The sequence below is a fragment of the Pinus tabuliformis genome, chromosome 1_2 (genome assembly GCF_031772625.1).
Source record: "Pinus tabuliformis cultivar Carrire ecotype Pingquan chromosome 1_2, CPIR1, whole genome shotgun sequence".
NCBI classification, from domain to species: Eukaryota; Viridiplantae; Streptophyta; class Pinopsida; order Pinales; family Pinaceae; genus Pinus; species Pinus tabuliformis.
Window position 1 is genome coordinate 701,116,501 of NC_142298.1, and position 144,179 is coordinate 701,260,679.

Genomic DNA, 144,179 nt, shown 5'->3' on the forward strand with positions numbered 1-144,179 from the left:
CAAATCGGGTCAACACGTTTTCGAACAAAAATTTCGCAGCCTAGCGGCTGTGTAGTCTTTGATCGGCTGCGCTTCCACCCATCGTGTTAAGTACTCCGTCGCGGTGATGATGTAACACATGCCCATCTTTCCCTGAGGTTTGATTAGTCCCATAAAGTCGATTGCCCATTTTTCGAACAGTTGCAGTGTCATTTGTGGATTTAACTGCATCTCGTCCCTCCGTGATGGTTTTCCAGTCCTTTGACATATATCACAGGCCTTACAATGCACTTTTGAATCCTATTGCAGGGTTGGCCATCATAACCTTGCACGAGGAATCTTTTGTGAGGTCACGCGTCCTACATAGTTTCCTCCTGCAACACCCCCATGTGCTTCCGTGAGGATCTTACTTCGTTCGAATTCAAGTACGTATCTTCACAATATCTCATCATTTCCCATTTTGTATAGGTGCCCCGCGATGATAGAAAAATCCGCCATGCGCACCACCAATTCCTTCTTCTATCAGACGGAGTATTCCTTCAGCACAGTCCCTGTTGTCAGAAAATGGATTATATCTTCGAAGTGCCCATCCGTGACGCATACCGCAAAGAGCTATGCATCAGGTAATCCTTCCTCCAAACTAGTAGGTTCCTCGCCTGTCTCAATGTGCGACAAGTGATCCGGTCCTATGTTCAAGTGTCTCAGCTTTACTATGACCTCAAAATCATATTCTTGGAAGAATAAGAGTCACCTGCATATGCACCCCCCCAACACAGGCTTATTGACCAGGTATTTCAGCACTGAATGGTCTATATACATCTTGAAATGTCCTCCGAGAAAATAGTGTCGGTTTTTTTGGAGCACATACACCATTGCCAAACCCTCGCGCTCGGTGGTGGAATAGTTCTTCTCTACTTTGGACAACCTCCAGCTTGCAAATGCAATAGGGTGATCCAAACCTTCCCTGTGTTCCTATGTGAGCACTACTTCTAGTGCGATACATGATGCATCAACATGGACATGAAACTCCACATCCCATTTTTGGAATACCAGGATTGGAGCGGAGGCCAATTTCCCCTTCAGGACATCCAAAATTTTCATGCAATCGTCATTCGAGAAAAATGTAACATCATTTTTCAATAGTTTTTCCATAGGCACGGTGATTTGGGCATAGCTTTTGATAAAACTTTTGTAGTACCCAGTGTGTCCCAAGGTATCAAGCAACTATTTAACACTTCGTGGTGCTTCCAAATTCAGAATAACAAGAATATTTACAGGGTCCACCATTAGTCCCTGTTTGTATACCACATGTCCCAACAAGTTTCCAAAGGGAACGAAGAATGTGCACTTCTTAAGGTTCAGCACAATCTGGTGGCGTCAGCAAGTGTCCAGCATCAAGCGTAAGCTTGCTACATGGTGCTTAACTAATCCAAAGACAGTCCAATCATCCAGATAGACCTCTAAGAACTTGTGGATGCATTCTTTGAATGCAACAATATTGATGCACGAAAAGATGGCTGGCACATTCTTTAATCCAAACGGTATAATGGTGTATTGAATGCAGCTCCATTCTATTGGAAAGGTCATTTTGCTCCTGTCTTCCGACGCGATCTTGATCTAATGGTACCCTGAGAACCCATCCATGAATGAGTATGCTTCTTGGCCGCCAACATTTTTCAATACTTCATCTGTGAACGGTGTCAGGAATGGGTCATGTACACAGGCATCATTCAGCTTCCTAAGGTCCACACATATTCTTATTTCGCCCTTCTGCTTCTTCTCCGGAACTACCATATGAATCACCCAATCGGATTCTTCCACTGGCTCAATAATTCTGGTTGTGAGAATTTTGTCTAATTTTTTGCAGACCTTTTCCTTATATTTTGGATTCAATCGGTAAGGCCTTTGCTTAACCGACTTCACGTTGGGTTTCAGGGTGATCTTCATCATCCCTAAGTCGCCAACGATCCCTTTTAAATCTGTAATTTGGGTTGGGAATAAGTCTTGGTATTCATGGAGTAACTCAACAACCTTATCCACCGTGGCATCATCCCAATAATCTCCAAGCATTTTATATTTTGGTTCCACCTTCATTCCAATGTTTACCTACTTTGTTTTTAGTGGCAGGGTGATGTCAGGGTCCTCAATCAGTTGTCCTCAAACCTCATGACAACCTTCTGTTTCTAGAATGTTAATATTTCGTGGGTCCTCATCATCCTCCTCAACATCTACATTGTAACACTCCAGTGCGCATCTCAGCTATGTCTCCCATTCAGGCTGAAGCACTTCTATTGGCTCCTGGTGTATTTTGAAGATAGCTGCTTTTACTTCTGTAGCACATCATCAACAGTATCCCACCAACGATCTTTGAACGTGAAGGTTAGCATGAATCCTTCGCGCAAGATATCCCATTCGCTCGTGCCATGCTAAAGCTCCATCTCAGTATACCAATTCATGGGTATGACATCCAGGGTGATAGAATAAATGCACCCATTCAGGTTGTGGCTCTTCCCCGTAGACCTTGGTCCATTTCATGAGGTGTGTACATGGATCATCCCGTCTGCCATACTTGTTTTCCAAACGCATCTGTGGTTTCCCAAATCGTAGATGCATCATCCTTCTGCATTCACGCTAGTCCTCAAATCTTCTCTGATGCGTACCCCACCACCTTACGGGTGTAGCGTGTAGTGCCCATTTCAGAGCATCGAACCGTTGCTGTTCTAGCACTGTGCTTTCAAATTTGTTTAGGAATTCATCCACCGTGGTAAACCCATCATACATAGGCAGATCCCTTACCTCTGTTGTCATGCAGCACAGTGATCATACCATCATGTTGCAATTGAGCGTGGTTGCCTCGTGTAACGGTTCTGCCATCGTTCTGTTTCCTCATCCGAATCTGACATGCAGGAGCTTTCGTGCTCCCACGAAATCTAGCCATCCACTGTAGGATTCACCCAATCCTATTCCTGAGTGGTTATCTTGTAGATACAGTCTAGTTCATTGTCACTTTTATTGTTGTGCACTGGCTCGGTGTAGCACGATCCTTCCGTAGGGTCTAAAGGTACCACTACGTGTAGTGACTTTTTCTCAAAAATCATTTTGCGCTTCTTTATATTTATCACTCCATTCATATCAGTGGCCCAATCTATTCCAAGTAGTGTAGGATAGGGATTGTTGTTGTCATCGAAAATCTCTATCACTTCGAAATCTAAAAGTGTGCTCGCACCTTTGATGTCTATTGTTATTGCCTGCAATCTTCCCATTGGTAGGATCTTCTACTGGTTTGCCATTCACAATCGAATATGGGGCCATTGCAATGCGGGCCTGCCCATGCGTTCCCATGTCTGCTTTCGCAGTACATTCGCGTCCAATCCTAGATCCATAATTACTTGATCCATTTCATACTCCCTTATTTGCACAGAAAATCGCATTTCCCTTCCTACTCGCGATGTATGTTTCCCAAGCTTCCAGATTAGGTGAGGTTCTCCTGACCCAGCAAACCTAGTGATAAGTTCCTACAATCCTTTCATAGCCTTGCTATCACGCAGTAGTTTCATACATGTCTCCAGAAAGGTAGTGATCATTGAAGGATCCATCTCCGGCTCTAGTTGATCCTTACTACCTGAAGTGGAGGCCTCCGTGAAGCTCTTCTTAGCTTCCACGAATGTCTCCTTCACGTGCTCCAAATAAAACTCAAGTTCCTTTGTAGGAGCCTTGCGAACCCACACACTTTCTTCAGGCTACTTACCTTTTCCATCTCGTGTCGTGATACCGCTTCAGAGTACAATGTTTACATTTGGGTCCTCCTCGTGTGGCTCAGACCTCATCATTTGCAAATTCTGAATCGGGGGACGCTGGAGTATCCCTTTATCACGTAACCTCGCTATCAGTGTAGGGTAGTCCTCTGTCTCATTATCAAAATGAGTACAATATAAACATGATGCTCTCGTTGGATTTGTACAATCACGGGCATAATTACCTAGCCCTCAACAATTGTAACAAATCAGCTATCTGCGACCCCTTCCTGGTCCCATTCCACCTTGACCTCGTCCGCGCCCCTAAAATCTAGCATGCGCCATCCTTTCATTTGGATTGAGGGCTCATGTTTCGGTCTGCACCCTATAGGCAGGAGTTCGATCCATCATCAGCTCATAACTTTTGCAGGTGTGCTCATCATAGCCTACCAATCTGCAGAAATTACAGAACAATTGTTGGGATGTCTGTGTATACTTCTATAATAGGTGACAATTATCCATGGTGTGTTTTCCTCCGATCTGACAGATCACACACCATGATGTAGGAACCGCGCTCGATCCTTCCTGTGCCTCTGGTCTTAATGGCATCGGCCCTCCTTCTGCCAAGTAGTTTATGAAGGCTGGACAATGGTCCTTGTCATGCCCCTGACCCTTGCACTTTATGCACCATACTTCCTCGCGCACTTCGGGGTAAGTTGTCTTGTCCTGCTTCAAACTATACATTTCCAGACACAAATTTTGCAGTTGCACGTGGATTTGTTGGACTCCCAGGCCAGGATCTTGTATTGGGGTCTCGTGTAGTCTCATTGCAATCTCCAAAGCTTCGGCCTGGGTGGATAACTTCTGCTGCGACAACGCCGTCCTTAGATGCGGTGTTAGTGATGCTACAAACCATGCACGGTGCTACCCATCCGTCAAGGTAATGTTGGCTTCGCGAATCATACTTTTCAGTCTCTGATCCAGATCCCATGGGGTTTTGCGTGGAAGAATCACGATTTCCTTAAACTCGATAATCGATTGTGTCTTCGACTTTGGCCTGCTAAATTCCCTGTTCAATGTAGCCTGGATATCTGCGATCCCTGCGTTTGGATGGTCATTAGAATGCTTAATATACCATGTTAGTGCATGATCCTGCAATGCGCTTACCAGTGTTGCCTTCTTTATATTATCTTCCATAACTCCTTGTGCTTCCCATACAGCCTTTACCACGAGCAAAAATTGGCCTGGATCTTCATTCCCTACTCCTCTGAATAACAACAATTTTATCGCGCTCACCATATTGAACTGTGGTGGTGGCGGAGGTGGTGTGGTTAGAGATGGAGGTGAATATAGTGAGACTGGTGGTGGTGTAGGTGGAGGTGGTAGGGGCAGAATTCACTGCCTTATCAGATTGAGCGCGCTTCTCGGAGAAACTTTCATGAGCTCTTCCTCACTCTACCGCCGAGGCGAAATCAAGGGACTATTTTCTATCTCTACACTACCTTCGTTTCTATATATCCTCCCACTTCGCATAGCCCCAAACATCAATTTATTCACATAAACTTCTTTTCACACAATAGCATTTTAATCCAAGTGTTCAAAGATTTGATGTACTTACCTCGCGGTCCTTTGAGGAAGCGTCGTTCCTCCTCATTGTAGGTTACTGTCATATCTACAGCAAACTTGGTGATAAATCCTCCTATAATTCAATCGATCCAATGGTCCAGAGTGCGTGCGATCTTATCTTCCGATGCTTCTAGTCTGCTCACTAATTCTGAAGTCCACACAATCGATTTTTTGAGCCTACACCTTCCCTGACTATCTGCTAGTTTCGCGATCCATTCATACAACTCAGAGGGGAAGGATGCAAAGAAAATTTCATGGATTTCCATATATAAGTAGCACTCCAACCATTGTTCCTTTGATACTCACGGATTCCTATTTTCCTGCACCGCGAACTCGTGAATCTTTTTGTCTAACCACCCTTCAATTTCTTTCTTCATTGGATTCCAGTGACACGACATCAGACATCCCTTATGCAGATCCCGATCCTGGAAATGGAACCATTTGTTGGCTTGTTGGGGCCTGACCCAGGTTCAGAGATGAATTAGCCAAAAAAATCTCGGTACTACTGGCCCTTTCTACAACAGTCTGAGGAGTGCGGACTGAGGTCTCACTCGAAGTAGTATGGGAGGGTGATAGAACCAGGTTTCCGCACCTTGGAGATGTCTGATGTTTTCAAGTGGTATGCGGTTCGACCCTGTGCACACGTCGCTACGCGCACTTACCCGTACCTCACAGCCTAAGATGTTGCTTTTGTGTAGCCCTACTCGGGGGCCAAATAGTGTTATTACCCAAGTTCTTACTAGTAACTCAATGTTAGTTTATTACCTTATCTTACTTGTATGCTTTCAGTTATACTTAACAATATTCACAATTCATATAAGTGCACGCAATAAATAAATAGTATTATTGCAAATGACATCAAACATGTAATAACTCATACCAGATGCACAAAATTGTTAACAAAAACTTTCTTTATTAATATATTCTCTGGTTACAGACTCAACTCTACCCTGTGCACTCAGCTGCAGGGGTCCACGCACTCAGCTGTAGACTCTACTAGGCCTCTGCGCACTCACCTGCAGAGCCTCTTCCTACTACTACAATCCAAGATACACATGGACACTTGCTCTGTACTTCTATCTCATACTTAGCTCTAACTTCCTAACTACGTTTTACACTTGGAGCTTCATTCTATTTATACAATCCCATGGTCCGCAGACCATAGGTAGGTCGACATTACATTCAAACTTAGGGTGGACAGCCCTATGACTTTAACATACATTTCGCGCTCGCAATTCATGGAACTTTACAATAATATCACTCAAAACTTAGGCTTTGAGCCCAAAAACATGCTGTGGGGGGATTCCATGCCCAAGAGCATGCTTCAAGGCAGCTAAATAATTATTGAAAAAAATAAATTTTGAGCTAGGAGATATCTGGCACTATCACCCTCATCGTTTCATTCTTCAAAGGAGGGAGAAGATCAAGGATTCAACCTGTGAACATGAGTATAGGCCTAAAATTAAATGTAAACATAAACTTGATTCATGGCCTATGTATACATAAATGGAGATTGAGACTTCAGTGGTCAAGGACAAATCCCAAAAGAGGATCGTTGACCAGGTTTGAGATATAGAGATGGAAGATGTACATGCAGTGAAGAAGTTAAAGACCCAAGAGAAGAAGAGGAACTTGGAACCAGTCTACTGGAGACAAGGCAAGATCAGCCAAGTTTCCAAGTGAGCTTGGACGAACAATCACATACTGTTGCCTCATCCTCTTCTAAGGTAGTTTTTCTAGGTGCACAAGGAAGTGCAACTACTATAGGATCAAGTTGGCCTACTAGAAAGGTCGTTAAAGAAAGAAATAAGAAGGTGAGAGAGGAGATGCAACAAAAAATGGAATCTCACTTAGTTCCATACCAAACTATACTATTGGCTACTATGGATCTAGAAATAAATCAGATCAAGTTTTCACTTCAACATCCATTGGCACAGTCTCCGCCTTTAGGTTACAAGTTTAAAGGTTTGGATGTTTCATTGGACCTAACAAGTGTTTCTTGACCAGACAAAATAAAATTCCACAAGAAGGTTGGAGGATGTTGGACAATGAGTTCAACAGAAATGCCATGACCATCAGCAAGGATGTGAAACTGATAGAGAAGGCCACAAACCGATTGAAGCAAGAGAGATCCAACTCAAGGGCTCTCCACATGCAAAATGATAGCTTCAAGGAGATAGTCGTGAACTTAGGAGTGAATCCTAAAGATAAATCCTCTTTTGAAGCTCTCCTCCAAAGCTCCCAAATAGAAATCCAAGAGTTGAGGCATAAAATTAAGATGTCAGGTAGTGAGCATGTTGAATCCAAGGAGCTTGCGCAAATATAAGAAGAGAAGAAGATATTGGCCAAAGAGCTCATTAGCAGGAACAATGAAATAGTGGCCCTAAAGTAGTATCCAACATAGATGAAAAGAGGATAGATTCACATATGTTTGTAGTAATAGTGCCTAAATACCCTCAGAACACAACCGAATAGCTCACCAAGACCCTCACTGAGCTCTAGCTTTCAGAGGGGGCACTTAAAAGGGTGCAGAATGATCTAGATGCTACCCAGAAAAGCTTGACATAGGAAGAGAAGCGACTGGAGACTTCCAGGACAAATGTGGAAATCATTGGCAATAATCTAAAGGCAACAAACCAAGAGATCATTAAGCTCAAGGAAAAGCTAAAAGGAAACATGTCCCTACTGCAAGCCAAGTAGCTAGTATGGGATGAGATCATTGAAGAGATGAAGAACCACTAGGAATAAATCACCTTAATGGATGAGAAGAGGATCGTTATCAAGGATTATGAAGGCCTTATTTCTTCTTTTGTTTCTTCCCTTTTCTCCTTTCCTTTACTCCCTTCCATTTACCCTTTCCCTTTCCCCCCAAGTCACCAAAAGATTCATTCAGTTTGTGAATGAGAGGCCAGTCAATGAACTAAGGCCCATATATTTTGTGGACAAAGTACAACTATCCTGGAGATCTCCAAGGTTGTCCAAAGGAGGAAGTCAGGGTAAAATATGAGGAGTACCTAGAGGTGGTAGCAAAGAATGTGGATGCCTTAAATGTTGAGTTTGACAAGATTGTCAGAGAAGGTTTTCCTAGTTGTTGGGACTTTGGGGGAGTGTTGATCCAATGGGGAAAATATAGTCAGAGATTAGTGGAGGCCAGGAGAAAAGTAGAATCTTCTCATGAATGACTACTACTCTGAAGGGAAATATTGTGGTTAACTATCTGAAGAGTGACTTTTAGCTGTTTGGGATGGTCAAAAACTTTTTTTTCACTAGACTAAACTACACAGGCCAGACCAACCTTAAGGTTTCATATTAGTGGTTCTTCCAAGATCCTCTGCCAGCACCAACACTATAGCAAAGATGCAAGAAGTTTTTCAACTCTCACGTGGTATAAATCATTGAGCCTTCCATGAAACCACCGCAACCTGCTCATTATGATCACTGATAATGCACATTGTGTCAATTATGATACTTTTTATTTCCTATTTATGTAATATTTTATTTTCATCCAGTCAGTTAGGGTTTCAGTTAGTACAACTGTGCCATGGAGAACATTGAGGTTTTTGTTATGATTTTCCATAGTAATGGAATCAAGAAAATACTATTTTGTAATGGGTTATCACTCAAAGGACTTATAAAACTATTTTATGAGACTGAACGAGGGTTCAAAATTTTGTGATTTCCAAGAGAGAAGTGTTGTTTACTGTCAGAATGTAATGTTTTCTCTATGGAATATTAATACAAATTTTGGTGATTCCGACTCATCTAAATCTATAGTATGTTCTCCTTATTTATTTGTTTTCATGTGTCTACATTATTCTTCTCATATTACATGTAATAGTAGCTACTGGAAATGTTTTCATGGATTTATGGATTCATATTAGTCTAATGTTGATTAAAGATGCCTGTATTGATATGATAACTAATCCTTGAAGTGTGCTCCATGTATCTTTGCATCCCATTTAATTATATATTCCATCTATTTCGCTCTGAAATTTGATGCGTCAGATTCTTAAGAATTAAGCCATGTATATTGATTTCCCTTCTTGTTACATTCTTCTATCAAAATAATATAATGACTAAAGAACTACAAGTTTATGTGACGTTGGTCACTACAGATCTTATATTAATTCTTTTTTGAGTAATAATTGTCATCAATCTTTGGACTCCTCCTCTTAAGGATGGTTCTAGATTAATTTTTCCTTTAAAAGGTTAAATACTGAGTGTGATGTTAATTTCTTCAAATCTCTAAGACACTCATCAAGGTGTCCTAGGAACTGGTCTCTCTTCAACCCAGGGTTTGTCTCTAGGAGCTATAACTTCCTTTGGCACCATTTCCAGGGAAGAATTAGAATATCTTCCCTGGGTAAGGCATTTATACACCCTTTGGTAAGGTGAGCTGAAAGGGGTGTGGGTTGAACATCTCTCACCTTGGTGACTCCACTATGTAAATTCCATTCTGACAAACCTGGATTTTAAAAGGCCACACACCCACTCAAATACTTCAAAACAGAGAAATCCTCTTGTACCTGACCCTGAAAGGATAATATCTAGGTAGATATGGAAGGAAAAGACCCCTGTCACCCCTATTATTATGACCTCATTTCCAGAGGTATCCTCTTCTAGCTCTAAAAAAATTGTGATAAATTGTTCAGATTTTCCCTCTAAGATTCTAGAGTATTCTCAAGAAGGTGATCTACCATTTGATACTCTCTTCTCATGAGTCAAAAATGAACAAGCCTTTGTAAGTTCACCCTATTTCTCATTTCATCCATCCCCTGAAGTTGAAGAGGTTAAGGATATTCTTATAAACAGTCCCACACAAAGAGTGAATAACTTCCCAACCTAAATCCATTCAGCTACCACTCAAATAACTCCTCTGTAAGGACTAATTATAAACGTTCTACCACCTCCCTTTCTCAATATGGTTGTCCCAAGTTTTCTCCTAAATAAGTATGCTCCATTGGACTTTCCACAAGACTATCTTAAGCTCTTTCCTAGATTCATGGGAGAAGATGACGTCTCAGCACAAAGGAATATAGAAATTTTATGTGCTTTTACTGAGAACCTTAATGTGGAACACCTAGATGTGGTGTTAAGAATCTTTGTCTAGTCTCTAGATGTGGAAACCAGAAAATGGTTTAAAGCCTAAATAATGCTTCAACCACTACCTAGGAAGAGCTAGAGAAATATTTCGTGCATAAATGGGGGGAGAAGGAGGACCATGGGTATACCCTCATTGAATTTAATGCCATGAGGAAAAAACATAATGAATATGTATATGGATTTATAAATAGGTTCAACAAATTGTATAATAGACTTCCTTCCAAGATCAAACCTCCACTAGTTGCTGCTAAAGTGGTCTTTGTTGGGGATTTTGAACCATATTTTGGTTTCACTCTCAGAGTGAGGAAGTCTTGCTCACAAGACCAGATCCAAATAGATGCATTATAGGTTGAAGAAAAATTTACCTCTACTAAGAAATGGAGAGGTAGAATTGATCATGGAGATAGGAGAAGAGGAAAGGAGAAAGGTAGTTCCTCAAGCCAAGGAAGAGAAACTCAAGAACAAAAACTTGAGGAAATAAATAAACGGATAAGAAAATTATCTAACAAACTGGTGAAATTGGAATTGGGAAATAAGAACCCTCCTAGACAAAACCAACCAGCTCCTAACTGAAGTTTCAATCCTCAGTATAAGAGACCCTCTTTGTATTTATTGCATAGGGAGAGAAAGGAACAACAATATCACAGTCACCCTCTATTTTACTTAGAAGATGATCTAGAGGAGCATGTTGAAGAAAGTATGGAAGGTCAAGAAAATCAATTGTCTCCTTTTTCTAATGAGGAATATGAGGTTGAGACACATGAGGAAGGAGGGGAAGATTTGGATGCACCCTTAGATGATGATGAGATTGACAACTACTATAGGAAATTTTCTAACTTCATGCAAGCACAACTGCATAGGAAATGTGATCTTAGATCTTCCAGGAAAAGATGGACATCATTCTGTTGAATGATATTTAGTACAAATAGTGCATGTTTCAACTGTATCCAAATTACATTCCCTTCGTCTATGTTTCTTTCAGCAATGCAGATAGAATATGGATAAATCTTATTCTACTTCGGGTTGTTTATATTTGGTGTGCAAGACGTTCAACTATGTAGTTAATGTGCCAAAAATTTCAGTTTTAAAATCTTCTAAAAGATTACCAATCTCTGCTCGAGTTATGCATCCATCTGGAACTTTTTTGGTTCGAGTAAGAGAATCCTTAATTCCACACCTATTCCACGTACTTCCTCGTGAGCACCTGATACACAATGTAACAATATCATCATATTCTTCTTGGGAAATATCACCTTTCCCCATCAAATTAAGTGTTTCCATCCATTCATCTTTCATGCCTTTAATTAAAGCAGTTTTCAACACTTCATTTGGTAAAGTGATATAAGGTTATCTCTGTAGGTTGTACCGAAATGTCTCAACGTATTCCTCTAAGATGCCACTATCCCTTGTAGTCATTTTAAATATTTCATCTTTTAATTCCCTAGATCGAAAATAATCCTAATATTTGCTAAGAAAAACACTTTCCATTGCATCCCAGGAATCTATAGTACCTCCTCCTAACCCCATGAATGAATGTAAAGTTTCCCCCTTCAAGGTAGAAGGAAACAATTTCAGCTTCTGGGGATCAGTGGTGTAATCATACTCTCGACATAGAACATTGAACTCGAATAAGAATGCATTGGGATCTTCTGAAATCAGCCCATGAAAAGTTGGGATACTTTTTAATGGGATGGCTTTCATCATAGCATCGGCCAATAGATCAACTATAGGATATTCTATGGTTGAGGTTTGAGCTTATGACACCCGGTTTTCCATTTAATCGAAAATTCACCAATATATTTAGAGATTTGGTGATAAGGAGGTATTATTTGATCAGGGGGATTTTGGTTTATGTTCAACCCTCGATGGGGCCTCACAGCACTGCTTAGATCAGGAATTTCAATGCTTCTCTCTCAACAGGTGTCATAAGGCGTCCAAGTTTAGGAGTCTATCGATTTGTTTCAACAGATCGTAATTCTATTCTGCTCATTTCTCCCTCCCCTTATTTCAAGTTAAAAGAATTCCTTTCATATCTATTAGAAGGAATGAAGTGTCTGATAGGCGTATCTTGAAATCTTTGTTCAAATCCTTTAGTTTTGTTGTGAATATTAGTGTGAGTTGTAGTTGACGACTCTGCTACTCGAGGGGCAATGGTAGAGCCCTTCCCAAATATTGTTTGGGGACCTACTAATGCTTGAGATCTAGATTTTCGAATGATTTCTTCTATAAATGTCGATCTCCCAAGGCTCACCAAACCTTGGGTTTTTGTGGATTTTGATAGAGATTTTTGTTCTATAGCTACTTGATTTCTATTCTTTTTCTTAGTCATACACACCTACATACTTTAAATGTATCATCCAAAGGTGGGCACTAGCACAAGCTCTTTACTTGGTGCATGTGTAGGTTCTTACCTTCTGTCTTCAGTACCTGGCCCTTCAAAGACACAATCTATCACTTTTTGACAACCTCCCTAGCAGCGATGCCAAAATGTTGGGTACAAAGTTGTTCCTAAGGAATCAACTCAATCCTCTCTCCATTAATCTATCAACCCGAGTTTCATCTTTTTATTTCAAGGTTTTTAGTACAGTCTATGCGGGGATAACACTTTAAATTACAGGAGCATGTGTAAGACTACTACAAAGAAGAGGCTAAAGAAGAATGGTTGCAGAAAAGACTAAATCTTATCAAACCATAACAAGAGTAAATTGCTTATATAGAAATCATAAACTATCTCGAAAGCGGATGTTAAGATCTATCAAACCACTATTCCTTATCACAAATCAAAGCTTCAGAATATATAATTATTTTCAAAGGGAATTTACTAATTACTACAAGTACTCAGAAATGCTAACAATAAATGGGAAATCACTTTGTTACAAGGTAATTCTATAATTTCACATAGCTAGATTGTTACACAAGAAAAACTCATTAAACCGAATAATAAACCTTAAGCGTGCATATAGCTAAATCACACAACTAATCAACAAATTTAGGAATTCGCACAATGGAGTCATAAATCTCACAACTTACACAAAGCACAACAATCGTTCAACACGGGAAGGAAAAAATAATAATACTACAAAAATCATTCAGTGTGGAAAGGAACAATTAATAATTCTACAACAATCATTCAATGCGGAAAGGAAGAATTAATAATAATACAAGGAAGACAACAACCATTCCAGCGACTAGGCCCAAGGTCCCCGAAAGTAGATTCCTTAGGAAAAATCAATATAACATATTAAAGCAGAATCCTCTCAGTTTTCATTAATGTCAAAATGAGTTACAGAAAAGTCTGTAGAACCTTGAAGTAGTTTTGTTGTTCACATTTTACAGTGAATGAAAAGTAATAATCATCTTCCCTTCTTTTTTACTGAAGTTATATATATATATATATATATATATATATATATATATATATATATATATATATATATATATTACAATGTAATTCTTATGATGGAGCTATCCTAAGAATCAGAAGATTCTCAGGATTGCTCATTAAACCATAAAATATTTCAAAATAGTGAATGATATATTTTCTTTGACTATTTTGCACGAGTAGGTACAGATCTTCAATCAACATGCCAAAATTAGGCCAACGGCCTGTCTGCGCTTGAGTTCTCTTCAGCAATCCAAGGGAACAACAGTCATTCAACATATCTTTCTACACATAAATTAACTCAGATTATAGCTTTATGATATCTTAAATATCTAAATTAACTAAGATACTATTAACTGCTCTTCTAGAACTTCTACCTCTCAAATTATCATAAAGTAAAGCTAAAAGGCTTAAAAATTAGATTATTAACTAAGTAAATAAATGGAATAAACATACCATTTCTATGGCCTAACACCTGCTCAAACAACTCTCCAAAGTGCTTGCTTAACCATACGTCCTCGCAACTAGCCATGATAGCGACAATATATTCTACTTCGATTGTGCTCAATGCTACATACTTTTGTTTTCTGCTCATCCAGGATATCATGGCAGATCCAAGGCTAAAAAAACATCCAAATGTGCTTTTCTTATCGATAACATTCCTGGCCCAATTAGCATCAATGTATCCATGAAGTTGAACATTTCCTGCGTAATATTTCAGGCCAAGTGTAATCGACCCATGCAAATATCTCAGTATGTGTCTGGCAGCTATCCAATGTGAGTGGTGGGGCTCAGCCATGAATTGACTTAAAGTGTTTACTGCATAGCATATGTCTAGATGGGTGTTCACAAGGAACATCAGAGCCCCAATCAGTTGTCTATACTGAGATGGATTTTCTAAGTCTGGTCCTGCAGCATCTCCACATAATTCCTTGAAATTCATTTCCATTGGAGTGACCATAGATTTACATTCAATCATTCCAAATCTTTCTAACAATTTTATAATGTATTTTCCTTTTGAAAGGAAAATCTCACCAAACTTTTCCCACACTTCAAGGCCCAAAAAGTAATGCATGAGACTAAGGTCTTTCATCTCAAACTCAAAGGCTAGCTTCCTCTTACATTCGATTGTCAGAGGCTCACTACCTGTCAAAAATAGATCATGAACATACAAAACCAAAATCAATGGCATACTTTGGACTACCTCGAAGTATAGGTTGGGATCCGCATTGCTTCTTGTGAATCCTAGCTTCACTAAGTAACTATCAATATGGGCATACCAAGCTCGGGGAGATTGCTTAAACCATACAATGCCTTCTTCAACCTACAAACATGTGTTCTTCGATCTTCGACTTCAAATCCTTTTGGTTTTTCAACATATACCTCTTCTTGTAACATGCCACGGAGGAAAGCGGCCTTTACATCCATCTTATGAAGAGTCCATCCCTGAATTGCTACAAGGGAAACTATAGAACGAATGGTTGTATATCGAGCTATGAGAGAAAATATGTCATCATAATATTCTCCCTCTTTCTGAGAGAAGCCTCAAGCTACGAACCTTGCTCTATATTTCTCAATGCTGCCATCAATTCCATGTTTGATTTTAAATAGCCATTTTGAAGTCACAACATACTTCCCTTTCAGTCTAGGTACAATATCCCATACATCATTTTTCATAATTGATTCATATTCTTCAGTCATAACATCCTTCCAAACTTTTTCTTTTACTACTTCTTTGAGGGTGGATGGTTCAGTGTGAATCATAGTACTCATAACAGCAAAATATCCATGATACCTGCATGGTTGTTTCCTTTCTCTGAATGATCAGCGAGTGGGGACATTTCCTTCAGTATCCTGTAAAGTATCGTGAAGCCAAAGTGGCCTCTTCTTGGAGGGATGATCACTTGGAGGAGGATCTAACGTATCCATGGGATCTATGGGATCATCAACCATATCAGGCTCAGGTGCAGATGGACCATTCAGAATATCCCAGTTATCATTCTCTTCCTTGGGAGGAGGAGGTGGAGGAAGATCTCTTTCAATTCCAAGAGTTCCATCTTCATCAAATGTTACATCCCTAATAATTTCAACCTTCCTCTAACTAGGAATATAAATTCATACGCTTTAGAATTTTCACAATAACCCACAAACGTACATTTTCTACCAGTAGCTTCTAGTTTGTTCCTTTTGTCTTTTGGCACATCAAAATATACTGGGCATCCAAATACACGAAGATGGCTGATATTAAGCTTAGTTCATATGAATATTTATTCAGGAGTCTTGTTTTCCAATGCTTGATTAGGCACCCTGTTATAAACATATACTGTAGTATATGTAGCTTCAGCCCAAAGGAACTTTGGCACCTTTTGATCATGGAGCATAGCACAGGTAGCTTCTAATATAGACCTATTCTTTATTTTGGCTAGACCATTCTGTTCAGGATTATATGGCACAATCGTTTCCTTCTTGATTATGTCTTTCTTGCAAAATGTTATGAATTCTTTTGACATGTATTCTCCTCCATTGTCGGACCTCAAGACTTTGATCGTCTTTCCTAATTGATTTTTGATCAATGCTTTGAATTCCTTGAATGTTTCAAAGGCTTCATCCTTGTGCTTAATATAGTATATCCATGTCTTTCTTGAGAAGTCATCAATAAAGGTTATGTAGTAGAGATGACCGCCGACATAATGTACAGGCATTAGACCACATATATCATAATGAATGAGATGAAGGATGTCATGAGTTTTGTTATTACTGGAGGGAAGTGGTACCTTTGTTTTCTTTCCACTTGCAAAACCTGGCAAATTCCATCATGATGAGCCTGAAAATTGGGAATACCAGAGACCAATTTCTTCAGTTTCATAATTTCATCATAGGGAATATGAGTCAGTCTGTGGTGCCATAATTCACTCAAATGATTGGTATTATGAACCAATGCAAGGAAAGGTCTTTCAATGATCCTATAGAGTCCTTCATATCTCGATCCTAGCGTGAAGGAATCTCGAATAGATGAATCAACAGGCCAATTTAGAAATTTACCTTTGATGAAGGAAACCCTCATCCCTTTTTCTTCCAATGCAGATACAGATACTAGATTCTTCTTAAATCCTGGTACAAACATGGCATCATGCAGTAGAACTGATTCCCCAAAATTTAGCTGAAATTTGATGGAACCAAAACCTTTCACGGATGAGTAGAATTGTCTCCAAGAATTATATTTAGCTTAGTATCCCCCTCTACCATATCAAAGAGAAATTCTTTATAACCAGAGAAATGATGAGTGGCCCCACTATCAACTAGCCAACTATCCCACGAATCCAGTGGATAAGAACTAGTAAAAGCAGAAATGAGAATGTATTCAAATTTATTTATAGCATTACTTTCATACCTGGGAACCCTTGGTTTCTTTTGAGGAGGATGATTTTCTTCACGGTCACTTGAGGAGTCTCTTCTTCTTCTATCATCTCTTTTGTCACGGTTATTTCTTTGATTGTCTTTTCTTGTTTTATTATTGTAGTTGCTTCTAGTGTTGTATTGTGGCCTCTTTCCTTTCTCAGGAAAGTCTTGTGCATAATGACCTTTCTTATGACAATTGGAGCATTCAATATGAAATGTCAATCTGTCATTCCTTATTTTTGTATTTTGAGAATAAGTCTTCTTTGATGAACCTCCTCTTGTCTTCTTTATTTTTCCATGAGTGATGTATGCAACGGGTTCTCCCTCTTCATGCTTTTGAATCCTTCCTCTTGCTATCATTATAGATTCTTCTTGAGTGAGTTTTCCAATGATCTCATCATATGATGGAAGGACATTGTTGTTGTTGATAGTAGTAATGAAGGTTTCCCAAATAGAGTGGAGACCTCTAAGAGTCACTACTACTAGTTCCATGTTAGGTACATTTTCTCCAACCCTCCACAATTGATCTCTACGACAGGAGATCCTCATAATGTAAGATTGAACAACTTCCCCTTTGTTCATTTTGACTTCTGTGAGTTGATATTTCAAGGTGATGATTTCATTTAGTTTTTTTACTTCATACATGTCAGTTATCTTGTCATACATATTCTTTAGACTTTCTTAAATTCACAACATAAGCAAGTAAATGATCTTGTAAACCATCAATTATAATTTTCTTTGCTTTAGACTCACCTTTCTTGTACATGTTCTTGAGAGAAGCGGAAGCATTTTCTAAAGGCTCGAGCATCCTTCCTTGAATGTATTCTAGCACATCATTGTTGTCAGCTATGATCTCCAATCTGACTTTCCATGCAGCAAAGTTTGATGCATCACCCAGCTTTTCATGCTCCTTGAAGGTAGAGGACAACATCTTGACCTTGAATAGGCGATCTATTTTCTGAAAGAGAGGGCTTCAAAGATTGTCTTCTCTTGGGCTTGACTTTAACCTAGCTCTGATACCATGTTAAATTTTCAAATTGTTCAATGTTGAATCAATTACTTTAGCCCAATTTATCTTTTCATTAACAGTGCATCCAATTATTAGCAGTATAATCAATCATAAATGTAACTAAAGAAAGAAAAATGTATGCAATGATAGAGAAGACAACAAAAAAACCATTAGAGACAGCAGATTGGTCAAATACCATGGAAAAACCCCATAAGGAGGAAACGCTTTCAAATCTTCTTCTTTAGTAGATCGTCATAAAAATATTTCAGCAATGAGTACAATGAGCCCAATACATATGATTTGCAGCGAAAAATAATAAATCAGATCTACATATCTGTTATAACGACAGAGAAACCTAGATCTACCAAATCGCAGAAGTTGACTGAAGCCAAGATGTCAAAACCCTAGATATGAACTGGGTCATTCTCATCAACATTGTCTACGGGTGACTGAAACTTTAGGGTCTCTCTCATGAATATAGTATGTGAGCGATTGTGACTACATAGTTGCTCCCAGGAGGTCTCTATGCTTGCGGTTCTAGCACTAAACTGCAAATACCCAAAGTCGCTACCTAGATGAGTTGTGCGAGTGAACAACAAGCCAAATTTGCACCCTTTCCATGTTATGCAAGTGAATAAGATGACAGGGTCACTCCCTGGGCTACCTGGTGTGAACGACTAGGGACTGGATCCTTTCGATCTACCTCTGAACCCATAGTTTCTCTCACTGAACTGTCTTTCAAAGACAAAAGAGACAAATTCTCTCTCTTACCTACTATATGCATGCGACTGAGGACAAAAAACTTATTTTTTGTGCTAGTGACTAAGATCCATAAAACCCTAACCCAGAGTGAATCTTTCACATGTACTTTCGGACCAAATGCGAACTTTTTCTGATGAACCTGTGTGAGCCAAAAAAAAATAGAAGAATAGAAACATGCCTTGATTGAGTGTGTTCAAATGAGCTTAAGATCGCTTCCTTTTATAAGCTTTCTTGAGGTTTTACTTGGGGTTGAGGTTGACCCAAGATATTACCCAAGTGGTTAGGGTCGGCCAATTCCATAATGATTGAATGAATAAAATAATTCAAAACTTAACTTCCTCTTAACCGAATAGGGTAATATTTAGGTTGATTTTGGTCCTCTCGAAAATAGGAATTTAATGCAAGCATCATCTTGGTCATATGACCTGTCCAATGTGGAATTTGAACCTAGTTTCAAAATAACACCCCCTTTAGCGAGAAAAATTTCCATGTGTTTATGGCATTTTCTTCTAATCTTTTCACCTCTAGTTCATCTTCACCTAGTAGAAGATGTAGCATATGTTTGGTAAATTTCTTCTATCCTACCTAAAATATCATCACTCAATGAAGATAGATTTGACAAATCTCTATTTGGTTGAATGTCCTATAACACTCCATCAAATGAGAAACTATTAGCAAGTGTCATAAGAGATGTTGAGAAACATCTTAACAAAACCACAAGAACATTATATTGGTAAAATTGAGTTATAAGGAAGTTATTTGTGTTTAAAATATTCAAGTAATATTTAAAAACTTGAGAAATTTAAAACTTATTCATCCTAACCAATGAACTCACTTGATAAGTTGAGAACTCAACATGATTTGATAGCATTTAATCTTCCATTATAAAAAATTATCCACATACTTTGATATGTTGAAGAATGTAACTAGTTTCAGTAGAATAAAAGGAAAAGTTTTTGGATGTCTAGGCTATTGAGATTTGTAGGTTGGGAGATACTATAAACCCTAGGCTATATGGTTTTGGAGGAATTGGCACACAAAAGTGACTTGTAGGCTAAGAACCCAATCCCTTGGGCATTGCACCAAAGTGGGTGGGTGTGGAACCACGAGGCATTTCAATGATCTGAAACATTGAGGTGTTAGAGGACTTTGAGAGGAACCAACTTCTATAATTTTATGAGTTGTCAAGCCCATAACAGTAGATTAGATGGAACCCTTGAGAAGTCTATAAATGAGAGTAAGGAGAAGCCTCATTCTCACCAACCCAAGTCAACTTCCCAATCCTTCAATTCAGCCTCAAACAATTTAACAAGTCAGCCTCAAACAACTTGACAAGTCAGCCTTATGTTGAAGATTTGAACCACTATAAATGCATAAGTGAATTCATCATATTGAAGGTAACAAGAAATTTGAACTAGAGTGCAGAAGCAAGAAGAAAAATAAAAGAAAAACATATCCTATGCCTAGAAGAGAAGAAATGCAAGTGATGGATTGAATACATGGACCAATACCTGTTTGGTTGACAAATACATGGACCAATAGATGTCTCAGTCCTAGACACATTAAGATATATCAGTTATTGGTATATAGTTCCTTCGCAGAAAGTAACATCTCTTTGCCTTCTCAAACTATATCTTATGTTGGATTAGATAACTAAAACATCACCTTTTCTATGATTAAATAAGATGATTATGGTCCTCTTCTTCTTGTTTTCATTTCAATAATTATTTTTAATTTCAATAATGATTATGGTCCTCTTCTTTTTTTCCAATAAATAATGAGTGTATCAACATTTGGAATGATAGTATCATGGGCAAGCCTCCTTTATCTCAACATTAATACCTTGTCACCCTTAAAACAATTGTGGAACAACATGCGTCGTCATATCTTTTATTTCTCTTTACAGATCTAGAGGAAAGACTGGGATTTTCAATTCTATCATCTGATCTATTTGTTGCACGTGGATGTAAGCCATATTTTAAGAAAATTGAATTCCTTTTCATCTCTTTCCTCCTTCACACAAATGGGTAGGGTTTGAAGTATCAACCTTTGTTCTAGAATGATATTCTATTGAGACCGATCTAATGTTTTGTTTGGATTTTAAGCTTGAGCTTGAATCAAAATATTTTTTGAGGGTCATCAACCACAAGTTATTCTCTACATACCCATCATCACCTATAATATAGGGTCTAATTGCATATCCTATGGATTTAATACCTACATTATTCCAAAGTTCAAGTGGGATATTGGGAAATTTTACCCAAATCAAAAAATTATATGATTTATATGTATCCACACATCAAAAAAAGGGTGCCATAGTATAAGCCTAAGAAAACAATGATTCATTAACCACATTTGGTCCAATATCTTCCATGATCCCTCCTCATACCAAAAGATAAAACTGTGTCATCCTCTCAATGTGAAATGACTAATGGAACTATACATGAGAAAAGGAAACCCAAATTATTTCATACACAGAAAAATAACATATATTAACACATCAATTGAAGAACTTATTGATTAATGTTTTTTTGATAAATTCCTCAAATTGATAAAGAGAATTGCCCTTTCCTACCACAAGATCAATATTATTCCCATGGGATTTAACGAGCCTTGTCCTATACCAATTACTATGGTGGCTTGGTTTTGGAACAAGTAATGAACCTCTAAGATCCTCAATCCTTAATCCCACTCCAATGAATGGAAATGAAGAATAGTTCCAAACATAGTGTTTGACCCACCTTCCATTGGGATAGTACTACATTTCATGTTATGGACACCCATACCCACGAAAACATCCACATTAAGTGACACATGAGAGGTCTCAAGCCTATTATTAATCTCAAATGATGGTGGACGTAGATTACCAAATCCATAAGTGGAAACGTTAGGAATTTTTAGTGAATACTTACTCATCTTCAATCTTAATAATTGTCTAAGTACAATGACTTGATGTAATCAATGTAATTTTCAAAATAAAAATAAAAGAAAATTGTATTTTTGCAAAAAAAAATGTTTATTCAAGAAAAGGTTTCTTTCCCATTGATTATTTTGTCTTAGGTTTAGCACCCATTTGTGTTCTCTAGGGTTGTGGCAAGGTCAAATTCAAGGTCATGATGTAAATTCACATGAAGGGCTCTTGAATTGATTTGAAAGAAATATTTTAAATGTAAAAATGGGATCTAGAAGCTACCAAGTGATGGGTCGGCTAGCCCATCAAGTCGACCCCACAAGAGACCCTTGGACCTCACCAAAATACTATATAAAGGGGAGGTATTCGACCTCATTGGAGATAGATAAGAAATTCATACTCTTCAATAAGTTCGAGAAAAATTCATAGAAATAAATAAGAGAAGGATAGTGAGGAAAGGAAGAAAAGTCTATTTGTTTGACTTGGGGATTAATTCTTTGTTTGGCAAGCTCGCATACTTGGGAAGGAGGCTATCTCTCTTCATATTTCGAGCCAAAGAAGAGAAGAAGATTGAGTTAAAGAAAGAAGCATTGTTGTTTGGGTGGTTGGCCTATCACTTGGTGAGTTATTTTGATCAAAGGTCTTGGAAGTCTTACATTTCTAAAAGAAGAGAACTTTTTGGGTTTTCCCCTATGCAGGGGTTTTTCCCTGGCATGGAACCTATTTTTGGTGTTCTTGTTTGCATTGTGATTTTATTTATTAGCATTGTATTGATGATAAACACATAATAATAATAATGATAATGGATTGACACCGCATGATTATAACATTATGTGCATCTATATAGAAATAAAAATAACAATACAACATAAATAAAAGGAACATAAGAAGAAAAGCATTCACATATAGAAACACTTGTTACAACTTTACACTAGCCATAGAAACATTGAAACCACTAACATATCTGAACTGTTGTTACTGTAATATAATCAACTTTGTCATGCCAATATTGTCACTAGGGTTTGAGGTTTCGGAAATGATAGCATGGATACCTTCACTATAGGTGCCATACTATCGTGATGCATACTTAATTGCAATGAATAAATCAAGCATAGTGCCATACTACTGCATTTGACACATGTGCAAGGACACGCCAACACTGAAATGCAATGTGTAAATAAGGCCATGCTAATATCATATCAATATAAAAGATTGTATAGTTAAACGATTTTGTATTATGTTACAATAATATCATACATATATAGATCGATATATATATACATATATATATATATATATATATATATATATATATATATATATATATATATATATATATATATATATATATATATATATATATATATATACGATACCTGCCAATTATACCATGCAATAAGGTCGCATAACATAGGTGGAATATATATAACAGGGGGTGCCAATATACCATAGTACATCAGTTCCTAGGACAACATTGTTGACAATGGAGACGAGATCTTAGTAAAAATCCAAGTTCTGAGCATACCTTATCACTGTAATAAAATCGCAGTCATATTCAAAAGTAAGCAGAGGCATCTTAAGCCTATTCTCAAGAGACTGGACAATCAAGAAATCCATCCTCTTAATCAGCCCAGGTATTGCATCAAGGATTTTGCAACTCCTAATGCTTCTCAACTTAAATTATCAACTTGAGGTCCGTACAAACTTAGAGGTGACATTGTTATATGTATTGTAGGTTAAGTTCTACTCATGTCACCCTCAGTCATTTGATTAGATCAAGACATATAGGGTCCACTCCTTCAGCTAACTACAAAGACAATTTCTATGAAATCATATCATGGTTTCAAGGGAATGATCATGATTCTAATATGCATAAATGAAAATACCATTCATTAATTGTAAAGACTAATTGCAATTGCATGAAAGGAAAAAACTATACTAGTTGCAAACATAAACTATGCTACTATATTTGCACACTTAATCAAATCATTTTTATACTTGCATGAATCATTAATATAACTCAAATTTCTTGAAAAGGAGGAATTCAATTTACAACAAAACTATGGATTTCAAAAAAACTTAGTCTAATCCACTTGTTGTTTTATGTTGCAATGGAGGAAGGATACAGTTTTAGTGGTCTTGATGTCTCTCTAATGATGAAATCAAAGTCTGGGGGGGAATTATTCAACTTCAAAATCCAAGAGTCAAGGTCCTATGGAAAATATGGTTGAATTTAGGCAGTGTTACAGGACCACTATAGGGTGTTATAGGAAGCCCCGTTTTGCTACAAGACTGGCATGTTTTTCTACAGCAGTGGGTCCAAGAGATTTTTGAGGGAAAGGATGGCATCCTGAAGGTGGAGGAAGGTGGATGAAGGTGAATGAATAATGTGTGAGGCCTTTTTCCAAGCATATCACCCCTCAGAGGCCTATATTGCACAAAATTTCTATCCATGGTGTCCTTCATTAGCCCTGAAAGGATGATCTTGATAGAAAAGCTTGAGAGCAGTATGAGATGTCCAGGAGGAGGATAGAAATGTCTAAGTGGATGTGGATGAGTGTGAAAACCCCTACAAGTCACTTTGAAGCCCCTGCAAACCAATAATCAAAACATGCATCTACTAATCAATATTGCAGCAAGATAAATTAAGGTGGAAAAGATGAGTTAAATTTTATTTCTTCAAGATCTAATCTATCCTACAACATGCATCTAATCTAATTTCCAAATCAATCTTTCTAAATTCTAAGTTACAGAAACCAAGCATGAAAAATAATTTCAATCCAAAACTTAGTAATTTCCAAGAAATCATAAACACATATTTTTGGCTTGTTGTTGTAGACTCTTCAACCACACTTCCCACAAGAGAGGTGGTGACCAAACCTACAACTAAAATTTATGCAATATAATCCCTACTTAAGCAAGGAAAGAAATAAAATGAATTGAACAAGAACAAGAAAAGAATATAGGAGAGGGACTAAAGCCTTTGGGTTGGACCCAAACCCAAGGGTTTCAACCCTCCAAGGTTAACTCAGATGTGGTCCCAAAGTAAGCTTTCCATTAATATAAAATAAGATTCACATACATCATATCAAAGATGAAAATAATAATGTCAAGCTCTTGGTTCTCAATAGCTATTCCTATCTCCAACAAAATTTTGAATCCTAATGAGCCCTTAAGCCTTTTATTTATACAAAAAGTGCCTAAGGGGCATCTCCCTTGAGAGGAGGACTGCTTCTCTCCAAAATCTCAAAATTGGTGGATCTGGTTCCCTTGGATCTTCACATGCACTTGATTTCCTCGGCTACCAGTGGACTTCAAGCTATTAGTGAGGAGTCTTTAGTCTCAAGTCGAGTTGGAGAGTTAATGTAGTGGGAAAGCCTCCTAGATTCTCTTTAGATGCCTCCAACGAGCCCCTATATAGTAAATATCTCCAAAAAAACTTCTTTTGCCTACATATTAGTCACATTGGGCCATGAAATATGACAAGCACCCTTCAATCTCCCTACTAAGCACATTATGGCTAGAAATGAAAATTAATGTGAGACAAAGAGAGTTTAAGGGCTAGAGGATAGCACAATGGGCCTCAAAATATATCTATTGATGGGACCCATCACCTCTTAATATCAAACTCATTACTAATTGGATCATAGTTCTGGGCATTATACATAGCCCTATTCTCAAGTCTAGAACCATAGACTTCATGCATTCAAAATCATTAAATTTTGGAAGAGAACAATATCACTATTTCCAAGGGTATAAATAGCCACGATTTTCACAAAGCTAATTTTTTGGTTGAGATTGAACAATGAAGACATGTCAAAGCAAATAAAAAAATCCAAACCACTCAAAATTATAATACAAAGTAGCCCAGGGCGGGGAAACAACACTAGCATATTGACTCTTTACCCTAAATTGCCTTATGAATTCTTCTGGATACCACATATCATCTTTTAGGTACCATTTAAGAAGTTACTGGTAACATGCTATCACTGATGGTTGCTCAGTTCACCACTTATGGATGCCCATAACTAAATAATATATTCGCAGATGGATGAATAATTTGTAGCCCATGACTAAGCAAAGGAATCAAGAAGGAATGAACATATTAATTAACTGATAACCATGATACTACTCTATTATTAATGCATACATTGAGAAAATAAGTTTTTGTTTTATGGCATAAATGGTCTCAATTATGCCTAGCCTTACTATTGTGAAAATGTTTTGAAAACCCTAGAATTGTGGGTGTTCAAGAAGGAATTTGGACTTACCATTGCTTAACCCTGATGCCTAAATCTGCTAGCTACTATGGATTGTTGAAGGAATCTGCATAGGGAAGGGAATATTGAATCAAATTTAGGGAGGAGCCACCGAGAATTGCCCAGGCCAATTTGCAAGAATCAAATGTATGGAGGAGCCACTGAGAAACACTCAAGTGAACATCGAATGGAATGTAGGGAGGAGCGACTGAGAAACCCTCAGATCTGCAAGAATCGAATGTAGGGAGGAGCCACTGAGAAACACTCAAGGGAACATTGAATCAAATATAGGGAGAGGAGCCACTGAGAAACCCTACAAGAATCAAATGTAGGGAACGGAGCCACCGAGAAACCCTAAGGTCTATGGTAGGAATTGAATGTGGGGAGAAGAGCCACTGAGAAACCTTGAGGTTTGGTGCGAGAATCGAATGTAAGGATTGGAGCCATTGAGAAACCCTGAGGTCTACTACAAGAATCAAATGTGGGGAGTATAGCCACCAAGAAACCCTTAGGTCTACTTCAATAATCGAATGTAGGGAGCGTAGCCACTAAGAAACCCTGAGGTCTACTACAAGAATGAAATGTAGGGAGTAGAGCCACCGAGAAACCCTTAGATATGCTACAAGAATCGAATGTAGGTAGTGGAGCCACCGATAAAACCTAAGGTCTACAACAAGAATCGAATGTCGGGAACGGAGTCACCGAGAAACCCTCAGGTCTGTTGCAGTAATTGAATGTATAAGGGAGTGGAGCCACAGAGAAAACTCATAGTCTATGCAAAAACTATATGCAATGACATGCCAAAAACATATATATGAGCTAGGAATTATTAATAATAAATTAATAATATAATAATTAATATGATATTGTTTTGATTTAATAATATAATAATTAATATAATATGGTTTTTATTTAAAAATATAATAGTTAATATAATATGTTTTTTATTTAATAATATAATTTATAATGTAATTGTTAATTTCAAAAAAATAAAATCAACAACTATGTGATAGAAAATAATGATTAATTTTATTAATTAATAATCAATTTACACTAATGGTTACATTTAAAAAAAAAATCATGTAATTTGAATTAGTAGAGGTAAACTTTAGTTGATAATTTTATCAATTGTTATAGGATGTCTTAAATCACTATCATTAATACACATTCAATCCATCTTTTGGTGAGTAGAAGATAATATTGAAACAAATAATGTTGTTTCATGGAATTCGATACTCAATAGAAGATGTTAGTTAACAATAATCATTCATGACTCATAATATGATAATCTTCATGTATTTTCTTGTGATTTGATCTATCAACCTCTACATTGGCTTGCAAAGGTCAGCATAGTAGCCCTCAAACATATATTGCAGTTGATCCCTACAATGCATTTTCCAGTCATCCTAAAACTCTCTCAAATTCCCCTAGATGAGCACTTCCCATTCAATCACAAGGTTGGTTTCCCACAGGGAGTAAAATAGATGGTGATGGGGTGTACCGTTAAATCACTCTATGATGTGAAGGTCATCGGTTTGAAACTTCGTGGGAAAAAATACAATCATGTTAAGGGTTGGTGTAGCCTAGGTCAAGTGAAATCCTCAGGTGATTTTGAAGGCTTAGATGCCCCTGCGTCATAGTTTCTCAAACCACAAGTCAAGCCTGATGTAATCTCTGGAGAACTTAGACCACTTGGAAAACAAAGAAAAAAACAAGGTTGTTAGTGGACAATCTATGAAGCTTCAAGCACTTTCTTATGACGTTTCCCTTTGGTTAACTATGAACGTCATAGATACACTCTACTATCTATTATGTATATGAAATAATTATGTGTAAAATCCATTATAATTTATGTGTGGGGACAAATTTTCAATAATAACATTCATTGAGCAGAATAGATGGCTTGATGACTGCAATAGACACACAAGAGATCTCTCATCTTCAAATCTAGTAAGGAGCTCAATACAGCTTATAAGAAATACAACTATGTTCATGGGCAGTCATGGGTTGACATCACTTCTTTTATTCAAGTTCCCCTTAAGTCAGGTCAACCCACCAACTCATCGCATGGGCACCCCTACCGTGTGGACATCCCAGAGCTCTGCCTTCATGTGGGTGCATCTAGAGCACAAGTATCGGTCTAAATATTCACACTATTAATTCCCAACATTAAATTGTCAACCAGGGAGTCATAGACTTAGAGTTGCAAGTACAAGAAATGCAGAATTGGAGCTTAGTCTAGCCTAATCTAAAATCGGCGACAATATGAGCAAAGTAAAACAAATTGTAGGAAATGTTATATATCACAAGAGTCTTCACTTAATGGCACATGAAGGTGAGTGGTGAGATCTCTTGTCTTAACCTTTCATGTTCTTTAAAATAGAAAATAATAATTCTAACATACAACTCGAGAAATAGGGTTTGAAAAGAAATATATGATACTAGATGCATGCAAACATAGCAAATAATAAATTTAATTTAAAAATACAATGGGTAGAATATTACCAATCTTGATCCCTCCCAAGATGGCAATTTTTACTAGAGACACTTCAAATGAACTCCAAGGATGCACCACAAATTTGGAATCAATCACCTTCCATATATTGAAAACTAAGTTCAAATTACAACAATGAAATCATAACTCTCTTCCTCCTCCATTACAAAAGAATGATCATAATAACAAAAAAAAACCTCCTTTCTCACAGCCCTATGAGTCTTATTTATACATGAAATCCATGGAGGAATGGATAAAACCGAATTCCCTCAACTTAGATTTTGGTTAAAACCAATTTTACAATTTTTAGAATGAAATCTCAAAAATCCAGGTTTTTATGCAGAGATTATAAATTTGGGTCAAAGACCCTTCAATAACTCTCTATCGTTAGCAATTTTTTTAGAAAACATTTATGGGCTTTGTAGTTGGCTATGTTTTCTCAAAACTCATTTGGCCATTTGGAAATATGTTTTTCCATTTGAATGTAAAGAGGCATAACTTGGAAGTTTGATATTTTTACTATTTCTTTTGCATAAATATTCCCCTTGAGCTGGAGGTCCACACGTGCAAGCTGGGTGAATTATGACTCAAGTGTCTGCATGTCGACGTCATTCCCAACAAAACCCATGTCCCCGATTTTCTTCTAGAAGCTTCCAAAATTTCGACTTTAATTCAGTACCAGATGAGCATAGTCTAGTACTAAATGAGCACAAAAATAGGTACCAGATGAGCACAGTCTAGTACCGATGAGAAGAGAGTACAAAAATAGGTACCTGATGAGCACAGAAATAGGTACCATACAAGTTGGAGTACCGAACTAACTATAGGAACATGTTGCTTGGACATAGAAACATATAATTAAACCATCGAACTAACTATAGGAACATGTTGCTTGGACATAGAAACATATAATTAAACCATCATCAACAAAACTAGTATATAATCATCATTTTAATCACTAAAAATATGGAAAATTGTGTATTAACCACATAGGATGAATAACAAGAGATAATGGAGTTTTATGGTTTAATTAGGACATATTATTGACGAAATGCGGGGAGAAGGTGTAATGATGAGTGTATTTATGTAGCATAAAATATGACAAAACTGGAGCCCAACAACAGGTGTTCGCCCTGCTATGCAAATTAGTCAACATAAATCATTATCTCATCAATGAAAACAAAATATTATCATTTGTTAGTACGCCAATACTGCATAATCAATCAATTATAAACTGTGTTTTAACACCTAAACATTAATATAGTCAATTTTCTAAAAAGCATTATGATACACCCTGGTGAGAACTCAATTCATGGGCAGTCCTGGTCCGATCTTAATTCACATGTCTACCTGACCATCATGTCACTTGGTTCACCCATCATCCAATTTGTTTGGTACTTTTTCTTAACGAACCATTAAAGTGGAAATGGGAAATTATGGTATAAATGTAAATGAGCTTCTCTTCATTTTTAACAAAGCCAACCACATGAAGGTGGAAGCTCATATGGCTCCCCCCCCCCCCCAAAAAAAAAAATAGCTCTCAATTCTCCATACCCAATCTATCTAATATAATATATTTGAAAGAAACACAGTAACATTCAAACAAAAAAACTACGAAAATAAAAATTTAAGGTGAACGAAAGAGAACAAATGCTAGCAGATGCTAGCATTGATGTGCTTGATGTGTCAATCTCAGGGGGATTCTTATGGTTGTTGTAGTCTCTTGTAGAGAATCATCATACTAGAACACTTATTGGAGAAGTCATAAAATGATGGTTATGATGGTTGGGAGTACCGAAATTTGGAGGAGATTCTGCCTCAAGATGTCAACTTAGATACTCTTGGAGATAGCATAATTGGTTAGTGCTAAGAAAGAGCTTTCCAATGATATGTGGAAGTCCATGAATGGATCTTGGGATCAAAAGTTATTGATATCCAAAGTAAAGATCTTGAAGTCCTTAGGAGCAGGTCGAATTTCGGAACCAATGAAGCAGGCCGAATATAGGATCCCAGAATTTCAGAACTTCGAAAACTCGGAACCTCGTAACTTCTTATCTCGGGATGTCAGAAGGTCGCCATGTAGGAACCTCATAGGTTCAGAACTTCATAGTTTCATAATTTTGTAACTCATTATTAATGAATCCTTTTTAAAAGTGCCAAAGCTTTGCGTGGAGTAGGCATTTACAAAGGAATTAGTTTTCAAAACCAAAGGATCGAGAGACCCTTTCTCTCTCCTCAAACAAAACATATGGTAGTAGTTGATTGTCCCTCAGGAGCTAAAAGTGGCATATGATATCATCATGACATAGTTGTACAAAGGACACGTGGCAGTCAGATTCAACATTATTGAGTGGCCTAATGGGGAAATCCTGGTGACATGTGTCACCACTTACGAGATGAAACATGGGGTGTATGACAAGAGCATGATGTCATGCTGGGAGAATATCGAAGGTTAGAGATTTTGTAACTCCTCTGTAATTGCAATTGAAGAAAGTATTGATACAGGGAGCTCTGATGTTGTTAGAACTTGGTCATGGAGCCCAAAGAACCAAGGGTGTAATGAATGGATTAGCACCTAAGTGTTATGGAGATTCCCCCTGAGCATATCAAAGGTAGGAGATTTTGTAACTCCATAATTATATTTTGAGAAAAGTCCTGATACGAGGGAGATTTGATGTTGATTGGTGTTTGGTCATGGAGCCCAAAGAACCAAGGGCATAGTGAAGGGCTTAGAACCTAAGTGCTATGGAGACACCACATGATCATATCCAAGGTAGGAGATTTCGTAACTCCTCTGCCATTTCGTTTTGATAAAAGTACCAATACCAGGGAGCTTCAATGTTGATTTTCATTTGGTCGTAGAGCCCAAAGAACCAAGGGCATAGAGAAAGAACACAAGGAGATAGGACCCCAACATGATATTAAAGGGCTTAGAACCTAAGTGTTATGCTTCAAGTCACAACGCCCAGTCCTATGGTGAAAAACAATAAGAGGTGAAGCAAAAGGGGCTAAAGGCTAGCATCGAAAATTCAAAATCTCATGTTTTTGTAACAAATATTGAAAATAAAGTTACGAAATGTGAGGCTCTAATATTGCAGCACAGAGGTGTATGCAGGATGAATGAGTCGGCAGCTAATAGTAAATGCGGGCAAAAGAGTTGGTCATTGGAATAAATAGCGACTGTCAAGATCATTGAGATAATGATGAAGAGGACCACAATTTTCAGAGAAGAGTGTTGGGCCTGTCTTGAGTTGAAGTAAGTTACCTCTAATCTCCCATGCATGCTTCATTGAATTAAATGAAGAACAAAGCCTCAGGGACTGGAGGTATGATCATAGTTCGTAGAAGCCATGATGAAGTTCATTTCAAGATCTCTAATAAATTAATAAGCATGGAAGAACCTCTTGAGAACACAAACTGACTGAGATTTAATTCTCAGCATGGAGAATCACATAGTGACCTATTCTTTGAATTGATTATGATGCAACCATAGTTAGTGAGTGAACGAATCCCATTCTTCTATTAATGTTGCAGCAGAAGAATTCGAGAAAAGAGACGAAACAACAAGATGGAGAAGCCACGTAGGTGTACACTCTGATAGTGTGAATGGAAAAGTCATGGTTGACATACATTGCATCATTCACTGTGTGATAGTGAAACAAAACCCATGATTACATTTGGGCAATGTGGGGGAAAGCATCGTTGTTTCCAGTGAGTTGGGTGGAGAGCTACGTGCGTGAGTGTGCTGCTGACGAGAGGCTAAGTGATCCTATGCTGCAAAGAGAGGTAGAGAGTGCCTATGCAGAGGAAAAAGGCCCAGACTATGTCGATGTTGATGTGTGAGGTCGAGAGAGCCCGTGGAATAGTATAGGGCCGAGAGAAGAAGTATGATGTTGCAGTGTGAATAGAGTTTTACGTGGGCTATGTATTAGTGAATTTTGTTGAGTAGAACAGTGAGTTTTTGTAGAGTAAGTAGAGGACATAGAATGTTGAATGGACCAAGGGCAGAGGAGAATAAAGAGTTGAAAACAGGAAAAGAGGCTTCCAAGTACAGTGAGAAATAAGTTTTCTTTTGAGTTCAGGTTGGAGCCTACATACAGGACGTTGGTGATTCCATCTCTAGTGGGTGCCTGAGAAGGCTTAGGGGTTGGCTCCTCCTGTAATTTGGTTCTTGTATAAATCCAAGGAGATACAATTTGGTGCTTGAAAAAATCAATGAATTTGGTGCTTCATATGGTGCTTCTGGTAGGCTTATCAAGTGTCTGCAAAAGGAGGGAGTTGGTGCTTCCTTCTAGTTGGTGCTAGAAAATAATCAAAGGGGTTTGGTTCTTCCTATGAGTGGTGGCTCACAAACATATTGATGTAATAGATTAGGTGCTCTCATTTTTACATCAATAACAACAACAAGCTTTGGTGGTTTTTTCCCGGAAGGGTTTCCACGTTAAACCTTTATGTCATATCTATGTTTCTCATGACGTGTATGCTTGTGTTGATTCATATGGTTGTTTTTATGGTTTTTTAATGGTTTCTCTCATTTATTGGATGCCAAGTTTGAATGAGTAAAAGATAAATTGGCATAAAAATTAAAATTAGCCTTAATATTGATTCACCCCCCTCCTCTCAGTATTAACATTGTTTCCAACATACTGATACATAGACAATTTGACCTATATTATTGAGAGAATCTATTATATTGCAACTTCCATGCATGAGGTGTCATTCTCCATGGTCTTACTCCGATCTCTTCTTTCCCATTGAAAATATGTTTTTCAGTACTTCGATACTTATGTTCTTAAAAAGGAAGTGTCTATACTCATCAAACACCTCCTTTCCTAAGATTCTTGAATGATGAGATTTAATCTTAGGACCAAAATCTGGACAAGAAAATTTACCCTTTGTTTGAAGACCTGCAAGAGATGGAATAAATTTTATATCAATTATTTTGCATATGTACAATGAAGGCCGGACTATTTAAAAACATACTTGAAATGAACTTCATAAAAGTAAAAATTATTAAAGTGCAGGGTAAACATTATAACATACCATATAAATGTGTTAGCCCTGGGGCATCATGAATCATCCATACAAGCATTGCATGGAATTCAAATTTCCTTTGATCAGCGACTGGTCTAGAGATATTATACATAGTGACATCGTTCCATAAATCCACTAACTCAACAATAACAAGCTCGATATATACATTCATATCTTTGACTTGGTACTTACCTAATTGATTTAACATATAACAATACATAATTAAGACATCTATGAGTAAATAAAATTTTTTATAAGACATAATTGAACATATATGAGTAAATTAACAAAAAAAGATAGGACACAATTATGAAACAAACAAGACAAATGAGATATTATTGTGCTAAAAAAATATTCTAAGCAAATTAGTACCTAGAACAATCATTGGCAACATTATGTGCTCCCTCTTTATTAACTTCCACGGAGGAATGTTATTGTTGATAACAAAAACGAGCCACGCCGAGTATGTAGATCTAGCCTCTCCAAATGGATTGACATCGCCAGCTGCTAATGAAAGCCTCGGATTATGAGGTTCTATTTTAAACTTTGGCCACTTTTCCTCTATATTCCTAAATGCATATCCATCTGTAATAATTTGAAGAACACCATCTTCGCTTCTATTCATTTCATGGTAATCCATAGTTCTGCTACACTTTTGCACCTGAACAATTGTCGCAGACGTGGAATTATGGGAATATAATGAAGAACCTTGCGAGGCACCTTTTTTGTTACTTTATCAGTTTGATATCTACTCTCATCACATTTTGGGCATTTTTCTTTCAACACATGTTATTTATAATAGAGAATAGCAGCATTAGGGCATGCATGAATAGATTGATACTCCATTCCAATATCTTTCATAACGACATGTAAATATCGATACGTACGAGATAAAACATTTGACGATGGTAACAAAAATTCACCTAATAATATACAACATAAAAAAAAATATAATAGGTTAATGTACTAAAAAATATTAATAGTACATATTGCATCCAGATGATACAAACTAATGAAATGATGTAGGCCAACGTACTAACATTAGAAACAATAGAAAAAAAATAATTTCTTTATTATGTATATAGTACTAAATGTCATAAAATATATTACATACCTTAGGAGTTGTGTCACACATGTGTTTTACAAAACATTCATCACCTTTAAGTTGACCAACAACAATAGAGCAGAGAGAAGAGATGTTTTTGAGCCTTCATAAACAAGTTTAATTTCCATATCAAGTACATGAAAATCAAAAGAACAGTCATCATAATGGTTGTCATCAAAATCCATTCCAACGTTATTATATTTCCCCTGGATCATTCTATTTGTCCCATCTTCTTCAACTATGTTCTCAACATCATTTTCTCTTCCATAGGATCATTAGCTTGATCCGCAATATTAATCGCTCCATGTTCTTGAACAGGTATGTAGAAACTATGTTGTAGATTTGCAACTGCTCATGAAGTTTTAATAAAAATCACAAGACACAAACCTACACTACTGCTCTGTAGATATTATTTCACAATTTAGGACGTAAATTTCAGACATGCAATAAGAAATCACACAAATGCAACAAGTATATTCATTTGGGGAAAGAAATCTGTTAAAAACCCCAATGCCTCTTGCATTAATCAAATGAATAGAGATGTAATAGAATTTCTTTGCTCAACTGAGTTCACCCTGAAAGTGCACAACCTATCTCTCTACTCGTTGAAGGCTTCTAGGCCTAGACTTAATTTCTACCTTGGCTTGAGATCCTTGTTGGGCGCAGCACAACTTGGCCTATATTTTGATGAAGACTCTACATTTTAGGGAGCAGCACGCGAAGTAAAGGATTCAACAGAGTGCAAAGTGGACCGCGCAGTGGAGCAGCGAAATGCTAAAGTGGACCGCGCAGTAGATATATAGTGTGTTATATGGGATTTGGAGTGGGTCAAAGCCCCTCCCTTTTGTTAAAAGAATGTAATTTTGTATATGATGAATGGTTTTAGAAACATAATAGCTTGTATTAGGGGATTCCATGGTATATGGACCATGGTATTGTAATGATGGACCCTCGATGTAAACGTATATAATAGGGTCAAATAATAAAGAGAAGAATCATCATATTATTATACAGATCTATGTTTATGGTTGAATTATTGTGATCTATACTTGGGAAGGAAGATGAGGCTCTGTAGATGAGTGCACAGAGGCCTAAGTCCACAACTGAGTGCACAGATTGCCTACAGCTGAGTGCGTGGGCCAAGAATTGTTTGTTGTACAAATTATCTATTATAATAAATAGTTCTTGTGGACGTATCCCACATTGGGATGAACCATGATAAAATCAATGTCTTCATGTGTATCTTTTCTTATTATTTGTTGTAGCATAGCAGTTTTATTATAGTTGCATTTTGTTACAGCGCAGTAATGATTAAGGGTTTATATGATATGTTTTCAGTAATAAATGTAATGTGACGAAGTAATGTATGACTGTGAAGTAAATAATGAATGATAAGTATCTAAAAACACACAAATGCCACATCGCATCATCCCTCAAGGCTATAGAAACCTGGTTCTATATCCTCTCATAGTCACTTCGAGTGAGAATTTGATCTGCTTGTAGGTCGTTACCGAAAGGGCCAGTGATTTAGGGTTTTTTTGGTCCATTGTAAAAGAACAAACCTGGATCAACCCAACCTAAATCCAACAAATGGTTCCATTGTCGGGACTGAGATTTGTTTGATGGATATGTTTATGTGGCATTCGTCAAAGAAATAAATTCGAGATTGGGTAGAACAAAAGGAACGAGAATTTGAAGAGAAAGAGAATAGAAGCCCTCGTCTGTCATCCGAAAGGTGGTTACAGAAGTATATTTCCAAAGATCAATACGAAATTTTCTTCAGCTTGTTTCATGTTGAGTTATATGAGTGGATATCAAGGTTGACCGAGAGAAAGAACTATTTTAAAGGAGACGAACCTAAGGAGTGGACTCTTGAATTAATACAATGACTCAATAACACTAACAATAGGATCTCAAGAGATGTTGAATTTTGGATTGATAGCATCTTTGGAGGATTCATTACTGAGTTCGCGGTAGACTTGACTGTCTCCTACAGCAAAGCAAAACGATAATTATTCAAAGGACCACGAGGTAAGTACTTAAGATCTCTGAAACTCTGGATTAAGATGCTTTGTGTGAAAAGGAAGTCTTATGAATGCAGTAAGACTATTAGTTTACTCATGTTTAGGAGAAGATCTAAAGAAGATATTGGAACAACGCAAAGTGGAAAAGATATATAATAGACACTAAAAAGAGATCTCGTGGCTAAGATCAAAAGGATTTCATACAAACTGACTATAGCCCTCTTTTAAGTGAATCTGAAAGTGAATAAAGCCTCCCTGAAAATCCCGAAGTAACCCCGTAGTATTCACCCTTCTAGCTTGAAAGTTCATCGAAGCCAAAATCGAGTAATAATCAGGGTACGTTTGGTTTCCCCATCCCCCTACCCCCCTTACTCCCCATCCCCCTCCCCTTACAAATACCCCTCCCACTTCCCCTCCCCCTCCGAGAAGAAATATGGCTGATCATATCAAGCTACCTATTTTTAAAGGAACTGGATCAAAGGATCCGGACCAATTCTGGTTTTTATGTGAAGTAGTATAGACAGGGAAGCAGGTCCATGATGAAAATATAAAGAAGGCGCAGCTCGTCATGACATTCTGAGATTGAGCATTGGCATGGTACATGAAGTATTTGAGAAATCAGATCAAATCATTCATAGATATTAAAACAACACTGGTAAAATAATTTAGGAAATCAAAGTCTGAATCACAGTGTATCCCAAAGTTAAAAGAAATCAAGCAAAGTTGATTGAGTCTGTTTGGGAATTTGACTAGAGATTCAAAGTATTATTGGATCAAATGAGCTTCAACATATCTCTACATCAACATAAGGAATGGTTCATATTTGCATTGCTACCACATATCAGATGGCCTTTGACGCAACAAAAGATAGAAACTCAAGTCGAAGCTCTAGAACTGGCGATGAAATTAGAAGCTTCACCTATAAGATATACCAATGAAAGTATGCAAAAGATTCAAATTCAGCTAGCAAATTTGACTTTGTAGTTACAATATATGAATAAAAGTAAAGAAGTTAGAGAAGAAGTGTGGTGTACAAAGTGAAAATCAGAAGGCTACTCTAAGGAGCAATGCCCTCTCTTCAGAAATTACATGGCTATTGGAGCACCGAATCCTTTGAATGTCGGATCTAGAATATGGCGTGAGATATGAAAAACTAGAGGCAAACATCTTTCAAAATATTTTTATTTGTTTCAAAAATATGTGCAAACTCCAAAGAATTTATATTGCAAGTTATGTAAATTGTTGGGACATGATGATAATAATTGTCGAGCTTATGAATTAATGATGGATCAGTGTTGACACATATAGAATGCAAGCTGAAGAGCATGGACATGAAGGAAGTGGACAACGAGGTGGTTGAGGTGGCTATCAAGGAAGAGGTGGAGGAGCTGGTCGAGGTTGTGGATAGATTATCTACTATAACTACTACCAGGCAGGTCACTTTGCAAGAGACTGTCAGAATCCTACTATGACATGTAATTATTGCAAATCATTTGATCATGTAATAGAAGAATGTCCAGTACTTATGGAAAAGATGCAAGAAAAGAAAAATAAACAACCAACATAGAACATTCAGATGATGACTACCGAAAGAAGAACTGATGATCCTCGAATCAATATTGTTACTAGAAGTGGAACTGTGCCTAGAAGTGACAAAGTAGAAGGAAAGAAGGAATCTGGAACTGGATGGGTTAGAAAGACTGCTGAAAATCTCATGCTTTTGACATTCATAAGGAAAAATAAATGTTTATGGAAGCCAAGTGAAGCTTTATGGATGTTGGAGCTTCGACATCTAGTGCGCAGCGAAGGCAACTATGATGTAGTATCAACTTCGACACATAATCAAACTCTGACACAGAATCAGGAGTTAGAAAGCCAAAAAGGTATTTTAAAGTCATTTTTCCAAACTTGTATAAAGCTATTAAGAGATCAAAAATTTGTAGAAGGACTACAGGAATTGATAGATTCATGTGCATATAAAGAAGTTCCATGAAGTGAGTTATGTGCAGTTAACAATGTGAAGAGAACAGGGAACGAAATAAGGCTTAGGGAACATATTGGAGACTATGAGATGGATCATGTTATTTTAGATCTTTGATTTGAAGCCAATGTTGTGACAAAACATACATGGGAGTTAATGGGTAAGATGAAGTTATAATGGTCACCTTTTTAGCTAAGGATGGAAAATCAGCAGAAGATCTTCCCCTTAGGAAGACAATCCGATGTGACAGTAGACATTGAAGGAGTTTGCACTATTACTGACTTCTAAGCAATAGAAATTGTAGATCAAATTAACCCCTATCCTTCATTACTTGGACTTGATTGGGTATTTGATAACATGGGTATAATTAATTTGAAAGAAAGACAAATGATATTTGAAGGAAATAATATGAGGGTCATTGTTCCCTTGGATCCATCAAAACGAGCAAGGTATACAGAGCCAATTAGAGAAGAGCATTGCGCAGCTAATATAGATAATATCTATCAATTGATAGCAAAGGAACAAGATTTTTTTAACTCTACTGCAGAGGGCAAGCTAACTTGGGAACATGATAGTTTATGTGCATCAGACTCATAAGAAGAATTGGAGAATTAGTAGAACATGTTACATGAAGTATCTACAAGGTGTTGTGCAAGAGTAACTAAATCAGTTCATTGCATGACATCTAAGGTATGTAACCTACCATCTTATGATGGCATAGGTGATGTGAATGTTTTTCTTAATAATTATGAGGAACAAGTTCTAGAAAGTCAAATATTGTTAGCGTTGGATATAGCCCTAAAAGCTACTCCTGCTAAATGGTGGGGTACACATAAGAAGAATATAGAAGGCTGGAAGGAATGTCGAAGATTGATGTGGATAAGATTTGGTCTGATAAACACAGAGATGGAATTGAAATATGATGTTGAAACCAGTCCTAGGCAGCATATATGGTTATGTACTACAACATGGAGGGAGATTCCACAACAAGAATGGGTACATGGGTTTATTCATCATTGGAGACAGTTCCTCAGAATTGGTACCTAGAAATAGAGCTTCGACATGGTACTGTGAACAGGGCAGAAATGGTTGATGTGTTTATATTGACATTTAAATTTGAAAATGATTGTCCATATATAGATTCAAATCTTCACATAGTTAAGAGGAAGATCTTTGAAAATACAATTCCAAGGACTGGGAAACAACTTGATTAGGATGCACAGATAGAACATGCACTAGAATGTTACAACCTTATTATAGAAGAAGAAGATCATCGCAACATTGACATAGCAGAATCAAAAGGATTCTGTGAAGTCGATGGGCCTGAGCCCGAGATACCAGATATAACAAAGTCATTAAATACAAAGATGGTGAATATAGGATCAAAAGAGGAACCGAAGTTTGCAACTATAGGAGATTATTTGGATGAAGAGACAATTAGCAAGGTTACAAAATTTCTTCATAAATATTAGGATTTGTTTCCAACTAAGTTTTCATAAATGTATGGTATAGTAGGAGATTCAGGAGTTATGAAGATACCTCTTAAGCCTGATGTGAAGCCAGTCAAGAAAAGACCTTATAGATTGAATCCAAAATATAAGGAGAAAATAAAAGTTGAGTTAGATAAGATGATAGTAGTAGGAGTCATTAAATCTGTGGAAGAATTAGAATGGGTAAGTCATATAGTGGTACAAGAAAAGAAAACTCAAGGAGAAATCAGAATCTGTGTTGATTTGAGGAAGTTGAATGATGCATGCTTACATGATCCTTTCCCTACCCATTTAACAGATGAAGTATCAGACAATGTAGGAGGTCAAGAAGTTTATTCATTCACAGATGGATTTCAGGATATCATCAGGATAGAATTGCACCTGAAGATCGACATAAGACTACCTTTGCTACAGAATGGGGTTCATACCAATACACAGTGATTCCTTTTGGACTGAATAATTCCCCTGTTATATTTTCAAGAGTGGTGATTTTAGCTTTCAAATAATATATCCACAAATTTCTAGAAGTATACTTTGATGATTGGATAGTATTTGGATTGTTAAGCAAACATATTGGAAGTTTAAGACTTATGCTTGATACATGTAGACAATATAAAATCTCCCTGAACTTAAAGAAGTGTATATTTTGTGTACCTTTTGGTATATTGTTGGGACATTTTGTTTGCAAGCAAGTATTGATGGTGGATCTTGAAAAAATTGATATCATTGTGAACTTACCTCCACTAAAGACGTTAAGACAGCTTCACGCTACATTGGGACATACAGGATATTACAAGAAGTTTATTAAATTATATGCTCAAATTACTATGCATATGGAAAATTTGTTGAAGAAAGATGTCACTTTTTAATGGGATGAAGAATTTCAAAAGGGTATTGACATATTGAAAGAAAAGATGGTAGTTGCTACTATACTAGTATTCCATGATTGGCATAAGTAATTTCATGTACCTATGGATGCTTCTTGTATATCTTTGGGAGTGGTACTAGCACAACCTTGTGCAGGAGAAATCGATCATCCTATAGCTTTTGCAAGTAGGAAGCTATCTAAAGCAGAGAAGAATTATACAACTATAGTAAGGGAAGGATTGGAAATGGTATATACCTTGCATAATTTTAGACATTATTTGTTGGGGTAACATTTCAAGATGTTTACAAATAATTTCGCATTAAATTATTTGGTTAATAAGCCTGTTTTAGGAAGGAAGTTTTGCAAATGGGTATTGTTGTTCCAAGAATATGACTTTGAAATTGTTGTTAAGCTAGGGAGACTGAATGCAGGACCTGATCATTTGTCAAGATTAGAAACAGGTGAAGAACCAACCAGTATAGAAGACAATCTCCCTGATGTGCAACTATTTTCAATCAGAATTGCAGATGATCATTTTGCAGACATTATTCAGTTTTTGAACACAAGAATGGCTCCTTTAGAATATACTACGAAGCAGAAGAAGGAATTAGTGGTGAAAGAAACTGATTTTTCATTGATAGAAGGAAACTTATATAAGATGGGACCAGATGAGATACTTCACATATGTGTTCTTGAACGTGAAAGGCAAATCATTCTAACAAAGGCTCATGAGGGCACATCTGGTGCAAATTATGTAAGAAAAGCTATTGTGGAGAAGATTTTGAGAGCAGGATTGTGGTGGCCTACACTGCATAGAGATGCAAAGGAGTATTGTAGAGCTTGTGATGTCTGCAAAATAACAAGAAAACCTTCAAGAAGAGATAAGATGCCATTGATACCACAGGTTACATTATAGGCTTTTGATAAATGGGCTATTGATTTTGTTGGACCTATCAATCCACCTAGAAATAAGACTGGTGCGAGGTAAATAATTACTGCATTTTATTATTTGACAAGATGGGTTGAAGCACAACTAGTAAAATATTGCAGCGTAGAGACTACTACGAAGTTCATTTTTGAATACATATTGTCTAGATTTGGGTGTCCAAAGACCTTGATGAGTGACCAGGGGTCACATTTCCTAAACAATACTATTGAAGCATTGACTGATGAATTCCAAGTTTATCACCAAAAGAGTACTCCTTATCACCCTCAAGCCAATGGAACTATGGAAGCATTTGACAAGATTTTGGAGAATGCACTGACCAAGGTATATAATGAAAATAGAGCTGACTGGGACCTTAGAATTCCAGCAGTATTATGGGCTTATAGGACTACCTCCAAGAATTTGACAAGTCAAACACCCTTCAGGTTTGTTTATGGGAAAGAAGTTGTGATGTCTGTGGAATACATTGTCCTTAGCTTAAGAATTGAAACCTTTACAAATATGGTAGACCTCGACATAATGGAGAAAAGAATGTCACAGTTGGTTGCTTTGAAAGAAGACATATTTATAGTAGGATTCCATCAGCATGTACAAAAAGTAAGGGAAAAGGCCTGGCATGATAGACATATTAAGAAAAAGAAGTTTCTGGCAGGAGACCTTGTTCTCCTCTATGACAGTAAATTTGTTAAGTTCCTAGGGAAATTCAAAATGCATTAGTTGGGCCCATACATTATCAAGTATGTTACTGATGGAGGCGCAATTTAGTTAGCGAAGTTAAATGGAGAAGTGATTCAGGGGAATGTAAATGGAAGTAGGTTGAAGTTGTATAGGGACAACCCTACCCCTATAGCTTCGTCCTGAGAAAGAAAGGAGAAAATTCTTAGTGCCACCTTCATTTGAAAGTGGGCACTGGACTATAAAAAATGTTGCAGAGGGAGAGCTTCAATGTAGAAATTAATTCGCTACAGTTTGGAGTGTGTCAAATTTCTTAGGCACTGCGATGTAAGACGAATGTTCACTACATATTGGAAGGCGTCAAAGTTCACCAAAAACAAGAATATGACCGTTAAAAGGGAAAATACACGGAAACTTTCATTTATGAGGACAAATTGGCAAAATCTAAGGATCGATGTGTAATTAATGAGAAAATATGAATGAAGTCTAATATAATGATGGGGTTCGAATTTTAGAATTGTTATAAATAAGTCACCTCTCCCCCAAATTAAGAACTTGCTGAATCAAGAACTTGAGTAGTGATTATGCGAAGAAGTACAAATATTTTCACCGTGTATGTCGTCTAAATGATCTTGGGAAAAAATTGTGCAAAATTTTCATGAGAAGGTATTATATGGAGTCATGGAAGTCGTTGGTATGCCCACAACATCAACTGAAATACCCACAGTAAAATCTCTGGCAGTAGCAACAACTGCAGCACCATCACTACAAAAATCGAGGAGATCCCTGAGAAAGAAACCAGCTAGGGAAGTGATAAGCAAGAAGAGATAAGATAAGAAACTCGCTAAGCCTCAACAAAAGCTCGAGCCAGTCAAAGAAAGTGACGAAGAAGTGGAGGAAATATAGGTAGAGGAAGGTGACGTAGTATTTTTATCAACCCTACCACCATAAATCCCGCCAAGGAAACCAAATGTCAAACCTATCAAAGAATCAAAATATGTGAAATATGATACATTTACTCCCTTGTTGCCAAAGGTAGTACCCTTTAAAGGAGACTTTTTAGGCAAAATTACAGAGCTCAATTTTGCGGATTATGATTTTAATAATAGGAAGAAGTACCCACAATTTGCATTGGACCAATATTTGAAATAGGTGCACTACCTAGACAACGGAGTGACGAGGTTAGAGCCACAGAAATGGGCAAACGGGTTGGTCCAGTCAAGACTGTTAAATATGTCGAATGTATTGCACTTTGGCAGAAGTGCAGGAAGCACAGTGTGTGTAAGGCAGATGCTCATGCTAGTACACGATGGGACTATATGTATGGGGGACAAGATCCCTATAGATCCTATGCTGATTTAGAAGATCACATGATTTCCATACCAAAGACGAAACCCCGCAGAGGATTTCATCGAAAAATATCAAGACCATGTTGTAGCAGAGAATATGAAGAACAAGTTTGGAATAGTCAAAGCGGAGAGAGGTTATGACATAAATTCGATTAGTGACCAAGAAGTTCACTTCGCGACGCACATATTGGCCTAGAATATTATGAGAAATATTGTGCAAGCAAATTTCCTGTGTTGGTAGTATCGCTAGCCGCTCAGTGTACCAATGGGGTTCAGTACAACTAGGCCAAATACCTATGCAAGGAGTTCCTGGACAACTGTCGCGAGGTCCAAGAGAAAGGTGAAACCTTCCACTGCATTTGGTCAATTTTGATTATTTCTTTAATGGCATGGAGGGAACTAGATGAGTCATAGTTCCCTCAGGTATCTACAGATACCTGTGAAGCCACAAGGTATGCTTCATTGTGGTTTACCACCCAGACATCGTGCACACAAGAAAACCGCATATTTTTTATACATTATCACATGGATTTCCACATGCTAGTGAACAAACATCCCAAACTCTCACCAAGATTATACGAGAAATATAGCTCTATGGAAAGGTTCAAAGAATATTTCCACAGGGTATACATATAGGCTTGTAGAGATCCAAATAATAAATGGCATGCCTTTCCATATATGGTGACTGAAGATGAGCTTGCAGCATAGATACTGAAATGGCTCGAAGAATGGATGACTCCGTTGGAGGAAGTAGGCGACAGTGAAATAGAAGAGGAAGAGGTGGAAACTTTGTAGCATGGTGAAGACATTGGGAAAGACAAGGATCAGGATGTACAAGAGTTAGAAGAAGAATAGAAGCATGATGAGGGTTAGCAGGATCCTCCTCAGCGAGATGAGCAAACCAAGGAGACAGAAAAGGCAGAGACAAAAAAAAATTGCCACGAAGAAGAGGAAGGAAGAGGGTGAAGCTACCTCAAAGAAAAAGAAGAAGTAGAAGGTCGATATGATGAATGATCTCATGGTCCTTACTAAAGAGGACTTAGATCAAATCGGGGATAGGATACAGGAAGCAACAAAAAAATCCTAGAATAGAGTCAAATATTGCTACGGTGCACTTCTGACTAGTGTTGCAGAGTGGATTGCATAACTAAAGATATTGGCACAGATGGTCAGACAGTCCATGTAGATAGAGGAAAGGGTTGGAGAAGAAAGGTAGATAGATCCTACACTTGAAGCGAGGCTAGCACGGATACCCGCAGGAGCCTTACAATTTGAATCTATCGAACTACAACAACAGGCTAAAGAATGGAAGCACATCGACATGAACATCACAGCAATGTCATTACCAAGACTACACAAGTTGTACATGGAGATAATTGAAGAACTAAAGTTGCGTGAACAACATACAGCACAACTGAATATACAAGTGGAGAAAGAGTGAGCTACGATATGGTAGAAGCTCAAACAGGCGATGAAAGAAAGGGATCAAATAGTGCAATAACACTAGAAGCTCAAGGAGACAGTGGGGGAAACATGCAAAGAAATCCAAGACCTTGATGTCCATGAAGAAGAGCTAGCAGAAGAAAAGGTCGTGAAGCTCAGCCTTGCAGTGAAAGGATATAAGGACCAAATTTCCACAGTTCCATTCAAGTATGAAATGCAGATTAGTGAGATGAAAATGAAGTTGCAACCAGCTACGCCACATGAAGTATGGGATTACAGGGAGACTGAATTTAAAATTGTAATGGTCAGCATCTCACATCATTGGTAGACTGTGGGAAGTTGTTAGACAAAAGTTTGCAGATTTGGACTTCACTGCAAGAAGATCCAAATGTAAATAAATTGCAGGAAGAGATGCAGCAGAACTTAGAAGAGATTCGAGACTCTGTGAAGACCTTACCAATCTCATAGAGGCTCGTAAATATAAATGAGAGTAAATTCCTCTAGAAGAACATTGAGGAACTAAAGAAGGAGGAGCATATTTTGATAGAGAGGACTCAGCCTTGGCAGGATGAGGCCCTCCAGTTATCATAGGAACTGGATGAGGAGCTTAAGGAGCTTCGACAAAAGGAAACAGCATTGGTACAAAAGGCTGCAGAACATGTTACAGAGGCAATGTTGGCGAAAGCATGCAGCGAGGATAAGCAGGTGTCAGAAATTCTGCAACAGTTCAACCAGGTCTACAACAACATTGTAGCAAAATTCAGAGGCACAAAAATTGAGTGACTCAGTACGAGTCACATGTGAGTGTTGGTAGCATGTTGTGCATGAAGTAAAGGATGCAGTGGAGTGCAAGTGGGTTGCGCAGTGGATCAATTAAGCACTAAAGTGGATTGTGTAGTAGATATACCATGTGTTATATGGGCCTCATAGTGGGTCTAAGCCCCTCCCTTTTGTTAAAATAATGTAATTTTGTATGTGATGAATGGCTTTCAGACCATAGTAGCTTGTATTAGGGAAGTCCATGGTATATGGACCATGGTATTGTAATGATGGACCCTCAATGTAATAGTATATAATAGGGTCAAATAATAAAGAGAAGAATCATCATCTTATGATCTAGATCTATGTTTATGGTTGAATTATTTTGATCTGTACTTGGGAAGGAAGACGAGGCTCTGCAGCTGAGTGCATAGAGGCCTAAGTCTACAGCTGAGTGCGTGTACTACCTGTAGCTGAGTGCATAGGACAAGAACTGTTTGTTGTACAAATTCTCTATTATAAGCAACAGTTCTTGTCAACATAGTCCCACATTGGAATGAACCACAGTAAAATTTATGTCTCCATGTGTATCTTTTCTTATTATTTTTTGTATCATAGTAGTTTTATTACAATTGCATTTTATTACAACACAGTAATGATTAAGGGTTAATTTGATATGTTTTGAGTAATAAATGTAATGTGGAAAAGTAATGTATGACTGTGAAGTAAATGATGAATGTTGAGTATCAGAAAACACACAAATACCACATCGCATCATCCCTCAAGGCTATAGAAACCTAGTTTTGTATCCTCCCATAGTCACTTCGGGTGAGATTGCGATCTACTTGCAAGTCGTTTCTGAAAGGGCCAATGATGTAGGGTTTTGTTGGTGCGCAGTAAAAGATCGAACCTGAGTCAGCCAAAGCTAAAGCTAACAATCCTATTTCCTTGCATTTTCCCTTGAGTTATTAGGCCCTTATTATTTTAGAAATTCCTCAAATTGAATTGCACAACTCCTTAATATGAACATCTAACTGTATGTAGTACCTATACGCTCAAAACTAGTCTACATCTGATGTTACATTACCTTGGAATCTCCACCAAGACCGAGGAACTCAAGTTCTCTACATGCACTAGTTGTTTTTGGTTGATTGATCATTTAACTGGATGAGCACTGAGTTTGACTGAAGTCCCATTGCACAACTTGACCCTCCACTAGTTCTTCCAATAGTTTGAACTATTTTAAATGAAAACAACCTTAAATAACTGGACTTGATTGCTACAAATTAGCAATCACACGTGCTTAACTGAACTCTAACTCCTCCAACTCGAATTTACTAAGTAAATTGGGTGACACAAGCCATGTCACACAATTTAACATCATCCAAGCTGTCTGCTAATGTGGAAATTCGAATTTTCTCAATTTAATCAAAGAAAAATCAAATTGAGAATTTCTTGCTGCATTTTTCAACACTCCCTCTCAGCAAGAAAGGGATTATCAACCACCCCTATCCTGCACCTATGGAAATCGAACATTTCTCTTAACAAGGCCTTTGTTAAAGTGTTAGCATTTTGTTCCTCTATCAGAATGTACTGCAACATCATTATCCGCTTATGCACACAATCCTGTAAAAGGTGATACCGTATATATATGTGCCTTGATCGGTTATGAAAAATAGGATTTTCATACAGCTTTGCAACTATAATTATCATAATAGATCACAGTTGGATCCATCATCTAACAAAAAAATCCAACAAGTATCTTTCTCAACTAGCTCGCCTCACATGTTGCTTGACTGGCAGTCATGTATTTTGATTTTGCCGAGATGAGCACCACAAATATTTTCTTCCTGTTGTACCAAGAAACCATTGCAGACCCAACACTAAAAATTCCACTTGATGTACTATTTCAATCTAATGGTCTCCCCACCCAATCTGCATTTGTGAAGCCACACAGCTTCACTCCCTTCGTTTGTCTATACCATAGTCCAAATTGGGTAGTGCATTTGAGGTACTATAAAACATGCTTAGTTTCCCTCCAAAATAATTTGGTCGGCCAAACCATAGCTTGGCTCAGTTGGTTAACTGCATAACACATATTTTTTCATGTGTTCACAAGGTACATTAGTAAATAGTAGCATCCACTTCTTCACCTAAAGGAGCATCCTCCTTCCTCCAATTGGTTGTTAGAGGTGTCTCCATGGGTTTGAAAATCTCCATGTGGAACCTCTGTAGTATCTCATTTTCATACTTTCCTTGACACAAAAATAGTTTCCCATTGCCTTCCCATAATTCTAATCTAAGGAAGTAGTGCATGAGACCCATGGCTTTCATTTCAAATTCTCTTGCAAGATATAATCAGTTTTTTATCACCAGTTAAAATCAATTCATCAACATATAAGACAATAATCAACAATTTATAGGTTTGCATCCGCTTCACTTTTGGTGAAGCCCAAACTGGTGAGATAGCTATTGATCCTAGTGTACCAAGCACAGGGTGCTTGCTTGAGACCATACACATGAGACTCTCAATCAAAAGTCTCGAATACTTCTAGTTGCTCGATGTACACCTCCTCCTCAATATCTCCATTGAGGAATGTTGTTTTCACATCCATTTGGTGGATCATCTACCCCATTTGCACAACTAGAGAAAAAATCGATCTAATGGATTAGTGCCTTGCTACAGGAGCAAAGGCCTCCTCATAGTCAATCCCTTCAACTTGAGAGTACCCCTTGGCCATAAATTTGGCCTTGTACTTCTCTATTCTTCTATCTACTACCTTATTTACCTTGAATATCGATCGCAAACCCACAATTAATTTATCTGTTGGTCTTTGGACCACTTCCCAAACACTGTTCTTGACAATGGATTCATGCTCCTTCACCATTGTATCAACCCATACAGGTTGTTCTACTGCTTCCTCGAAAGAGGATGGCTCAGTCTCCACAAGCTCAATTATTAGAGACATGTATCCAATGTACCAATCTGGTGACCTTCTCTACCTGTGCTAATTTGAAGGAGCACCCACATTCTCCCTTGCATCCTACACAAGTCTCTCAGCTTCCCTAGTTATTGTGTGTAGAATTTTCTTCCGGAATCATCACATCCATAGTTGTTAGAATCGATGTTTCGAGCCATCCAGCGTGGCTCATCATCAGGATAGATCTATAAGTGTGTAAGACAGATCTTGTGGGAATGAATAAAGAGAGGAATGATCTATATGGAAAGGGAATGTTGTTAGTCGTCCATGCCATTATTTGTAATGATAATTTTGAATAATTTTAATTAATTTTTTATTTAATTATAATTATTATTTTTTTCCCTCAATTTATTACTTTTGTTTCTAATTAATTTTATTTTAGAATTTCAATTAATTCTAATTAATTTTAATTTTATTAAGAATTTTATTTAAATTTATTTTTAAAAATTTTAAAATTAATAATGTTAATATTCATATTCATATAATTTAAAATTTTTTATTAAGATCTAAGAAATCATATTAATTAATTTATTTTTGATATAGAATTAATTGTTTTAATTTAGAACTAATTTTATTCTAGACTAAATGATTAGAATTCATATAATTTTAATCTCACTTCATATAATTTTAATCTCACTTTATAATAATTCAAGATTCATGTTAATATTAATATTAATCTTTGAAAATCTTGATATTTATTATTAATTCAAAATATCTTCAATTATTTAATTAATTCATCCATTTCTTATTTATAATTATAATTAATATTATTTATTTTTTATTTTAGAATTTTATTAATTTTTTTAAAAATTATTGGTAAAGTTAATATTAATATTAATTTAAATTTTGATTAAGATTAAAGTGAAACTCGTTTTAACTAATTTAAATTTAGTTAATTAATTTTAAATTTTAATTTAGAAAATCATCCTCACTTCTTATTTTCAATTATAATTAATTTAATTTTTTATTATTTTAGAATTTTATTAAAATTAAAAAAAATAAAAATCGGTGAAGTTAATATTAATATTAATTTAATTTTCATTAAGATTATTTGAACTAATTTTAATTTGGTTAATTAATGTTAATTTTTAATTTAGAATTGATTTGTCTGTAGAAATGATTGATTTTAATTTTACTTTAGAATGACAAAGCTAAGAATTAATGTTCAATAATAATATTAATTACTAATAATATTGATATTAATATTAATCTAAAATTTGAAATTGTTTAGTTAAAAATAATTTTACTTAATTTTAATTCAGAATTTTTTATTTTTAACTTATAAAACCTTATATTTTAAATTGAAATCTGAATTAAAAATTCAAATTAGGGTTAGTGATTATTTAGAATGTGAGGTGTAGAGGTAGAAAAGTAAGGTTAGGAATGGAGGTGACAGGTTCTGTGAAAAGAGGGGAGGGGAGATGTCAGGAGAGGGCGATCTAGGAGGTTAAAGCATGAATCCAATTGTCACTTATTTTCCATCCTTCATCCTGATTGAGGTTGTTAGGGTGTTTACCTATTTATATGGCTTCTCTAAATTTTATATGGTGATAATAATTAATTTTGGCCACCACACTGGAGTTTTCTATACAGACATGATGATTGGTTTTGTTGGAATGCTCAGCTAGGGCTGAGGTTTTAGCATAGTTGTGTTTTATGTCCACGGCATGTTCCTAAATCCTCGTGAGGATGGATTGGCCAGTTTCCCCTATGTAAGTTTTTCCACATGAACAAGGAACCATGTACACTCCTTTGTGGAATTTTGTATCAACTGGATCTTTGACCGATTTTAGGCAAGTGTTGATGGTATTCATGGGTTTGAAGGTGGTTCTAATATTGTTCTTTTTCAAAATGTATGCAATGTTTGATCTCATTGATGAAGTGGGTGGAGTCTTTGACAAAAGAACTTGTGTTACCAACTAGAGGTTTAAGTTTCTTAGCTAGGTATTTTGCGAGATGGTAAGTGGGACCTCCTATGGTATTGACAATGGGTCTTGTGGGGATATCTTCTTTGTGTATTTTTGGGGCTCCATAGATTCTAGGGGTGTAGGGGTTGTTTTCTATTAGATTTTTAATGTTATGCTCTCTACTTATTTTTATCAGATTTTGTATATTTCTGGAGATCTTTTTTATGGGATTCTTCTTTAATTTAATGTAACAACCACTGTTGGTGAGGTGGTCTATCATCTTTTCATTGTAATCGTTTGTGTTCATGATGACTGTTGCACCACCTTTGTCAGCTTTCAGGACCACAATATCAAGGTTTTGGTTTAAGGTTTTGAGGGTTAGATGTTCTTGTTTAGAAATGTTGCTTTTATGAGGGCGGGATTTTCTGAGGATGATGGAACGGTCCTATCTGATAGTTTCTTTAATGTTGTTAGGTAATTCATTGATCCCATACTCAATGTTGCAAATAATGTCTTCTTTGGGAATGGTGTGAGGAGAATTGTTTAGTTAAAAATAATTTTACTTAATTTTAATTTAGAATTTTTAATTTTTAACTTATAAAACCTTATATTTTTAGTTGAAATCTAAATTAAAAATTTAGATTAGCGTTAGTGATTATTTAGAATGTGAGGTGTAGTGGTAGAAAAGTAAGGTTAGGAATGGAGGTGACAGGTTCAGTGAAAGGGGGGAGGGGAGATGTTAGGAGAGGGCGGTCTAGGAGGTTAAATCAGGAATCCAATTGTCACTTATTTTCCATCCTTCATCCTGATTGAGGTTGTTAGGGTGTTTACCTATTTCTATGGCTTCTCTAAATTTTCTATGGTGATAATGATCGATCTTGGCTACCACAAAGGAGTTTTCTATACATACATGATGATTGGTTTTGCTAGAATGCTCAGCCAGGGCTGAGGTTTTAGAGCGGTTTTGTTTTATGTTGGTGGCACGTTCCTTAATCCTGGTGAGGATGGATCAACCGGTTTCCCCTATGTAAGTTTTGTCGCATGAACAAGGAACCATGTACATTCCTTTGTGGCATTTGGGATCAACTGGATCTTTGACCAATTTTAGGCAAGTGTTGATGGTATTCATGGGTTTGAAGGTGGTCTAATATTGTTCTTTTTCAAAATGTACGCAATGGTAAGTGGGACCTCCTATGGTATTGACAATGGGTCTTATGGGGATATATTCTTTGTGTATTTTTGGGGCTCCATAGATTCTACAGGTGTAGCGGTTGTTTTCTATTATATTTTTAATGTTATGCTCTCTACTTATTTTTATCAGATTTTGTATATTTCTGGAGATCCTTTTATGGGATTCTTCTTTAATTTAATGTAACAACCACTGTTGGTGAGGTGGTATATCATCTTTTCATCGTTGTGTTCATGATGATGGTTGCACCACATTTGTCAACTTTCAAGACCACAATATCAGGGTTTTGGTTTAAGATTTTGGGTGCTAGATGTTCTTGTTTAGAAATGTTTCTTTTGGGAGGGTGAGATTTTCTGAGGATGATGGAACAGTCCTGTATGATAGTTTCTTTAAAGTTGTTAGGTAATTCCTTGATCCCATACTCAATGTTGCAAAGAATGTCTTCTTTTGGAATGGTGAGAGGGGAATTGTTTAGTTTAAAATAATTTTACTTAATTTTAATTCAGAAATTTTATTTTTAACTTATAAAACCTTATATTTTCAGTTGAAATCTAAATTAAAAATTTAGATTGGGGTTAGTGATTATTTAGAATGTGAGGTGTAGAGGTAGAAAAGTAAGGTTAGGAATGGAGGTGATAGGTTCAGTGAAAAGAGGGGAGGGGAGATGTCAGGAGAGGGTAGTCTAGGAGGTTAAAGCAAGAATCCAATTGTCACTTATTTTCCATCCTTCATCCCAATTGTGGTTGTTAGGGTGTTTACCTATTTCTATGGCTTCTCTAAATTTTCTATGGTGATAATGATCAATTTTGGCCACCACACTGGAGTTTTCTATACAGACATGATGATTGGTTTTGCTAGAATGCTCAGCTAGAGCTAAGGTTTTAGAGCAGTTGTGTTTTATGTCGACGACATGTTGCTGAATCCTAGTGAGGATAGATCGGTCAGTTTCCCCTATGTAAGTTTTTTCGCATGAACAAGGAACCATGTACACTCCTTTGTGGCATTTGGGATCAATTGGATCTTTGACCAATTTTAGGCAAGTGCTGATGGTATTCATGGGTTTGAAGGTGGTTCTAATATTGTTCTTTTTCAAAATGTATGCAATGTCTAATCTCATTGACGAAGTGGGTGGAGTCTTTGACCAAGGAACTTGTGTTACCAACTAGAGGTTTAAGTTTCTTAGCCAGGTATTTTGTGAAGGTGGTTCTAATATTGTTCTTTTCCAAAATGTACACAATTTTTAATCTCATTGATGAAGTGGGTGGAATCTTTGACAAAGGAACTTGTGTTACCAACTAGAGGTTTAAGTTTCTTAGCAAGGTATTTTGTGAAGGTGGTTCTAATATTGTTCTTTTTCTAAATTTACCAATAATTATAAAATAAAAATTAAAAAAAAATCTAAAAAGTAAAATAAATAATAATAATAATAATAATAATAATAATAATAATTATTATTATTATTATTATTAAGAAATGGATAAATTAATTAAATAATTGAAGATATTTTGAATTAATAATAAATATCAAGATTATCAGAGATTAATATTAATATTAACATGAATCCTGAATTATTATAAAGTGAGATTAAAATTATATGAATTCTAATCATTTAGTCTAGAATAAAATTAGTTGTAAATTAAAACAATTAATTCTATATCAAAAATAAATTAATTAATATGATTTCTTGGATCTTAATCAAAAATTTAAAATTATATGAATATGAATATTAACATTATTAATTTTAAAAATTTTAAAAAGAAATTTAAATAACATTCTTAATAAAATTCTAAATAAAATTAAAATTAATTAGAATTAATTGAAATTCTAAAATAAAAGTAATTAGAAACAAAAGTAATAAATTGAAAGGAAAAAAATAAATAAAAAATAAATAAAAACATTATTTAAAATTATCATTACAAATAATGGCATGGTCAGGTAACAACATTCCCTTTCCATATAGCTCATTCCTCTATTTATTCATTCCCATGAGATCTATCTTGCACATTTATAGATCTATCCTAATGATGAGCCACGGTGGATGGCTCGAAACGTCGATTCTAACAACTACGAATGCGATGATTCTGGAAGAAAACTCTACACACAGTACAAATAGCAGAAGCCTCAAAACAATAATTCCCTAGTTATTTTTTTTGCCTTCTCTGGATGGTTCTACTTAAGTGGTTTTCTCCACTCTCTACTCCTCAATTTATGGTTTCTCTGCAACTTCTTGAGGTTCCTATTTTGGAGCTAAAAGCTCCACCTCTAGTGGGATTTGAAGCTCCCTCTCAAGAGAGAGCCGCATCTCTCTCTCCTCATCAAATTTTACATCCCTTCACATAACTGTCATTCTGAGGGATGGAAATTACACACAGTAGTTGTGGGGACTTTCAGTGTAACCCACAAATACACCCAATTCTGTTGTTTGCTCTAACTTCCTCCTTGATTCTTTGGAGACATGGAAGTATACCGAGGTTCCAAAAATCCTAAAGTGTGGCACATCTGGCATCCTCGAGAAATCCTCCTCTAGTGTAATCATGCCTAGAATCCAATGAGGACTCTGGTTCTGTAAATAGATTGTTGTGTTGAATGCTTAGAACCATAAGTGCAGAGGTAGGCCCTAGTCATGCAACATCGTCCTCGTTGCTCCCACAATGTTACAATTCTTTCTCTCAACCACCCCATTCTGTTGTGGGTTGTGGGGTGTTGTCAACTCTCATCGAATGCCTTCCTTTGCACATTTTTTTTTAAATTCATTTGACACATACTCACCTCCATTATCGCCCCTAAGAGCCTTCACCTTCTTGTGTGTTTCTTTCTCAACCAGTGCATTGAATTCTATGAACTTGGAGAATGTATCATCTTTATTCTACATGAAGAAGATCCAGCACTTCCATGAGAAGTCATCAATAAAAATGACAAAAATATTTGTGCCTAGATGTGGAGGTTGTCAAGAAAGGTTGACAAACATTAGAGTGGATCCTTTCTAGTACTGCATGCACCTTTCTCTCTTAATCATGGAAAGTGGATTTTTTGTACTTCCCCAAAGTACATCCTTTGCATACATCTTTCTTCTCAAGTGCTCTTTTGGGGAGGCCTGTGGTGATCTACTAAATAATCTTCTTCCATGATGCAAATGGTCAAGTCTTATGTGCCAAAGTTCACTGACATCGTGGCTTTGCACCTTATCTGCCTTAGTGGTTAATGCAGAAAAATATTCCACATCTATCTTGTACAGGTTCTTCACGTGAACTTTGACCTGCTTCACCTGTCACATGTCTATGTGTCTCAGGAATGTCTTTCCTTTGTTGAATATTACATCATAACCACAGTCTTCCAAAACTGCAACAGAGAAGAGATTTTTCTTTAGGCCCGGAATGAACATGACATCCTTGAGCCTGAGGGGGGAGCCTGACTCCCTCTGAAAGGTGACTATACCAACATCAATCATGCTATACCTTCCAACATCCCCCATCTCGATGTGTACCTGCAAATATTTTTATTCCAGGCCACTGAAAAAGTCTCTACACCCTTTCATATGGAATGATCCACCTTAGTCCAAGTACCACACAGTCCCCATCACTGTGTTTTCCATGCATGTAATGAGGGTAAATTCAAGCTCAAACTATGAAGCCAAATATTTTCCTGCTTCTCCTCCCGAGTTCTTCTTCTTGCCTTCTTGTGTGGACACTTCGTGGCATAGTACCCGAATTCATGACAATGGAAACATTTAATTTTCAACAGATATTTCTTCTTGCCCCCTTGAATAGATTCTGGTTTGGATTTAGATTTATTCCCTTTATTTTCCTTTCCATCCAATGAAAAATTCTCTTCATTTTCACCCTTGGATGAATTCTCATATCTGGTATTCCGCCTTATTTCCTCATGTACCAAACTAGACCATAAGCACTCCCGATTCGGTAGTTTCTCCCTTCCATTCATTGAATCTTGATAGTTGTGGTAGCTCTTGGAATTCCCAGAAGGGCTAGGCTTACGAAGTCTTCTTCAAGAACATTAGCATCAACACCACCAAGTTCATCACAACATTCTATGAACCTACTCAGGTACTGTAAAGTTGTGTCATTCCTCTGCATCTTGATACTTCAAAGTTTATCCCTGATTTCCAGCTTCTTGTGGTCACTATTACTCTCGAACAATTCTATCAGTGCTTTCCACAACGTGAATGGAGTTTTCTTTCTATGGATATTTGAGACAATATGATTATGTACTCCCTCCAATATGATTCTCCCCACCTTGGCTACATCTTTCTTCCACTTAGCACAATTCTCAGCATCAGATTCACGTGGTTGTGCAACATTTGTCTTGATGTATTCTAGCAAAACCATTGGCATCTGATATCGCCTCCATGAGATCCTTCCATGCAAAAAAGTTAGAGGTGCCATACTCTAGCCTTAGTTCATTGAAATCCATCTTCTCAGTTTTGAAGAAAACCTGCAGCACTGATCTTCAAACTCGAACCTTTGAGAAACAACTTCGAATTTCTTCTCCAATGTGAATCCAACTCGGATACCGTGTAGAAATTATGCTATAGATTTGCAACTTCTCATGAAGTTTTAATTGAAATCAAAAGACACAAACCTACACTATTTCTCTCTAGACATTATTTCACAATTTAGAACAAAAATTCCATCCATGCAATAAGAAACCACACACATGCAACAAGTATTTTCCTTTGGGAAAAGCCATCTGCTAAAAACCCCAATTCCTCTTGTATTAACCAAATGAATAAAGATGAAATACAATTTGTTTTCTCAACTAAGCTCACCCTGCAAGCGCACAACCTATCTCTCTTGTCACTGAAGACCTCTGACCCGGACTTGGTCAATTTCTTCCTTGTCTTGAGCTTTTATTTCCTTGCATTGTTCCTTGAGGAATTAGGCCCCTATTATTTTGGAAATTCCTCAAAAATGAAGTGCACATTTACTTAGGTTGATCATTTGACTGCATGAAACACCTGTACACTTAAAACTAGTCTACAATTGATGTTACACTTCCTTGGAATCTCCAACAAGCCTGAGGAACTCAAATTTTCTGTATGCATTGGTTATTTTGGGTTGATTAATCAGTGAACTAGATGATCACTGAGTTTGATTGAAGGCTCGCTGCAAAACTTGGCCCTCCACTTGTTATTCTAACAATTGGAACTAGTTTAACTGGAAACAATCTTAGATAATTGACCTTGATTGCTACAAATTAGAAATTACACATGCTTAACTAAACCCTAACTCCTCCAACTTGGATTTACTGAGTAAACTAGGTGATGTAATCCATGTCACACAAGTTAACACCATCCAAAATGTTTGCTAATGTGGAAATTCGAATTTTCTCAATTTCTTGCTGCATTTTTCAACAAGGTGCTTGTGCTACAACCACCTCTTCCTCATCGAGCAATTCCCTATGGGGTTGATACTATACAATTACAATCAATAAAGTAGTATTAGTATATATATAAAATATTGAAACATCTATATAACAATAGTTTATAAATATAATATATAAGGAAAACAAAGACAAAAATGACAAAGAGAAAGACAACTTAGGTGACACCAAGAAGCAAAGACAACAAATCAATGATGATGTTTGTGCAATTTATCAATATATTTAAGAATATGTTGAAAACATCTAAGAAATATGTTACTTTTCTTGACATGTAGGAAGTGAGACACTTTCTGAGATATATAGTTAGACTATAATAAAAAACATATTGATTTTATTTTGCATTCATCATTGTAATGTCATATTCTTTCTTAATGTCATATTTTACATAATATACGTTAAAACCTTATTAATAATGCTCGATAAAAACCCATCATTAACCTCTAAATCCTCTAGGTCCAGATTAACCCCCTAAACAATATACATTAACCCCCTAACACCTTAACCCCATTCCCCTAAGCTCTTAAACCCCTGGCCCCTAATCCCTTAACCCCTAACCCGTAAACCCTTAAACAGTAACCCCTTATCCCTAAGCACATAAATTGATTAACCCCTAACTTGACCTAACCACTTAATCAACCCTAACAAAAATAATCAAATAATATTTCTAGTCCACATCAAGATGACAACATAGTTCAAACACCTCCCAAAATAATATTATAAAATACATTTACAATAGAAAGATAATACAATTTACAATACAAAGACATAAATATAAAATACAATATACATACAAACAATTACAAAAGCAATCTACAATATAAAGACATATAATAAATAACTTACAAATGGATGATATTCATGTCTGCCTTCAACGTGTCCATAGTCTCTAAAATGATTTTTTGCTTATGTTATTAGAATTCTACTTAGCCTCAAGTCCATGTAATTTCTACAAGGGAAATAAAATTTTCCATCTTCAGAAGTGCTCAATGTTGATCCCACGTATCCTTGAGGAATGTTATGTGACATTTTTGTCACCAAACTTTTAGTGATTATTTTGTTCAAAAATTATCCTCAAAATAAGCCTACAACCTTTCAAAACAATTACAACTAATATATATAGAAACTATGTCAAAGTTGTATGATGTTAGGGCCTCTACACACATACACACATATATTTATATTTATCATAATTATAATTATAATAACATATTTAATAACATTATATCTATAATTTATATTATAATCATATAATATTATATATATATATATATATATATATAATACTAATGTTATATTTATTTTAATTAGTTAAACTGATCAAAAGCAGTCCCGTATTAGATGTTGTTAGCGCAAAAGGCCATTAACTGTGGAATTGAACATTATGCAACGATTATTTACCATTTCTAGGAAATTGAACAACACATTTTCATATTGGATACTGCATCAGATATCTGATGGTAAAAGAACTACCATCGGTTATTTGATGAAATGAGGGATTATAGGAAAATGTCTGTTAAGCGATGGGATAGGGAATTCTATCGAATATTTGACTGGTAAAGAACTCCCGTCGAATATCTGACAAAAGTCGAGATTTTTGAAAAAAAAAAATTACCTTCCGACACTTTTTTTATTTAAGTCATTCCGTCGAATTCCGCCGTCGGAATTTCAGCCCAAATGTAGTAGAGAAGGAGAAATTTTATATATGAAATAGTTTATAGAGTACAGTGGGACTCCACCTACTTTTAGTTATTGTTTTTAAAAATAAAATTCATGCCATTTTCCTTAGAACAGTTTACTATCCCATGAAATTAAAGATTAAATAAATAATTAATAGGTATTTGATCTACCTAACTACTTTATAAAAAGATAAAAGAGGATATAAGTCATGCACTAAGGAGGAAAAAATCAATGGGAAAGTATGCCCAAGCTTTAAAAGTGATTTTATCATTCTTATTCATTTCCATACTAATTTTCTTGAAGACTAAATTGACTTTTTTTATAGCATGGATCTCTTGAGAAATGGAAAAGAAAAATTAAGTAGCATTGATATGTGGTGTTATTCAAGATTATTTATTTCCTTTGTAAAATTTTTGCACTTTTTAGAAGTTTTGACTTGTTTTAGTACTAATAAGTGTAAATTTTGCAAAGTTTGGTGATGTTGTTTACACCTCTTGAAGTGGTCCAAATTAGATTTTATTCTATTGTCTCCCTATTTTGGCACTTGGTTTCCTTTATATGATTCTTATTGTATCTTAGGATTCTAAGGAAATCTCTGGTCCTAATCCTGGCATGGATTTATAAATGCAGCTTGTTTTGTAATTCATTGGCCTTCAATAAAGTTATTTTTCAATTACTTTCTTATATTTTGGCTCACTAGAACATTTTGGTTCTAAATTGGTACTATTGTTTAGTTTCTATTATTGTCAACATATTGTAGGGGCCTTCCCTATGACACCATTCACACACACACACATAGCCCAACACAAGATAATAGCAACGAGTTATTAGATACAGGAAGCCACACTCATATTTTTATCAACAATAAGTGGTGCATTCTAAGTTACTAAACTACAAGTAATATGCACATGAAGGTTTCCCTTTTTAAAAGTAACCATCCGTTGAGTAACCACATCCAACATGAGAATCGCATAATAATTAAAGGCACAATATCACCAGTCCAAAAATTTATAATTATCCATCGTATCTTTAATTTTTACAATCTGATAATTATGTACAATAATAAGCATATAGGAGAAATTTTTGAATATGAAAAATATGTTGTTCTCCCAAGTGTATGGAGTATCAATCTCGGGCTTGTTGATTCTTGCACTCCCTCAATGTTGTTTGTGTAAACATGTGGAGAATATTGCATTCAGACCAAATGTTGTCAACTCAATGTTTGACCTCATAGCCTAATACTTGTGTACTTTTCTTACCCATGTACCCTTGAGCTACAATTGGGCTATAAAGTAGAAGAAGAACTCTAGAAAGTGGAGGAAATCCTCCTAGCTCAATATTTCCCTCTCTAATGACCTCTACTTTACCAAACTCACTATGGACTCAGTAGTCACTATCGCAATAGCATTATGCAAGTCATCCAACTATAGGGAGAAAAGGTATCCCCTCCCATATCTTGATCCTTCATTTATAGGAGGCTTCATAGCTGACACTTGTTACTTCATGCAAAAACAACTATTTTTATTAATCTAAAATTTTTATTATTCACCCATCCATGTGTCAGCCTCTCACAAAGTATGTCCTAAATTATTTACTTAAATTATTATTAAAAAGAATAATTTCCCTCACCCCAACATGACTCCTTATTTCTTCTCCTAGTTGTCTCTTGATCTCGATTTTCTACTCCTTATTTTTTGTTCATTATTGAAGTCAACTACTAGGTTTTATATTTGGTTCCCAACTACACCGTAATTTATTTCAAGTTGAACTCTTATATGGAGGTCTTTGTGTTGCGCCCTTACAATATGGAGGTTCTCTCGTGAAACTAAATTTCTTTAATTTTAAATTATTATGATTTAATTTTATACATATCCCTCTTTTCTTAATGGCATTAAAATATCACTGGATTAATGTTTCAAATTAACTCTATGTCCTCTTCCCCTTTCTTTTATTAGAACACTCATATACTTCAAGGTTATTTTAATACACGTTATCTACTTAACATTTTCAAAACATGAGAAGGGTAGAGTTACTCAATTGGTCTAGTTTTTATAATTATTCCTATTCTCCCTTTATCCCAAGGTTTTCTCTTATCTTAGTTAATTTTATTCTACTACCTCACTTACTACATGGTGTGAATTAGTGCTCATTATTATATGATTATTAGCTCTTAAATATCTTCCATCTTTTTCGTCTCAATTCCAAGGGTGCCAAGTCAATGGTGCCCTTAAAGAACTTCCATTTCAAGTTCCAAGGGTGCCACACTGCTTTCACTTCAAGCATTATGTGACTACAAGGGTAAATATTGGGTGTGATGATTTATACTATTGTCTTAATGTACACCCCTCAATAAATCATCGTGAGAGATCCAACTTGGGGTCTTCCCCCATGACATTGTGATCTTGAAGGTGAAGGTATCCCAACACCTTCTAGCCCAATTCACTGTGGGAGTGCTAGCAGGTGAAATTAAGGACATTTTCTCACCACTCCCACGAAGTTTCATATATTTGTACAACCTCATCACCTATGTCTAAGTCGTTCAACCAAGTAAATAACATGTGCATGCAACCGCTAACATGTTATTAGTAATCACAATAGAATATTAATTTGAACTTTATTTTTTTTAGAAAATAGTATGCAATTCAATCAAACCAGAGGTCTTCAACTCATCACATGTAAGTGCATTTGGGTGATCTCTTTCTACACTCAATAATCATTAGTAATATATATTCATAATGTTAGACATCGATATAATTGTGTAGGTTAAATCATCACCATGATATAATCATCAACATTTTTGCTAACTGTAAGCGAGGAGCTAATGTAAATATGACAACATAATGAATCCATCACATTATTAGACAATCATCAAATGGGTACATAACAACCATTATCATCATAACATCAAATTGGCATATCACAAAGTGCCTCCAAATCTTTAGGGTGTACACAATAGTTGTCATTTCTAGATCATGTGTTGCATAGTTCTCCTCGTGGGTTATATTTTTTCTTTACACATATGCTATTATTCTTCCTTCTTGCATCGATATGTAACTGAGTCCTTCCTTGTTATCAATGGTGTAAACTAGAAATTTTGGCTCCATATCTAAACTTCTACGATTTGTGTTGTTGTTAATAATAATTTTCACCTTTGGAATGCCTTTTCACATTTTTTAGTCCAAACAAATTTCTTATTATTTCTTTGGAGTTTAGTAATGGGTGTTGCTATCTTTGAAAACCATTCGAAAAATCAATGATAATGTCGAACCATGCCCATGAAACTATGTATTTCATGAACATTAGTTAGTGTCGATCATTCCATGATGGCCTTGATATTTTCCAAGTATACGATAATACCCTCCCCAAATATAATGTGTCCAAGATAGTGGATCTTGGATTGGTAAAAGGAACACTTTGACAACTTTCCATATAGTTGGTTCTCTCTTAGATACTATAAAACTAGTCTCAAGTGTTTGTCATGCTCCTTCAGGGTCCTTGGGTAGATCAAAACATCATCAATAAATACTTGTACAAACTTATCTATGTATTCCTAGAATATTCAATTCATCAGAGTCATGAAAAAACTTGGGGAATTTGTTGGTCCAAAGGGTCATACTACAAATTCATAATTCCTAAATCTTGTCTTAAAGGTTGTTTTTGGAATATATTCTTCCTTCATTCTTAATTGATGATATCCTAATCTTAGATATATCTTTGAAAACACAATTGATCCCCTCATTTCATTGAAAATGCATCTATCCTTGGTAGAGGATATTGATTTTTGATTGTCACCTTATTCAGTTGGTGATATTAAATGCACAATCACCAAGACCCATCCTTATTCTTAACAAAAATTACAGGGGCTCCCCATGAGGATATGTTGGGTCATATGAACCCCAAGTCCAATAATTCCTTTAACTAGATTTGTAGCTTCTTTAATTATGGAGTTGACATGTGATATGGTGCCTTTGTAATAGGATACTTTCATGGTTTAAGGTCGATGGTGAAATCAATTTCCTCTTTTTGGGGTATCCCTGGAAATTCTTTATGAAATACATCCCTAAATTTAACAATATTTGGATGCTTATCAATATTTTCATATTTTCTTTTATCATTTAGAGTTTCCACCATGAAAAAATGGCATTCCCTTCATCTAGATTTCATTAGTTGTATTAATGAGATTAACTTTAGGGATACTCGTTAGTTATTTCCCATCAAAGACTTTCTTTTCCATCATCATATGTGAAATCTAGTATCATGTCTTTGTAGTCTAGAACTGCCTCATGTTGTTCCAACTATTCCATTCCTATGACTACATCATAGGGTCTTGAGATTATAGAGTACAAGGATACCTTGGTTTTAAATGCTCCCAAATCCACGTCACAATCCCTTACCATCTTTTCTACATTTCTTTTCATACCACATGCCATCTCTACATGCCTAAAACCACATTTTGCAATTGCTTTGTTTCTTTTCATACCACATGCCATCTCTACATGCCTAAAACCACATTGTGCAATTGCTTTGTGTTTAATTTTTGATAGTGCATTTAGAGAAATAAAAGACTCAGTAGCTCTTGTATCTGTTAAAATGACAAAACTTGTATCATCAATATTAGTTAACATTTCCAGCACAATGCACTAGTGCTTAACTTGGTGATTGTTCGCCATCACATGGATGCAATGAGCCTTCCCTAAATCCCCCATTATGTTCATTGTCCAAGTTGAGTTAGAATTACTTGTATTCTAATGGAAATCCCTCTTGTAATGTGGAACTTGGAAATTCCAACACCCACTCTTACGAGCTTGACGCCTAACACTGGCTAAACTAGGAGTTGGTATGGAACTTTGTTGGTAATAGCTAGACTATTGTGATCAATGTTGTGGTGGCATGGCATGGTTTTGTTGTGTAGGATGGTACTGCAGCAGCTGATGATTATGTTTAGATACCATGTGTGAATATTGATTTGGATGCCTATATGGTGTTCTTCGGTTTCCTATGACCAATTTTGATGACTGTGCACCAACCCCTTCTAAAAATTCCTATGATCCACATTGTTTCCATTGGACACTCCTGACCCTACAGGCATTGATGGCCTGCTCAATCCACTTCTAAATATTTCTTCCTCAGCAATGATTTTTGTTGAACCATCTCATGCAAGTTTTGAGGCATCAAGATCCTAACCTTAGCCCGAATGTTGAAATTTATTCCATACACAAATTTGTTTGCTCTAAGATTTTTGTGTTTAAGTGAGGTGCATAGAAAAGTAGTTCCATGAAACGAGATTCATACTCAAGCACTGAATGATTGCCCTACTTCAGTGCATTGAATTCATTCAGTTGTATTTCGATGAACTTGTCTGACAGGTAGCATTCTCCAAAATTTTCTTCAAATAAATCCCAAGTTACCTTTGATATATCCATCCCCAACTGGGTTAATAATATCTTCCACCAAAGTAATGTGTTTTCTTTCAACTTGAATACACCCATCTTGACCTTCATATTTGAGATGTATCCCATCAAGGTGAAACACATAACCATGTTTTATATCCATGCCTCTACATTTTATCCATCCACAAACCCCCAAAATTCCAAAACTTTTACCTTTTCCAAATCTCAATGCACATCATTTCCTTTGAGGTTGGGACCCTTCATTTTGCATAATAGGTCCTTCTTGTTCCCATTATGGATGGGTACAAACAAGGGCGTATCATACACCAATTTGGTGTCAGGATTGGTCATGACCTTAAGATTGGATAATAATAATAATAATAATTAATTCATCTGACATGTGTTGGAATGACCTCATTAAATTCAAAACTTATATGACGGGTACGTGTTCTTTTCAAATGATGTTCTCCCTATCATTAGGTGGGCTGACAGGATTTGGTTGCTGCAATGCCACCATGTTGCACCCTTTAGCCACCCTACTCTTTCTTGTGCCTTTTCTATCCGTGGTACCTGTTCCAAAAATTTCCAATTTACATTACTCCAAATTGATGTAATAACCTCGATGTGGAACATCCTCCCAGACAATTCTCTTACATGCACTATCTTATGAACTAAATGTTTGATAAAATCTTGGCTTCTCATATTAATGGTATTGTTTCATGAAAATAATAACATTAGACCAATAATTTCAAACACATTGTGGAAACTCGATTAATCAATCCTTCATTTTCAATACAAAAGGTTTTGATTATTTCCAATACACTTCATCTACAAATTGACAACATTTGCAAACAATAGTCTAATTACTTCACATAACAAATATTTATACATATACAAAGAAAATATATCTACAACACCAATAACTATAAGGTAATCTCTGACAGAGAATATTTCAAAGACATATTGTACAATATTACAGAGAAATATTGTGCATAGTTGATTCATAGGTTAGTAGCATTGTCTGCAACATAAGAACATAATATAGAAAGGAGAATTCAGAGCCCCATTTTTTGTTTCATAATTGACATCTGAACATTATATCAAGTTTGAAATCTACCTTTTGAATCCTTATAGTGTTGAGTTAATTATATCAATCATGCCAAATGCTCCTAGGGTATCAAATGCATTAAACAACATCTTACACTTTCTTTTCTACTTTATGAAGGTTTATATCTTCTCGTGCTATCTTTTTTTTCATTTTTAATTTTTCAAGATGTATATTCAATTATGTGTTATCCCAAAGAAATTCAAAATTGCATTTTTTCAACACCTTATCATTGAACAATGAATAAATTTGCTAAGATGTTTGATTAGAGAGTCTTCCTATAAGTTAAAATAATAATAGCATAACATTTTAGTTATGATCATAATTTATGGTACAAATAGTTACTTTGAATATCTTTGTGCTATGTTGAAGATGCAACGCAACATATCATTTCAAGCAAACGAGTGATTTACAACTAAGAGAGTAAAGAGTGTCACATATTGAATAATTATGAGTGATGCAAGCATGAGGTATGCCCTGCTTGTTTTATGGCTAAACAAGAAACTGAGACTTGTATCTATAGGATCTTCTTAATCATTCAAATATACTACTCTGCTATATAGCTTCCAATCTATTTCAAGTCTTCTAAATTATTGGGAATATGCAATCTAAAAGAGATTTATACATAATATTATATAGCTAAAACCAAAAGTAACTTAAAATTGCAACTCCAATAGTGCTAGAACCTATAAACACATAATATAGAGTAAATACTACTAACTTGGAAGAACAAGATGAAATGTATGTATTGTCGACAAGTCAAAAACATGTGGAAATTGAGCATGTTGGTGTGAATAAAATGCAAGAGAAGATTATGCATCTAGAGAATTCATTTCATGTCTCTCTTGATTATGCAAGAGCTAATGAACTTGGACTTGCACATGAGATTCATGGCATCCTACCAAACATTTATGAGTTGGAACTTAGAGGGAAATTACTTCCATTTTAAAAGGCAGTGGTTCTTATTTGTGAAGAGCTTCCAACCTTTAATTTTCTTGTTCTAAGGAACAATCATATCAAGATTGGGTTAGATTCTTTGCCCATTATTTACAATCTTCACACATTGGTTCTTAATAACTTGGGAATAACTTTGCAGCAGGTGGAGAGGATAAAAAAATAACTTCTTGTTCTGGAAGAACTCCATCTTGTTGGGAATCAATTAAGAACTGGGAATCAATTAAGAACTATTGAGGTGAAAATGCATCTAGTAGATTTTGATGTAGGAGCATTCAAGCCTAGTCAGCAATGTGATAGCATGATCACATGTTGTGACTAGCAAGGGGTTGGAAGACAAAGAGTTTAGTTGATTTTATTTATTTAAATGTATGAGAGTGTTTATTTATTGTCAAAATGATTAAAAGGGGGAATAGTGGCTGATTGATCCTCCCTATGTGGAGATTAGGCCAAATAGTTAGATTTATTTGGTTTAAATAGAATATGAGGAATTTGGGAGCTTGATTTAGCATTTGTTTAGAAAGAGTGGATTTGAAGAGACTTTTTAAGAGAGGGTGAGAGATTTTTGGTTCTGAACCAGAATTGGTTCATGAACCCACATTTGTATAAATGGTGAGCTATTGTCTAATTCAGAGGTTAGCTAGACTAGGAGAGAGAGACTGGATAGGTTAGCGAGAGAATCAGAAAGGAGAGAGCGTGGGTTTCAACCGAAACATGGTTTTTTATTGTCGTAGTCAAGACAGAGGGCGAGACTCTATAAGTAGGTTTATATTGAATAAATGTTTCAGTGCATGTGTTAATAGGCCGTTTGTATTGGAATCCTTTTCTTTTCTCCGTGTGTGTGCCTGTGGAAGAAAATATACCTTCTTCTCTGTTTTATGCATGAAATTACGAATAACAATGCTGAAATAACATGATTAATATTAGTTCCATAGCAGTGTTTGAGTGCTTTTATACCTAGTCATTTATCCAAAGACTTGCCAGAGGAGTTCTATAAGAAATCATAATTAAAGATAGAGTGTGGCCGAGAGTCATTTAACGCAGAGTTCATTGAGAATAAAAGGAATCAAGACTAGAGGAAACAGTTTCAAGAAGACTCAGGGACCGTTAGATCTATAACATCGATGGTCAAGATTTATCACATTGGCAGGAGTCTTTATGGGGGGATCGACCGATTGTGACATTGCCGATGAAATGAGAGTCATTGGATCAAAAAGGAGATTGATGATGGAGGATTGATCGCATATCGGGGAGTTGATGTGTCGAAGACAGGGTATCAAAATGCCAATATAGCGATTGCCAATAAATCAGAGATTGATGATGGGGCCAAGCAAAGTTCAGGCATATCGAGGGAGAGGAGTGACTTAAGTCAGACCCAATATATTTATATATGCAGGTATACAACCCTTGAGATCTGGCTCTATGGTAAAGCGAATTTTTCCATAGTTTCCATATAATATATTCGCATATCGAATGCGATAAAGGCCCGAGGGATCTCTGTGGTGTTGTGAGGTTCCGACTGCAATAAGGGTTGTCTTGAGACTTGTGCCGAGAATGTACAAAAGGCGGAGAAGGTATGAAAAGCGGGGTTTTCCTTTGTAATTGGATTATAAAGGAATTAAGCGCCGATATGTCATTTTGTGTGGTTTATATATATTAACCAATGTTGTAAGGGGTAAAAGGTTATATATATGTGAATTATGGGGTTTATAAAGGTTGTGAATTGGGTCTAAGTCTTGATATGGAAGAACTATTGGAAGACTTTAAGAAAAAGGTTAACGAAGGTCCTGAGGGGGTAAAAGGTCCCGATAGAGAGGTTTGGCAGGGTGATTGTGTTCTGATACAAAGGAATTGTTATAGAGGTCTTTAACCATTCATGCTTTGAAGTTTTGACTCCATGGGAGAGTTAAACATCTGGGACAATTGTATTTATGCATTTCATGCATACTTTGGGTATCTGCATGGGTAACCCTGCATCATTTTGGTATCAGAGCAAGCTTAATGCTCTGTGGAGATTGATTGAGGAACTGAATTTTATTTTCTAGCATATATAATTGGCATTGTAATGGATCTGACACAGAAGGAGAACAGATAGTGCAAGGATTCATGCATAGAAGAATTTTGACATGTTATAGGCAATGAAGACTTCAGTTGGTTAGTCAAGAGAGGCTATGGAAAAAGGGACTTGAGGAAGGTAGGACCAAAAAGGATCTTCCAGTTTTAAAGCTTTAAATGGTATGTGTAGCTGAATGCAGGCAATGAAATTGTAGCAAAACTATTGTAAGGAAAGATAGTGAATATGGAGGTATTCAACAAGAACAAGAATTCAGTTGAAAGAAGGATTGAAGTACAGATAGTGAAAAGTAAAGCAGCATGTGTATTGTTCAGCCAGTGAAAGATGAAAGAGATAGATCAGCAGGTATGAGTTGTATTTTTATGATTGGTTCATTTGAATTGTTTTTATAAAGGGAAGAGAGTGGTAGTAGCAACACATAATAACAGATCGTGTAAATAAAGAGAAGATTTGTGTTAGTAGCAGTGAACCTAAATATTCCAGCTGAAAGTTGGACAGGGAGAATAGTTAAAGTGTTCTCAAGAGAAGGTGAGTTGAGGATACTAGCCTAAAGAGAGTAGAAGAGAATGCTCAAGAGGTTCCAAAGATAGAGAACCAGTGCTTGCCAAAAGACCAAGTCCAGAGAAGGGATTGGTGAGGTAAGTGATAGCAAGAGGACTTGTTGTCGCAGAGGCTTAGTGCAGCTCATAGTAAGTGAGAATCTCATAGAGATACGAGGAAATGACTACTGATAGTCATAGTAGGGGTTCAGAGAGAAGCCACAACAAAGGAAAGGAGGATGCCAAGGAAAAAGGCAAAGGAGAGAAGATGAGTCAAGAGGTATTTGACAGAGAAATTACAGAACTGAAGATAATTATGGATAACATGATAGTGCTGCTAGAAAAATGTAAAGGAAACCAAAGATATGGTTGGCCTATGAAAAGAAAGAAGATAAAATGGAAGCTGCTACAGAAACAGGTAAAGAGGAGAAAGTATATCAAATTAAGAGGAGAACTTAGAGCAGCTGAGTTAGAGATGGAAGATAGCTATTGTAGGCACAAGCAAGAGATTTACCTTATTGAGGAAGGAATCATTGATGATTTCTTGAACTATTGGACAAGTTCAAATCAACAGAGAGATGTGATGATTGAAACATCAAAGAAAAAGGAGCCTAGTATTTTTGAAACTAATGATTTGTGCATGTATGCAGGTGATGAACAAACTTTAGAAGATATGTTTATGCAAGTTGCTAAATAAATGAAACTGTTAAAGGAGATGGATGTCATAGAACAATTCTTGATTGACCGTGTGTTCAAGGACACTGGAGATGGAAAAATGTTAAAGACTACTAAGGAGGCTGAAGATGATGAATCCAGTAATACTTGGCAAAAAGATGGCAGACAGTCTGAAAAAAAAAGGGAAATTGCAGATTGCCAAGGGAGAAGTAGAAAAGAAGTATGAAGACAACCTTATGGAAGGAGAAAACAAGAGTGTAGATGCAGAACAAACACTTGAGGTAATGGAATTATGTCTTCAATTTTTATTCAAAAACTATGAACCTGTGTTGATAGTTAATGGACAAGAAATTATCTTAAAAGGACATAATGGATCATTAATGGAAAGGACTCTTACTAAAGAGTGTATTATGGAAGATGGTAGAACCAAGGTTTATAAAGAGAATTCAACCCAAGTAGGTATAGTTAATCCATTCAAGGTTATGAAGAAGAAAGGGAAAGAGGATAAACAAGAACTCAAAGAGGGGTTGGTAGACATTGATGCACAGCTGGAAATTGAAGACAATATTATTTGTACAAATTGAAAAAAGAGTAAAGGTGAATGTAAACAACAAACTAAAAATAGACAGGAAATCTTAGAGGATGAAGGTAAGGATGCTTTTGTGAACTATGCATATGTAGTGAGCAATCCAGGGGAATAGTGGAAGGTGATATTCATGGTGTTAACAATAATTTCCATTGTTGTAAAAGGGACTTTACAGTGGAATGGAAACCTATCGTATATGGTGATTTTGTTTCTTGTATGGAAATAAATATAACTTTAGGTTCTAAACTCGGAGGTTGGCAAGTTTTGATTGAAACGAAGGGGGGAATGGAAAAGACAACTTAGTGGCTTACAGGTTTGTAAGGAAGGAATAGTAAGAATGAAAGGAGTGTGAAAGGAAGGAAGGCCAAGGAGAAGAGCATAGAACAGAATTCAGAACTTAGATAGCATCCAGAACAAAGTGAAGACAAAGAAGATTTTTTTCAGACAAGACAATGTGACCAGTTTCACATGTCATATATACATCAAGAGGATGACAAATCATTAAACTTATGGAGCAGAATTAATGAGAACAGAAATGGAAAATGTAATATATTTTCTGACTTTGAATTATTAATTATTGAATGTGGTTTTCAGGATGAAGGAAAAGCTATTCTTGGAAATATGTTTGCACAAATAAATATGAATGAAGATGTAAATTCTGGAACTGCAGAAGGTCAATTTTCCTTATGGAAACAAGAAGATGAGAGTAAGCAACGAGTTGACTTAGAAGCTTGGAATAGAGGAAGAAGGGTTGACATAGCTCTTAAACAAGTTATTGCAAAAGAGGAAGAAGATTTCAGGGAGTGTGGAAGTATAGTCCACAGACAGATTTTGTTCTTAATACAAAGAAGGGTTAAATGTCAAGGGTTTATCTTGAGGATGCAATTGGAAAATTAGGTGAACAGTTCAACTAAGTTTGATAGGGAAATGGAAGAAATTGAAAATAATTCAATAATTAAAATATTTGTAGCCAGAGAGCAATATATAGTTGGAAGGCTATATGTTCTTGTATTAAACAATGCCTAATCTTCTTTTGAGATTGGAAGAACTCTACTTAAGCTATTTGATAGATGGATGATGAAAACTACAAAGATAATGAGTATAAGAAATTGTCAAAGTCAGTGAATCAAGGGAAGATGGAAGGATATACAGAACAACATAAAGAAATTGGTTTATAAACAGAAGGAGATGTTGGGGATTGAGTCAGAAATCAAAAGGAACAGTTAGGTACAAGACAAGAGAAAATACATGAAGATGGAGATCAATTCTATTGATATGATGACAAGAAAACAACGGATAGAGAAGCAAAGATTTATGTTGTTTAAGGAGGTGTTTATACAGGGTATTAGCACTAAAACATTATGAAAAGGATATGCTTATGAATGCAGAGAAAAAAGACATCCACAACACAAAGTTTGGCAACCAAGAGAAACAAAGGAGGCAGTAAATACACTTGCAGATGAAAGGGATCAGGTAGCCAGTTGGGAAATGAAATCTGATGAAGTTTACAACAGAGGAAGTAGAAAGAATCATGAACAAGAGTCCATGGAAAATTTCAACTTTGGGAGTCTGATGCAGGAGAATTCAGGCCTAGTTAGAAATGTGATAGCATGATCACATGTTGTGACGAGCAAGGGGTTGGAAGATAAAGAGCTTAGTTGATTTTATTTATTTAAATGTATGAGAGTGTTTATTTATTGTCAAAATGATTAAAAAGGGGCATAGTGGCTGACTGATCCTCCCTGTGTGGATATCAGGCCAAACAGTTAGATTTATTTGGTTTAAATAGAATATGAGGAATTTTGGAGCTTCATTTAGCATTTGTTTAGAAAAGGGTGGAGTTGAAGAGACTTTTTAGGAGAGGGTGAGAGATTTTTGGTTCTGAACTAGAATTGGTTCATGAACCCACTTTTGTATAAATGTGAGCTTTTTTCTAATTCAGTGATTAGATAGACTAGGAGAGAGAGGCTGGATAGGTTAGCAAGAGAAGCAGAAAGGAGAGAGCGAGGATTTCAAGACTGAAACAGGTTTTGTTATTGTTGTATTCAAGCTAGAGGGCGAGACTCTGTAAATAGTATTATATTGAATAAATGTTTCAGTGCATGTGTTAATGGGCCATTTGTATTGGGATCCTTTGCTTTTCTCTGTGTGTTTGCCTGTGGGAGAAACTATACCTTCTTCTCTGTTTTATGCATGAAATTACGAATAACAGTGTTGAAATAGTATGATTATCCTTAGTTCCATAGCAGTGTTTGAGCGCTTTTATACCCAGTCATTTATCCAAAGACTTCCCAGAGAAGTTATATAAGGAATCATAATTGAAGACAGAGTGTGGCCGAGAATCGTTTAATGCAGAGTTCATTGAAAATAAGCGAGATCAAGACTAGAGGAAACAGTTTCAAGAAGACTCAGTGACCATTAGATCTATAAGATCGATGGTCGAGATTTATCACATCGGCAGGAGTCTTTATGGGGGGATCAGCCGATTGTGACATTTCTGATGAAATGAGAGTCGTTGGATTGAAAAGGGGATCAACGACAGAAGATTGATCGCATATCTGGGAGTTGATATGCCGAAGATAGGGTATAGGAATGCCAATATAGCAATTGCCGATAAATCGGAGATCGGCGATCGGGCCAAGCGGAGTTCGGGCCTATCGGGGGAGACGAGTAACTTAAGGTGGACCCAATATATTTATATATGTGGGTATATAACCCTTGAGATCCAGCTCTATGGTAAAGCGGAGTTTTCCATAGTTTCTATGTAATATGTTCGCATATCGGATGCGATAGAGGCCTGAGGGATGACTGTGGGGTTGTGAGGTCCCGATTGCGATAAGGGTTGTCTCGAGATCTGTGTCGAGAATGTACGAAAGGTGGAGAAGGTATGGAAAGCGGGGTTTTCCTTTGTAATTGGATTTTAAAGGAATTTAGCACCGATATGTGATTTTGTGTGGTTTATATATATTAACCACTGTTGTAAGGGGCAAAAGGTTATATATATGTGAATTATGGGATTTATAAAGGTTATGAATTGGGTTTAAGTTCCGAAAGGGAAGAAATATTGGAAGGCTCTAAGAAAAAGGTTAACGAAGGTCCTGAGGGGGTAAAAAGTCCCGATAGAGAGGTTTCGCAGGGTGATTGTGTTCTGATACAAAGGAATTGTTATAGAGGGCTTTAACCATTCATGCTTTGAATTTTTGACTCCATGGGAGAGTTAAACACCTGGGACAATTGTATTTATGAGTTTCATGCATAATGTGGGTATGTGCAGGGGTAACCCTGCATCAAATTTATTTCACCACTGAGTATGTTTGTTAAACAATTTGATTCCTTCAATCTTTTGAGTCTGGAGCAACTTCATCTAAGTAAAAACATGCTGAAAAACATAATTTATCTTCAACCTCAAAAATTAGATCATTGTTTATCAAATGGACATCAGTAACAAAATTCTCAGCACAAACCATTTGAAATTTTATGTTGTCATCTTCTTAGCAGAAATAAAAATGAGGATTGGGTTTCTATATATGTACTAAATCTCTTCCCTATCTTTATGGTAAGAATTCCTTGAATTTATTTCTTATGATTGATATTAACATCAAAGTGGACATAGTTTTTCTATAGATGGATTCTGTTAGGTTCCTATACCAATAGGAGTCATAATTTTGAATGGCTAAGGTTAAGCCTTGTAATATGTACATACCTTTGCTTCTTGCAAATGTTTTCCATATTGAAAAATAAAAAAATGAAAAGAGGGTATGTCCCAAAAGAAAATTAAAGGACAAAAATAATAAAGAAAAATGTCCAAAAAAGTGAAAAATATGAACCCCAAAAAACAAAAAGAGACCATAAAAGTGTGCAAATCTAAATGCCACTACTATTTACTTTATCCAAAATAATGATTGTGCGCAGCTTGTGATTCATGCCACAAGCCAGGGTAATCAGAGTATTTAATCTTGATTAGACCATGCTTTAAATTTCATGTTGATAGTTAGAGAATAAAATCTTACCAAACTGTTTAATCTTGGCAGATCATTATATTAGGTAGAGTAAAATAAAAGGAGCTCATCAGTTTAATCTGAGCCCTTGGATGATATAGTGATAGAATTAGATAGTTTTCTTTGTGAAAAGAAAAGAAAATGTTTTAATAAGGGTTTTCTAGTCTAAATGCACCCTAATAAATGAAGCAAAAATGGTAGGGCAAGTAGATGGGTAAGTAGAAGAAAGGTTGCAGAAATATGATGATAGGGCAAAAGGCATATTTATCATCTCTCATCATAAGATGAAAATGTAAATGGTCAATCAAGCATGATGATGGATTTCAAAGTCAATTAATTAACTTCCCCCATTCATTTCACCTTTTACTTAACTAATTTCCCATAAATAAAGTTCAAAGTACTTATCCTTTAAGTCAAAGCAGCTCAAAGCATTTCTCTGACTTTTGGAGGGACCGGACCCTCGGATCAATGATTTATGGATATCAAGTACTAAATTCCCCTCATTTCCTAAGGATAAACAATTTTTGCCTAGGAAAATCATTTTTCCCCCCACATAAAGCATTTTCATATAAAAAACCCACCAAAACACTTTATCCGAAGTATTAATGTTAATATGTGAAAAACATCAAATTCACAAAAAGAGCATTTACTTAGTGATTTTTCCCTTTTTTTCTCATCGTTTCATATTAGTTACTAATTTTATTATATTAAATCCCGATGAAAACCCCATTTCCCCATATATATTTAGCTCCTATGTGTTAATTAACCCTACACCCTAGTTTAGCTATAAACTATTATTCTCACCTAAAACCCCGACCAAAATCACTAACTAATCGATCTGCAATTAAGTTAGGCAAAACCATGATTAAGCCCTCTGCTAATAATCCCGCCTTAATCCGCCATTAATCCCGATACCACCATATTTAAAGTGCCCATCGACCACCATTAACCTCCGTGCGCAATCGTGCCCCAACCACCGTCCGATCTGAAGGCCGAGATCCAACGCCCTGAAACCATTCCGGGTGGGATCTTCCGCCAGACGACATACGCCCGAAAAAGTTGTTTTCCACGAGACCGCCCTAGCGACGTGTCAATCGTTGAGTGGAATTGGGCGACCCCTCCTAGAAACCACCTGACACCCATAAGCGGTGCAAAATTAACCTCTTATCACCGCCAGGCTATGCGACAAATCAGTGGTTATTCATCCGTACCCACCAAAAAGCATTTTTCTATATCAAAAAGCCAAAAGCCCCAAATCATTTGTTTTCACTAGAATTTCAACTGTAAACCTCTGCATGCATGCACACCACCTGCGAATGTCGAATCCATAAACCCACGTCCAATTACACTCCAAAGAAGCCGCATACCACCCACACAACCTTGCAGCCTATATAGAACCCCTTCAACCATTTGCAGTCACCAACCACCCTTCTCAGAACTATTTCACCCCAGTTCCAGGTATTTAAGCCACAATTAATCAAAAATCCTCTTAATTTCAAAGAAACTAGTGATTGAGTATTCTTAGTTAAGTTTAAAATCAATTAAGGAAACTCAAGCCTACTCTGTGTTGAATCATCATTGCCCTAAAAAAAAAACACTCCAAATTACCACCCCCATTCTCAAATTCACAAGAATTGAGAATGGCTACCCCAATTGCCATGGATGTAAGACCTGTCACCACTCCCCATCTAGACCTGGAACACCTTCCCCTAGCCGAAAAATATTTTCAGATAAAGGACACCTTTGTACAAGAATCCTCGCTCAAAGTATAATGCCAAAGTAGGGATAGGTACTTGAACCATGCAGATGAAATTGGTCTGTGGGATTCCAATTTGCCTAAATACCAATTTCGTCAAGTTCATATTTTCCCAGAAATTGTGCATTACTGCCATACCAATTATATTCCAAGTCAGAGTACATTCATGTCCCCTAACCAGACAATACTATTCACTATCACTGCAGAATCTATAAATGAGATGTTACAACTCCAGCCTGGCCAAAACTGGACTCCTCTTTCAAATGGAGCCTTATTAGACCAGTTCCCGAAGCTTACTACTGAAAAAGTGGCATAAATGTTCCAAACTTTCATAAGAGAAGAAAAATACATCCCAAAGGATCCTCCTCCATATGTAGCTACCATTTTCTCCTCACGTGGGAGAAATATTGTGGATATGATATCTAGAGTCCTAAGTTATACCACCAGTGAATATATTGATGAGATTATTTTAGCCTTCATGTCCATATACACTCTAGGGCAGCCCCCTGCTGTCATATATGACTATGCTCAGTTCATAGCTAACAGGATGCATGAACAATTCCTCAGAATGAGTAATGAGAGAGTCTTCAAATACTCCTTCGTCTTGTATCATCTTTTCTTATATTACCAGTCAGACAGATTCCCACTTACCTTGCAAAATCTAGACACTAAGGGCCAACTAAGATCAGTCATCTTCTAGACCCCATTGATTCATCAATATTCCTCCCCATATTCATACAATGAATTCATAGATTCTTTTGTCCACCCTGTGATGACCATGCTCAGTCGAACCCCTCCACCAAGAATCAATCCTGAGATTAGGAGAGTCCTTCATCTAAACATCAATCATCAGGTGGGAGATTGGTACTTGTACCAAAACCACACTGAAATAAGGATTTATGGCTGCCATCTTGTCCCATAAAAACTACCTAAATACCTCCCAATGAGATTAATTGCCTTGGAGTACTACAGGTAGATAATAAATTCAGATGAGGTAAACTTTGTTAAAGCCAAGAAGAAAGCCCAGCTCAAGATCATAGACCAATTGGGTCCTTTTATTTGTAATAGTAGAGATGCTAGAAAGGAGGCAGACCTAATCCTTCAGAGACTAAAATTAAAATAGAGCTTCATATGGAGATATGATCCCTTGGATTTCATCTGCAAAAGAAGGCATAAAAACAAGATGGCTCCCTATATCCACCACCGCATCCCTGAGATAGAAAAGTATGCCAACCAATTTCAATGGGTGGAAAACACTTTAGAGGACAAGGATAATACTGAAGTTGCTATGGAAAACACATTACTAGATCTGGAAAATCAACTTGATGAAAATTCATTTCTATAGGTACCACCTCAGGAAGGGACAATGAGCACTCCCCCTATCATGCAGATTCCTCTGAATGAGGAGAAAAATCCCAAAAGGGGCAGGGAGGAAGGATCAAGTTCAGGGACACAAGCCTTCAATGTTCAACATGAAAGAGGCCAAAGAAAAAGACCTAGGCTCAGTTGAAATAACTAATTCTGAGCCAGAAAGGAGTAAAGGTACTACTCCTTCATAGGAAACACAACCCCCATCATCCTCAAGAACCCATATGATATAGAGACAGATGAGTGTAGAGGCCTCGTCTTTCAGTAGGCCAATAGACCAAGATAAAAGTATCAAAGACAGATTCAAAGAGATAAAAATGAGGAATGAAATATTGAAAGTTGAGACATATGCTCAACTTTTCAAACTTTCTACTCCATGTCAGAATAGATTGATGTCAACCTTTGACATCAAAGAGGGGAAGATGCAGATGTCCTTCATTCAACCAACTGTGCAACAACCAAGGACACCCATTGACTACAAGAAAGTTTATTTTGAGGTGTTGTCCAGGGATATTCACCCTGTGGACCAAATAGAGTTTCACAAGCAAGCAGGAGAAATGATCTACTCCACCCTGACAGGTAATTCCATAGTTGTTCATCAACTGAAAAATTCCCTAAACAACATCTCAGCTCAATATCAACTTAAACAAGCTTCATCACAAGCCAAGGACAACAGAATTAAGTCTTTGGAAGACTTGATCATAGAGATGGGGCATGATCCCAAAGATATCAAAGCAATAGAGGAGTTAATAAAACAGGAGAACAAGGACATTGCTTCACTGAAGAAGCAACTAAAGATACCCTCCTTGCATCATCCCCAAACACAAGAGGTGTTACAGTCTCAAACTCAGCATGAGGACTTAATGGATTTAGTCCTTAAGTTGAATGATCAGTTGAGGAGCACAGAGAAGGAATTGGATGTCTTAATCCAATTGAAGCAAGGTGAAGTAGGGACCACACCAGCAACTGTAATTCCTACAGTGACTACTGCAATACTGTTATAGCTCCAAATCTCACTCTTATGGTTTGTGATGCTGCACTCATGGCCTAGGGCAACCCCTCCTTCCAGACCTGGTCCTAAAATTTAAAAAACAGTGTTTTATCCCTTATACGCGACATTGCCCTGAGTTAAACGCGTGTACACACGGGTCTGTGTATACCCAACCTGCGTGTATGTATTAAAACACTTAAAAAAATAAATAATTCCTTATTTTCAGGCGGAGATCGCGGGTTTTACCTACTGATCACCTGTTAGTGCCCGTGGCCCAATTGTTCCCAACCAACTCCTAACTAAAAAACTACTTTGGAGATGGTATAAAAATACATCAAAGGGAAGGCCTAAAGAGAGAGAGAAAAGAGAGCAATATTATTATGCTGAGATGTTCCCCTTAGACCAGGTCTGAAGTCCTTGGTGCCTTCTTCACTTCCCCCATTTTGCATAGGAAACCCTTGTTTCCATGTGTATTGGTGATCATTCATCCTTTATATCACCATTGAGTAAGACTTGGAAGGAGCTCTTGTTGGAGGCTTGAGGCTGGAACGAATCCGGGAGGAAGCTTTTCTTGGAGCCTGCTGAAGGTGTTTCAGGTGAAATCTTTCCGTTATATGTACTTTACTTGCCTTTATATAAAGAAACACGTCTTGGTTCCCGAAACAATCTTTCTTTGTGCTTATGAGATTCTTGTCTTGAATTCTTATGCAAGTAGTTACTTAAAGATTTTTATAACTAACTTTATAGCATGAAGATGGTTTTCATATAAGTATTTGTCCATGTACTGTTGTGTTCTTTGATTTGTTCGTTTTACAGGTCAAAGGAGAAGAAGGGAACTCCAAGAAGGGTTTGGACCCTAAAGGCCTTCTCGAACGTAGGACCTTAGGTACGTACCCTAAACATTAGAATTTGCTTACAATAAAGATAATGGCTGTGTGTGTGTTTCTTTGAATAAGCAATTTTCAGTCTGGTAGAGTCTCAACCCAAAGGACCCTAGGGGTACTTTCCCCTCAACCAGAATTGGCAACCATACTGGGGAACAACACTCTTGTTGTTCCTAGTTTGGGTAGTCTTCAAGCCAATCAAGGCTCAGCCTCTCTGTTTGCTGGCTCTGACTGTCTGATCTATTCTTGAACTCTAAGCTTTTCCAGTTTTTCAGCCTGTATTTTTTTATTTTTCTTGAAAATCTTCAGATACGCTGTTTTGTTGGATTACAGAAGCGTATATACGCAAGTTGTACTAAGTGAACCCGCGTATACGCAGGTTTCCTCAGTTACAGTCGCGTGTACACGTTCACATCACTGCAGGTGCGTATATTACATAATTTTCAGGATTTATAAATTTTCTTTTTGCTGAATGTCTGTCTGGTGGTTTGGGTCAGTTTGAAGCAGTCATTTTCCAGTAACAGTCCTCTGTTTAACAGGGGGCATCTTGTTCTGAACTCTTTCTAGTTATAAGGAGTATCAGTCTTGTTTTCGTTGATTGCAAGCGTCATTGTTTTTTGACACACAAGATTTCTGGTTAAGAATCTTGACTGCTCTGTTTTGGCAGAGTAGGAAGATTGGATTCAATCTTTGTGTTCATTTTGTTTTGGTGACCTTTTGTTTGCTTAACGAAACCATTTTTGTGACCATTTGCTCCTTCGTTTCGGGAAAGTTGTTTGTTACCATTTTCTTGAAACTTGTCTTTTGATCTTTTGGACTTTCATTGCTGCTTTTGATTGTCATGAGCGATTTCAAACGCATTTATTTTTGTTGGGTTTTAGTCATTTGAAAGGTGTCAATTCACAAAAGTGTTTGGTTGCCTATTCATCAATCATTGGTGTCAGTGTTTTTGAGAGCATTCTTTGAAAAAATACTTCTTGGCTTCATTGAAAGAAAATCTTTTGAAAGTTTTGAGTTTCGCTTTCTTAAACTTGCTTTTCATTTGATTTCCTTTTTTGCGAAGTGAAAGTGCTTTATGTTTATCTTAGAACTTGTTTTTATTGTTTGGACGAAATGATTGGTAGCACATCATATTCTATCTAAGAATTTTAGTGGCAAGACAAATTTGATAAGTGAGCAACTTTCCTTCTTTGTTTGCAGAGTAGTCTTAAAATCTTGCATTCACATATAGTTGTTGCATTAGGATATATTTGCATCCCCTTTTATGCATACATAGCTTTGTTAGCTTTTGTGAGTGTGGAGTTTGAAAAGAAAGCAAAAAACTTTGTTTTATTAGAAGTACCTCTGAACCTCATAGAAATTGCTCTTCATCGAAAACAAAAAGTGCATATGCATGTAGCTAAGTTTTATTAATTTCTTTTTGCGTCCAAAAAACACCACAAGTTTCATCGCCATTACCTTGTGACTTAAAGAACAGCCTAATAAAATCAAGCGCTAATTAAAATCCACTAGAACTTTTTGTTTTAGTCAGTTACACCAACAAGTTTAGGATTTTAGGGCCTTGGATTAGGTGAGTGGAGAGTTAACTCTCCAAGGCCACATAAAACGTCAAACATAAGAGTCTGAATAACGAGAGAAAATCCAATAGCGTTAGGAAGACCAGGAAAGCTCCGGATCTGGGAGTTAAGCACGAGGGTCTGTGAAGACAGGGAAGAGAGATACCCCCTCTCCTACTTGCCCGAACTTACCTCACGACTGTTCTACCTGGCTTCTGCGATGAGTTGGTGTCCATAGTTGCCTCTCCTAGGGATCTACACAGGTGGCTGCGGTGGGGAATCCCGTGGCACCTGAGGTCGACGTTGCATCACTCTCGACAGTACTACTGGAGGGCACCCTTGCGAAGCTTGGGGGCTTGCACCAGCGCAGGCTGTTGTTAGGAGGTCAGCGTAACTTCCTCTGTTACCTTCGCTGATAGGACTGGGCCGTCATTATCCCAGACTATCTTCGGAAGGCCCCTGACTCCACTTTCTTGTATTTTGGTGTCCGGTCCTCACCACCCGGAGCGGAAATACTTGGAAGTTGTTTGACTGGCTGTATCTTTAGGGACTTTATAGTGAGTGCTCTTTGCTCCTTGTATATAGTTGGCTTTAGGTATTTTTGTCTAGTCACCTTTGGACTTTGTGGTCTGAGTGACTGGCTTACCACTCTACCAATCTTGAAAGGCTTTTGGTCGTTCTTTCAGAAGTTGTGGAGTTGCCTCCTCAAGGGCAAAGGTTTTGGTTGCTTACCCATATTCTTTGAAGAGTTATTTCTATATTCCCGCAAGGGAAAGGGTCTTTGGATCAGTTTAATATGGCTAATATTCCTGTGGAAACCAACCAAGGTACCCTTCCAAAAGGGGATCCTTGTGCTTTTCCTTTCTTTGGAAACGTTGGTACTCCCTTGATGGCCACTTTGAATATTCCTGGGTTGAATGTTGGACTACCCGTTTGGCTGTGGTCCACTCCGAATATTCTAAATGCTCTTGAAGCTTCTCAGTTGAATGCTTTATTTCAATGGTATCACATGGGTGCTCATTGTTCATCTTCTCTCAAAGAGAAATCTGGGGTTCCTTCTTCTCCTCCTTCTTGTAACAAGAAATCTAAAAAAAGGAGAAAAAGGAAGTCAAAGAAGAAGAATAATTCTATCCCTTCATCTTCAACCTCTGCAAGTCATGTTGGAGATGAGCCTTCAGCCACTGCTAGTCATGCTGGGGGCACAAGTCTAGTCACTGCAAGTCACACTAGCACTTCATCCTCAACCTCTGCCAGTCATGTTGGAGATGAGTCTTCAGCCACTGCAAGTCATGTTGGGGGCATGAGTCTAGTCACCGCAAGTCATACTAGCAAAGAGTCACCGACCTCTGCAAGTCATGTTCAGGACTCTCCGCAAACCACTGCTAGTCATGTTGGTGGAATGGAGGTTGATAAGAAACCCGGATGTAGAAGTTTTAAACCTAAGTTCCCTTGTAAGATATGCAAGGGAGACCACCTTACTCATTTATGCCCTGGTATTCCAGAGGTCCAAAGGATATGGTCTGAGTCTGAAAGTACTTCTACTCCTAAACCTAATATGGTTTCTCATCAATCCCATCAACCATCGGTTGAAAATGTGGTAAAGCCAGTACAATCGCTGGCCGATTACACTCCTCTTTTGGGGGGTGAAGTGCCTAACAAAAGAGTTTGTTTGATCTCTAGTACAGAATCTTCTAGTATAGGGGGCATTCCGGTTACTTCGAATGTTCCCCCTCCAAGTGCTAAGAGTGTTTCATTTGATTGGGATAGCCTTGTTGAGCCTCGTCTTCCTTCCGCTGCACCTTTTCAAATAAAGGTCAGGGTTAATTCCACAAATGTCTATCTATGTATGGTGGATGAAGGATCCTCTGCAAGTATTATATCCTCTTTGACTTGGAAAGCTTTGGGTTCCCCAAAGTTGTTGACAGCTCAGAGTCAGTTGTTAGCCTATGATAGAAGGCCTGGTGAATCTATGGGTGTTCTTCCTCAAGTGCCTATCACTTTAGGTGGGAAGACTGTCATAATCGATATGATGGTGGTTGATAGCCCTTTAGACTTTAATATGCTACTTGGGCGTGATTATTTCTATGCTATGAATGCTGTGGTGTCTTCACTCTTTCGAGTAATGTGCTTTCCTCATAACGGGAATATTGTCACTATTGATCAGCTTGCATCTGATAATCACCACCCTAATTCGACTTTACTGCAGAATGCCCCTTGGTTTGTTCCAAGTGTTCAAGTAGACTCTACCCCGCCACGGGTGAATTATGTGGCATGAGTCCTCAATGTTCAATTGCTTCTGAGAAGGATCCTTTGACTTATTATTCTCCTTCTTGGGACTTGGTCCTGACAGTTGACCGAGAGATTCATCCTATAGGGACATGGGACCCTTTAATTCCCTCTTTTGATCCTTGTATTTCTCATGATTTCTTAGAAATTGTTTTGCCTTCACAGGAGGAACTCTTTGAAGCCATGAGTTATGACTACCAAAGGAGTCCTTGGTCCGATCCCTGCAAGGGGTTTGTCCAGAAGAACTATTATGCGTAAGCTGCAAGGCTGCGTGGTTCCCTGTACCATATTGTATTTATGAGGTACGCATTTTCAAGTTTTGTATTCTATAACACAAGATTTTATATGAAGTTTATATGTGGGATGTATTAACTTCGTGTCTAGTGTTCCTATTTATGTTTACAGAACTTGGAAGATTTCTCCTTTGGAAGTTTATGGTTGGTCCGTTCTGACAGGTATTGGTTCTTGAAACTGGCATATAGGTTAGGTTTTTCCACCTGCATTGTGCATTTATCAGTTTCTTTTCCCATTTTGCCTTAGGATCGACCCCACCAAGTTATGGTGTGGAACCTTCTCATTGCTTAGAAGTATCATGACTTGTGTGGTAGAGCCTACCTTATCATGGGTGCCCTAGTTAGTACCTTTTTGTCGCTTGGCACTCATGCTGATTTTTCATCCCTAGGCTCGGGAGTCCTCTTTAGTCCTGCCATGACTTATGCGATCAAGACTCATTCCTCTTTACTTCTTCACTTCGTTCTGGCCTTATACCCTAGAGGCTCCTATGTGTGTCGGGTTGTACTTCTGCATTGCATGTTGACCATTTGCACCTTTTGGCCTAGAGCCGGCTTCACTTGGACTCGTGTTTAAGCCAACTTTTGACCATGACGTCTGCAAAATCAACCTTGCATACCTTTGACTTCTGCAGCTTGACATACCCTGATCCGTGGAAGGAACATACCTCTGAGTGTCACTGACCAGTTTTCACCTCCCTGCATTGAGCATAGGAACGTTCCTTTCCCAGGAACTAGATCATCTGTTTCACCGACACTCGTTCTTTCCACTGTACCATAGCATTCTTTTATTCTTTTTCCGGCTTAACAGAAAAAGACAAAAAAATTAAATATTCCAAAAAAGAGCGGGAACAGGGACATTATTTCCATTTATTGTTGGCAGCTAGAGTCAGTCGTGTCGCCCTTGAACAAAGCACTCAAAACAAAGTCTCCTCCGCATGGGTGGGATTTAGTTTGACTTAGGTATGCCATAACCTTGTTATTTAGTCAGTTCTCCCCCGATTGGCTATCTCTTCCAATCATATGGAGGGTTCGTTTGTGCCTCTTGCATGGCGAACTTATACAGAGTCATCATATGCTGCCACATAGTCACATTGAGTCGTGCTTTTGTTCAAGGGAAGTTAGCCTGAGTCGACCTTTCTGCGGTGTCTCTTGACTCATTTTTCAGTCGGTCATCCCTGGTTGTCAGTATCATGTCTATCATCACATCAGTTATATTGGTCCTTTACTCGTGCTGGTTTGAGAAGGTCCCCATTGACTTCTTGCTGGCGGGTCTTGTCCTTATCGACGACGACACCTTGCTCTGAGGACAGGCCTAGAGCCGCACCCTGGCCCTATTTTCATTATTGATAGGTCACCTTGTGCTCAGCATCGATCAGCATCATGGGTCTTTGATTGAGTGGTTTCCCTTGTGTTCGACATTAGCATACATTATCACACATTGGGATTCGTGCAGTACCTTGGTTTCCATTTGACCCTATTGGTGGATACCTCGCCTCTGTGTCAGCTTTCATTATTGGTTGGTTCAGAGGGTTTCTGCCGTGCGCTAGCCACATCTTGTGTACGCCGGAAACGTACTTCGATTGGGTTACTACATCTTTTTCGTCTGATTCCTTCCACATCATTGGCCTACGGGTTACACTCGCGCTAGATTGATGGAGGATGCCTTAATGCCTTCCTTCTAGCGGATCTTTCCCTATCGACTCCGACTCATTGCTCTGGGGCAAAGATCCAGAGTCCATTTGGCAGTACCTTGGGGTTTGCAGTCATTAGTGGCAGATTCCTCGCTATCGACAGTGGGAAACCATCATTGTCTCCTGATCGATAGATTCTTACAGGTGTTTGACTTCAGCTCATCTATTCACACTTGTTAGATTGTACTGGGTACCTTGACGCTCATTATCATTATCGGTGAGTAGTCTCGCGTTTGTTAACGGTATACATCAATGACCGGTAATCAAACGATTTCTCACATGGTCGACTTCAGATCATTTATTCCCATGGTGTAGAAATGTACCACGGCGGTCGGTGAAGACCTCATGTTGTATCAGCATTCATTGGTTCACTTGACAGTTGCTCTTGTTGCTGCTAGTTGATACCACTCCACTTTATATGTTGCAGTCAGTCATGGCGACATTCTATATGCTGGCACCTGAGTTTGCAGTGTAGTACCATCCTATTCCATCATGTTCAGTTGGTACCTTTTGGGATCAGTCTTTGATATCAGTGATCTGTTGCATCTTTCAACATCATTGACAGTCTTATATGTGATATTCAGACATGTACTTGCTCCTTATGATCAGATGATCCATTATGTATCTTCCAGTCATTTATACTTGTATACTTAGTGGATCCGCTTGTACTTGATATGCGGACATGCTTTACTTTTTCTGAGCATGGGTATGCCCGCCTCAGACAGTGTTTCTTTCTGATCTCTTTTTGGTGGCTTGGCAGGCTGAATTCTGGTGAAGTCCTCCTCAGGTTTCTCGACAGACTTCCTTTCCATGTACTTACATAATATATTTCGGCCATCATGTTCCCCTTCTGACCTCATATATTAGGGGGCATCTGTTATAGCTCCAAATCTCACTCTTATGGTTTGTGATGCTGCACTCATGGCCTAGGGCAACCCCTCCTTCCAGACCTGGTCCTAAAAATTAAAAACAGTGTTTTATCCCTTATACGCGACATTGCCTTGAGTTAAACGCGTGTACACGCGGGTCTGTGTATACCCAACCCGCGTGTATGTATTAAAACACTTAAAAAAATAAATAATTCCTTATTTTCGGGCGGAGATCGCGGGTTTTACCTGCTGATCACCTGTTAGTGCCCGTGGCCCAACTGTTCCCAACCAACTCCTAACTAAAAAACTACTTTGGAGATGGTATAAAAAGACATCAAAGGGAAGGCCTAAAGAGAGAGAGAAAAGAGAGCAAGATTATTATGCTATGATGTTCCCCTTAGACCAGGTCTGAAGTCCTTGGTGCCTTCTTCACTTCCCCCATTTTGCATAGGAAACCCTTGTTTCCATGTGTATTGGTGATCATTCATCCTTTATATCACCATTGAGTAAGACTTGGAAGGAGCTCTTGTTGGAGGCTTGAGGCTGGAACGAATCCGGGAGGAAGCTTTTCTTGGAGCCTGCTGAAGGTGTTTCAGGTGAAATCTTTCCGTTATATGTACTTTACTTGCCTTTATATAAAGAAACACGTCTTGGTTCCCGAAACAATCTTTCTTTGTGCTTATGAGATTCTTGTCTTGAATTCTTATGCAAGTAGTTACTTAAAGATTTTTATAACTAACTTTATAGCATGAAGATGGTTTTCATATAAGTATTTGTCCATGTAAGCTGTGTTCTTTGATTTGTTCGTTTTACAGGTCAAAGGAGAAGAAGGGAACTCCAAGAAGGGTTTGGACCCTAAAGGCCTTCTCGAACGTAGGACCTTAGGTACATACCCTAAACATTAGAATTTGCTTACAATAAAGATAATGGCTGTGTGTGTGTTTCTTTGAATAAGCAATTTTCAGTCTGGTAGAGTCTCAACCCAAAGGACCCTAGGGGTACTTTCCTCTAGTTGAGGGGAAAGTACCCCTAGGGTCCTTTGGGTTGAGACTCTACCAGACTGAAAATTGCTTATTCAAAGAAACACACACACAGCCATTATCTTTATTGTAAGCAAATTCTAATGTTTAGGGTATGTACCTAAGGTCCTACGTTCGAGAAGGCCTTTAGGGTCCAAACCCTTCTTGGAGTTCCCTTCTTCTCCTTTGACCTGTAAAATGAACAAATCAAAGAACACAACAGTACATGGACAAATACTTATATGAAAACCATCTTCATGCTATAAAGTTAGTTATAAAAATCTTTAAGTAACTACTTGCATAAGAATTCAAGACAAGAATCTCATAAGCACAAAGAAAGATTGTTTCGGGAACCAAGACGTGTTTCTTTATATAAAGGCAAGTAAAGTACATATAACGGAAAGATTTCACCTGAAACACCTTCAGCAGGCTCCAAGAAAATCTTCCTCTCGGATTCGTTCCAGCCTCAAGCCTCCAACAAGAGCTCCTTCCAAGTCTTACTCAATGGTGATATAAAGGATGAATGATCACCAATACACATGGAAACAAGGGTTTCCTATGCAAAATGGGGGAAGTGAAGAAGGCACCAAGGACTTCAGACCTGGTCTAAGGGGAACATCTTAGCATAATAATCTTGCTCTCTTTTCTCTCTCTCTTTAGGCCTTCCCTTTGATGTCTTTTTATACCATCTCCAAAGTAGTTTTTTAGTTAGGAGTTGGTTGGGAACAGTTGGGCCACGGGCACTAACAGGTGATCAGCAGGTAAAACCCGCGATCTCCGCCCGAAAATAAGGAATTATTTATTTTTTTAAGTGTTTTAATACATACACGCGGGTTGGGTATACACAGACCTGCGTGTACACGCGTTTAACTCAGGGCAATGTCGCGTATAAGGGATAAAACACTGTTTTTTTTAATTTTAGGACCAGGTCTGGAAGGAGGGGTTGCCCTAGGCCATGAGTGCAGCATCACAAACCATAAGAGTGAGATTTGGAGCTATAACAAATACCATCTACATTGGTAGCTACATTGGCTCCAAAAATTCCTATAGGCATTGCCTTACCCATCACCACTGCCGCATCTACATCAGCAGCTTCCACAATAGCGGCAGGTACAAGAACAGATGAAACAACCAAGCTTGTTCATGCCATGGAAGAAATGTATATTCAGATAAACGAAATAAAAAAGCTAAAGGAACAAGTGGCAAGCTTAGAAATAGACTATAAGCTTGCCAAGATTATGCAGAAAGAGGAGGAACAGAAGGCTGCTAGGATAAAGGAAAAGCTCAAGTCAATGGAAAGAGACTTGATGCTAAAGGATCCTCTTGGAGAAGCCAAGGAAAAACTATGGGCCAATATCATTTCAATGATATTGGAGACTTTGTCAATGATATTTTTCTATCCATACAAGTCATATTCGAGTAGATTGATCTCATAGCATTAATAACATAGGCTATTGAGAAAGTGAAGATAGAATTAGGCAACAGGACTAGAGAGGTTACCAAGCTCATCCAGTTCTTAAATTCAAAGAACAAGTACCAATTAAAGGAACTGGAAATTGAAGACCGGATTGCTACTATTATGGAGGTAAAGAAAGTCCTCACCAAGAGGGACCTTATGCAAAAGTTAGAGGAAAAGAGCAAGGAAATGCAAGTAGCCATTGACAAGTTCATGGCTAAGTTTGATAAGCTAAAATAAAAGGGATTACCTAATCCCTTAGTCATTCATGATAAATTATGGAGCAAGGAGATTACAATGACAAACTCAGGGATGTAGCAAGATAGCAAGTGGCTACTTCACAAGTTTCGGGAATGCCAATAGGAAAGGTATTGTACAGTGCCTTTGAAAATCTATTTTACCTCCAGCATGAGGTAAAACATATGTTTGTAAATAAGCCTTCATTTTCAAAATACACTAAGGCAGATGAAACTTACCAAAGAATGTTGAGTATCCAGTTACTAAAATATCAAGAATGGGAAAAGTTGACTAACTTACTATAGCAGAACACAGTTAAAGGTCAAACACACAATCAACGAGGTAAAATCACATCAGAGTCAATTGGTTACCAGATCAAAGAGTATCCGTGTGAAAGACTATCAGTATAAAATACAACAGCCTTTAGCCAGCACAGAGCATAGCAACCATAAACTTCCAGCTAAACCACAATAAAAGGGACAACAAGAAAACAATCCAATAGCTATCACTATCTTCCTGTGAGAAGATATGTTGAATTTCCTAGATTAATTCCCAAGTTAGTTTGGGATATTTTGTAAAACATTTTGTATAAATACTTCACAAATCAAAGTATGTAGGGTGGATTCTTATACTTTCAATAAAATTTTGTTCAAACATTGTAAAATCTTTTGTATCACTGACTAGGCCAGCATGCTGGATTGATGAATAAAGATCAGATATTTCAAGGGATTCATGTGTAAAGCGGAGTACAAATGAGTAATTCTCTTTTCTTGTTTTACCTCTCTTAAAGTTGTTTCAAAATCTTAATTGTTTCAAAAACACAGTGAAACCTATGATCGATCGAACTTGCTGCTTGCCGGAGGTATCTTGCTTTATCGATCTTGACATCCCTGGAGATGAAGAACTTGGTTTGCTTACTTTCTCATTTACCCCATGTTCCCACCAGATGAGAGAAAAGTCCGCCAGACAAGAGAGAAGTCCCCGTTCAATACATACCCGAGATAAGAGAGAGTCCCCGCATACCCCTACGAAACTTACTGCTACGGAACAATAGAATGTTCCTACCTCACTGCATGGTACGGAACAATGGGAATGTTCCTACCTGGACGAGATGAAAGGAATGACGATGCGTTACATATGTTAATTAACCATTTGAGGATCATCCAGTAATACATAGCCGATCATAGCCAGATATCATACCAGTAGCCGGTCATAGCCAGTCATAGCAGCCATATCCGGGAGAGAAGAGAAGTGACCCAACATGGATAGAGAGATGTTCCCCAGCAATGACTAAGACGAGAAAGTCCATCCCCATCAATGGCCGAGAGAAGGAAACATCATGGGATACCCGAGTCACCTTAACCACATACCCGAGAGAGAAGGACCACATCACTTCTCTGAACGCTGTTAACAGGGTTACTATGTTATGCTCATGGGGAGCTTTTCTCTGCGAATGGGGAGTAGTCTGTTATGCTCATCTGTATCTGCGAATGGGGAGCTATCTGTTCTCTCATCACCCAGTTAACAAACAAGGTGACTCTTTGATGCAAATGGGTATAGATTCTGTTCTGCGAACGGGTCTATACCTGTTTCCCATGAAACTATGTTCTCTCATCACCCAGCTCCCAAATGAACGATGTGCTGCTCAAGGGGATCTATTCTACCTGTTCACTATTCATCCAGTGAAATTGAATATGCTCTGCTCATGGGTCGGTCTCTATTCTGTTCTGCGAATGGGTCTTCTGTTCGATACACGCCGAATGTTTAACTTGAATATTATTTCAGAATTTGCTTAACTACACTCTATCATACTGTTATACATTCTTAATGTTTTCTCTTAAACTATCTTAGCTAGGGAATTCTTAACTGCTCCTTAGTTTCCGTAGTTTCTCCTTTGGTCTATATTAAAGGATTCTTAATTTCCCTTTACTCATGATCCATTGTTGTTCCCCCATCTTAGCCTTAGTCTAAGGATTCTTGATTGCCCTCTCATCTCTGTTAAGACTCATCTCACCATTTAGTCCAAGGATTTGTACTTCACTCTGATGTCTTGCCCCTTGAATATCCCCTTTAGTGATTTAACTCCATCTTTGCTGCCCCTTCTTTGAATCCATTACCCAATGGCTTAAAGGCATCAACCTATCAACCTATTTTAAGGATTCCACCACCATATCTTCATACAAATCAAAAACCCCCCTGAACTCTAGAACTAGCCTAATATCTAAGCAAACATAGCTAAATTATATAGAGAGAGCCCTCTCTAAACCATAGGTTGGCTAGAGCCTATGCTTAAAAGTTGGTTTGTGGTTATCTCAAAGCCTTCCCTTCTTCCAAAAATTCTAAGGAAAAGTTTTGAGTGATAACAGATTCTTGACTATAAACAATGTTTGAGAGGTTCAAGGATCAAATTTTCTTCTTTTTGCATCGTAGCTAATTTCCAATGTTTTCTAACTCATCCAAGTCACTTGGAATCAATTGAATTTGACTATGTTTAAGCTACAAAAAAAAAATCAATTAGTTAATTCAGCAAGTGATTTATTTGAGGCAAGATTTGACTTAGCTAAGATACAAAAAAAAATCATTATTATTTTTTTATTATAAGATGATGGTTTTGGATTCATGCCAAATTTCTGATCTGAAATGGGTCACTAAAGGATTTTTGTCAAGCTTACAAGAACTTCTCCCACTCCAAAGCTTAAATATTCCCAAGCTCTTGTTTATGATTAACCAACTACATAATTAAAAGTGCTAGAAATAGGTGTATGCTTGTGTTTGTCCTTAACTGCTTAAGTGTTTTAAGTTTATTTGCTTTACTGATATTTAAACATACACAACAGTAAATGTAATGCAACAAATAAGCAAACACATAACATCAATGTAATATGGATTTCACCCTGATATCTTGGGCTACATCTCCTTGAGCTCTAATCAACTTGACTAGGCTCTTTGGGATTATGGATTAAATTCTTTTACAAGCTCCACGCTCAACTCCATTGGTTTACACTGAACCTATGGGTTTAGAAATACCATCTTATCCTGCTAGCTATCCATACTCTAATGACAGATCTAGGCTTCTCTGGACTTGACTCCTTCAGTCAGTGCTCTGAGCTTCTTGAGCTTCTGGCCTCTCTGACTCCCTCAAAATTCTATATTGTCTCTGGAACTCCTTCTGTCTTCAACACACTTCAGACACCAGCAACAGCTAGATCATTTGATCTCTTTGTCGTTATCTTGGCTCTAGCTCTGGCTGTGGCTCTAGCTCTCGACTCTGGCTCTGGCTCTCGGCTCTAGCTCTGTCTCTCGGCTTTGGCTCTTGCTCTGGCTATTGGCTCTCACGAGCGTCTGGGTTTGCTTGACCTCCAAGTGATCCTCTGCTTTTGAGTCACACCGACTCCGCAGACTGCCTCCTCTGGGCTTACACTCAGCATTCAAGCATCACCGAGCCTCTTGGGCTGCTCTGCGCTTCTCATGAGCATAACTCTGCCTCTCTATGTGATCTCTCGGCCTCTGCATGAATCCATGCTAATTTTGTTCTCTATGTATTTAATACACAGTAGCTACAGTCGCCTAACGCATGGAAGCTCGATTGTTTCCTTACAAGAAGCAGTTTACAATTGGAAAGGACCAGCACGCATAGGAAACCCGGTCATTAGGCCTTCTTGTGTAGAAATCCCGAATTCCAACATGCCATGGTAATACACAGAGAAACGCATGAAAAACACATTATGGGCTTTAAGCCTGGACTTCAAACAATATGCAATCGATCTTATAATCCCCATCGGTCCGCCTTTGGTCACAATATCGTAATCGCATTGTCACATGGTCAAAACCCAAATACACGGGAAATACAAAGAAAACTTGAAATTCTAGATTTCAAATATTATGAAATCACATCCATAATTCTTATTGGGTCCTCCTTTTATCAGCATATCGCAAGTCACAATCGCAATGTGCATTGGCCCTTTATATTGGGGGTTCTTCGATCACTGATCAGATCCTAACCGTTGATTCTGCCCCTCGATCCGATGGTCGATATCGCACATCAGATATCGTTATCGCAATGGCCCGGGGGTTCTTTCCATATACCATGGAACACGCCGACCCGATATATATTGCCAATGCCTATCTTTGATCGCTCTAATTGGTGTTGTTCCTTTGCATTCCCCGATCAGCGATCACCAATCGCATCTCGACCGTTGATTCCCTTTGTTGATCCAACGACCGATGCTTTATCACATTATCACAATCGCCAAGTCTCCATGCTCGATCCGATAGCAACCAAAGGTTTATGTTGATGTGATATATTGGTGATCGCATATCGGCATTCTCCAAGGCCGAGGGTCCCGACATCGTGCTAAGGCCTACCTCCAATGTGATATGTCAGAGATTGCTATCGGGGGTCCTTAAGGCCTGCTTCTCTGCCTTTTACACCTTTCTGATGCAATTTTCTTTAGAAATCCTTTATTTCTCCTAAGTCCCATTTAATAAGAAAATTCCTCCTTTTCAAAGGACAATGGGCAATCTTCTTTTTGCAATAACATTTTCATCTGAAGTCCGTTTTGGTCCATTCAAATTGCAGTAGATTCATATTGAAGAGATCTATGCGATGGGACTATTTAAAAGAGCAACCCTTGACTTTCATTTTCCTCTATTAGGAACATTCATATACTTAGAAGTCTATGTTAGATCCATTTTGGATCACGCCTTCCCATCTGAATAGTAGATGAGAGTATAACACCCTCTTCTTTCAGCATTCATACACTTGCATGTATGGCTAGTGCCTCTGAACCAAAGCCTTTAACCACTTTCCTTCCTGGATGTACTGGTGCTCCTAGGAAGAATTGTCTTCCTCCTTGACTTTATGCAAAACTCCTGCTAAGAAGGTCACAGAAGGTAGTTTGAACTTATCTACCTTGATCATCGATCCAAGGTGGCTCAAACCAATGTGAAGTTACATGTGCTTCACAATATTTTCATTTTTACCTGTTTGACATATTGTCAACAACAACAGGATTACATACAACAACTGGATGGCCTAAACTCCTACTTCAGCAAAAGAAACAGATTTCACATCTTGTGAACACCTCCATGTCTTTACATCTGCATGCAAATGATTAACTAGATAACAAGCCAATAAAACATGCCTTTAAAAAAATTGACCCTTCAAGTCAAGCATGTGGGAAAAGATCTCAAGGATTCTTTTCAAAGATGAAACACTTCATCATTATCTCCATCTTGGAGACCAAATCAAATTTTCTCCAGTCAATATTGAATTACATGCATGCCAAAGCAATCAACCCTTCAAGTTAATTACACATACATGTTAAAATACAAGGAAATCATCAACATCCCTGTTCATCCATATCAAGCTTATGCATGCATTTCATCTTTCAACTTTCGCTTAAGTACACTGTACTTTCAAAGCTGAAATGAATATAGTGTTGCAGCAACAAAGTGAGTCTCCTACTCAACTTTTTCCATTCACCTTCTTGGTAAAAACCTGCAACTTGCATTCCATTAACAAAGAAATGCAAATAGATGTGATACATCTATAGACATGCAATGTTTAATTGGATAAGAAACTTAACCATTTCTTACCAATCCACTTCAAAGGTAGGACCTTTGTCTGCACATCAGCATCAACATGTGAATCATCTTGAAACACATCATTCATGGAAACTTCCTTTCCATTTCTGCCATTTTCTCTTTCCACCTTCTTCAAGTTTCGTGGAAGCATTGTTGGATTCAGAGTCCAACACTTTTTAGCAATGTGTCCTTTCTTATGGCAGTAAGTGCAACACATGTGCATCCTCTTAACAACATGATTTTCCTTGTCAAATGGACCTTTGGCTTTTTTCTTCCTTTCCTTCAAAATTTTCCTGTATGTGGCCATTCTCTTCCAACATCTAGAAACATTATGGTTATCCAAACCACAAAAGGAACATGTAATTCCTTTCCCATGTTTATATGGAAATTTATCATGTCGAACATAATCAAAAGGAATATGGTTAGAACCAAATTTATACCTTTCTCTTTCACCTCTTTTACCTTCATGAGGAGGTCAATTGAATGAAGAAGTGTCTCCCTTTGGAACACCATCAACCTATTCAAGGCTTTCAAAGTTTCCACAACTCTCTGGTTCAAGTGCATGCTGATATACACCTTCTTTCTGCAAAGTATGCTTCACACTAGTGCATTCCCCAAGAATACAATCTTCACACTCTTGAGGTAGAAGACCTGCAATGAAACTCCTTCTTGGAACTATTTCAATGGTCTTCATGGCAGCTTTGGAACTTTCTCCATAAGATTGTCCATAGCCAAGACCCAAATACTTAGGCCTTTCCTCAACCATTATTGGCTCAACAATACCTTGTGCATGTTTTCCCCAGCCTTTTCCTTCATAGCCCATCTTGGACATTAACTTGGACCCTATGCCTCTAGTATGTTTTTCAAAAGAACCAACATAAACATTCTTAGAGGAGTTTGAAGACAAACAGGAATTATTTATCTCTTCTTCAAGTTGATACTTGACCAAGGCTTCTTTGGCAACAAGTAGTTGTGTCTCCAACTCATGCATCCTTTCCAGGTTCATATTTGCAATATGAAGTTGCCTCTCCATTTCCTGCAATTTGTTAGAAAGCAACTGTTGCTCTTCCTTCATGGAATTCAACTACTCTCTAAGTCTGGTGCTCTTCCTTTCATCCTCATACATCTCTCTCACCATATCCATCATGCTGAACAAGTCTTGCTTCATGTCTTCATCAAAAACTCATGTGAAGAAAGCAGAATTTGAGGACTTACTTGTAGAAGTTGTCATTATGAAAATGAATAAAATAACATCAAACAAAATGCAATAGAAGAACTTCAATACAATTCAGAATAGTACTTCACTAGATTCTGAATCAAATGACTTCATAGTCAAGCTCTTATTCAAGCAACCTTTTGCAACAAACCTCTTGTGCTTCAAGGATTGCTTTGAGGTCCTTTGGGATAAGAAGAATGACTTCAGCCCTTCTTCCTTCTTGTCCTCTCCTGGACTTAGCTAACAACAGCTTTCCCTGAACCTTTGGAAACTCAAACAATAGTCAGTTTACAAACAATCAAACCATCAATCCTTGACTATTTAAACACCTTTCAAGTTAAGCAAGCAAATAGATTTCTCTGTCAATCAAGCATCCACCCCTGATACCACCTCATCATGATACCATCTACTCTGGTATAACCAGTTATGATATAACCTTCTTTGAAGGTGGGGTTAATCAATCTTAGGCTCTGACACCACCTGATCTGAAATGGGGCGCTAAAGGCTTCTTGTCAAGCATACAAGAACCTCTCCCAGTCCAAAGCTTAAATATTCCCAAGATCTAGTTTATGATTAACCAATTGCGGAATTAAAAGTGTTGGAAATAGGTGTATGCTTGTGTTTTTCCTTAACTACATAAGTGCTTTAATTTTATTTACTTTACTGATATTTAAATGCACACAACAGTAAATGCAATGCAACAAATAAGCAAACACATAACAATAATGTAATATGGATTTCACCCTGATATCTTGGGCTACGTCTCCTTGAGCTCTAATCAACTCGACTAGGCTCTTTGGGATTATGGCCTAAATTCTTTTACAAGCTCCACGCTCAACTCCATTGGTTTACACTTAACCTATGGGTTTAGAAATACCATCTTATCCCGCTGGCTATCCATACTCTGATGATAGATCTAGGCTTCTCTGGACTTGACTCCTTCACTCAATGCTCTGAGCTTCTTGAGCTTCTGGCCTCTCTTACTCCCTTAGAATTCTGTATTGTCTCTGTAACTCCTTCTTTTGTCTTCAACACACTTCAGACACCAGTAATAGCTAGATCATTTGATCTCTTTGTCGTTCTCTCAGCTCTGGCTCTCAGCTCTAGCTCTAGCTCTGGCTCTCGGCTCTAGCTCTGGATCTTGGCTCTAGCTCTCACTCTAGCTCTTGGATCTCACGAGCTTCTAGGTTCGCTTGACCCTCTGCTTTTGAGTCACACCGACTCCACAGATTGCCTCCTCCAGGCTTACACTCAGCATTCAAGCATCACCGAGCCTCTTGGGCTGCTCTGCGCTTCTCCTAAGCATAACTCTACCTCTCTATGTGATCTCTTAGCCTCTATGCGAATCCCTACTAATTCTGTTCTCTTTGTATTTAATACATAGCAGCTACAGTCACCTAACGCATGGAAGCTCGACTGTTTCCTTACAAGAATCAGTTTACAATTGGAAAGGACCAGCAGGCACAGGAAACCCAGTTGGTAGGCCTTCTTATGTAGAAATCCTGAATTTCAACACGTCATGGTAATACACAGAGAAACGCATGACAAACACATTATGGGCTTTAAGCCCGAACTTCAAAAAATATGTAATCACTCTTATAATCCCCATCGGGTCTGCCTTTGGTCGCAGTATCGCAATCGCATTATCGCATGGTCAAAACCCAAATACACGAGAAATACAAAGAAAACCCTAAATTCCAGATTTCAAATATTATGAAATCACGTCCATAATTCTTATCGGGTCCGCCTTTTATCGGCATATCGCAAGTCGCAATCGCAATGTGCATTGGCCCTTTATATTGCGGGTTCACCGATCACCGATTAGATCCTGACCGTTGATTCTGCCCTCGATCTGACGGTCAATATCGCACATCGCATATCACTATCGCAACGGCCTGGGGGTTCTTTCCATATACCATGGAACATGCCGACCCAATATATATCGCCGATGCTAATCTCTGATCGCTCTAATCGACGTCGTTCCTTTGAATTCCCCAATCAACGATCACCAATTTCATCTTGATCATTGATTCCCTTTGCCGATCCGACAACTGATGCTTTATCACATTATCGCAATCACCAAGTCTCAATGCGCAGTCTGATAGCAACCAAAGGTCTATGCCTATACGATATATCGGTGATCACATATCGGCATTCTCCAAGGCTGAGGGTCCCGACATCGCGCTAAGGCCTACCTCTGATGCGATATGTCAGAGATCGCTATCGGGGGTCCTTAAGGCCTATTGCTCCGCCCTTTACACCTTTCCGATGCGATTTTATTTAGAAAGCCTTTATTTCTCCTAAGTCCCATTTAATAAGAAAATGCCTCCTTTTCAAAGGACAATGGCAATCTTCTTTTTGCAATAACTTCTTCATCCGAAGTTGTTTTGGTCCATTCAAATCGCAGTAGATTCAGATTGAAGGGATCTATGCAATGGGACTATTTCCAAGAGCATCCCTTGATTTTAATTTTCCTCTGTGAGTAACATTCATAGAATTAGAAGTCTATGTTAGATCCATTTTGGATCAATATCACAACATCAAATAGTAAGGGTCAATACAATGATAGGGTTTTCAATTAAAAGTAAGCTTGGGTTTACACATACTCCAAATTCATTTACTAAAATTTTAAATATGAAAGGAATGGCGGCAAGTGGTATGAGGTAATTTCAAAACTTGCTATAATTTGATTTACATCGATGAACCTTTATTTTTGTAACCATCGATGATATTATAAATTTTGGATATGGTGTGGAGAATTTACATGATATTATTGATATTACATATCATTAAATATACTATAACTTCCAATTACAAAGAGGTGACAATATCCGGTGTGAGATACTCATCCGATCAGAAAAGGTTGCATTCATTTAATATGTATTTGGTTAACTACCACTTAATGATATACCCACAATCATTTTAAACATTTTTCTTATTTCTCTACCACAAACATAATTATTATCCTTGCTTTTAATGAATTGCATTCTAATTTCTCGCACTAGAAATTAACAATTGCCTTTGATGGATACAAGGTGTTTAATAGAGGAGGATGAAATGACAATCTCAAAGTATGAAGGATACTCCCTAGATAGTGATGGACTACTGCAATTCCATGGGAGGATATATGTGCCATAAAATTAAGATAAACACTAACTAATCTTGAGTGACACAGATTGAGTAGTATACATGGAACACCCAATGTTAAGAAGATGATTCCAAACCTAAAATCATTATTCTTTTGAAAGGGGATGAAGAAATAAATTGTAAACTTTGTACCGAGATGTCTAGAGTGTCAATAAGTAAAATTTGAGCACAAACATCCAACAGGGTTATTGCAAACCCATGAGATATTATAGTATAAATGGGAATTTATATCAATGGATATCATCATGGAACTGTTAATTTTCCATTATTCTATGTTGTTACAATAACTTTAGCATAATTCCTAACTTCAATTAGAAATCAATTCAGTCTTCCAGTAATAAATAGAAATTGTAGATAGAACAGTAAATGCAATGTAAAATAGGAGACAATCAGAAATAATCACAAGAGACACAAGAATTGGTCAAAGAGCTGGGAAAAAACCCATAAAGGGGAAAAAACTTTCAAATTATTCTTCTTATTAGATTGTCATAAAATGTTCGTCAAAGATAATACAATGATTCAATTCACCATCCAAGAGTCAATGGTCAATAACTTTGACTTTTCAACAACCAATATCCAAAACTTCAAGATGTGAGCCCAAAAGTCAATCTTGGTCAAACTATCAAATATGATCAAAGTCAATAGCATTCAACAACAAGAAGTGATTCCCTAACCAGTCATAAGTCAATGGTAAAACAACCTCCCAAACAGCTCGGTCAAAGGTCAAAATATTCGGCCTCTTCTGCTATGAAGTCAAAATCGGCCCAAAATTCATGGTCAAAATTGGTCAATTGTTAAATCTGAAGTCAAAGTCTTGGTAACCTACATTTAAAATGCCCAAAAAATATTGATATTTGTGCCCAAGAATTCGGCCTCCAAAACAGTCCAAAAATGCCAAGTCAAAACAAGTCAAACTATGCCCAAACTGAAAAGGTCAATGTTGGTTAAAATGTTGGTCAAAGACAAATTTTGGTCCTCTAAAATTTCCCCTCTCTCCCCTTCGCACGTGTGGATGAAGAGATGCAATTTTCATATGTATGAACCTCCAAGAGAAGAAGAATGAATATGTGAGATGAGTCCAAATGAGGTGCCATGAAGTTGTATTTATAGGCGTTAGAGGGGACCCAATTTGTCTTTAAATTCAACCTGAACTTTTGTTCACTTTTGGGTTTTCACATTAAAAATTTATTTTTCCTTAACCAAATTAAATTATTCGAAGGGCTAGGAGGGGTATTTATAGATGAGGAAGGTTGTCCAAAGGATGGAATTTGTCCCTAAGCTACCAAATTAACACCCCCTCTTAGCTAGGGAGAATTTTTTTACTACAACATATGTCCCATCTCATCATTATCAAATCAAATGTCGTCTCTTCTCATATCTCATTAACACCCTTGAATCTAAAAGAAGAAGAATTTGACATCATAGGGGAGCTCAAGCTACAACCCTATCTCTAGTGATAACATGTGAGATACAACTTACCGAGCAAGGATCACATCCATCCTGTTGTCTATTTTTTATAGGTGAGATGAAATTTTCTATAGAAGGTAAGGATCACATCCATCATATCGTCTAGTGACAATGGGCGAGATCCATCTACCAAGCAAGGATCACATCCATCCTATTTTCTAATCAATAGGCAAGATACAACTTGCCATAGAAGGTAGTGATCACATCCATCCCAATGTTTGTTGACCTTCCCATGTTGACCCTCAAGAGTCAAGTGGTAGAAAACCTACATCCTAATCACTTCAATGAGATACCACTTTCCATTCAAGGATCACAACCATCTCGAGTCATCTGAGCCCATTGGCTAGATGGGGAGAAACAATGCCAACAAGTCTAGCTTGTGGGTAAGATGCATACTAGGGTATACATTTTCATTCATGATAGGGGGAGATACCTAAATTTTCATAAATGTAAAGGATCACACACACCCTTTGGTGACAATAGGAGAGATACTACTTATCACAAAGCGCAAGGATCATAACCATCCTATTTTCAGAGATACCTCAATTGCAGGAACTCTCAAGATCAATTCCTTTCCCTGCGAGATCAAATAGGGGGGAAGAGAATATCTCAATGTCCTCGATCAATAGGACCCTTACATGGGAGGGTCACATCCATCATTCCAAGTTTCTCTCTAAAAACCAATAAATTTTCGTTCAGTAAATCCTTTATGAGTATGTATGTTATATGCTCGTCTATCGAAATATGATGGAGTCTTACGACTCCTCTCTATACCATGTCTTGAATATAGTGGTACTTGATCTCAACATGCTTGGAATTGTCATGAAAGATGAGATTCTTTCCAATTGGATCCCACTCTTATTTTCACAATATATCATAGTAGTATCTAGGACCTACTCAAATAGTTCTCCAAATAGTTTCCTCAACTAAACTGCCTCACATCTAGTCATGCTAGTGTCAATGTACTCTACCTTAGTTGTGCTTAAATCTATAGACTTATTTTTCCTTCTCATCCAATATATCACAACGGACCCCAAGCTAAAGAAACATCTTGATGCTCTCTTCTTATCAATAACATTTCCTTCCCAATTAGCATCAATGTACCTATGAAGTGGCATATTCTAAATGCTTTAGAATTTTCACAGTATCCAACAAATGTACCTTTCTTTCTGGTAGCTTCCAACTTTTTCCTCTTATCCTCTGGCACATGGAAATATATTTGACAACCAAATATCTTGATATGTCCAATGTTGGGCTTCACACCTGTGAACACTTCTTCGGGACTCTTGTTATCCAAAGCTTGATGAGGAACCCTGTTTTGGACATAGACCGTTGTATTTGTATCTTCTCCCCAGAGGAACTTCGGTAGCTTTTGATCATGTAGCATAGCTCAGGTATCTTCTACGATTTGTTGGGAAAAATACTAGGGTGGGGGGAATCAATATTTATACTTCACTTCAACTTTTTATTTCATATTATGAGTTTTGTACGATATTGTTGTTTATGAAACATGTGTATGTACGTGCTTTCAATGAATACAAATAGTGTATGTCCAGTTTACTTAATATGTCATTAATTACATCAGTGAGTTAGCTTAACCAATGCATTCATTTATGAACCATTCACTATGTAGTAAGGAACAAATAAATCACAACACATAAGAAACACACATAGAACATCAATATTTTTAGGTGGAAACCCAATGTGTGAGAAAACCATCGTTTTCATCGTCTTTTTCTTCTTTTTTTATTATAAAGAAAGCTTCATTACATATTATATAATTGCATACTATTACCAGCATGCATGCACCTACCTGTATGAGGCTACAACCTCCGCTTATTCTCCATCACCCACAGAAAGGGAGCTACAACCCCCTGGTTTCATTTATCAGCTCCTATCGGAAGGAAGAACCTACCCCCTAAAAAAGTTTACCAGCTACCACTGGAAGTAATTTCTAACTCCCTTACTGAAGGATCCAAACCTCAGCACCTATTGTGGACCATGTTTCAAAATATTTCGTACTAGATCCACCTGACTCAAAATATAAAAACAAGTAGGCCACTTTTTATCATATTTTCAAGTTGGACCGACACCCAACATTATTCTCAATACCAAACTTAATACTAAATCTGAAAATCAATCACTGAACCAAATGAATCATTGTGACATCATAAAGCCAATCACTGAACTGAATCTCAACCAACCATTGCAACTAGATCAAGCCAAACCATAATAGATATAAACCATCATAACCAGATCATACCAACACTCATAAATAAGCCATACACTATTAACCATCATAGAAACAAAGTTTTGTTACTGCAAAACTTGATCAAATTTACTTTAGAATGTATATGCTAGTGTTCTGAAGCATACCCGCATATATACCTGTTTCCTCTATATCACACTTGTTTATAGATCTCAGAATACTAAATCATAAATCATTGAACCATACATACATCACTAAGCCAATCAAAAATCACCACACTCTATAATCATTACCAATTAATATACCATTCCACATTTAACCCAATCAACACTATTAGACACATATCATCAAGATAGAGACACCATTGACATACAACAGCAAACAGAGAAGAACTCATCAAATATAATTATCAAGTTGCATTGCAAACCCTAGAACATATACACAACATTCATGCAACATATTGGTGTATGTACGTGATTACATGCACAACACCCACGTACAGATCTCAACATATTGAAGACCATACCATGGAATATATATGAGACCCTATAGAGAAATATGTGTGTGTGTGTTTGTACATGACCATTCAGAAGTAAACCTATGTACAGATCTTTAGATTACTGAATCATACCTTTGTTGCATAACACAACATTTTTCAAACACAAATCTCAGCACACATACTATTATAGTTACACATAATTATATGCAGATCATACCATCATCATAGATCTAAACTTATTAGCTACAAACAAATCAAGCAATATGTATTCATTTCAAATCTATCAGATCTAATCCATCTCCATACTCTATGGTTCACACCTATTTCAGATCAGGTCATTCATAAAAAATTCAAGTGTACACCTAGCACCTTGATCTCCATCTCCTTATATATTTTTATCCTTAGCCAATACCTTAGGTAAATCCCTTGGTAATGTCGTTAGTATTCTTTGACATGATCAAATAGTCATTGTTTCTCAAATTATTATGGGCCAATACCATGGTAAAGACCCTTGGTATTTAGATTACCATGGTTCAGATTATGTACGTGGATTTCACTTATAAGACTTGTGTATGTATGTGACCCTTATTCATAGGATCCATGTATACTTTCTCAACCTTTACCTTCCATCTGTCTCTAAACTATCTTTTCCTTGTTCATAGCATCTGTAGCTTTTCTACCAATCTGCATTATTTCCACAGTCATCAATGTTGTCATCGCGTACATCATTATTAATTAGGTTTCCATCAAGGACAAGAAATTAGCCATAATGCCAACAATTTCCCCCTTTGGAGTTGATGGCAACCACTTTGGTGTTTTCTCACCACCTATAAGCACTCCTACAATCATCAAGACTTATCTCCAAACACATCTTTACAACACCAAGCTTCTCTCCCCCTTTGATATCAAGGGAAAAGTGTTGAATTAGGGTGAATGAAGTACTTCCCTTTTAGTGTTGATCGTTGTAGGTCTGACATGCTAAATATGAATCATGAAATATGCATATTGACCATGATCCCCCTTAGCATATGTTGAACCTTCTGAAGATATTCAATAGAGTATAAGACTTTCTGATTTAACCAAATATGACCTTTTATATGACCACTGAATCTATACTCCCATGATTACATCAATTACCCAACATATATGGTTTCACATATTGGACCAAAATTTTACATCAAAGTCCCAACATAATGTGATTACATACATAACATGACTTGATCCCAATAGCCCATACATGATTGAATTTTACAATGCTTTAAAATATGGGTCTTTTCATGACCTTTACGTCAAGAGACATATATGAAATTTACAACTAAAACCAAGGACCTCAATAGTGAGGTAGCAAGATCATGATAGCCATCCAGAACTACCATGCACCATATGGGAATCTTCAACATAAACATTTGATAGCAGCAACATAGATGTCATAATGATAGCAACATGAACATCCTCATAATCAAGAAGCTATATAAGATAAGACAATGTAGCATCAATCTCTCCAACTTCATCATTATGTGACCAAATATGTAATGTTTCCAAGCATCACCAAGAAATTGTAGTAGAAGCATAAGATAGTGAAAATAAAGCTCTGTCAGCAACTCATCCTCTGGAACTCGTGTCATCAAGGTTGGCATACTCTCTCCACATGTATGAAGAGTCACAATCCTTAAGCAGCAATATCAAATACTACGGGAAACATGTACATGCATCAATAACATATGTGCAAATAGGAGTACTTCCAGCATCACAATCCATCAACCAACATCAACAATGACCATAACATACTCATCTTCCTCATCAAGTGTATTAAGTAATATTAACATACCATTAACAACTTCACCAAGTGCAACTCAAACAACATATAGGCATCATCCATAACATGATCACATGCAATCCATGCATTAAGACATAATGACCACAACATATATCTTCTCATCAATGCCAAAAAACAGTGAGTAGGTCATGAACTCATTGCAAACACCATCATGTAACAAAGAACCATAATTCTAGCAATGAACTATTAGAAGCATAGCAGATGCCCCCCCTGAACCTGTGCCAACTTCTCACCCTTAACTTTGATCAAATTATATCCATCATATCAACCAACAAATGCACCAAATGACTATTCCAACAGCAGCAATAATATTTTGCAACAACATCATGAATCAAACATCATTCCTAAGCAACATAAACACATCATTATCAATCTGCAAAAAATCAATATCAAAACCAGAAAGCCAATAATAAAGGATGAAAGCATATGAGAAACTCCCCCTGAATCTATGCCACTTTTATCTATCTCAGTGAAACACACGCTACTATCTAGATAAAAAATCATGTATATACGCAACTAAGTTTCATGCAAAACATGTACAGAATGTAAAATGTTGATTTTTCATAACTGTAGTTGTTATAGGACATTTTTTCACATATGGTCAACAAGCCTTCCAACAGGATCATTAACATCCTTTGAACACTTTTTCATCCTCCCTACACAAAGCCCTAAGTATTCCTCTCTCATATCCCTGAGTTTCTACCTGAAACTGCTTCATTTTAGTCATTTTTAGGACCAATGCGCCCTGGCCCCTCATTGGCTAGCGTTGACTATTAGGTTGACCTACTCTGGGCCCGCGTTGATCACTGGCAGTTTTTTCATTCTTGTGGGTGCACTGATTCTAGAAATTTGGGAAAAAAAAAAGAATCTTGAAGCTTCCTCTTCGAGAAGCTTCTAGTATCTGTTGTAACTATTTACCTTGGATAAAAGTATTGAATCCTATACTATCCTACCTTTGATTTTTCATCCCTTATCCCTTGATCTCATCCTCCCATCAAGAGTGGATCTCAAGCCCATATTGGTAAAAGGATAACAATTCATGAGCTACCTCCCTCATCTATATATTTACTACCATCCATAGGCAAGGGGTTGGATTTTGGAGATTGATTCTACCCTTATGTTGTTGATGTGAGAGATATTATTCCATGCATTAGGGTGACTAGAGGTGCACTTAGTGGTAAGGAAAGGACAAGTCAACTTGGAAGAGCTCTTCCACAAGATCAACACCTATTTTTGGTTGTAATTCACTCCATTTCTATTAAAGCAAATAGTTCTTTGTCTTCCTATATATGATGTTATGATTTAATGTATTTCAATACCATGTTGATCTATTGAATAAAGTGATTAGAAGATGTTAAATAGATCTTGTAGATCGTTGGCTCATGTTGTCTGATTGTGTAGGTTCTAATTATAGCGATTGGAGCTGGGATTGGAGCATACAAGCCAAGGAAGGAGCGAAGCATACGACAAATTACAGGTAGGCTTCATCTCGTTATCTAGTTACTTTAAGGAAAACATCAACTTATTTGTCTTTATATTGTTCTAGGTCAGTCCACTAGGCCTAGGGAAGATACTTATCTCTGTAGTCGTAGATTCTGTATAACAAATTGGGGACCATACTAGGGAACAGTGTATTCCCTTGATGGTTTATTTATCCATTGTGCTTGTCTTACCTCTTCTTCGGACCTTTATTGTCTTATTTAGTCAATAACATACCTATGAATACCTTTCATTGAGTTTCAATTGCAATCTTTGTGTCGTAACCTTGCATCCCTTAACCAACACACCCTTTGTTCTTAACACGGCGCGTTGCACCCCAGTTGAGCCTTCTCTGTGCCTGTGTTGCAAAGCATTGGTACCTCCTTTACACCTGTGTTGACCCTTGTTCATGCACAAATTTGCATTTTTCTTCATTTTATCTCTAATCATCCTTTTTATAGCTGCTCTTCCTTGAGTCTTTAAGTGTCTCGTGGTCTCTCTAAAGCCTCCATTTGGTTTGCTTTCAGTTTTTAGTGCCTTTGGTAAGGATTTTTTTAGATTTTCCTTTATTCTTATCATTAGGTCATTTTTAAACAGATTTTTTTTAATCAACTTAGATGAATTGGTGTTTTAGTCATCGTTCTAAAAATTTTATTTGAATTAGTGATTAAACTTTGCATCTTAGTTTTCATGATTTTCGAAAATTAAGTGGTTTGAAAAGAAAAATCTTTGCATTGGCATTTAGGGTTTTGTGTGTGCATCAACATTGGAACAGTTGCATTAAAATGGGAATTGTATTTTTCACATTGTTTGTTGCATATTCTTTGTCTCTTTCCTTCCTTAGATATATTTTCATTGAATGAGAAAGATTTCATTTCCTCATGCTAGTTTTCATTTTAGGATATTCAAGTGAAATTCACGGTGAGCCCCAAAATTGAAACTTAATTGAAGATAAACATTAAAATTTATTGAATCAACCTAAGGAGCCTTTTTAAAATTAACACAAACACTTAGAGATCTAGACTAGAGACGTGTTTGGGTGTTGTTAAACATAGTAGTTTTCGTTGTTTTCTAGCGTTGTATCCGAGGGTGAAATATCGTTCCATGTACATGAGTGTATAGGATTGTTCTCCGTGTACCTTTGAGTATATTGGACAGTGATCCACACACATAAAGTATATGGGAATTCTCTCATCGAACGGTTATGCATTAGACAACACTAGTACGCATTGCACTTCCATGTACCGTCAAGTATATTTTGGAAGTCCCCTATAGGTTTTTATCCTTGCCATAACTAACTAATTCGATCGCATTGTATACTGTGATACACCGAACACAAAATTTAGGAGATTTTATGCACATATGTTAAGTAATTGGTGCACCAAGGTGCCTATTTCATTTCATGGTTGCTTGGTAATCCTTTATGCCTATATTACCCTCTTTTCAATTTATTTTTGTGTTAATTTCTAAAATTTATTATCCAACATGGAAGAAAAAAAATCCCCTATCTGTCGTCATGTAGAATGAAAAATAAGCCTCCTCTTCCACCAGAGCCTACTCCTGGTTCAGAAGCATAAGAAGACACAAACTACCGAATCGGGAAATTCAAGAACTACTTCCGGTCCTCCTCCTAAATCTGATGAACCAAAATCATCTCTCCCTTTGAGTATTGAGCCTAAGATTACCTCTACATTTTTTGGTGAATTTGACACAATCGAAAGAGAAGTTCCTAAAACCTTATTGCTTGATGTCATTGAGCTTGACTTTCCTGAGTCAAAAACTTTATTACCCGATATTATTGAACCTGGGGTGCCTCAGCCATCTTCACTGTTACTTCAAGATCTTACCCTTCTCTTCCTTTGTCTCAGAAAGAACCACTATCCATATATCTTGGACCTGATGGTGAACCTCTTCCACATGGTCTTGTGAGTATTGAAGAGATCCCACAAGAAGAGTTTCGTCCTTCTACTCATGCTCATTGGCGTGGACTCCATTTTTATTAGACTTATCCTCTTCCTCCTCCTCAAACTCCAGCACAAACTCCTTTACCTAATTCTTTTGACTCACCCACATATTTCTCGCAACAATATTCATCGAGATTATTAACCATGACGAGATCTGATATGACTTCCCAACATCTATCCACCACTATGGTTGAGACATCAAATGTTGTTTCCTCATCCATGTTTGCAACATCACGAGAGGAACATATGTATGGTGGCCTGTCCATCCCACTTGGCTATCAATATTTATCTGGTAGCTTCTCTTATGTGGATTCTAGCCCTTGGACCTCTCCCATGTCATCTATTTAACGAATTCCATCTGGCACTTTCCTTATGAATGCTACTCAACCTGCTCCTTCTCGTCAGCCTACACATATAGTTGAACAAGAGGCCAACCCTTATGTTAGTGGGCAAGGATATCTTCAACAACCTAACTCTCCTTATGTTGGGCGCCCTACACTTAGGGTACAATTTCCTCCATCATCCCCTCCTCCTATGGCAGGGGGAACTTGTCATTGGTATACTTAAAATAGGTAATCAGGCTTATTATAGTCCTTCTTATCATGGGATGGTTGTCAATGTTTGGAAACCTAATTTTCCCATCCAACCTAGTTTGATTTTGGACCCATTGTTGAATTCTCAGCCTGTTTCATCTTCATCTCAAATTCCTACCCTTCAATCTATACCTCAACAAGCTCAAATACATGTAAGTCAACCTTTATAGGTTGTTATTGCATCTCATCCTATTCCATCAGTATCTGCTACCCCTCACGTTCCACTTACCCAGCCTTTATAAGGTATCTTATAGGCTCAAGCACTTGGGGAAGGTATTCCTCAAATTCCAGTAGGACACACTGTGTATGGTATAACACAGTCTCAATCGAACCCACCTTATGTCAGGATGATGAAAAATCTTGTAGGGAAAAAATAAAGACCTTATTAGGGTATTTCTCAAGTTCCTTTTCAAGGCCAACACATCCAAACCCAGCCATTCCATCCTTTTAGGGTTATCCTAGAGCTGGTCAACAAGGTCATGTGTCTGTTGGTTACCATAATCCTTCTTATTCTGGTGCCCAGGTTCCTCTTTATCATAACCCTCCTTATCCAAGAAAACAAGTACCTTTTGCTCAAGTTATCCTCCACCAGATTTTAACTGGCAATTACCTTTTGTGGTGACTCTCAAATTTCCAGATTTGACTCAGCTCAATAATTATCCTATCATTCATTTGCCTTGGTGGTCGATAATTCCTACTAAATTGCCTTTTGATCTCCCAAAATTCAATGGGAATCCTAGAGAAGACCCATCGACCCATGTCATGACGTATCATATGTGGTGTTCTTCGAACTCCCTTAATGATGATTCCATTTGATTACATATTTTCCAACGTACTCTTATAGGAACCGCAGCTAAATGGTACATTTAATTACCTAGAGATTCATTTCACGACTTCAGTTTCTTAGCAACCACCTTCCTCACACATTTCTAGTTGCCCATCCGGTATGAAACTGGAATAGAAATTTTGACCATCCTTAAACAAACTAAAGCTACTTACATCTCAGATCGCATTCATGAGTGGCAACGACGTCACCGGTTGGTTAAGGCCTATGTTCCAGATAAATTTTTAGTGGAATGGTTCATTAAATCCCTGTTTCCATTTATCACAGAGGATCTAGCTAAAGGCGAGGTCGTGACTAAAGAACATGTGATTTCTCGTGCATACAATTTGGACCTCATCTATACCCAATCTGGCACATTCTATGAGAATATTCCAGATGCTTTGATACCTTCAAATGTTGTTCCTCCAAATCTTGGTAAATAATCTCATGTTTTTGATGGCATCATTGGTTCTACTAGTTCGCGGATGGTGAGTAAACCATCTGGTGTTTCTCTAATCGTATCTACCCAAAACCCTCCATCCAATCCTATTGTGGCTTCTTCTTCTAAGATAAATTTCATTTCATCTAATAAAGGAAAATCTCAACATCAACTAGGAAGTAAGAAGAAATGAAATGGAAAAAATAATAAAGATTATTCATCGCAGGGTAAACAAACAAATCATTCCTCTGATGAGAAATGAAAGCCATGTTACCACGATTGATTTACAATGACAAGCACTTTGCTCGTGATTGTCCTCACAGTGCAGAAGTGAACTAGTTTATGAAATTATCCACTTCTCCCGTTCTGTTGATCGACTTGTTTCCCAATCAAGAGACCCACATGGTTTCTTGGGACCCTTCTCCCTCTAACACAATTTTAATGCTTTCCTCCACAAATCCTAAATATGTTGTTATAGTGTCTACTCGGAATAAGGACTATGGTAATGTGAATCCTTCAAATGGTCAAGATAATGATCAACCTACCAGTTCGGCATCACCTTCATCGAATCCTACTCGGCCCACGATTGCTATGAAGTTAGCTATTAATCCCCTAAAGGGTGTTATTCATAAATATGCTTTCACGACCCTCCTAGATGACAAGTTAACTCACTCAAAAGATGTGCCTTTTTTCATATGATAACAACTATATATTGGCATACATACTCCACCAAAATAGCAAGAAATTTGCTGTTTTTTTTGTGATTCATTATGAGGTAAAAAGATGTGAAATTTAGAGGCTACATAATTGTGAAGTATTACGAGTTCCTGAGGTCATATGGTCTGGAAGAGAAGCGAGTTCTATGTGGAAAATGATCTAAAAGGAATGCAAATTTTTTTGTAGCATATGGTCTGAAAGAGATGCGATTTTTATATGGTAAATGGTTTGAAATAAGTTTGAGCTCTTTGTGACATATTATCTAAGATAAAATTAAGTTACCTGAGTCATATGAGTTGAGATTGATGCAATTTACTATGACTAAGATTGATGATATTTCCTGTGAATAAGATGATGAATTTGGAGGGATTGACTCTAACATCTTAGAGGTTGGATTCTTAAGTCTTGGATTTCTCACTTTGATTTGATTCTTTAAGAAGAGGAATTTTTTGGGTTTTCCCCCTTGTGAGGTTTTGGCCCTGGCTTGGGGAACCTACATATTTGTTTTATTTTGTCCTTTTATGACCTTCATGTTTCACGTATTTTGATAATTTCTTGATGAAGAAGAATATAAATTTAATGAAATTCTAACAAACACTCACAAGTAACTATCATGAAAGAGAAATCAACCCTAATACATAAGCACATTCATTTCTCAACATGGTATTAGAGCTAAGGTTTGAAGAAAGAGGTCTGAATATCACATTCTGTTGGAAATTGAAGAAGATCATTATCAAATATTCGAAGTCTGAAACATCCAAGAAGGTCTAAAACCTATATTGATGTATCAGTCCAACATACATTATCTATCTAGAATCTGAGCCAAAGAAAAAGGTATGATCAGTCTTTTATTAATTTATGACATCCAATTGTATCGAAGATCAATGGTATTATTGGTAGCAAATTATATTGAGCTACCTATCATTTTAAATCCATCACTCTGTGAGAAAATTTTGAGGATCTATGGCATGAGTTCTATAATTTTGTGTCATGTGAAGATACCACAATAACCCTAGACAAGTTTGAAGATCCAAACTGGTGATAACAATTGATGATCCAAATTGTATTTAATAAACAAGATATTCACATTTGACTTAAAAGATCTAATGATAAAATTGGGGTAAATAAGATGTTTTTGAACCCTCCGTAAGACATTCAAATATTACTAGAATCATTCATGAAAATAATAAATACTATGATCCAAGATAAATTGAATATAAGCTACAGAAGAAAGCCTTCAAATAATTCTTACTATGATTTGTGAAAATTTGAGGCCTCTATCCTAGATCGCTTTTTCCATAAGTTGAAGAATATTAAATATTATCTAGCAACCAATATAAGTGAATATCTAAGGGACACTTCTCCACGACAGTATCTACATGTGAGATATGAAGCAACCATATTTTTGAAACTCCTTTACATAAAAAAGGGAAGTGATGTGAGTTCTTCTCTTGGCAGCTACACATTTGTAATGTAGCTAACCAGCTCTATGAACAAAGCTCATTCATTAAGGCAATAATTAGGAAAGTAACATGTCTTCCTCTGGAGTATTTGAGTGGGCTTAATTGATAATTGAATCCCTCCTGGATTCATATTTACAACCTGTATGAAGAAAATTCTGATTGTAGCATTCCTAACACATAAGGATCACATGAAGGACAAAAGTGTGTCATACTATGTGGAATTTTTGAGGTGAACAAACAATATGGACAAAATCAAGAAGTTGAACAAGAAATCTTATTATATATTTATCAATATAAGCCACAAAAGGAATAATATAAGTTCATCACTGCATAATGCATTAGCTCGATGTCCTGAAGTTTGATCTGAAGGTTTAGAACAAGAACAAAATTTCATTGATGCCAAAGATGACCTCATCACTCATATTCATGAAGGATAGAACCATAATTGAAAAATCACTTTGTCAACGATATTGATGAAAGAAACTAAAACTAGAATCTGAAGTACTTGGAGCACATCTCTGAGGCATAAATGGATCGAGACTTTGCAAATTATGGAAGAATTATATCTGAAGATTAATGAAGCTCGTCTCTGCATTACAAATATGAGAAGAAGTCTTAGATAAAGTCAATAAATGTCAACTGATGGATCCAAGACAATGCTAGCAGCTCAACGAAGGTTCTGTAGTTGAAAAAATTGAGGCACCTTTTGTTAAAGAAAGTTGGAACTTGACAATTGAAGATAAGATGAAGGACCAGATCTTTGCAAAGAAGAGGTAAGGTAAGGTTGTAGAGGTATGTACTATTTTTTTGTGTATTTCATTTACTGGATCATGATTACGATCATTTGATAGATAGTATAAGGGTCTGCATAAATATATATTAGATACCATGACATACTAGAGGTGGTTGATATGTTATCACACCAAGTAGTTTGTTGCATATTACAGCTAGAATAAGATTCATGTCACATTTACAACTTTGCATCATGCTTTTAGAATTTTTCAATTCTTGAATAATAGGTCTTGGTGACTATGGAGGATCTAGGGTTTGTAAATCCTAGCAAAAATTTGAAAACCCTAAAAATAGAAACCCCAAGAAATTGTTTACAATGTAAAAATAAAAACCTATCTCTTGAGAATGACAGGAATGGCACATGTTGTTGTGAGCACAAGGTTGATGGAAATACCCTAGAATAAGAGGGATTTGACTCTCTTCAAAAGGATAAGTATTATATATATAATTTATTTAATTATTATTGTTTTTATTTTGTCTATATACTTTTCCCCTTTTGTTCTTTCATGGTCTTCAAATAAAGGTTGCAGGTAGAGACAAGATTTATCAAAAACTTGACTAGCAGAAGGAATAAGTAGAAGAACATGACAAAGTGTGAAGATGAAGAAGAAGGGAGCAGTTTGAAGCTTATCAAATGATTAGAGAGAAAGAAGATGAAGAGTTCTTATGTTGTTGTACCAACATCTGATTGGTTTGTTTCAGAAACACATTGATTGATGATTAAAATGCATCAAGAAGAACTTTGTTGCAATATGAAGATGTACCATGACCTTAGAGGGAGCAAGTTGCAAGAATTTGACATGAAAAATGCCACACCTTAACTATAGGCTATTGTTATTTGGAAACACTAATACTCATTAGATATGGTTTGGCTTCCTAAAAGGAAATGTTGCAGAAGTATATGAAGAGGCTAGAAAGATAGTAGTTGAGATAACTTGATTGATGATATTGTAACATCAATTATTTGATTCGATTTGGGAGCACATGGATTGAGTGGAAAATACCAATGATGGCTTTGAAAAAGCATGAGAGAAAGGTTTTGTTATGTAATGAAGAAGGCATATTCTAGTAGTTGTGAAGAAGTTTTTCTCCTTGAAGATGATAGATGAACCATGTTGCATGAAGATTGTCAAGATCCAGGGAGGTCAAAATTTGATATGATGTAACGTTTTTAGGAGACTAGAAGCCCTACAAGCTACTACTAAGATCTCCATGGAAGAACAAGTAGGTGATAAATGAGACAAGTTGAAGCTTGTGGTTATGCCTGGTTGAGAGGGAGTAAGGATCTCCTCCCTAGTTGAGAGGAAGTGATGAGGAACATCCTATTCTCCATGTGTCATGCATTAGGCCAAGACTAATAGTCGTAAGTATAGTGAAGGCACTGGTAGGGACAATGGAGGATTGGATAAGCATATAGGATTGATACTTTTTAAGGATTTGGAATCCAAGATAAGAGTAGTCTTGGGAACAAGTAATCTTTAAGGATATGGTAGGTTATCCAAGATAAGAGTAGTCGAAGAGGATAAATATTCTTTGAGGATTGAGAATCCAAGATCAAAATAACCCTGTAAGGACATACCTGGTGAACATTTGAATGGGGTATGTGCCTTGAGAGGCAATGGTGGTGGTGTCCAAATGTAATCCTCCCATCATTGTTCTATAATCTAGTGGAAAGTTAGAGCTTATCAATCAAGGCCTTGTTATTTTGCAATTGAAAATGTTGGTTATGATGATGATGCTTATCAATCCAAACTCTTATTATGAGAATATTTCAATTTGAGAATACCCTTGTATCATGTTGTGAAATTATGAATACCTCCCTAGTTAAGAGGGAGTGTTGAAAAGTGTAACTAGGTTTGTTCTTCATAATTATCACTATACTTGTATCATTATGTATTTTATGTAAAAACAAAAAAGAAAAAATAAATAAATTGTGTATTATCATTTCAATAGTTAAGCATGTTCTTCATGCTTCTATGATTTATTGATTCAATTTCCTATTTGGACTTCTTGTAAAGAAAAAGGAAATTAAAAAATGTAATTTGGGTCAATTCATCTCAAGAAGCCAAGTCGACCCTCCTGGATGACAAGTCATCTCACTCAAAATATGTGTCTTTTCACATATGAGAACAACTATATATTGGCATACAACCTCCACCAAAATGGAAAAAAATTTGGTGTTTTTCTGTGATGCATTTTGAGATAGAAAGATGTGAAATTCAAAGGCTACATAATTGTGAAGCCTTGCAAGTTCCTGAGGTCATATGGTCTGAAAGAGAAGCAAGTTTTCTATGGAAAATGATCTGAAAAGAATGCAAAATTTTTTATTGCAGATGCTCAAAAAGAGATGTGAGTTTTCTATGGTAAATGGTCTAAAATAAATGAGATCTCTCTATAGCAGATGATTTAAGATAAAAGCGAGCTACCTAAGGCATATGAGTTGAGATTGATGTAAGTTACTATAACTAATATTGATGATATTTCCTATGACTAAGATGATGAATTTAGAGGGCTTGACTTGGCATCTTGGATGTTGGATTCTTGGGTCTTGGATTTCTCACTTTAATCTGATTTTATAAGAATAAGAATTTTTTTCTTTTTTCCCCTTGTGGGGTTTTGGCCCTGGCTTGGAGACCCTACATATTTGTGTTCTTTTGTCTTTTTATGATCTTATTGTTTCATGTATTTTAATAATTTCTTAATGAAGAATAATATAAATTTAATGAAAATCCAATAAAACTCACAAGTAATCATGAAAGAGAAATCAACCCTAATACATAAGCACATTGATTTCTCAACACAAAGTTCCAATAAAAGAACAAGTGAAATAGAAAGATGGGGAATGAAGCTAAAAAAAAGGAAGTAGGAACAACCACACAAGGAAATATGCAGTAAGAAGTCAAAAGTATTGTTGAATAAGGAGAAGAATTGGTATCCATTGAACTTCTTTTAGATGACTTAGGGGCCAAAATTGGCAAGCCCACCTATGCACAAGAAATAAGTGGGGAGACTAAATGAATTTTAGGGTTTCCCACCTTCCTTCCCAAAAATGGAAAGAAGTAAATGAACTACCATCCTTCAACATAATAGAAACTCAAGGTTGCCATGAAAAGTGCTTAGGCACAAAAGTAAATGGCTAAATGAAATGTTAGATGAAGAATAAGAAAAATGGAAAGAAGAAGATTGATGAGCAACATGGAAGAGGGAATAACCACATAAGGGAGATCTCATTAATAAGACAAAAATATTGTTGAATAGAGTGAAGCATTGGTCACCACTTAACTTTTTTTAGACAACTTGGGAGCCAAATTTGGCAATCCCACCTACGCACAAGAAACATGTTAGGAGACCAAATGAATTTTGATTTTTCATACCTTCCTTTCCATGAGTGGCATGGAGTAAAGGAAATTTCACCCATCAATGTACCAAAAACTTGGGGTTGCCAAGAAATTTTCTAAGGAAAGAAGGCGGATTCCCAAATGGAATGCCAAGAAAAGAACAAGTGAAAGAGAAAAAGGAAGTATAAACTAAGTAACAAGGAACTGAGGGAACATCCACATAAGGGAGTGGATGTATAAGGAGACAATAAAATTGTTGAATACAGAGAGGCATTAGACACCACTTTATTTTTTGGGACACCTTGGGAGCTAAAATTTTCAAGCCCACTCACAGACAATAAATAGTGGGGATACCAAATTAATTTTAGGACTCCCCACTTCCTTAGCATGATTAACAAGGAGTAAACAAAATTTCATCCTTATATGCCAAAAACTTGGGGTTGTCATGGCAAGTGATAAGGAAAGAAGATAGATTCCCAATTAAATGTTAAGAAAATAACAAATAAAACAACAAGAGGAAGATCAATGTGAGCAATAAGGAAGAGGGAATGACCACACAAGATAGAGCTTGATAAGAAAACTAAAATATTGTTAAATAAAGAGAATAATTGGTCACCACTTGGCTTTTTTGAAATGATTTGGGAGACAAAATTGGTAGGCCCACCCACACATAAAAGATATGTGAGGATACCAAACAAATTTTGGGTTTCCCACCATCCTTGTCATGAGTGGTATGGAGTAAATGAAACATCATCCTTCAACATACTAAAAACTTAGGGTTGCTCAAAAAAAATGACAAGGAAAGAAGGCATATTCCCAAATGAAACCTTGGACAAAGAACAAGAAAAATGGAAAGAGGAAGACGAAAATGAGGAGCAAGGAATAGGGAACAACCTCACAAGGAGAGATCTTGGTAAAAAGACAAAAATATTGTCAAATAAGGAGAATAATTGGTCACTATTTAAACCTTTTTAATGACTTGAGAACAAAATTTGGCAAGCCCATCCACACACAAGAAAGATGTGCGAAGAACAAACAAATTTTGGGTATCCCACCTTACCTAGAAAAAGTGGTAAGGAGTAAGAAAGTACCAAAAACTTAGATTTTCCAAGAAAAGTGGCAAGCCAAGAAGGTAGATGCTCAAATAAACAAGTGGAGCATGGTCCTATCTATTATTCTCTTTCTCAATGTGTTGATTTTGAGTGTGTCTCAATCAATATATTGATTATTGTTGTTTCAATGAATACAATATATTACAATTGTCATTTATTTGAGTACACAAGTGTCATTTTGTGTGAAAATTGATTATAAACAACTTAATTGTTGTGTTTTCTTCATGTTTAATTGTGTTCATTAGTAGGGTAGTCTTTTTCAAGTTTTCATTTTATCTCTTCTTAATAATATGTGTATTCTTGTGTTTTATAGGTGCTAGTTTACAACAATTTATAAGGGTCAATCATTTTCAATTATGTATGCATACCAAATAATTGAAAAAATCAATGGCATATATGCTTGTCAATGCATGTTTGGGGAAGAAAAAAAAAAACTGGTAGAGTTTACATTGTTGATTGATTATTTGAAACTAAATAGATTGAAAAAAAATGTCAATGTTTATGTTGCCAATTTTATTTTCAACCATTATCAATGGATTGTTTTCAATACTCTCATTAGGGGGGATTTGAGGTGTAAAATGGACCCCCTAAAGAAGATAATAAATATCAGTGAAAATGAAAAAATAAAAGTTATGTATATATATATATATATATATATATATATATATATATATATATATATATATACTCATATTTTTAACTTATCTCATTATATATTTACTGAAATTTAAAGTGTAAGCATTCATTAGATGGAAAATTAAATTATGCATTCAACAAATACTCACTTTGTGTATTTTTTATAGAACCATAGTTTCTTTTCACATATTTCCCATTCATCTCACTATGGGTCTATCAAAAGTATGTATAATGGGTGCTTATTGGATGTGGAATTTGATTCAGTATCTATTGATTTCCTATAGTTAAAATATGAGTAAACCTGTAAGGAGATGAGTTGAAAATATGATTAAACAGTGGAGTTTTCTTCCTCCCCATTCAAAAATATTTACCCTTATGGTTGACAATATCATCTTGAATTGTATTGGTTCTTTTAAACTTGAATTTGGTAGTACATTGTTTGTTTTCAGGCCCATTTTTTACCTCAAAAATCCCTTAATGGTGTATTACAAGAGGATTGAGAAAATATAACAACATTTCTACTTTCAAATACATGTTGGAAATAAAATCCGCTACATAAATGTCATCAATTGTGATTTGTAAATAGTAGGCCTATGGCATGTCCATCTTATTAATATGGATACTTTGTGGAAAATGAATTCAATTTCCTTATAATTCAAATTCAATATCAATTTAGACTCTAAAATAAGTGCAAATCTTATTGTTCTCTATAAATTTTAGTGAATGGATCTACTTCTCTAATGTTAATTATTGGGAGGGAAAATCTATGGCTATATTCAATAGCTTCAAGGCTTTGCTACTAATTTATGGTGCCAAGGCCAGTTAAATAAACAAGCCTTTCCTTACACAAGTTGCAAAACTCAAATATATTGCTCGTTGAAGATGTATGAATTTATCCTCTATTCTATGCCAATGAATATCTATGAATGATGACTTTAGTTCTCTATATATTGGAATGTGCTAACACAACACTCCTAAACAACCATTCCTCTTCCCATTTATAGGATACAATTCTTGATCCAATAGTATACACTGATTTGACAAATAGCATGCACTTGAAATTTGTTTAATGATAGAATTCATCCCTAATGCTTGTTATGAGCAATTTCTTGGGATATAACATGTTATCACCAAACACTTAAGGAAATGTAAGATTTTTTCCCTTTCACAATATAACTGGTAATAAAACAAACACATATTGGTAATATACAAATGTATGGTTGTAAGATATGGCTCACACAACAATTAAATTAAAGATGATCGATTTCATATATTGAGCATTTACAAGGGAATTTGCATCTATCAAGAATTGACATGGGAATTTTCCAATGACCATTTCAATGAATCAAGAACGTGACACACAAGTTGAGACTGTGTTGGACTATTTAAAGATATGGATTTATTTGGATAAGCATGAGGTATATTGATATTAATAAATCTGCTAGCCAACCAAACAATTTGAGTGCCAAATAATTAACCTATGAACACAACAAGAAATTGAACCAACACACAAGAGAACAATATATATGTAAGTGGTAATGCTCATAGTCAATTGGGTTTGAATAGAGTATGAAAATGGTCAACGAAGAGAGTTGAGGGAAACACTAGAAGTGTGGGGTGCTAAACCAACAATACCAACTTTTAAGGATTCAAAATCTAGATTCCAACCTCAAACCAACATTCATTTCTCATGAATTCACAACAAGAACACAAATTGAATAACTAACAATGGAATCGGTTATTGTAGGAATCATTTTCTAGACAAACATATAATCCTTGTTTTTTGTATATTGATGAGATTACAATCGTATTATTAGAAAGAGAGTAGAGAATTCATTTACATTTAATGGCCAAGATAGAAATTGCAACCACAAATCAAATTCTTAATCACACAATAATGAAATCAAAGCCATAATGTATATACATTTTTCCCTATAAACCCAATGGGAAAACTAACATTTGGTGGGGATGTTGTTCTTGTTTGGAAAATGGTTACAGTGGTGAGCTATGCACTCTAAAATAAAATAATTATGCATTCTTATTCATTGGCCAAGTTCTAGATAAATTTGGCTCACAGAAAACCTTTGATCTTAAAATACGCTTATTCTTCTAAGTCCCTCATACTTTGCTACTACCTTGCTTCTCGATTTCCTCTCCAACTCTCTTTTTCATTATTTTTTTTATTCACCATATCCTTTATATTTAATGGGCTACATTGGAAGTTAAACCACCAAAATGGTTCCATTCATCTTCCAAGTGAAAAGGAGTTTTGGACTATCCTATCAACTTTGAAAAAATTAAATTTTTCTATTACAGAGTCAAAGAAAAAATATTATTTAGAGAATCCATTTTCAATGACACCTCCCCATTTACACACTTTTGGTTCCCAGAAGCTTAAAATCCCTTTGATATTCTTCTTATTTACATATGTGTACCTATCTCCTCTGTTGTCATTTTGAAATTTTCAATAGATCCCTAGGAACTAGTGCCTCTGCTATACGATGGAAGATAAGAGTTGGAATAGGGTTTCCTTTAGTATGTGCCTACTATCCATCCCATCGCTAAATATGACATTCTCTACCACAATAAACCATTGGAAAACCAATGGTCCTTGGGTTGCAAGTGCAAGAAACTCCCATTCCTTGTGACCTTGACTAGCCTAGATTTCTTCTTGGATATTCCATTCCTAGGATGGAATTCTGAGTGAAGGAAACAACATTTGGCCTCCTAATGTCCAATGAAATTGTGGTAGTAGAAATATTTCATGCATGGGCTTCTTGGCCTTCTAGAGTGTTGTCAATTACTTGCTTTATGACTTAATTTCTTAAAAACAAACCAAAGATGTCATGCCATACCTTTTCAATTTGTGATGATGTTTTTCAACTTGGTTACTTGATCTCTCAAGTGTTGGAGTAGACTTGGGTTGTAAAATAATGTCTTTATTTACCTCTTCCAAGCCTCTACAAGCATATTTGAGTAGCCAATTACCCACTCATTTTCTAGCTCCTTTTTCCTCCATGGGAATATCTTCTTTCTTTATTCCTCTAGCCTTGAGAAGGGTGGTTTGAGCTAACATATGCTTGCTTCTTGTCCATTGAATCCTAGGCTTTCATGTTTAGGTATTTGATCAAATATAACGGGGTATGCATTCCCTTGGATTCTCTTACCTAGCTCTTGGACATGGTAACCAATTTGTTTCAAAAAAATTGAACCGATGCCTCCATAGTGATTTTAAAAATGACCAAAGGGCTCTTGAGAAAGAAAATTGGAATGTAAGTTTACCATGTTTGATTCCATCATGGTGTTGGATTCCATAGTAGTAATGGAAAGGGCTTGATTTGTGTCTTTTACAATTGCTTATAGATTCTTCAATGCCTCTACCTTTGATTTGAATCATGGCATAGTTGAGCGGTTATTTTGATGAACCTCTCCTCTTTCCAATTATCTAGATGAGTGAATTTATCCCCCAATTGTAAGATATGCAATCTGATCTTCTCTAATTCTACTCTCATGGTGGTGAAGTAGACTTGGCCGGGGTAGATTATTTTTCTAGCTCATCTACTTTCTACCTCCAATACCAACTTTTATCTTGAATGTGTCTATTAAAGTTTATTAACTCTTCCAACTTCTCCCTTTTCAAATATTTTCCCATGGAAGCTACTTCAAGGTCTGTAATGAACCTATTATAATACCTTATGATCCACAAAAAAAAATACCTATGGCCCATCCATTTCATGAATGCAAAACTCTATAGGAAAAGAATTCAATGTACCCACAATTTGGCTTCACTATCAATATAAACATTAAATCAAGTACAAAGCTTCTTATTCTTCGTAATAGTAAGTCAATGAATCTACTCTTCCAATGCTAATTATCAAAAGGAAAAATATATGATTCTATTCAATAACTTCAACAATGAGGTACTTGTGTATGATGTCAAGGCGAATTAAATAAACAGGCCTCTGCTTACACAAATTGTCTTTGTGCAAAATTCAAGATATATGCATATATACTCTATCTTATTAAAATACATTTCTATTAATGTTGATTTCTACCCCTATATATTGGATGGATTAATATTAATGCATTTTAAATCATCATTCATCTACCTATTTATAAGATAAAATTCTTAATCGAATAGAAGAGATTTATTTTCCAAATAAAATGCACTTTGAATATCCTTAATAACAAAATTCATGGACATCATTGGTCATGAGAAATTGTTTGGGTTGCACCATGTATCACTCACTCAACCAATATATGAATTATCACAATACAATCAACAATAAAGTAACCACAAGTAACTAATGTCCAAACATATGGTTGTAAGATATGGTTCACACAACAATTAAATTAAAAAGGATTTATTTCATCCATCGAGCATTCACATGGGAATTTGTGTTGCCTTCAATCATCAAACTTCAGTGAAAATTTTAGTGAATCAAACATATGATACAAAACCCGAGAATGTATTGGACTAGTTAAATAGATGGTCATAGGTGGATAAATATAGATTACATTGAGAGGTGTATTTTTTTGGGTAACCTTTTGTAAATCATTTCTATTAGTATACAAAAGTATTATTATTATTATCCAATTTTAAGGTCACGACCAAGCTAGACACCAAATTCATGTATGAGACCCCTTTGGTTTTGGGACAAGGGACCCACCTCCACGCAACGATCTGACTGCTAAGTCTACAAAGGCATACATACTCTACTCCCCTCTAGTTTTGAACCTGTGACCTCTTAGGAGGAAATGAATACCCTTAACCATTAGGCCCATTACATTGAGTACAGTCAGAATTTGACAGTTTAAAAAGACAACTCTATGAGACCAAAGCGCTATCCAGGTGTTTCCAAAGACTCATCATTACCACCGATTAAAACTTGGAAACATAGCTCAAACTAATAGACCAAACACAAAAGTTCAACCTATGTGAGCCAGATTTGTCCATGGCCTCTATCATTATGGTTTGAAAAATACTTAAAAGAATGACAATTAGAATCATAATTGATCTTAACAAAACCATATTCATACATAAAAAAAAAAACGTGAGTGTTGAGCACTTTGCTACCTGAGGAGAGAACAGTCTCTGCGGTAAGTTCCATATTTTCTTCCACCTGATGTCGTAATGGCGATGACCATGCCAATCCGAGATAATGACGAGGGAAATGGGTGAGTAATTCCTCTGAGAAAGATCAACTGGATGAGCAACATTGGGTGGCAGCTCATTTATGACACCTGGAGTATCTTTGACCTCCACCGATTCAGTACTTGAATCTAAGACAGTATATTTCTCCACCCTTGAAATTTGGGAGATGATGTCGTCTAGGTTGTAGTGTATGTCCTTAAGGATTCGTTTGAGGTCCTTTTGACCCATGAACAATTTGTAGTTATCCACCTATTTGTCCCTGAAGACCATACGCATGAGAGTGTTCATTTGTTGGTGTACTGAGATAGAGTGTGGGAAGTGGATTTTTCTCTTTCGAAATTTACCTGGCTCAGGAACCCATTTAAGAGAAGCACCTTTGGTTTTTAAATTAGAGAAATAAGCCCGATTTCCGAACTCCTTGGATTCAAGAAGGAGTATTTCCTTCCTTACCTCGGGAGGCACTGTATCAAAGAAAATAACAACTGATTCCCACCCAAACAAGCGATGGTAGTGGGAGGGTGAACTTGACGACTGAGAATTCGTTGTCGAGGAACCATCTGGAGGGAAGAAAAAAAGTTGGTTTAACAATGGAAAACATAAAGAAAATTTACGGTAAAGGGAGAGGGCACAAACAAAACTATAGGTGTTAGAATTCCCTAAAGACTTACACAACAACAAGTGACCAGTGAAAATCCCCAATACCAATCATTTTTCACCCACTCGAGGAAGGAAAAAGTAGGTACTACGTAGAATAGTTGGTGGATGTGAAACGAGACACCGTCTAACCAAATTTGCAGTTGATAGTGTGTTACAATGATGAAAAGGGATGGGTAAGGCCTAGATATAGAATAGCCTAGGTAATTAACCATAGAGATGACACTTGGAGGTCCAAAAAAAGAAATGCCACAATGACTCAACTTAAGAAACCAAGGTGACTCGAGCACAAAATTACCATCCAAGAGAAAGGAGAAGGTACCCAACAGTGAGCCTTTAGAACAAAATTGAAAATATTCTTGGGCACCATATTCCACAAAAAAGAATTGGGCATGAGAAGGAAACCCCCATCGGGTTGAGTACCTGAAGCGACATAGTAGAGAGTACTACCACCAGCTCAAACATGAACTCAACACCTGTGTGGTGAAGAAATAACACAAAAAGAATGGACCTTGGCTCAATGATCCAACACTGCAACAATATAACCCACGTTCTATAGACAAAAAACCATGAAAGAGAGTGTTCTTAAATTCAAAGCACAAGAGTCATCCCTGTCAGAGATAAGATATACCTGGTGCAGAGGCCTGAGAGAAATTGGTTGCAAGTAAACGTAGTTGCCACCCCACATTGAATTCCAAATCCACCACCACGTTGAACTACCCATGCAACTGCAATATGGGAGAAACCAATATAAGAATATAGATAATTCATCTCTATGCATGCGAGACTGTACCAAAGACAGGTGTGAGGAGATGCACTTCAAACGAAACCCACATTTTCTACCTAATACATGAGGCCATAAATGAGTTCAGTGTAAAGATTGTCAGACCCCAACCTAGCAATAACCAACCCCTCCATCCTCGACCAATACTACTCTGCACTAAACTAAAATATGTGGTGACCCTATATTGCTCTCCCATTGAGAGGTGTATTTTAGTATGAGGGTGATGTGTGATTTCGTCTTTGCTCAATGTATCATTTTAAAATAAAAATAAAATATACTTTAAATAAAAAACAATGTTGGCTATAATAAAAACATAAATGAATATACATATTTGGTTAGTTTTAATTAAAAGCATTATAAAACAACGTTGGTGTTGTTCGTTGTTAACATTTACAAAGGAAATGTGGTAAAAATATTTCACTTTCATTCTCATAGTCATACATAAAATATTTCAATGTCCATGTTAAATAACATAATTTTATATATTTTAGAGAGATAAAATAATTTTAAAAATAACAAATAACAAATAAAAACTTTAAGTTATAAATATTTCAATATATAATTGTTTGAATATCCATGTAAGTAATATATTTCAATATGAACTTATTTCATATAAATATATGAGTATAGAGGGAGAGAATATATACATATAAGAGGAAGAAATAATTAACATTAAATTAATTTAGTTATTTCTTTTAGGAAGATGAGTAGTTCATTCAATTTTGAATATAAAATTGATATGGCATTTAGAAAATATTTATTATGGGTTATAAATAAAATATTTCACTATGCAAGATTAAGTAATATTGAAGTATATTTAAAAATATATTAATAACATGCACAGGGTGACAAAGTGTTTTGTTAAGGCTCTGTCATAAAAAGTTCACTGGTTCGTAATTCAGTGGGCAAAAATCTAGTGATGCTAAGGGTTGGTGTGGTAGTGATCCTTGAGTGATTTTGACGGCTTAGATGCCCCTAGGTCGCGGCTACTCAAGCCACAAGTTAGGCATAACAATCATCTCAAGACTCACATTACCTAATAAGCACACACACACATAACATTAAAAGCATTTTAATATGGACAATATGGTATATAAATAAAATATTTCAATGCCTATATTAAGTAAAGTATTCCCATGTCAACTTTGTATATATGCATATAGTATATAATGCAATAAAAATAATAATAATTGTTAGAGTTAACACATTTGAAAATATTTCAAGTAGCATCATTGTTTTTCATTATATTTTGTTTAAAATTTAGCAAAAAATTGTTGGAATTGCAAATTTAAATTGTGTAGCTTATACAATCCAAATGCCCAAAAATATTTTCAAGACATTATATCATTTACGCATTTTAAAATGCAACAACGAAAAATTGCACATTATATGATTTATCACAGTGGCAGGATTAAATATCTTGAAATACAAACACGTTTTCAAGTTTGTGTATCAAAAAATTTGATCTATAGACATTTGATAAATCCATGGTTAAAATAGATCTATAATAATATTTAACAAATCTATTAGACACTAAATAATTCACATACTAATTATTAATCTTCAAACACAATAGTTAATTAAACCAACTAACCAAAGCATAAAAGGATGTTATAGATATAAATAGCAATACTAACATTCAGGTATTTGCATTTGAATGGAACAAGGAAATGGCCACTGAATAAAGTAGAGAGACTCAGTTAATTAAACCAACTAACCAACACATAAAAGGATGCTATAGATATAAATAGCAATATTAACATTCAGGTATTTGCATTTGAATGGAACAAGGAAATGGCCACTGAATAAAGTAGAGAGAATCATTAAAAGAGTAGAGAGAACCAGGTTCAAGAAACAAGAGCCCAACCTCAAATCCAACTTTCATTACTCATGAATTCACAACATGAATGCAAATCTAATAACTACAAATAGAATCCATTATAATTGCTAGAAACACTATAATCCTTGTTTGTCATACATTGGTGAGATTTCCATTGTATTATCAATAAAACATGTATTTGCATCTAATGACCAGGATAGAACTTTAAACCTAAAAGCAGGTAGTCAATCACATGGGAATGAAAACACACCATAACACATATTCACCAGATAGAAAACCAAATGGAAAAACGAGCATTCAGTGAGGATTGTATTCTTTTTTGGGAAACACTTACCAAGGTGATTTATGCACCCAACTAAGATTACAATTCATTCTTATTCACTGGCCAAATTGCAAATAACGCTCAAAAACAAACAACCTTCAATCTTGGAATAGGTTTTTCGTTTGAGTTTTTCATAGGTTTTTCATTTTCTACCACTGCCTTGCTTCTTCTTCTTTTCTCAACAGTGTTAATATTTAATAGGTTGCCTTGTAAGACCTACTATTATAATGGTTCAGTCATTTAACTTAGTTTTGGACTATATTTATTTAGTAAAATTAAAAAAATTTAATTATAAAAAATTTAAAATATATATATATAGAGAGAGAGAGAGAGAGAATCCAATTTTAATTAGGGTGATACAATTTTTTTATATCTCGGTTGTGGGCTTAAAAATGACCTTAGTTTAGGTCTTGATTTCATTTATTCGCACAACCCCTTGCCAAAAAGCAAGACCAAGATTCATTAATGCACCTAGTTATCCCTAGGATGCACATGTGAAGCATGTTGATAAAGCCCCATAATTTATCTAGAATGGCCAATTATTCCTCAATCATTGCATATGTGTATCCGATGCTTCTAAAGTAGAATACTTGTGCCATAATTAGACAGATAGGGGTGCAAGTGGATCCCAAGAAGATTGAGGCAATGAAAGATAGTACATGCTTGAAGACTCTAAAAAGTCTCTACAACTTCTTAGGAGTTATAAGATATTATAGAAATTTTGTGAAATATTATCGGCAAATTGCCACCCAATTGATCCCCCTATTCTTAGATTTAAAGGATGCCATGTCTACAATCCCAATCACTAAGACTTTTTTCTTGAAATGTGATGCCTCTTGAAGAGGTATTGGGATTCTGTTTATGCAAGATGGGCGCTCAATGGCATTTGCTAGTAAGCAAGTGTACAACTGAAACGTGGGCAAGCCCACCTATCAGAAGTAAATGATGGTCATTCTTCATGTCATTGATACATGGAATTTGTTGTTGCATTTTTTGGTTTTGGTAAGTTAGAATCAATTATTCAAAAAATGAAAATATATTTCAAAAAATGTTAAGCTAGGATATGGACAAAATAATATTGAATAAAAAAAAAATGTTAGGAAATATTTTGATAAATATGCCCATATCAAATAAAATGTTAGAATAGATGCCCTAAAAAATGAAGGAAAAAATAAAATGTTAGGTTAGAGAAAAAAGAAAAAACAATAAACTCTGAAAGTGTTGCAAGTCTAAATGCCACTACTTTAGCCTAGTTTACTTCTGCAAATAAAAATTGTGTGCAGTTTGTTTAAAATGCCACGCTTGTTTATACAATCCAATTATACAGTTTAAGCATGATTGGATTTGTATTAAATTTTTGTTAATAGGTAGCAATAGGTAGCAAATAAAATAGGTCCAACAGTTTAAACTGAGCTAATGGAGGAAACAAGGGATAGAGGTAGATATTATAGCTCCAAATCTCACTCTTGAGGTTTGTGATGCTGCACTCATGGCCCAGGGCAACCCCTCCTTCCAGACCTGGTCCAAAATTTAAAAAACATTGTTTTATTCCCTATACGTGACATTGCCCTGAGCTAAACGCGTGTATACGTGGGTCTGTATACACCCCACCCGCGTATATCTCTTAAAAAACTTTAAAAAAATTAAATCTCCTTAATTTCGGGCGGAGATCACGGGTTTTACCTGCTGATCACCTGTTAGTGCCCATGGCCCAACTGTTCCCAACGAATTCCCAACTAAAAAACTACTTTGGGAGAAGTATAAAAAGGCTTCAATGGGAAGGCCTAAGGGAGGAGAGAAGAGAGAGAAAGGTTATTATGCTGAGATTTCCTTGACCAGGTCTGAAGATCCTAGTGCCTCCTGCACTTCCCCCATTTACAGGAAACCCTTGTTTCCTTGTGTGATGATGTCTATCTACTACTTGAGATATCATGGAGTAAGTCATGGAAGGAGTTTGTTAAAGGCTTGAGACTGGACGAATCCAGAGGACAGTTCCAATTGGAGCCTGCGAAAGGATGAATCAGGTGAAATTATTCCTTTCTGTACTTTATTTGTCTATAATTAAAGAAACACTTGTGCTTGTTCCTGATATAAATCTTCTTCATGTTTATGATATACATGTTATGATTCATATGTGAATGGTTGTTTAATTGCATAACTGACTACCTTTCAATATATTATGAATATGATTTCTTTATGATGTTTAGTCCATATACTATTGTACTTTCTTGAATTGATTGTTTTGTAGGTTGAAGGAGCAAAAGGAACTCCAAGAGGGTTTGGACCCTGGAAGGCTCTTCTCGAACGTAGGACCCCCAGGTATGCCCCTTATCGTATAGTTTTCTTATCTTAGCATTATGGCTGTATGGAATGTGTGTTTCTCTGTATAGACAACCTCTAATCTGCTAGGGTTTCAACCCAAAGACCCTAGGGGAATTTGTCCCTTAACAGAATTGGTGACTCCACTGGGGACAACAGTATTGTTGTTCCTAGTTTGGGTTTATTCAAGCCAATCAGGGCTCAGCTGTCTGTTTGCTTGTTGTTGCTGTGTAGTCTGTTCCTGTAGGAACTTGAATTGTAAGTTTGGTCAGTTTCTTTAGACTGTTTTTTATTTTTTATTTAAATCTTTTATATACATTATTTTTCTTGTTTACAGAGGCGTATATACGCATGTTTCCTTAAGTAAACTCGTGTATACGCAGGTTTCCTTATGCTCAGTCGCGTATACACGCAGCTGTACATCAATACAGTCGTGTATATTTTGCAATTTTCAAGATTTTTTAAATCTTTTTGTTTCTGAAGGCCTGTCTGCTGGTTTGATTCAGTCCTGAACAGTTACTTTTCTGTGTCAATTTTTAGTTTTACAACAAGTATCTGATTTCAAATTCTCTCTGATTTTGGAAAGTGTTGGTCTTATTGGTTTTATTGCAAGCGTCATCATTTTGTTAAGCACACAAGATTTCTTGTTAGGAGTCTTGGCTGCTTTGTTTTGCCAGAGCAGAAAGGTTGATCTCAGTCTTTGTGTCAAATCTTGTTTTGGTGACCTTTTGTGTTTGCTTGTTAAAACTACATTTTTGTGACCATCTACTTTTCTTTCTTTCAAAAGTTGTTGATTGACACTTTCTTGAAAATTGTCTTTTTGATCTTTTGGTCTTTGTTGCCAAACCTCTCATTGTTGCTTTTGATTGTTAAAAGCATCTCGAAACACATCTTTGTTGTTGAGTTTTCATCCATTTTGTGTTGTCAGCTTGCAAAGTGTTTGGTGCCGATTTTTCAATCATAAAGTTTCAGTCTTGTTGAGAGCACTTTTGAAAAGACATTTTTGCTCTTGCTTTTGAAGAAAACTTTTTGAAAAACTTAGTTTTGCTTTCTTGAACTTTGTTTTGATTTAGTTTCCTTTTAGTGAATGAAAGTGCATTTTTGTTTGTCTTGAAACTTGTTTTTAGTGTTTAGATGAAATGAATGAAATTTAGCAACTCATATCCCATCTAAACATTTTAAGTGGGAAGTTAAAAATTGATAAACAAGTAACTTTCATTTCTTGATTTAGAGTAGTCTTAAGTCTTGCATCAGCATGTACTTATTGCATTAGGATAGAGTTGCACATCTTTTTAGGCATCTATAGTTTTGTTAACTTTTGTGAGTGTGAAGCATGAGTAAAATAAAAGAAAAGAAAAATTTGTTGTTTTTTTTTTAAGTTCCTCTGAACCCTGTAGAAATTTCTTTCATCAAAAAACGAGAACAAGTGCATTTGCATGTAGTTTGGTTTTTATTAATTTCTTTTGCGTCAAAACACCACTAGTTTCACTTCCGCTTACCCCGTGACTTAAAGAACAACCCATTTAAAAACAAGAGCTAATTAAAATATACTAGAAATTTTTATAATTGTTAAGTTAGACACACCAACAAGTTTTAAGATAGTTTAGGGCCTTGGATTAGGTAAGTGGAGAGATAACTCTCCAAGGCCATTTGAACTGTCAAACATAGGAGTCTGGATAGTGAGTGAAAATCCAATAGCATTAGGGAGACCAGGAAAGCTCTGAATCTGGGAGTTAAGCATGAGGGTTTTTGAAGACAGGGAAGAGAGATACCCCCTCTCCTACTTGTCGAATCTAACCTCAAGACTGTTCCACCTGGCTTCTGATACGAGTTGGTAACCTTAGTTGCTACTCCTAGGGATCTACACAGGTGGCTGCGGAGGGGAATCCTATGGCACCTGAGGTCGACGTTGTATCACTCTCAACGGTACTACTGGAGGGCACCCTTGTGAAGCTTGGGGGCTTGCACCGGCGCAGGTTGTTGTTAGGGGGTCAGCATAACTTCCTCTCTTACCTTCACTGATAGGACTGGGCCGTCATTATCCTAGACTATCTTCGGAAGGCCCCTTACTTCACCTTCTTGTATTTTGGTGTCCGGTCCTCATCACCCGGAGCGGAAATACTCGAAAGTTGTTTGATTGGCTGATATCTTTTAGGGACTTTTTAGTGTGTGCTCTGTGCTCCTAGTTGGCCTAGCTTTCAATTTTTTGAGTCTTTAGCTAGATCTTAATAAAAAATTCAAAGTGGCTAACCGATCACCAAGACGGTCTCGAAGACTTCGTGGTCTTTCACCACCAAGTTTAGAGCCTTCTCCTAGAAGGCGCAGAGGTAATACTGTCGGTGGGTTTCGTCCCGTGGCAGTTGACGCATCGGGGATTGATACTCCTTAGAGAGACATTAGTGTTCAAAATAGGCCTGGTACTAAAGAGAGGAACACTCCATTTCTTTCTCGGTTTCTCTTTCAGATGGAAGATAACATAGAAGTAGAAGAATTTCAAGAGTCGTCAGCAGCTCCAAATTCTCCCTTACCTTCTAGCTATCTAGAAGTATTATGATACGTTGGGACCCCGATGCATAGACCGTCAAGTCTATGTCGCACTACGCACTTACCATTGATGACCACTACTAGAAGCATGGCTTCTACTACAAGTGCTACAACTATGCAGACTCCAACATCAGTACAACGGGGAGGAACCATTGCCATCCCCTCTGCATCTTTATTTGGGTCTTTTTCTAGCACATCTTTTGTTGGGTCTACCTCCATTCCGTCTATGAGTGGAAATTCCCAAGCCAATGTTTTTAATACTGGATTCTTCCCATTTGGCACCCATTCACAGGTTATTCCATCAATTCCGTTTAGTGCCTCCACATCCATGATGGGTGGATCAGCTTCATTCTAGGGTTTTCCTTTCGGAAGTGGTTATATACCACATTCCAACCCGACAGTAGGATCTATACCTTTTTCTTCTACAAGACAAAGCAGCAATCCTTTCCAAGGTTGGACTAACCATGTGGTTAGTGGCATGGAAACTGGGAATTCATTTTTCGGCCAATAAGGGAATGGGCCGTACTCCACAGGTAGTTCGTTTCAAAGTATTCCTCCCTTAGCTACTGCTTGGAATCCTTATCAAGGTTTATCCACTCCTTATAATCCTTTAGGAGGAATCTTCGCTGGTCATGGAGGTTTTGCAGCCGGAGTTGGTCAAACTCCGAGTTTTGCTGGATCACAAGGCTTGCCTTTTGGTTCAGCCGGTTCTACTGGATACTTCGGGTAGCCTAGTGCCTTCCAAAATCCAGGTCCATCTTTTCAAAACTTTGGGGCCTCTGCCCAGTCTGGGTGGAATCCCCAACGTCCTCCTAGGCTTCCTTTTCTGGCAACTTTGAACTTACCAGATCTCATGAAATTAACAAACGATCCAATCAAATACAACCCAGCCTAGCCTCCGGTCCCAACCAAACTCCCTTCGGACATTCCAAAATTCGAAGGGAAGGGTGGTGAAGACCCAGGCGACCATGTAACCACATTCCATTTGTGGTGCTCATCAAACTCTCTTATTGATGACTCGATTAGGTTGAGACTTTTTCAACGCACCTTGACTGGTAATGCGGCCAAGTGGTATATAGAGTTGCCTGGGGGCAGCTTTACATCTTTCGCTGACTTAGCTAATATTTTCTTAAATCATTTGTAGTCATTAGTGGCAGATCCTTCGCTATCAACAGTGGGAAACCATCCTTTTGTCCTGATCGATAGATTCTTACAGGTGTTCGACTCTAGCTCATCTATTCACACTTGTTAGATTGTACTGGGTACCTTGACGCTCATTATCATTATCAGTGAGTAGGCTCGCATTTGTTAATGATATACATCAATGACCAGTAATCAAATGATTTCTCACATGGTTGACTTCAGATCATTTATTCCCATGGTGTAGAAATGTACCACGGTGGTCGATGAAGACCTCAGGTTGCATCGACATTCATTGGTTCACTTGATAGTTGCTCCTGTTGCTGCTAGCTGATACCACTCCACCTTATATGTTGTAGTCATTCATGGAAACATTCTATATGCTGGCACCTAAGTTTACAGTGTAGTACCATCCTATTCCATCATGTTCATTTGGTACCTTTTTTTATCAGTCTTTGATATCAGTGATCCGGTTTATTCTTCAACATCATTGACATTCTTATATGTGATATTCAAACATGTACTTGTTCGATCATGATCAGATGATCCATTATGTATTTTCCAGTTCTTTATACTTGTATACTTAGTGGATCTGCTTGTACTTGATATGCGGACATGCTTTACTTTCTCTGAGCATGGGTATGCCCGCCTCAAACAGTGTTTTTTTCTGATCTCCTTTTGTGACTTGGCAGGCTAAGCTCTGGTGAAGTCCTTCTCAGTTTTTGGCAGATTTCCTTTCCATATACTTTCTTAATACATTTCGGCCATGATGTTCCCCTTCTGACCTCATATATTAGGGGGCATCTGTTATAGCTCCAAACCTCACTCTTGAGGTTTGTGATGCTGCACTCATGGCCCAGGGCAACCCCTCCTTCCAGACCTGGTCCAAAATTTAAAAACAGTGCTTTATTCCCTATACACCTCATTGTCCTGAGCTAAACGCGTGTATACATGGGTCTGTGTACACCCAACCTACGTATATGTCTTAAAACACTTTAAAAAAATTAAATCTCCTTAATTTTTGGCGGATATCGCAGGTTTTACTTGCTGATCACCTGTTAGTGCCCATGGCCCAACTGTTCCCAACAAATTCCCAACTAAAAAACTACTTTGGGAGAAGTATAGAAAGGTTTCAATGTGAAGGCCTAAGGGAGGAGAGAAGAGAGAGAAAGGTTATTATGCTGAGATTTCCCTTACCAGGTCTGAAGATCCTAGTGCCTCCTGCACTTCCCCCATTTACAGGAAACCCTTGTTTCCTTGTGTGATGATGTCTATCTACTACTTGAGATATCATGGAGTAAGTCATGGAAGGAGTTTGTTAAAGGTTTGAGACTGGATGAATCCAGAGGACGGTTTTTCTTGGAGCCTGCGAAAGGACAAATCAGGTGAAATTATTTCTTTATGTACTTTATTTGTCTATAATAAAAGAAACACTTGTCCTTGTTCCTGATATAAATCTTCTTCATGTTTATGATATATACATGTTATGATCCATATGTGAATGGTTGTTTAATTGCATAACTAACTACCTTTCAATATATTATGAAGATGATTTCATTATGATGTTTAGTCCATATACTGTTGTACTTTCATGAATTGATTATTTTGCAGGTTGAAGGAGCAAAAGGAACTCCAAGAGGGTTTGGACCCTGGAAGGCTCTTCTCGAATGTAGGACCCCCAGGTACGCCCCTTATCGTATAGTTTGCTTATCTTAGCATTATGGCTGTATGGAATGTGTGTTTCTCTGTATAGACAACCTCTGATCTGCTAGGGTTTCAACCCAAATACCCTAGGGGAATTTGTCCCTTAACAGTATATTAGGCATAAAAAGGAAATGTTGAGTTGCTAGCTTAAATGCACTCTAAAAAAATAAGTGAAAATGTTAGGAGTAAAAGGGGTAGGTATTGGTAGACATGTGAAATGTAATTAGAGCATCAAATTTTTTTATCCTAAGCTATAACATTGGAAAAACTTACATTCGATGATGGGTTTTAATTAACCTAAAGATTTAAAGTTGCAATGTTGTTTCATAAATATTTCCATTCATCCATTTATCACCATAACCCACAACTGTCACATTCGCCCTCAGAGTCATGACCTGACCATCACTTCCTCTTATGTGTTAAATACCCCCCACCTCACCTTTCATCCTGCATGCACACCCAAGACCTGATAGCCCACATTCCTCCTCGGCCCTCATTCATTGTCTGAACTTTATCGGCAGGGGGAGGGGCTGGGGGGTCCGAAATGGACAGTTTCCCATACCACCGACATAAACAGCCTTTTCTTCTTTTTAGTGTTTCGGGACTTAAAATCTTGAAACTACTTACCGCCTCACCTTACCCCCGAACATGGTATATCAAGTGATCGTTTACCGCCGATCCACGTCACACTCCACCTCATGCCTACCATCCAATCAACTGTTGCCTATCCATTATCCATTCAATGCCGCTCCTACGAATTTATGATTCAAAGACCCGTTAATTAATCTCGTTGGGTTATTAATGAAAATTTCAAACGTTCATTGCCACCCCCGCTCCACTTTTTCCATTATAAACCCTGTTAATTCATGAAAATGGTTACACAGTCCATTTATGTAACCAAAGATGATGTTATGAAACCAGCTCACAAAAAGATAGAAAAGATAGATTAACACCTTAGAATTTAGCCTAATCGAGGGGGCAACCTCCTTTACATTACATAAATGAACAATTCTTGGATGATTCAAATGACAAAACCTCCTTTCTATATATAGGAGTCTAAGGAGTCACAATATAACCCAGCCAACCTAACAATAATAATATAAAGCCACAAAAATAAAAATAGAGGGTTTCTATGGGGCACAGTAATAACAATATGGGGACAATAGGGGCACAACAATATTAATAAGGGATACAACTACAATAGTAATGGGATAATCACTATTATTATAGGGACCCAACGTGCCCCTCTCCTTCAAAAAAGTGTTGTCTTCAATGCTTGAGTAGTTCTGGATGCTTCTGTATAAAATTATCATCCTCCCATTTTGAATCTTCAGCGGATAAGTTCTTCCACTTGATAAGATACTCCGAAATTGATCGATTTCGTAGCTGTCGAGTTCTTGTTTCTGTGACTGCTTCCAGTTCCAATATAATTTTTCCTTCCTCGTCAAGTTCTGGAAATATTATTTGAACTGGGAGCTTGTCACCTATAACCTTCTTTAAACATGAAACATGGAAAACTAGGTGCAATCGAGAAGCTGCAAGAAGCTCCAATTTGTATGCCATAGTACCAATCTTTTGCAACACCTTGTATGGACCATAATACTTTGGTGATAATTTATTATCCTTCTTAGCTTGCTTGAGGGACATTTTCTTATATGGTTGTATCCGTAGGAATACCCAAATACCTACATCAAAACTTCTTTCGCGGTGATGTTGATCTGCCTATTGTTTCATTCTATTATGTGCCAACACGAGGTTATCCTTTAAGAGTTGGAGGACTTGTTGTTGATGTTCGATGTGATGTTCCACTACTTGAACCTTAGAATTTTCTCTTAAATATGATGTGATGGATGGTGGCTAATATCCATAAAGTGCCATAAATGGGGTCATTTTTGTTGTTGTATGGAAGGAAGTGTTATACCACCATTCAGCCAGAGGCAACCATTTGACCCATTGTGTTTGTTTATCAGATACAAAGCAATGAAGATATCCTTCCAAACATTTGTTTTTAATTCAGTTTGCCCATCAGATTGAGGATGATAAGATGAGATATAAGCTAATGAGTACCAAGACAAGAAAATAATTCTGTCCAAAAATTTCCAGTGAAAATGGGATCTCTGTCACTTACAATAATCTTTGGGTTTCCATGTAGCTTTTGAATTGTTTCCATAAATGCAGTAGAAACTGTACTGGCTTTAAATGGATGTGATAATGCACAAAAGTGTGCATACTTGGTAAGTCTATCAACTACCACCATGATGACACTCTTTCCCTCAGACTTGGGTAAACCTGTGATAAAATCCATTGAAACCTCCTCCCAACGTTGGCTTGGAATGCATAAAGGTTGTAATAGACATGGTGTCTTAATTGTTTCAACTTTATTTTGTTGGCAAACCAAACATTCCGCCACAAACTTTTGAATATCTGATTTAAGGCCATCCCAAAAAAATTCCTTATTAACCCTGTGGTAAGTTTTTAAAAATCCTGAGTGCCCTCCTAAGGCAGAAATGTGCAATTCCATAAGAATTTTTTGTTTTAGTTGGGAATTCTTACAGAGGTATAAATGATCTTTGTACCATAACGAATCATTTTTCCAGCTAAATGTATCACACGTACTAGAATATTGTTGTAAATTTTGAATAAGTGCCCACACTTCTTCGTCATTCTTCCATTCCTCCCTTGCTTTGTTTATCCAATCTGGTTGGATAATAGAAATGGCGCACAACAATGCTTCCACATCCTCATCCTTTCTTGAGAGTGCATCAGCCGCCACATTTTGCTTCCCTTTTTTGTAGATGATTTCAAAGTCATAACCCAACATCTTTGTGACCCACTTTTGTTGCTCTTCAGAGGATAATCTTTGTTCTAAAAAGTATTTAAGGCTATCATGATCCGTTTTTACCTTGAAGTTTTTTCCCATTAGGTAGGGTCTCCATTTCTTAAGTGCATGGAGTATTGCCAACATTTCCTTCTCAAAAATAGCCTTTTGTAAAAACTTTCCCTTGGTTGGACGACTTTCAAAATCAATGGGTCTTTCATCTTGCATTAAAACAACACCAATTCCATTTCCTGAAGCATCACATTCCACAATAAAGGTTTTTGTGAAGTCCGGTGTAGCTAAGAAGGTGCTTGGCACATTGCCTCTTTAAGATGTTCGAAGGCCTTTGTTGCTTCTAGATTGCATGAAAATGCATCTTTCTTTAATAATGTTGTTAGAGGTGTTGTTATTCTCCCATAATTCTTAACAAATTTGCGATAATACCCTGTCAACCTGAGAAATCCTCGTAGATGCTTTATGGATGTGGGGATTTTCTATTTCTTAATGGCTTTAATTTTTCTAGGGTCTACCTTAACTCCTTCATGAGATACAATATGACCCAGATATTCCACCTCTTGTACTCCAAAGAAACATTTGGATATTTTTGCATATAATTGTTTCTCCTCCAATAGTTGTAGCACCCTGTCAACATGTTCAACATGATCCTTCCAAGACTTGCTGTAAATTAGTATATCATCAAAAAATACTAAAATAAATTTTCTAAGGGATGGTTTGAAAATGGAATTCATCAAACCTTGAAATGTTGAAGGTGCATTGGTAAGGCCAAAAGGCATGACCAAAAATTCATAATGACCCTCATGAGTTCTAAATGCTATTTTCGGAATGTCTTTAGTCTTCATTCTGATTTTATGATATCTTGAACGAAGATCCACCTTGGTGAAGTAAATTGATCCATGCAATTCATCTAGTAATTCATTAATGACAGGAATGGGAAACTTATCTTTAATAGTGAGCTTGTTGAGCTCCCTATAATCCAGACACATGCACCATGATCCATCCTTCTTGTGCACCAATACTACTGGAGCAGAGAAAGAACTTTGACTTGGTTGAATTATACCAACCTCTAGCATTTCTACAACCAGACGTTCAATTTCACTCTTTTGGGCATAGGGATATTTGTACGGCCTGATGTTTGGAGGAACACTTCCTGGAATCAGATGAATAGCATGATCATGATCACGAATAGGTGGGAGACCCTTGGGAGTCTCAAATACCTTGGAATGATTGTCTAAGACCTTTTGGAGATCTGGAGAAATAGATGATTCCAATGTGGAAACATCTAGCGAACATAATTGTGCAATTACACCTCTTTGTTCCTTTCTTAGAAGCTTTGTCATACCGTTAGAGCTGATTATCTTTCCTGGTTTCCCTGCAATAGCCCTTAATTCAACTTCTTTTCCTTCCACAGAAAATTTCATGAAAATTTCTTGAAAATTAAAAGCTATTGTACCCAAGGATTGTAGCCATTGGACTCCTAGTACAACATCAGCATCTCGCATTGGAATGGAAAGCATTTGGCTAGTCAATACATATTCTCCCATGGATAGCTTGATATTATGGCACTTTCCAGAGAAATTTATTGTTCCTCCATTTGCAACCATACTTGACACTCTGGTGCTGGATATAAGAAGCAATTCAATTCTTTTGCTACCTTACAATGAATAAAATTGTGGGTACTTCCTTAATCAATCAACACTATTACCTTTTTCTTCTTGATTTGTCCTTCTATCTTGATGGTTTGAGGAGTGGTAATTCCCGCAAATGCATTACAAGAAATGGTCGGATTCATTTCTTATTTATCTAGGCTTTGTTCCTGGAGTATATCCTCTTCTTTTGACCTTTCTTGCTCATTTTCTTCTTCCTCTTCACAATCTATGTAGAATAATTTCTTCTCAGCACACTTATGACCTTTAGGGTATTTGCTATCACAATTGTAACAAATCCCTTTTGCTCTTTTTTCTTCCAATTGTTGCGGTGTCAACCTTATAGTTTATGGAAGACTAGGGGCAACAACACTTCCATCTTTATAGTTGTGAGTGGTATGCTTCCTGGTTGCCATAATTTTGCTTTCCATTTTTCTTCCTAACCTGAATGCCTTCTCTAATGAATCAGGTTCCCAAAGGCGAACATCATGTTGGATATTATCCTTTAAAGTCCCTATGAACACTTCAATCCTATGCTCCTCTGGAATATTTTTTACCCTTATGTTCAATTTTTGGAACTCCTCAATGTGCTCCATTATTGAACCCTTTTGTTTGAGACTTATCAATTGGATAAAAGAAATGTTGCTTTTTGTATCCTCATAATGTGCTATCAATACTTACGTAAAAATTGCCCAAGTGATAATTTGTTTACGAGAGAAAATCCATTGATACCATACAAACTTATTTGGTTCCAAATATAAAGTTGCAATACATACCTTTTGTGTGTTTCGCACATTATTGAAATCGAAAAATTGCTCCATCTGTAATATCCATGTTGTGGGATCCTTGCCATCAAACTTCCTCATATCAATTTTTGGAATATGGTGGGTCTTCGATCCCACATTAGAGTCTATGAAATCATGATTAACATTTCTTTTGTTCACATCATGAGTTTCCTTTACTACCTTTTCACCATTAGTAAGTATTTCTTGTAGAAAATTTGTCAAATTTGTCTTCAAATCTGCCATGTTTGTCTTCAAATATGTCTCCAAATTTTCCATGTCTCTCTTAAATAGGTCTTCAAATTTTCCATGTCTCTCTTCAAATCTATCTTCAAATCTATCTTCAAATCGTCCATCTTAGCTTCCATTCCCTTTATCTTAGATTCCACGCCATTTATCTTAGCTTCTGTTAGCTTTTGTGAGAGTGACATTTGTTGCACTTGGTCTTGTAATTTTGATATATCATATAGCATCTCTTCCTCTTCTTCATGAGTCATGCTAGAGCTTTCAGGTTGCTTACTAGGTGTTTGAATTTTCATTCCTCAGGGCATTAGTTATCGATAATACACACCTTTTTTCACTTTGTAGGAGCTTGATATTTCCTTTGATGTATCTCTGTACTTTCGTATCATCCAGTTCTGAAATTGCGAACTGCAGTAGCCCTCTATGTCCTCTTTCCAATGCCACCAGTTTGATCCAAATTGGATTCTCCAAGGAAGAGTTATGTGAAATCTCCCACAGTGACCTGATTATAGACTAGTTCAATAGAGTTAACTTGTACGATGTGCCACGTGTTCCTATTTCAACCTTTGGATCTGAAAAATATATACCAGAAACTAGAGTTCGTCCTATTTCTATGCCTTCTTACGAAATTTGAATCCGATACTCAAAGAGAAAGTTATGACGATTTTCCCCAGGTCACTTGTTTGGAATGTAATTCAAGAGTCTGCAAAAAGACCAACTTCCTCAGATCATATCTCCGCAAATATAGTGCAAAAAACTCAGAAATTAGGACCCGAGGTTCAACGCGATTTCTTCTTCTCAAATGGTTTTTTTTTTAGCTTCTGAAACATCACAGAAAAAAATTTATAGCGAAAATACCATGATAACCTATTTGGAGCAGCGAAACCCTAGAATCCAAAGCTCCGATACCAAATGTTATGAAACCAACTCACAAAAAGATAGAAAAGATAGATCAACGCCTTAGAATTCAGCCTCTTCGAGGGGGCAACCTCCTTTACATTACATAAATGAACAATTCTTGGATGATTCAAATGACAAAACCTCCTTTCTATATATAGGAGTCTAAGGAGTCACAATATAACCCAGCCGGCCTAGCAATAATAATATAAAGCCACAAAAATAACAATAGAGGGATTCTACGGGGCACAATAATAACAATATGGGGACAATAGGGGCACAATAATATGAATAAGGGATACAACTACAATAGTAATGGGGTAATCACTAGTATAATAATGACCCAACAAATGATCACTGGAGGTTTCTTTGCCACAGCTCGACCACTGTTTGACATTAAGCAATTGTTTTTCCTATTCAGGAAACTGACATTCAGGTCCACTTGCTCATTTTACAGTTATATTGTTTTGACTGTAATCACTCTGTTTCAGGCCTATTTCTGTCATCTTCAGTCTGCAATTTGTTTGAAAAAATGCCTCCCAAGGGAAAAGAACTTGCAGAAGTCCCAAATCCTCTGATTCATCCACAGGTCGACTTCCATCATACCCCATTAGTCGATAGAGATTGTAAAATCATTGAGACTTCTTCTCAATTTGATTTATATGAAATCTATTGTTAGATGGAAGATCAGCTAATTGACCAGACAGATGAGATAGGGCTCTGGGACTCCCAACTCCCTCATTATATTTTTCCTCAGATACATAGAGCACCTGAATTTGTGAGGAAATGCCATGAATCTTATGATCCCAGTCAGAGAGCAATTATTTCACCCACAAGAGAAATCCTTTGCTTAATCAATTATGATTCCATTGAAAAAATGTTGCAGGCCCCTACTACTACACCAACCCATCCTTTTTCCCATGAAAACCTGATATAAGCCTATCAAAAACTAGACTTTACTAAAAGATCCCAAACCCTTGAACTCTTTCTAGCTATTGATAGTCCTCTGCCTAAAAGAAACCCTCCTTATGATTCATCCATTTTCCCTAATAAAACCAAGCAAATCACCTCTATTTTTTCCTATTTTGCTTGGTTACAACTCTGAGCAAAATGTTAATGAAGCCATCCTTGGTTTCTTGTGTATCTTTTCTGTTGATTCTAAACCCATTGTCATTTATGATTTCATTCAATTCCTAGCTGAAGCAATACATAAGCAATTTGTCAAATTTAATGCTAAAGAAGTATTCAAGTATGCTTCAGTACTTGTTTACCTTTTTATATATTTTCAGGGAGACAAATTCCCATTTTCTTTACAGAAGTTAGATGAGGAAGGAAATCAAAAATCAGTGATATTCTGGACTTCAATGGGGATGAAAGAGAAAGAAGAATTTACATATAAACAGTTCATATAATTGTTTATTCATCGAGCTATCAATCTTATGAGCAGCACTCCAGTACCAAGGATCAGTGAGGAGATTGTCAAAATATTACAGTTGGTTGATCAAGTTGCAATAGGGGATTGGTATTGCTACCAAAACTATACAGAGATCAAGGTTTATGGTTGTGAGCTTCCACCCTACAAACTGCCCAAGTACCTGCCTATCAAAATCTTTTCACTGGAATATATAAGGTAGAGGTTAAATGCAGATGAAGTGCACTTTGTGGCTGCAAAGAAGAAATCACAATTCAAGTTGAAAGCCCAAGTTGGTCCATTCATTTGTAACACCAGGGCAGCAGGAGAGGAAGCAGACAAATTACTAAAGGAGATGAAGTTTGGTCTGAGCTTCACTTGGTCTTATGACCCAATGGGAATAGTTTCCAAGCTCAGGATGGAGAACAAATTTACAGCATATCATCACACAGCCAGGCCTGAGATAGAACAATATAAAAATCAGTTGGAATGGGCAGAGAACACCCTCCAAGAGGCTGAAGAGCAGACAGTTTCTACATCAAACGTGCAAACTCCACTTGCACAAGAAAAGACAGCCAAGAGAGGGAGGGAAGAACAATCATCCCCTACAACTGAAGCATCAAGCCAGGGTTTTAGGATTGTGCACAGAAAGAAGAGACCTAGAATCTTTATGATTGTAGGTGCAACACATGAGTCTATGAAAACCACATTTGATGGAATTGGAGAGACTATGCTCCATACACAGTTGGGTGCACAGTCTACACAGTCCCCAACTCATTCCACTACTTCTCAGGAACAGCAGATAACCCAGACCAGTGGAAGCACTCAGAAGGACAAGGAGGAAGACATCTTTCATGTTTTCAGTGAGATCAAAAAGAAGAATGAAGAGTTGAAGTTGAACACCTACACACAGTTTTGGAAACATTCCTCCACTTCTCAAGCCAGACTTCTTTCAGTCTTTGACTCTGAGAAGGATAAAATTCAGTTGGCATATCTGCAGGCTCGGGTTCCACAGCCTAGGACTGCTACTCAATATCAAAAGCATACTTCTTTCGAGTTCAATGTGAAGGATGTTCATCTAATTGATCAAATTGATATGCACAAACAAATTGGGAAAATCATTGCTTCAACTTTGACAAACACTGCCATGAGTTTGTCAAAAATGCAGGTTACCTTGGCCAACACTTAGTCATAGCTTAATTTGGAGAAATTATCCTCATTAACAAAGGATACCAAGATTCCATCCTTGGAGAATCTAGTGTTGAAAATGGGATATGGTCCCTCAAACATAAACGTTGCAGAAGAGCTTATTAAGAAAAACAATGTTGAAGTTGTGGCATTAAAGAAGCAGCTGAAATTGCCATCTTGGGAGGAA